The following is a 144179-nucleotide window of genomic DNA, read 5'->3' as shown; positions in this document are numbered from 1 at the left end:
CTTACTGAATCGTGTTGGGAAGAGGGTCATGATGTTGTATTTTAAAAGAGAGAACCCCTCTCCACCGCCCATTTGGTGCCCTCCGAAAGGGGAGTCCAGGCCCACTTACTGGGAAGGCTCTAGGGGAAGCCCTAGTTGCTGGGCAGGGGAGAGGCCTCCAAAAATATGTACATGGGAGGCAACTGGGGTACGTTTAGTAAATACTCTTGGGAGTGGGGTCTTTCTATTGATCACAATGTATTTCAGGTGCATATACAGGGCGGGTGGGTAGGCTTACTGAATCTTCTTGGGAAGGGGTTCTGGGTGTCGTATTTTAAAAGAGAGAGCCCCTCTCCACCGCCCATTTGGTGCCCTCCGAAAGGGGAGTCCAGGACCACTTACTGGGAAGGCTCTAGGGGAAGCCCTAGTTGCCGGGCAGGGGAAGGGCCTCCAAAAATATGTACATGGGAGGAAACCTGAGAACGTTTAACAAATACTCTTGGGAGTGGGGTCTTTGTACTGGTCACAATGGGTTTCTGGTGCACATGGCATGGCGGGTGGGCAGGCTTACTGAATCGTGTTGGGAAGAGGGTCATGATGTCGTATTTTAAAAGAGAGAGCCCCTCTCCACCGCCCATTTGGTGCCCTCCGAAAGGGGAGTCCAGGCCCACTTACTGGGAAGGCTCTAGGGGAAGCCCTAGTTGCCGGGCAGGGGAGGGGCCTCCAAAAATATGTACATGGGAGGCAACTGGGGTACGTTTAGTAAATACTCTTGGGAGTGGGGTCTTTGTACTGATCACAATGGGTTTCTGGTGTACATGGCGTGGCGGGTGGGCAGGCTTACTGAATCTTCTTGGGATGTGGGTCTGGGTGTCGTATTTTAAAGGAGAGAGCCTCTCTCCACCGCCCATTTGGTGCCCTCCGAAAGGGGAGTCCAGGCCCACTTACTGGGAAGGCTCTAGGGGAAGCCCTAGTTGCCGGGCAGGGGAGGGGCCTCCAAAAATATGTACATGGGAGGCAACTGGGGTACGTTTAGTAAATACTCTTGGGAGTGGGGTCTTTGTATTGATCACAATGTATTTCAGGTGCATATACAGGGCGGGTGGGTAGGCTTACTGAGTCTTCTTGGGAAGGGGTTCTGGGTGTCATATTTTAAAAGAGAGAGCCCCTCTCCACCGCCAATTTGGAGCCCTCCGAAAGGGGAGTCCAGGCCCACTTACTGGGAAGGCTCTAGGGGAAGCCCTAGTTGCCGGGCAGGAAAGAGGCCTCCAAAAATATGTACATGGGAGGCAACTGGGTTACGTTTAGTAAATACTCTTGGGAGTGGGGTCTTTGTATTGATCACTATGTATTTCAGGTGTATTTACAGGGTGGGTGGGTAGGCTTACTGAATCTTCTTGGGAAGGGGTTCTGGGTGTCATATTTTAAAAGAGAGAGCCCCTCTCCACCGCCCATTTGGTGCCCTCCGAAAGGGGAGTCCAGGCCCACTTACTGGGAAGGCTCTAGGGCAAGCCCTAGTTGCCGGGCAGGGGAGAGGCCTCCAAAAATATGTACATGGGAGGAAACTTGGGTACGTTTAAGAAATACTCTTGGGAGTGGGGTCTCTGTACTGATCAAAATGTATTTCAGGTGTATATACAGTTGCCGGGCAGGGGAGAGGCCTTGAAAAATATGTATATGGGAGGAAATCTGGGTACGATTAACAAATACTCTTGGGAGTGGGCTCTTTGTACTGGTCACAATGGGTTTCTGGTGCACATGGCATGGCGGGTGGGCAGGCTTACTGAATCGTGTTGGGAAGAGGGTCATGATGTTGTATTTTAAAAGAGAGAGCCCCTCTCCACCGCCCATTTGGTGCCCTCCGAAAGGGGAGTCCAGGCCCACTTACTGGGAAGGCTCTAGGGGAAGCCCTAGTTGCTGGGCAGGGGAGAGGCCTCCAAAAATATGTACATGGGAGGCAACTGGGGTACGTTTAGTAAATACTCTTGGGAGTGGGCTCTTTGTACTGATCACAATGGGTTTCTGGTGCACATGGCATGGCGGGTGGGCAGGCTTACTGAATCTTCTTGGGATGTGGGTCTGGGTGTCGTATTTTAAAAGAGAGAGCCTCCCATATACATATTTTTCGAGGCCTCTCCCCTGCCCGGCAACTGTATATACAAGTGGGCCTGGACTCCCCTTTCGGAGGGCACCAAATGGGCGGTGGAGAGGGGCTCTCTCTTTTAAAATACAACATCATGACCCTCTTCCCAACACGATTCAGTAAGCCTGCCCACCCGCCATGCCATGTGCACCAGAAACCCATTGTGACCAGTACAAAGAGCCCACTCCCAAGAGTATTTGTTAATCGTACCCAGATTTCCTCCCATATACATATTTTTCAAGGCCTCTCCCCTGCCCGGCAACTGTATATACACCTGAAATACATTTTGATCAGTACAGAGACCCCACTCCCAAGAGTATTTCTTAAACGTACCCAAGTTTCCTCCCATGTACATATTTTTGGAGGCCTCTCCCCTGCCCGGCAACTAGGGCTTGCCCTAGAGCCTTCCCAGTAAGTGGGCCTGGACTCCCCTTTCGGAGGGCACCAAATGGGCGGTGGAGAGGGGCTCTCTCTTTTAAAATATGACACCCAGAACCCCTTCCCAAGAAGATTCAGTAAGCCTACCCACCCACCCTGTAAATACACCTGAAATACATAGTGATCAATACAAAGACCCCACTCCCAAGAGTATTTACTAAACGTAACCCAGTTGCCTCCCATGTACATATTTTTGGAGGCCTCTTTCCTGCCCGGCAACTAGGGCTTCCCCTAGAGCCTTCCCAGTAAGTGGGCCTGGACTCCCCTTTCGGAGGGCTCCAAATTGGCGGTGGAGAGGGGCTCTCTCTTTTAAAATATGACACCCAGAACCCCTTCCCAAGAAGACTCAGTAAGCCTACCCACCCGCCCTGTATATGCACCTGAAATACATTGTGATCAATACAAAGACCCCACTCCCAAGAGTATTTACTAAACGTACCCCAGTTGCCTCCCATGTACATATTTTTGGAGGCCCCTCCCCTGCCCGGCAACTAGGGCTTCCCCTAGAGCCTTCCCAGTAAGTGGGCCTGGACTCCCCTTTCGGAGAGCACCAAATGGGCGGTGGAGAGGGGCTCCCTCTTTTAAAATATGACACCCAGAACCCCTTCCCAAGAAGACTCAGTAAGCCTACCCACCCGCCCTGTATATGCACCTGAAATACATTGTGATCAATACAAAGACCCCACTCCCAAGAGTATTTACTAAACGTACCCCAGTTGCCTCCCATGTACATATTTTTGGAGGCCTCTCCCCTGCCCAACAACTAGGGCTTCCCCTAGAGCCTTCCCAGTAAGTGGGCCTGGACTCCCCTTTCGGAGGGCACCAAATGGGCGGTGGAGAGGGGCTGTCTCTTTTAAAATACGACATCATGACCCTCTTCCCAACACGATTCAGTAAGCCTGCCCACCCGCCATGCCATGTGCACCAGAAACCCATTGTGACAAGTACAAAGAGCCCACTCCCAAGAGTATTTGTTAATCGTACCCAGATTTCCTCCCATATACATATTTTTCGAGGCCTCTCCCCTGCCCGGCAACTGTATATACACCTTAAATACATTTTGATCAGTACAGCGACCCCACTCCCAAGAGTATTTCTTAAACGTACCCAAGTTTCCTCCCATGTACATATTTTTGGAGGCCTCTCCCCTGCCCGGCAACTAGGGCTTGCCCTAGAGCCTTCCCAGTAAGTGGGCCTGGAGTCCCCTTTCGGAGGGCACCAAATGGGCGGTGGAGAGGGGTTTTCTCTTTTAAAATACGACATGAAGACCCTCTTCCCAACACGATTCAATAAGCCTGTCCACCCGCCATGCCATGTGCACCAGAAACCCATTGTGATCGGTACAAAGACCCCACTCCCAAGAGTATTGGTTAAACGTACCCAAGTTGCCTCGCATGTACATATTTTTGGAGGCCTCTCCCCTGCCCGCAACTAGGGCTTCCCCTAGAGCCTTCCCAGTAAGTGGGCCTGGACTCCCCTTTCGGAGGGCACCAAATGTGCGGTGGAGAGGGGCTCTCTCTTTTAAAATATGACACCCAGAACCCCTTCCCAAGAAGATTCAGTAAGCCTACCCACCCGCCCTGTATATGCACCTGAAATACATTGTGATCAATAGAAAGACCCCACTCCCAAGAGTATTTACTAAACGTACCTCAGTTGCCTCCCATGTACATATTTTTGGAGGCCTCTCCCCTGCCCAGCAACTAGGGCTTCCCCTAGAGCCTTCCCAGTAAGTGGGCCTGGACTCCCCATTCGGAGGGCACCAAATGGGCGGTGGAGAGGGGCTCTCTCTTTTAAAATACAACATCATGACCCTCTTCCCAACACGATTCAGTAAGCCTGCCCACCCGCTATGCCATGTGCACCAGAAACCCATTGTGACCAGTACAAAGAGCCCACTCCCAAGAGTATTTGTTAATCGTATCCAGATTTCCTCCCATATACATATTTTTCAAGGCCTCTCCCCTGCCCGGCAACTGTATATACACCTGAAATACATTTTGATCAGTACAGAGACCCCACTCCCAAGAGTATTTCTTAAACGTACCCAAGTTTCCTCCCATGTACATATTTTTGGAGGCCTCTCCCCTGCCCGGCAACTAGGGCTTGCCCTAGAGCCTTCCCAGTAAGTGGGCCTGGAATCCCCTTTCGGAGGGCACCAAATGGGCGGTGGAGAGGGGCTCTCTCTTTTAAAATACGACATGAAGACCCTCTTCCCAACACGATTCAATAAGCCTGCCCACCCGCCATGCCATGTGCACCAGAAACCCATTGTGATCGTTACAAAGACCCCACTCCCAAGAGTATTGGTTAAACGTACCCAAGTTGCCTCCCATGTACATATTTTTGGAGGCCCCTCCCCTGCCCGGCAACTAGGGCTTCCCCTAAAGCCTTACCAGTAAGTGGGCCTGGACTCCCCTTTCGGAGGGCACCAAATGGGCGGTGGAGAGGGGTTTTCTCTTTTAAAATACGACATGAAGACCCTCTTCCCAACACGATTCAATAAGCCTGCCCACCCGCCATGCCATGTGCACCAGAAACCCATTGTGATCGGTACAAAGACCCCACTCCCAAGAGTATTGGTTAAACGTACCCAAGTTGCCTCCCATGTACATATTTTTGGAGGCCTCTCCCCTGCCCGCAACTAGGGCTTCCCCTAGAGCCTTCCCAGTAAGTGGGCCTGGACTCCCCTTTCGGAGGGCACCAAATGGGCGGTGGAGAGGGGCTCTCTCTTTTAAAATATGACACCCAGAACCCCTTCCCAAGAAGATTCAGTAAGCCTACCCACCCGCCCTGTATATGCACCTGAAATACATTGTGATCAATAGAAAGACCCCACTCCCAAGAGTATTTACTAAACGTACCCCAGTTGCCTCCCATGTACATATTTTTGGAGGCCTCTCCCCTGCCCAGCAACTAGGGCTTCCCCTAGAGCCTTCCCAGTAAGTGGGCCTGGAGTCCCCTTTCGGAGGGCACCAAATGGGCGGTGGAGAGGGGCTCTCTCTTTTAAAATACAACATCATGACCCTCTTCCCAACACGATTCAGTAAGCCTGCCCACCCGCTATGCCATGTGCACCAGAAACCCATTGTGACCAGTACAAAGAGCCCACTCCCAAGAGTATTTGTTAATCGTATCCAGATTTCCTCCCATATACATATTTTTCAAGGCCTCTCCCCTGCCCGGCAACTGTATATACACCTGAAATACATTTTGATCAGTACAGAGACCCCACTCCCAAGAGTATTTCTTAAACGTACCCAAGTTTCCTCCCATGTACATATTTTTGGAGGCCTCTCCCCTGCCCGGCAACTAGGGCTTGCCCTAGAGCCTTCCCAGTAAGTGGGCCTGGAATCCCCTTTCGGAGGGCACCAAATGGGCGGTGGAGAGGGGCTCTCTCTTTTAAAATACGACATGAAGACCCTCTTCCCAACACGATTCAATAAGCCTGCCCACCCGCCATGCCATGTGCACCAGAAACCCATTGTGATCGTTACAAAGACCCCACTCCCAAGAGTATTGGTTAAACGTACCCAAGTTGCCTCCCATGTACATATTTTTGGAGGCCCCTCCCCTGCCCGGCAACTAGGGCTTCCCCTAAAGCCTTACCAGTAAGTGGGCCTGGACTCCCCTTTCGGAGGGCACCAAATGGGCGGTGGAGAGGGGTTTTCTCTTTTAAAATACGACATGAAGACCCTCTTCCCAACACGATTCAATAAGCCTGCCCACCCGCCATGCCATGTGCACCAGAAACCCATTGTGATCGGTACAAAGACCCCACTCCCAAGAGTATTTACTAAACGTACCCCAGTTGCCTCCCATGTACATATTTTTGGAGGCCTCTCCCCTGCCCAGCAACTAGGGCTTCCCCTAGAGCCTTCCCAGTAAGTGGGCCTGGAGTCCCCTTTCGGAGGGCACCAAATGGGCGGTGGAGAGGGGCTCTCTCTTTTAAAATATGACACCCAGAACCCCTTCCCAAGAAGATTCAGTAAGCCTACCCACCCACCCTGTAAATACACCTGAAATACATAGTGACAAGTACAAAGAGCCCACTCCCAAGAGTATTTGTTAATCGTACCCAGATTTCCTCCCATATACGTATTTTTCGAGGCCTCTCCCCTGCCCGGCAACTGTATATACACCTGAAACCCATTGTGATCAGTACAAAGACCCCACTCCCAAGAGTATTTGTTAAAGGTACCCAGGTTTCCTCCCATGTACATGTTTTTGGAGGCCCCTCCCCGGCCCGGCAACTAGGGCTTCCCCTGGAGCCTTCCCAGTAAGTGGGCCTGGACTCCCCTTTCGGAGGGCACCAAATGGGCGGTGGAGAGGGGCTCTCTCTTTTAAAATACGACTTCATGACCCTCTTCCCAACACGATTCAGTAAGCCTGCCCACCTGCCATGCCATGTGCACCAGAAACCCATTGTGACCAGTACAAAGACACCACTCCCAAGAGTATTGGTTAAACGTACCCAGGTTTCCTCCCATATACATATTTTTGGAGGCCCCTCCCCTGCCCGGCAACTAGGGCTTCCCCTAGAGCCTTCCCAGTAAGTGGGCCTGAACTCCCCTTTCGGAGGGCACCAAATGGGCGGTGGAGAGGGGCTCTCTCTTATAAAATACAACATGAAGACCCCTTCCCAAGACAATTCAGTAAGCCTGCCCACCCGCCATGCCATGTGCACCAGAAACCCATTGTGATCAGTACAAAAACCCCACTCCCAAGAGTATTTACTAAACGTACCCCAGTTGCCTCCCATGTACATATTTTTGGAGGCCTCTCCCCTGCCCGGCAACTAGGGCTTCCCCTAGAGCCTTCCCAGTAAGTGGGCCTGGACTCCCCTTTCGGAGGGCACCAAATGTGCGATGGAGAGGGGATCTCCCTTTTAAAATATGACACCCAGAACCCCTTCCCATGAAGATTCAGTAAGCCTTCCCACCCGCCCTGTATATGCACCTGAAATACATAGTGATCAATAAAAAGACCCCACTACCAAGAGTATTTACTAAACGTACCCCAGTTGCCTCCCATGTACATATTTTTGGAGGCCTCTCCCCTGCCCGGCAACTAGGGCTTCCCCTAGAGCCTTCCCAGTAAGTGGGCCTGGACTCCCATTTCGGAGGGCACCAAATGGGCGGTGGAGAGAGGCTCTCTCCTTTAAAATACGACACCCAGACCCACATTCCAAGAAGATTCAGTAAGCCTGCCCACCCGCCACGCCATGTACACCAGAAACCCATTGTGATCAGTACAAAGACCCCACTCCCAAGAGTATTTACTAAACGTACCCCAGTTGCCTCCCATGTACATATTTTTGGAGGCCCCTCCCCTGCCCGGCAACTAGGGCTTCCCCTAGAGCCTTCCCAGTAAGTGGGCCTGGACTCCCCTTTCGGAGGGCACCAAATGGGCGGTGGAGAGGGGCTCTCTCTTTTAAAATACGACACCCAGACCCTCTTCCCAACACGATTCAGTAAGCCTGCCCACCCGCCATGCCATGTGCACCAGAAACCCATTGTGACCAGTACAAAGACCCCACTCCCAAGAGTATTTGTTAAACGTTCCCAGGTTTCCTCCCATATACATATTTTTGGAGGCCCCTCCCCTGCCCGGCAACTAGGGCTTCCCCTAGAGCCTTCCCAGTAAGTGGGCCTGGACTCCCCTTTCGGAGAGCACCAAATGGGCGGTGGAGAGGGGCTCCCTCTTTTAAAATATGACACCCAGAACCCCTTCCCAAGAAGACTCAGTAAGCCTACCCACCCGCCCTGTATATGCACCTGAAATACATTGTGATTAATACAAAGACCCCACTCCCAAGAGTATTTACTAAACGTACCCCAGTTGCCTCCCATGTACATATTTTTGGCGGCCTCTCCCCTGCCCAACAACTAGGGCTTCCCCTAGAGCCTTACCAGTAAGTGGGCCTGGACTCCCCTTTCGGAGGGCACCAAATGGGCGGTGGAGAGGGGTTTTCTCTTTTAAAATACGACACCCAGAACCCCTTCCCAAGAAGATTCAGTAAGCCTACCCACCCGCCCTGTATATGCACCTGAAATACATTGTGATCAATAGAAAGACCCCACTCCCAAGAGTATTTACTAAACGTACCCCAGTTGCCTCCCATGTACATATTTTTGGAGGCCTCTCCCCTGCCCAGCAACTAGGGCTTCCCCTAGAGCCTTCCCAGTAAGTGGGCCTGGACTCCCCTTTCGGAGGGCACCAAATGGGCGGTGGAGAGGGGCTCTCTCTTTTAAAATACGACATGAAGACCCTCTTCCCAACACGATTCAATAAGCCTGCCCACCCGCCATGCCATGTGCACCAGAAACCCATTGTGATCGTTACAAAGACCCCACTCCCAAGAGTATTGGTTAAACGTACCCAAGTTGCCTCCCATGTACATATTTTTGGAGGCCCCTCCCCTGCCCGGCAACTAGGGCTTCCCCTAAAGCCTTACCAGTAAGTGGGCCTGGACTCCCCTTTCGGAGGGCACCAAATGGGCGGTGGAGAGGGGTTTTCTCTTTTAAAATACGACATGAAGACCCTCTTCCCAACACGATTCAATAAGCCTGCCCACCCGCCATGCCATGTGCACCAGAAACCCATTGTGATCGGTACAAAGACCCCACTCCCAAGAGTATTGGTTAAACGTACCCAAGTTGCCTCCCATGTACATATTTTTGGAGGCCTCTCCCCTGCCCGCAACTAGGGCTTCCCCTAGAGCCTTCCCAGTAAGTGGGCCTGGACTCCCCTTTCGGAGGGCACCAAATGGGCGGTGGAGAGGGGCTCTCTCTTTTAAAATATGACACCCAGAACCCCTTCCCAAGAAGATTCAGTAAGCCTACCCACCCGCCCTGTATATGCACCTGAAATACATTGTGATCAATAGAAAGACCCCACTCCCAAGAGTATTTACTAAACGTACCCCAGTTGCCTCCCATGTACATATTTTTGGAGGCCTCTCCCCTGCCCAGCAACTAGGGCTTCCCCTAGAGCCTTCCCAGTAAGTGGGCCTGGAGTCCCCTTTCGGAGGGCACCAAATGGGCGGTGGAGAGGGGCTCTCTCTTTTAAAATATGACACCCAGAACCCCTTCCCAAGAAGATTCAGTAAGCCTACCCACCCACCCTGTAAATACACCTGAAATACATAGTGACAAGTACAAAGAGCCCACTCCCAAGAGTATTTGTTAATCGTACCCAGATTTCCTCCCATATACGTATTTTTCGAGGCCTCTCCCCTGCCCGGCAACTGTATATACACCTGAAACCCATTGTGATCAGTACAAAGACCCCACTCCCAAGAGTATTTTTTAAAGGTACCCAGGTTTCCTCCCATGTACATGTTTTTGGAGGCCCCTCCCCGGCCCGGCAACTAGGGCTTCCCCTGGAGCCTTCCCAGTAAGTGGGCCTGGACTCCCCTTTCGGAGGGCACCAAATGGGCGGTGGAGAGGGGCTCTCTCTTATAAAATACGACACCCAGACCCACATTCCAAGAAGATTCAGTAAGCCTGCCCACCCGCCACGCCATGTACACCAGAAACCCATTGTGATCAGTACAAAGACCCCACTCCCAAGAGTATTTACTAAACGTACCCCAGTTGCCTCCCATGTACATATTTTTGGAGGCCCCTCCCCTGCCCGGCAACTAGGGCTTCCCCTAGAGCCTTCCCAGTAAGTGGGCCTGGACTCCCCTTTCGGAGGGCACCAAATGGGCGGTGGAGAGGGGCTCTCTCTTTTAAAATACGACACCCAGACCCTCTTCCCAACACGATTCAGTAAGCCTGCCCACCCGCCATGCCATGTGCACCAGAAACCCATTGTGACCAGTACAAAGACCCCACTCCCAAGAGTATTTGTTAAACGTTCCCAGGTTTCCTCCCATATACATATTTTTGGAGGCCCCTCCCCTGCCCGGCAACTAGGGCTTCCCCTAGAGCCTTCCCAGTAAGTGGGCCTGGACTCCCCTTTCGGAGAGCACCAAATGGGCGGTGGAGAGGGGCTCCCTCTTTTAAAATATGACACCCAGAACCCCTTCCCAAGAAGACTCAGTAAGCCTACCCACCCGCCCTGTATATGCACCTGAAATACATTGTGATCAATACAAAGACCCCACTCCCAAGAGTATTTTTTAAAGGTACCCAGGTTTCCTCCCATGTACATGTTTTTGGAGGCCCCTCCCCGGCCCGGCAACTAGGGCTTCCCCTGGAGCCTTCCCAGTAAGTGGGCCTGGACTCCCCTTTCGGAGGGCACCAAATGGGCGGTGGAGAGGGGCTCTCTCTTATAAAATACGACACCCAGACCCACATTCCAAGAAGATTCAGTAAGCCTGCCCACCCGCCACGCCATGTACACCAGAAACCCATTGTGATCAGTACAAAGACCCCACTCCCAAGAGTATTTACTAAACGTACCCCAGTTGCCTCCCATGTACATATTTTTGGAGGCCCCTCCCCTGCCCGGCAACTAGGGCTTCCCCTAGAGCCTTCCCAGTAAGTGGGCCTGGACTCCCCTTTCGGAGGGCACCAAATGGGCGGTGGAGAGGGGCTCTCTCTTTTAAAATACGACACCCAGACCCTCTTCCCAACACGATTCAGTAAGCCTGCCCACCCGCCATGCCATGTGCACCAGAAACCCATTGTGACCAGTACAAAGACCCCACTCCCAAGAGTATTTGTTAAACGTTCCCAGGTTTCCTCCCATATACATATTTTTGGAGGCCCCTCCCCTGCCCGGCAACTAGGGCTTCCCCTAGAGCCTTCCCAGTAAGTGGGCCTGGACTCCCCTTTCGGAGAGCACCAAATGGGCGGTGGAGAGGGGCTCCCTCTTTTAAAATATGACACCCAGAACCCCTTCCCAAGAAGACTCAGTAAGCCTACCCACCCGCCCTGTATATGCACCTGAAATACATTGTGATCAATACAAAGACCCCACTCCCAAGAGTATTTACTAAACGTACCCCAGTTGCCTCCCATGTACATATTTTTGGCGGCCTCTCCCCTGCCCAACAACTAGGGCTTCCCCTAGAGCCTTCCCAGTAAGTGGGCCTGGACTCCCCTTTCGGAGGGCACCAAATGGGCGGTGGAGAGGGGCTCTCTCTTTTAAAATACGACATCATGACCCTCTTCCCAACACGATTCAGTAAGCCTGCCCACGCGCCATGCCATGTGCACCAGAAACCCATTGTGACAAGTACAAAGAGCCCACTCCCAAGAGTATTTGTTAATCGTACCCAGATTTCCTCCCATATACATATTTTTCGAGGCCTCTCCCCTGCCCGGCAACTGTATATACACCTTAAATACATTTTGATCAGTACAGAGACCCCACTCCCAAGAGTATTTCTTAAACGTACCCAAGTTTCCTCCCATGTACATATTTTTGGAGGCTTCTCCCCTGCCCGGCAACTAGGGCTTGCCCTAGAGCCTTCCCAGTAAGTGGGCCTGGACTCCCCTTTCGGAGGGCACCAAATGGGCGGTGGAGAGAGGCTCTCTCCTTTAAAATACGACACCCAGACCCACATCCCAAGAAGATTCAGTAAGCCTGCCCACCCGCCACGCCATGTACACCAGAAACCCATTGTGATCAGTACAAAGACCCCACTCCCAAGAGTATTTACTAAACGTACCCCAGTTGCCTCCCATGTACATATTTTTGGAGGCCCCTCCCCTGCCCGGCAACTAGGGCTTCCCCTAGAGCCTTCCCAGTAAGTGGGCCTGGACTCCCCTTTCGGAGGGCACCAAATGGGCGGTGGAGAGGGGCTCTCTCTTTTAAAATACGACATCATGACCCTCTTCCCAACACGATTCAGTAAGCCTGCCCACCCGCCATGCCATGTGCACCAGAAACCCATTGTGACCAGTACAAAGACCCCACTCCCAAGAGTATTTGTTAAACGTTCTCAGGTTTCCTCCCATATACATATTTTTGGAGGCCCCTCCCCTGCCCGGCAACTAGGGCTTCCCCTAGAGCCTTCCCAGTAAGTGGGCCTGGACTCCCCTTTCGGAGGGCACCAAATGGGCGGTGGAGAGGGGCTCTCTCTTTTAAAATACGACACCCAGACCCACGTCCCAAGAAGATTCAGTAAGCCTGCCCACCCGCCATGCCATGTGCACCAGAAACCCATTGTGATCAGTACAAAGAGCCCACTCCCAAGAGTATTTACTAAACGTACCCCAGTTGCCTCCCATGTACATATTTTTGGAGGCCCCTCCCCTGCCCGGCAACTAGGGCTTCCCCTAGAGCCTTCCCAGTAAGTGGGCCTGGACTCCCCTTTCGGAGGGCACCAAATGGGCGGTGGAGAGGGGCTCTCTCTTTTAAAATACGACACCCAGACCCACGTCCCAAGAAGATTCAGTAAGCCTGCCCACCCGCCATGCCATGTGCACCAGAAACCCATTGTGATCAGTACAAAGAGCCCACTCCCAAGAGTATTTACTAAACGTACCCCAGTTGCCTCCCATGTACATATTTTTGGAGGCCCCTCCCCTGCCCGGCAACTAGGGCTTCCCCTAGAGCCTTCCCAGTAAGTGGGCCTGGACTCCCCTTTCGGAGGGCACCAAATGGGCGGTGGAGATGGGCTCTCTCTTTTAAAATACGACTTCATGACCCTCTTCCCAACACGATTCAGTAAGCCTGCCCACCCGCCATGCCATGTGCACCAGAAACCCATTGTGACCAGTACAAACACCCCACTCCCAAGATTATTTGTTAAACGTACCCAGGTTTCCTCCCATATACATATTTTTGGAGGCCCCTCCCCTGCCCGGCAACTAGGGCTTCCCCTAGTGCCTTCCCAGTAAGTGGGCCTGGACTCCCCTTTCGGAGGGCACCAAATGGGCGGTGGAGAGGGGCTCCCTCTTTTAAAATATGACACCCAGAACCCCTTCCCAAGAAGATTCAGTAAGCCTACCCACCCGCCCTGTATATGCACCTGAAATACATTGTGATCAATACAAAGACCCCACTCCCAAGAGTATTTACTAAACGTACCCCAGTTGCCTCCCATGTACATATTTTTGGCGGCCTCTCCCCTGCCCAACAACTAGGGCTTGCCCTAGAGCCTTCCCAGTAAGTGGGCCTGGACTCCCCTTTCGGAGGGCACCAAATGGGCGGTGGAGAGAGGCTCTCTCCTTTAAAATACGACACCCAGACCCACATCCCAAGAAGATTCAGTAAGCCTGCCCACCCGCCACGCCATGTACACCAGAAACCCATTGTGATCAGTACAAAGACCCCACTCCCAAGAGTATTTACTAAACGTACCCCAGTTGCCTCCCATGTACATATTTTTGGAGGCCCCTCCCCTGCCCGGCAACTAGGGCTTCCCCTAGAGCCTTCCCAGTAAGTGGGCCTGGACTCCCCTTTCGGAGGGCACCAAATGGGCGGTGGAGAGGGGCTCTCTCTTTTAAAATACGACATCATGACCCTCTTCCCAACACGATTCAGTAAGCCTGCCCACCCGCCATGCCATGTGCACCAGAAACCCATTGTGACCAGTACAAAGACCCCACTCCCAAGAGTATTTGTTAAACGTTCTCAGGTTTCCTCCCATATACATATTTTTGGAGGCCCCTCCCCTGCCCGGCAACTAGGGCTTCCCCTAGAGCCTTCCCAGTAAGTGGGCCTGGACTCCCCTTTCAGAGGGCACCAAATGGGCGGTGGAGAGGGGCTCTCTCTTTTAAAATACGACACCCAGACCCACGTCCCAAGAAGATTCAGTAAGCCTGCCCACCCGCCATGCCATGTGCACCAGAAACCCATTGTGATCAGTACAAAGAGCCCACTCCCAAGAGTATTTACTAAACGTACCCCAGTTGCCTCCCATGTACATATTTTTGGAGGCCCCTCCCCTGCCCGGCAACTAGGGCTTCCCCTAGAGCCTTCCCAGTAAGTGGGCCTGGACTCCCCTTTCGGAGGGCACCAAATGGGCGGTGGAGAGGGGCTCTCTCTTTTAAAATACGACATCATGACCCTCTTCCCAACACGATTCAGTAAGCCTGCCCACCCGCTATGCCATGTGCACCAGAAACCCATTGTGACCAGTACAAAGACCCCACTCCCAAGAGTATTTGTTAAACGTTCCCAGGTTTCCTCCCATATACATATTTTTGGAGGCTCCTCCCCTGCCCGGCAACTAGGGCTTCCCCTAGAGCCTTCCCAGTAAGTGGGCCTGGACTCCCCTTTCGGAGGGCACAAAATGGGCGGTGGAGAGAGGCTCTCTCTTTTAAAATATGACACCCAGAACCCCTTCCCAAGAAGATTCAGTAAGCCTACCCACCCGCCATGCCATGTGCACCAGAAACCCATTGTGACCAGAACAAAGAGCCCACTCCCAAGAGTATTTGTTAAACATACCCAGGTTTCCTCCCATATACATATTTTTCGAGGCCTCCCCCCTGCCCGGCAACTGTATATACACCTGAAATACATTTTGATCAGTACAGAGGCCCCACTTCCAAAAGTAACTGTTAAAAGTACCCAGGTTTCCTCCCATATACATATTTTTAGAGGCGTCTCCCCTGCCCGGCAACTAGGGCTTCCCCTAGAGCCTTCCCAGTAAGTGGGCCTGGACTCCCCTTTCGGAGGGCACCAAATGGGCGGTGGAGAGGGGCTCTCTCTTTTAAAATATAACACCCAGATCCCCTTTCCAAGAAGATTCAGTAAGCCTACCCACCCGCCCTGTATATACCACTGAAATACATTGTGATCAATTCAAAGACCCCACTCCCAAGAGTATTTGTTAAACGTACCCAGGTTTCCTCCCATATACATATTTTTAGAGGCCTCTCCCCTGCCCGGCAACTGTATATACACCTGAAATACATTGTGATCAGTACAAAGACCCCGCTCCCAAGGGTATTTGTTAAACGAACCCAGGTTTCCTCCCATATACATATTTTTCGAGGCCTCTCCCCTGCCCGGCAACTAGGGCTTCCCCTAGAGCCTTCCCAGTAAGTGGGCCTGGACTCCCCTTTTGGAGGGCACCAAATGGGCGGTGGAGAGGGGCTCTATTACTATCCGCTATGCAGACCCCCATCTCATGAAAATTAAGAAACATCATTAGAAGCCAAAGGAGGGGTCTTGATTTGGGAGCGTTGTCAGAAGCCAAGGCACCCGTCTGGATCGCGGGGTGTCGCCAAAAGCCAAAGCAGCGGTCTGGATTTTGGAGCGTTGCCAGAAGCCAAGGCACCCGTCTGGACTGGGGAGCGTCGCCAGAAGTGAGAGCAGGGTTGTGGAATGTGGAGCATCAGAACTTCTGTGGAGACCTCCGGACGCTCAGCAGATGTGGATATGATACCTTTACCATATGCACACAGATCCATTTAATACCAGCTCTCAAACCTTTCCCATGGGAATAAGAACTCATTTGGTAACAATAAGCAGCCATTTCTGTTTTGGACAAGAATTTATTAGGTAGCAGTAACCATAAAAACTCATTTGGTAACCATAGCCCAACATTTCCCATATGTATAAGAACTCATTTGTTAGCATGAACCATAAATACTCATGATGGTAATCAGGCCCCAATCTTAACTCCCTTGATGTGCCAGACCAAAACAGTTTTCTTTGGCATTAAATCAACAGCTTGCAGTTTTATCCCTTGGATTATTTGTTTGGGCTGCTTAGAACCTCTTTTACTTTTTTAATAAAAGTCTGGGCCTTGTTTTAGTTCCAAGACCCTCTACCCCCCATCCCACTGCAAGCAGATCCATGGAGAGGAATCATGTGCACCTGGTGTAGTGGTTAGGAGTGCGGACTTCTAATCTGGCATGCCAGGTTCGATTCTGTGCTCCCCCACATGCAACCAGCTGGGTGACCTTGGGCTGGCCACAGCACTGATAAAGCTGTTCTGACTGGGCAGTGATATCAGGGCTCTCTCAGCCTCACCCACCCCACAGGGTGTCTGTTGTGGGGAGAGGAATGGGAAGGCAACTGTAAGCCACTTTGAGCCTCCTTGGGGTATAAGAACCAACTCTTCTTCTTCTAATGTAGTGAGAGCTGGGGCTGAGATGAATTTGGGAACCAGTTGGACTCTGCCCCTTGCAGGCCCTGCGGAAAGGTGATAAATTCGGCAGGGCCCTTCCGGGTGCTCATTCCACCAGGTTGGGGCCGGGACCGAAAAGGCCCTGGCCCAGGTGGAGACTAGGCGTGCTTCCCGGGGGCCCGGGACAACCATTAAATTCATACCCGCAGAGCAGAGGGGTCAATTATTGGGGCCCATACACACAAAATGAATGGCAATCTGTTCCCCAAAAGGGCTGTGGTTGTAATTCAGGTTGCCCACTGGGAAGACATTACAGAGGCTAGGATCGCCACCTTAAAGGAGTAATGACTCTGACACAGGAGGCTAGGCATTCAAAATAGACATTCTGTTTCATGTCCTAGATATGAACCAAAGGAAGTGATATTGGATGACACCCTATCATACCTGTGAAGAATCCTGCAGGGAATGTCAGATGGAGGTTGCCACCAGGAGGACTTCAGAGGAAGCAGGCCCTGAAACCATTGATTTGTTTTTCCTAGCATGACTGTTTTGATATGTTAGCCATCATTTTATTGCTTTAGCTGTGACCCACCAAGAACAGGTCTCTCAGAAATCAGAAAATGGCGTTACTCAGAGGTTTATTCTGATTTAACATGAGGGGAGGGATGGGGCCAATAAGAGATACCCATGTGTCCCAGCCTGATCCCCTCAGAGGGTCAACATGATGTTCGTGTAACACAGGGACCAGAAATCTGGCTTAACTCACAAACATATCGTGGGGAGGGGGACAGAGCTGAATATCTGTCCTAATCTCCATTGGAGAACTGCAAGGTAACACGTGACAGAGAAGTAACACTAGCTGCCTACTTGATGAAAAAACTCCATGTGGATAAAGAGCTATACATCCCAACCCAATATCTTGCCATGGTGCAAAACCTCCCCTTTTCTGGGAAATAGTGGGGAAAACCCAACCTTGCATTTTCTCTAATGTTGAAAAAGACCCCAGAGGTGGGTTACCTGTGTTAGGGCTGTGCCTGCTTAGGCATCATTTTACAATCTGCAGGAAAACACTTTCATTGGACCCTTCCAATACATTAGCAACTGGCCATGGCTCCTTACAGCAGCCATTTTGTGATAACCCCAACGATGAGCTCTCACCTGGCTGTTTCCACTCTTGCCACCTGCTCCACTCCTTACATCCAGCTCTTGGGAGTCCTGAAGGGATGCTGTCTCCTGGAAGGGGAGAGACTGTTTCCAGGGAGGGCAAACCGTCTGCCATCTGCTCTGCTCCTATAGGCCGTTTTGGGGGAAACACTGGATAAAATAATTGAAAAAAGTCCCCAAGACATTACAAGACTTTGCAAGATGTACCAGTACGCCATCTAACAGTTGCTGGTTTTGGGGGGGATTGGAAACAGACACCCATGCATGATTTCCTTCGAGAAACCGAAGGATGCATGCATAATAGGGAGACCAGAGTACTGGCTTAAGTATATCTAACAAGCTTACTGGATTGAGGGGGAACAGGTCTATGAACCACAACTTGATCTCCTCACAGGAACCACAGGCTGCAACTCTCATTCTGTTACCAGTGAGAAACGGGGGCATTGTGAGAGCAAATGGGCAGAGAGAAAGAACTCAATGGTCTCAGAGGAAGCAGAGACATGAAAATGACTCCCGCTGAGATCTTCTTGCTAAGCCTTGTCATGGAATGCCATCTCCCGTGTTGATTACCTGGCCCCTGTCTTAATTCCCTTGACGTGCCAGACCAGAACAATTGTCTTTAGTCGGGCATATAACCAAGGGCTTGCATTTTTATGCCTTGGTTTATCTGTTCAGGGCTGCTCAGTACCTCCTTTCTGTTTTTATAAGAGGCTAGACCTTGTGTTAATGGCCTGTTTTAGTTCCAGGACTCCTGAACCCCACCCCATTGCAAACAGGTCCATGGAGAGGGAACATGTGCATTTCCTAAATAACCCTGACATCAAGGTGATTTTTAAAAGTTTATCGGAGGGGGAAACTGGGTGGTTGACAGTGACATCTACATATCAACCTGATCTCCAGAGAGGAACTAAAGGATACAAACATTATATAATGCTACTGACCTACCTCAAACAGATCTGGTATACTTACGTCACTATGTCACCAGAACAGTGGAATACGAATGTTTAACATAAAAACACAGAAAACCCTGAACAATCCTTTGCTAGAATTATGAAACCAGGGAGGGGGGAAAATCCCTTCCTAGGAAAATCCTGGGAAAATCCCTCAATCCAAGGGTTCCCTGGAAAGGTTCCTAGTAACCAGCCACCATAACTTGGGATCTGGTTAGAACATCTAGACTGACCCACTGAGAACATATTCTGCAAGAGCAAAAACTAAGGAACACTGTGGAAACCTTAGAAAATACCTGACACGCCACTCTGTGGCACACCAGGAGTCTAGCAATCTATTCCCCAATATGGATAGAAGGGAGGGGGGGCTTCTCTCAGAGATTAATTCTGATACGAAAGGGGGGCCCAGATACCCCAAATGAGCAGCAATGTATCCCCCAATATGGATAGAAAGGGGGGGGGGGCTTCTCTCAGAGATTAATTCTGAGAGGAAATGGGGGCCCAGATACCCAAAAGGAGCAATAATTTATCCCCAATATGGATAGAAAGGGGGGGGGCTTCTCTCAGAGATTAATTCTGAGAGGAAATGGGGGCCCAGATACCCAAAAGGAGCAATAATTTATCCCCAATATGGATAGAAAGGGGGGGCTTCTCTCAGAGATTAATTCTGAGAGGAAATGGGGGCCCAGATACCCCAAAGGAGCAGCCATCTATTCCCCAATATGGATAGAAGAGGGGGGGTTCTCTCATTAATTCTGAGAGGAAATGGGGGCCCAGATACCCCAAAGGCACAGCAATGTATTCCCCAATATGGATAGAAAGGGGGGCTTCTCTCAGAGATTAATTCTGATACGAAAGGGGGGCCCAGATACCCCAAAGGCGCAGCAATGTATTCCCCAATATAGATAGAAAGGGGGGGGGCTTCTCTCAGAGATTAATTCTGAGAGGAAATGGGGGCCCAGATACCCCAAAGCAACAGCCATCTATTGCCCGATATGGATAGAAAAGGGGGGGGGGCTTCAGAGATTAATTCTGAGAGGAAATGGGGGCCCAGATACCCCAAAGGAGCAGCCATCTATTCCCCAATATGGATAGAAGAGGGGGGGGGGGTTCACTCAAAGATTAATTCTGAGAGGAAATGGGGGAGGCCTATATACCCCAACAGGCCACCTAGAAACAAAGCTTCCCTCACAGGTTAATTCAGAGAGAATACAGACCCCCTCCCCCCCTCCCCAATAGGGGTCATGTATTCCCTAATGGAGAGACTGGAAAGCAGGTTTCACTCAGAGGCGCAAACCGAGAGGAAATGGGGGTGGGGGTTCCTGTCTATCAGGCTCCCCTCAGAGGCTTCTCCTGAGGTAAAATTGGCGGGAAGAGGGAGGGAGGGAGGGAGGGAGGGGGCCCTGCCTCCCTTTGGCCCCTCCCCTTTCCCACCTGTCTTCTGCTCTCGGCCAATGAGGAGTCTCTGCCTGGGGCCGGCAGGCATTTGCCATGAACCCCAAGCAGTCTCTCCCCCCCCCCCCAATTCCAGAAGGCCAGGCCTGGCAGGGACACTTGCATGGCCCAGGAGGGAGGAATGTGCTGGCTTCTGTGGGTCACAGAGAGTTCCCAGCATCAGTGGCTCCCTTTTGCTAGCCCAGGCAGAGAGCTGCCTCCCCTTTCCCGTGGGGGACAAGCAAAGTCTCAGCTTTTCCTTATTGTCTGAGAGGAGGATTCTGGGAGCTTTGCACTGCAGTCCATCCTGCCTGCAAAGAGGCAGCACTACCTGGCCAGTGAGAAATGGAGGCATTGTAAGGGCAAATGGGCAGAGCGAAAGAACTCAATGGTCGCAGAGGAAGCAGAGACATGAAAATGACTCCCGCTGAGATCTTCTTGCTAAGCCTGACCCACTGAGAACGTACTCTCCAAGAGCAGGAATAGAGCAAAAACTAAGGAACACAGGAGTCCAGCAAGTGAGGAAGAGATTAAGAAGGAAACCAACAGGGCAACAAGAAACAGATAAGGGGGCGGGGGCAATAAACCCCAACAAAAGGTTAGTGTGCATGGTTCACTCAGAGATACACTCAGACGCTAAATGTGAGAACCCTCTATATCCCAAACTGGGGTAATAAATTCCTAAACAGGAATGTACATTCTCCCCATAACGGCCAAGAGTTGGTTAAGGGGCTTGTAAATCTCCGTGTGGCCTTGACCAGAGCCTGTCATACAAAGCCACATGACCATGAATATGAGCAGGAGATATTTTGTGGGATAGGGCATGCAGATATACTGGATCCCAAAATCGTTAATGATCCTGGTTTAGTTTGGGGAAGGGGCTCTGCTACTTTTTGGCAAAATTGCAAGAGAACTGCTGGTGACTGCCCTTTAAATAATTCCCAGCTTTCAAGTGTGTACAATCCTAGTATATAGTAATGTAAAATAGGAGAGTTGATTTAATATAGTTATTGTTTAAATTATTTAAAGAAAAATGTTCTTATGTAAATATCTTCCAAACTAGACTATGAACTTGTAGAAGGGTATTACAAAATAAAAAAAAAAATTATTCCTAACCAGGACCTGTACCCAAATCCGAACACTAACCTGAACACTAACCTAACACTAACCTGAGCACTGACCCGAACCCTATACTAAACCTGAACCCGAACCCAAACCTTTAATATCCAGGTAGCATAGTCACGCTTCATTGCCTGGAACTTTCCTACAAAACCACAGGACCTCCGTCTTTGAAAGATTAAGTTTCAGACAGCTCTGCTTAAGCCAGCCTATCACTGCTTCCAGGCATCTGGCTAATAAGCCTGGGGGTGAGTCAGGGTGGCATCCATCATGAAGAAAAGCTGGGTGTCATCAGCATATTGATGAAATCCCAGTCCGAAAGTCTGTATCAGCTGGGCAAGAGGGTTCATAAAGATATTGAATAGAATTAGTGAAAGAACTGCTTCATTCGGCACCCCACACGGGAGCTGCCAGCAACATGATTGGTTCTCTCCTTTTGCTGCCTTCTGTCCACAACAGTGAAGAAAAGAGATCAGCCATTGAAAGGCTGTCCGTCATATCCTGGCATGGGCAAGGCAGTGAGATAGTAGCTAGTGATCTACTGTGCCAAATGCTGCCAAGAGGTCTAGTAGTATTAGCAGAGCTGACCCAGCTTGATCCAGCTGCTGGTGGAGCTCATCCATCAGGGTAACCAGTGCTATCTCAACGCCATAGACAGGCAAGAAGCCTGATTGGGCTGGGTCAAGGACTGAAGCTTCCTCCAGGAATGCTGTCAGTTGGTCCATGAGAGCTCTTTCCTCCACCTTCCCTAGATACGCTAGGTGTGAGACAGGCTGGTAGTTGGTGGGCTTCCACAGATCCAGGGATTTCTTTCTTCAGCAGAGGCAGAGAATCAATTTCCTCCAGACTAGTCTGGATTCTGGAGATTTTTGGTGGGGAGATCACTTGGGGATGAAATTGGGGTCACTGTGGGTGGGCAGGTAGTTATGAGTTCCTGCATTGTGTAGGGGGTTAGACAAAATGGACTTGGAGATACCTTCCAACTCGATGATTCTATGAATGGGGAATCAAACCCAATTTGCCAGAAGCTGCTGCTCTTAATCACTACACCATGCTGGCACCACAAACATCATGTGACAGGGAAAGCCTGAACCGCTGAGGTGGCCACTTCTACTGACCTTTGATGGGGTCTGACTTTCAGCAGTTGACTCTGTCAGGAGTCTGGGAGGTGGCTCGATTCTGTGCTGGACAAATGTGCTTTCACGGACAGTGTTTTGCAATCTACACCAGGCCCACCAATTGGCTGTCTGTCTCTGCTGGATCTTTGCCTCCCATTACACCCAACAGTCACCTTGAGACTGGACTATTGTAAAGCATTCTCGACAGGGCTACCTTTAAAGACATTTCGGAAACCACAAGTTTACTGGCAGGTACATCCTGTTCAGTGCATATAACACCTATCCTGCAGCAGCTGCATGGGTTCCCAATTAGTTTCTGGTACTAATAAAGAGTGTTGGTACTTGCCTTTAAAACACCGAACAGAAGGTCTCTGGTCCACAAGCTGTCCGTCTTCTCCCAACAAGGGTGAGAGCCTTCTCATAGAATCATAGAGTTGGAAGGGGCCATACAGGCCATCTAGTCCAACCCCCCGCTCAACGCAGGATCAGCCCAAAGCATCCTAAAGCATCCAAGAAAAGTGTGCATCCAACCTTTGCTTGAAGACTGCCAGTGAGGGGGAGCTCCCAACCTCCTTAGGCAGCCTATTCCACTGCTGAACTACTCTGACTGTGAATTTTTTCCCCCTGATATTCTCATTGGAACCCCCCCCCCCGCCCCCCATCCTGTGAAGATAGCCACCTAAAGAGGTGCAAGACCTGTGGGGCCTCCTTAGGTTCTGCAGGGCATATAATACTGCTCTTGTTTGTGATCTGGCTGGCAGCTGATGAGTCTTTCTGGAATCCATGTATCTAGCCTTGCTTGATAGCTGACAGTTTTGAACCATGACAGATTTTTAATCATCTTATATTTTTAAAGGTTATGTATTACATTTTATTTATTGTACTTGTCAGTATTTATGATTCCCAATATCGCATGGGGCCCCAGAATGAAGCTCCAGAATTTACACCCCATGAATGCTGTCTCTGACATAGACATGAATGAATGCAGTCTATGATTGTGATGTCATATAGGGCTTAAGCCACACTGTACACAACTGGAGAGCAGTTTGGCCCATAAAGGTCTGGAAAATGTCAACTGGTGTGTGCCAGAGGATATGACACGCTGCAGCAGGTGATTTTTGGATGTATTTTAAAACTGTAGGTCAAGATTATAGCCAAAACTTATGAGTGAGAGCAACAGAATGGCAGCAGACGATGCTGCAGTTTCAGGACTGCATTAAGGGCTTAAACAGATGTGACAGAGATAATGAATTGCCTTCAGCCTATAGACAGGAAAGGAAATGGACACACATCTGTGATCCAGACCAGGCTACACAAGAGGAAATAGAACTCTTGAGTATCTGTTTGGTTTCGCCAACTGAGGTCAAGCTTCCTGTGTTGTTCTTAGCCACTTTAGGAGGGGGAGATGCTTCAAAAACCCTGCCTTTGTGCCCCCCTAACCCAAACTGGAAGGCTGGTTTTGATTGGCTAGAAGGCTGACATTCCTTTGTCCTTCTTGTGCAGCTGTGCACTCCTGGCCTTATTCACATCTGCTGTAGCCGGGAGAGATGGAGGGTTCACTTCTTCAGGCCAAGCTTTGGAGGACTGTACTGCATAGTTTAGGGGAGTCATGGGAACACGTGATCCATCTTGGAAAGCCTTTTCCCCTGGCATTGTTTCTTCACTGTGGGTAAACTTCAACCTGAAAAGATACCACCCCCCTCCCCAGTTGGGCAAAGGGTGTATTTTTCCTGCCTACGGAGACTTCTGGATCCACTTGGTTTCTGGAATGCTTTGTGGGACCTGATCCCTCCTGGTTACTTGTTGATGGCGCTGGTAGAGGACTGGCAGTCCTGCTTGACGACTGCTATAGATAAAATCACCGCTAGATGTCCTCTCCGGCAATTCTTTGCCTTTTAAGTTAAACAACCTGGGATCATCAAGGAATCTTGGATGATTGGTAATTTTGGGAACACCCCTAATCCCCCCCTTACTTCCTCAGGTGTAATGTGAGCTTTCTGATGTTGCAGCAAGCCAAATTGCTCCCCCCCCCCATACACACACATACAAACACATTTTTTTTAACCTTTATTTGGTATTCCACTCTTTCTGGAGCCCATTTCCATTACAGTCATAAGGACACGGTTTATTAATTTAACAGAATTAACTTTCACTTTATATTTCCGCTGATGGTAGTTCATTAGTCTGAGGAAGAGTGCATGCACTCAGAAGCTCACGCCTTGAATAAAACTTTGTTGGTCTTAAAGGTGCTAGTGGACTCTTTGTTGAGCCATAAGGAAAGTTATACATGCCTAAAGAGTAGTCATAAAATCCCTAAATATACCCACCTACCTATATAGAATATAGTCATAGCATTTTGATAAGTGTCAAAAGCCTTGTAATTGGGGTCATTATTTATTGTCTGGCTCCTATATGGAGCGGCCTTTCTGTATACAAGTATCTTTAATGTCTTTTTTCCTCTTCTTATTTTTGGGTCAGCATTTATTCATGTTATATTTATGAAGTCCAGCAAGTCTTTACAAGAAGTCGATAATCATGCTAAATTCCTTTCCAGCTTGACACACCTCTTTGTTCACACAGGATTCATTGAGATTGTTAAGTGGAGATGCTTGGGGAAAAGGAAGAGAAGGACAAGCCAGAATTAATTTGTTCTGAGATTCATTAGAAAAGGGGGGTACCAAGCTAAAGGAAAAGGAAGAGCAAAGCAAAAAAAGAAGAGAATGACAATTGTGAACATTTTTATTCTTGTACTCTCTGGACTTAAGTTGACGAAGTCTATTAAGTCTCTACTCTCTTACAAAATTTTTATATTTATTGAGCTTATTTTCCCTTATATTTCCGCCCCCCCCCAAAAAAACACAACATTTCCAAAGTTCTGAGAAGTTTCCAAAGGATTCTCTGTAGTAGGCTTGTCAACTTTACCATTGAGACAAGGTCCTCCAGCTTGTTTCTCCAAACTTCTATTTCTGGTAGCAGTAATTGCCTCCATCTCTGTGCTATTACTAACCTGGCTGCTATTGTTGCATAGAAGAACAGTTCTTTCAGCTGTCTGGGCATTTTTGGAGGTAAAAAGAACAGGAGCATAGATTTGGCAGGTATTGGAAACTTATGTTTCATGATGTTCTGCATCTGGTTATGGATTTTAGCCCAGAGGTTTTGTATTTTCTCACATGATCACCACATATGATAGAAGGACCCGATTGCCTTTTTTCACCTCCAGCATGTACCATCTGTTTTTTGGGAGATTTTTCTCATGATCTTAGGGGTAATATACCACCTATTAAATACTATCTTTAACCGCTCCTGCGCAGCAGATAAAATAAAGCCCTAAGGGCTAATGGGGAGGAATTAGGGCAGGCCCTGTCCGTGATAAAAACTCGGAGGGGCGAATCAGGAGCCGCGTCTTCGACGTGGCGTCCCTGCTCCTTTCCCGTCCCCCCAAAACGCTCCCACCCACTGCCAACTACCCCGCCTCACCCCCCAGACCCCTTCCTACGCTGCTGCCGCTTCCAACACAACACACACGCGCACACACACACAAGCATCCACCCACTGCAAACTACCCCCTCACCTCCCAGACCCCTTCCCACACCGCCGCCATGCCACGATGCCCAAATGGGCTTTATTCTAGTGTTAGAATAAACGACCTATAATTTATGTACTTTTGAAGCTTATCTTAAACAAAACATCCAAATAAAATATCCTTAAAAAGACATACACAAATAGAATAATAGAATCATAGAGTTGGAAAGTACCTCTAGGGTCATCTATTCTAACCCCCTGCAACATGGAGGAAACTCACAACTACCCCCCCCCCTCAATCACCCCATTTCCATGTCTAGATGATGCTCCTCCCACACAAAAACAGAATCCCTGGCCAGTCTGGCCTGGAAGAAATTGCTTCTCATCCCCAAAGTGGTGATCAGCATTAGTTTGGGCATGCAAGAAGGGGCCACAAGACCCAAGCACTGACACAATCCCTTCTCCCTACCCATTTAGAATCTGCCTAAGTTCACAGAATCAGCATTTATGTCAGATGGCTATCTAGACTCAGCTTAAAAACTGCCAAAGGAGATGGCTCTAACCATCAGGAACTTCTTCCAGATATTTAGCCAAAAATTCTTTTGAATTAATTTTATCCCTTTGGTTCTGGTCTAACCCTCTGGAGTAGGGTTGTGTGTGGTGGCATCCGAATCGGCCGTTCCAGGCCAACGCAGCCAGCACAGCGCCATTGGGGGGAGGGGAAGCACGCGAGTGTGCGTGCCAACCCACACACTGGTGCCTGTGCCTCCCCCCCCTGCGCGATGCGGCCCTGGCGGCGGTGGCCTGGAACTCCCAATATGGACAGCACCGCACACAACCCTACTCTGTAGCGACAGAAAACATGATCTGGACATTATCTTTATACTGCTCCAGCTAAGGCCTAAGTGGGAGGAGAGTGGGCGGGCGCTGTCCGGGATAAAAACCTCTTCCCCACCCCACCACGTCACCCCCACAACCACGGCCTGCCTTGCCAACCACCGCCGCAACCGTGCCCTTCCCACCCTGACCACGCCTGTTCTTTTCGGGGCCCGCACCTTGTTCTCCCCACGCTTCTATACCGTTCGCCGCTTTCCGTGCTGGGCCGCCGTCCCCTCTGCTCGCTGCCTCCGCTGCGGCCAGGCCGTGGGGACTGCGCGGCCTGTGCCACGACTACGGCCTTTTTGATGCATGTGTGGACTGCCATGCATGCATCTTTCCCCTTGCCATCGCACCGCCCCCCGCCTGGCAGCACAGGCCTGGCTGCGCCGATGGCCGCGAGCACCGGGGACAGCCGCCACCCACACCGCTGCTCCCTCGCTACGGCCGCCACCCCCTCCGCTTGCAGCCTGCGCCACAGCCAGGCCGCAGTGGCCACGCGGCCTGCTGCACAACTCCAGCCTGTTCGGTGCATGAGCGGACTGCCACGCATGCATCTTCCCTTACCGCCGTGCCGCCGTGCTGCCGTGCCGCCGCCTGCCCCACCCTACAGGCCTGGCCATGCTGATGTCCGCAAGCGCCGGGGACGGCCGCCGCAGCACCCGCACCACCGCTCCCTCGCTATGGCCCCCAAAAAGGCTGTCCTCGCACCCACACACACGGCCTGGGTCGCCTGCATGTCTCTGCCAATTTTTACAAATGGGCTTTGCCTTTTTAGCCACTGAGTGACACTGCTGACTCATGTTCAGTGTATGGTCTACTAAGACCTATAGATCCTTTTTGCACATACAACTGCCAAAACATGTCTTCCCTATTCTATAATGATGGATTTGATTTTTCCTAACTCCATGTAGTACTTTATATCTTTCACTATTGAGATTCATTTTATTCATTTTAGCCCAGTTTTCCAGCCTGTCAATATCTGCCTGTCAGTATCAGTATCCTTATTCTGTCTTCTGCTGTGTTCGCTACAACTTCCAGTTTAGTATCATCTGCAAATTTAATAAGCACCCCCGTATTCCTTCATCCATCCAAATCATTTATGCATTTTGTGGACAGGTAGTTGTCAGTTCCTGCATTGTGTAGGGGGTTGGATTAGATGACCCTGGAGGTCCCTTCCAACTCTGATTCTATGATTCTTAACTGGACCTAGATGACAAACCATTAAAAAGCACCCTTTGGGTGCAATCTGTCAACCAGTTCTCAACCCACAGTAATAGGATATAACAGTAATAGGATCCATATCACATTTTACCAACTTGTCAACAAGAATATCATGTGGCTTATCAAAAGCCTAACTGAAATCAAGATGAACTATGTCCCCAACATTCCCCTGATCCAGCAAAGCAGTAACTTTATCATTTAAAAGGTTAGTCTGACATGACTTGTTCTTGAGAAAGCCATACTGACTTTCAGCAATCATAGCTATATGCTCGAGGACAAAGTGCTTGATGATTTGTTCTAAAATTTTGCCAGCTATAGCTAAATAAATAAAATGGTTTGTAGTAACATGGCCAGGGGTAACTTGATCCTTCCCAGTTAACTCTTAATGTCAATAATGTCTCCTGTAGCAGCTGAGCATTGACCTAATCTTCCTATTGATGAAACCCTGAGGGCAAGGGCAAGACAGGAACAACTGGAACACAAAAGTGTGCAGAACAGAGGCACTATCAAAATGGAGATATAAGCCAAGACTGAGGCCCATTATGCACGGGGGGGGGGGGGGATAGCGCACATTCGGGGTGGAATGGCGGCGACTAAAATCACCGATAACGCACAGAGCCGGCTGCAACCGCACCACAGATTTGGTGCATGCCGCCGAAAAAGCCGCGTTAGCGAAACATGGAAGAAAGCGCAGCTTCCAGGTGACCGGGGTGCAACCAGAAGTGCCACCGGGGTCACCGCGTGCATAATCGGTTACTCTGGGTTTTGCCGCCATTGCATCCCGCCCCGTGCATAAGCGGTTTGCTTCACTTCTTCCCCCTCCACGTTTTCCATGTGACCCGAAATCGCCGTTTCGGCAACTGTGCATAATGGGCATAATTCTGGCTAGCCCAGTCATGAACCAAATGCTGGTTGAAGTCCTTTAGCTTTGATAGTAAATAAAGCTCCACTGAACAATTAATGAACAGTGATCAGAGCACTCATAAAAAGAATGGATGACCTACAGATATACTTCAGATTTCACATTTCCTCTACAGTTGCCCATAGTTCTTTTTTATTTTTACATACTCTTTTATTTTTACATAATCTGCAGTATAGTGGATTCAGTAAACATATTCTGGATTTATTCATGTCTGAATTTTGTTCTAGGCTCTGCTTTGTCTTCAAGAGAGTGAACTATAAGAGGAAAAGAATCGGAGTTCATCCCATAAGAGAAGAGGAGCACCATGAGACGAGCCAGTGGCCACGACAGAAAGGCAAAACAGAGGCACAGAAGGAGGAACTGGATGAAAATGGTGAGGCTCTCTTTGTTCATTTCCTTAGAATGCTGCCCTCTAGAATCTGACAGGCTTGAAAGGGTGAATAGTCTGTTGCCAGCCAGAAGTAAAATATGTTTTTGTGTGTGTCGGTATGCAATGGTGCCATTCAATTATGTGGCCTGTCTGAAAATGGATATAATAAAACAGGGAATCGTACAGAAAATGGCAAAAGAAACAGTGGGTTGCAGCCCCTTCCCCAGGAGGGAAGAGTATGGTGTTCGCAATTTTCTGGTTTAAAGAAAAGACAACTAATGGGAGAGAAGATGGGATGCCATGATGTAGATTTAGAGAATAATGTGTGGTATAGAGAAGGTGGGTAGAGAGAATTTGTTCTCTCTCTTGCAAAACAAGAATACAAGATCTACAGGGTCCAACCAGTTGTTTATGAAGGAGGATCTCCACAAATTGGGAACATGTGGCAGATGACCATCCTTGGATCCACAGGAGCCTGACAACTACAGCCCCATCTCGCATCTAGCATTTCTGAGGAAGTTGATTGGAAGGGGTACTGCGGACCAAATGTCAGCATTCCTGGAGGAAACTTCAGCCCTTGACCCATTTCAGTTGGCCTTTTGACCTGGCCATGGAAGCAGTGACGAGATGGCTCAAGCAGAGTCGTCTGAAGCTCAATCCTTCAAAGACGGGAGGTCCTGTGGCTAGGTAGGAAGGGTCCATGCGAGGAAGCGCGCCTGCCTACCCTGGATGGCGTGCAGCTCTCTATGGCTCACTCCGCCAGGAACCTAGGCGTGATTCTGGACGCCTCCCTCACAATGGAGGCCCAGATCACAAAGGTAGCGCGGCTGGCATTCTACCATCTCTGCCAAGCCAAACTACTAGCGCAACTAGCGCCCTACCTGGCCCCGGAACACCTAGCCACAGTGATCCATGCGACGGTCACCTCTAGACTGGACTTTTGTAACTCGCTCTACGCAGGCCTGCCCTCAGCCCTGACCCGGAAACTACAACTGGTTCAAAATGCAGCAGCCAGGATCCTCACAGCAACACCGTGGAGGTCTCATATCCGGCCTATTCTCCACCAGCTGCAATGGTTACTAGTTGAATTCCGGATCAGACTAAAGGTTCTGGTTATTACCTTCAAGGCCATACGCGGTCAGGGCCCAGTGTACCTGAGGGACCACCTCCCCGCCTATGCCCCCAAAAGAGCTCTGCGCTCTACTACCACCAACCAGCTAAGGATCCCTGGCCCTAAAGAAGTCCGTCTGGTCTCGACCAGGGCCAGAGCATTCTCTGTTCTGGCCCCTACCTGGTGGAACGAGCTCCCAGAAGAGATCAGGGCCCTGACGGAGCTTAAACAGTTCCGCAGGGCCTGCAAAAAGGAGCTCCTCCACCAGGCATTTGGCCGAGACCAGATGTAATCTACAGCAACCAAGGGCCCCTGTCCACTTTCTACACCTCTTACATAATTTTATAAATCTCAGTCATGTCCTCCCTTAGTTGTATCTATTCTAAATTGAAAATACCCTTATAATAGAATCATAGATTCATTGAATAATAGAGTTGGAAGGGACCTCCTGGGACATCTAAACCAACCCCCCACACACATAATGCAGGACACTCACAACCCTATTGCTCATCCATGGTAACCTGACACCCCCTTGAATCAGCCTCTCCTTCAGATGGCTATCCAGCCTTTGTTTAAAAATTCCCAAATGGAGAACCCACCAATTCCTGAGGAAGTCTGTTCCACTGAGAAACTGCTCTAACTGTCAGGAACTTCTTCCGGATGTTTAGATGGAATTACTTTTGAACTAATTTCATCCCATTAGTTCTGGTCTGTTCCTCCAGGGCAAGAGAGAACAACTCTGCTCCATCATCTATATATAATCAGAATCCAGTAGCACCCTTAAGACCAACAAAGATTTATTCAGGGTGTGAGCTTTTGAGTGCAAGCACTCTACGTCAGACTATCATAGAGGATAGAGTACAGTTAGAGTGGTTTCTCAGTGGAGAGGTGGGGGGTTCTCCATCTTTGGAGATTTTTAAACAGAGGCTGCATAACCATCTGACGGAGAGGCTGATTCTGTGAAGGATCAAGGGGGTGGCAGGTTACAGTGGATGAGCGATAGGGTTGTGGGTGTCCTGCATAGTGCAGAGGTTTGGACTAGATGACCACTCAGTAGGTCAGTAGCTGTCTCCTGGCCCAGCTACCTCTGTGCAGAAAAGGCGTTCCAAATCCTTATCTTGGGTGGAATCTTCTGTACTTTTTCCAGCTACTTCCACTGGCAGTTTGCTTGTTGAGTAAAGTATTTCCTTTGTCAGTCCTCAGTGGGCTCCCCTGGCAGAGTGAGGATGTGAACACGTACCTCCCCAGTGCTAGTCCAGCATGCTAACCGTCACACCCTGTAGGCTCCCTGCTGGTGGCCTCATGCCTGTGGGGTCTCACTGAAGCTTCAGAACAGACAGATGGAAATGTTTCGCTCCACAAGTAATTTAATCAGGAGAGTCATTGCTAGGGCTTCTTGAGGTGAGGACCAGCAGTGGCAACTGCTTGGCTGGTTGAATGGGCTTTTCAGTATACATGTGAGTGCTGGGGGAGGCAGCCGTAGGGGGTGAACAAAGTGGTGCAATCATGCAGAATATGTTTGGGAATCATAGCTGTGTATACACCCCCCTGAGGTCCCTTCCCTTCCCCCCCCCCAAGGCCACTTTGGTTGGTAGGAGGCAGGTGGGTTGGTTGACATGACTGTATAGGGTCATATCACCTGATGTTCTGATGGATAAATTGAATGATTGCAATCTGGATTTTCAGATAGTTAGGTTGATAGGGAATTGGTTAGAGAACCGCACCCAAAGAGTTGTTGTCAATGGTGTTTCATTAGACTGGAGGGAGGTGAGTAGCGGGGTACCTCAGGGCTCGGTGCTCAGTCCGGTACTTTTTGTTGTTGTTGTTAGGTGCAAAGTTGTGTCAGACCCAAAGTCTTTGAGTTTCATCTTCAGGATCTGGCCTTGTAAGGAGCAGTCAGGGCTGATACCCTCTATGATTGACCGGTTTGTTCGCCTTGCAGTCCAAGGGACTTGCAAGAGTCTTCTCCAGCACCTTCTTCTTCTTTGCTGCAGTCCCCATCTGCAGTGATCTTGGAGCCCAGGAAAATAAAATATGTCACTATCTCCATTTCTTCCCCATCTATTTGCCAGGAATTGAGAGGGCCGGATGCCATGATCTTTGTTTTCTTTTCTTTTTATATATATATATATATATTTTTCCCCATAAAGATAGAAATATGGAAATGAGACAGTATAAGTTGTTAATACAAAGAACAGTAAAATAGTCTTCATTTGTTACACTTAAATCCTCTCCATTAAATGTTTCCTTTTAGTTAAGCTTTGAGTTTGGGCTGGGAGGCACTGCGGAGATATACTTAATAATACAGATTCAGCTTACATAGGAAATCTAAACCCCACATTAACTACACAATAGTATGAACTTTTGCCCAAAACTTATAAGCTTTTTCACATTTCCACCACATTTAGGAAAAGAAGCCTACTTTATTACCACATTTCCAACATTTGTTAGCATAGTTTTTAGCAGTTTTAGCAGTCACTTTTGGTGTCACATATCACCTATAAAACATTTTATACTTGACATAGTCTAAGAGCCATCCTGACAGATATTCAACACCATATTTTCAGGTTTGAATTAAATGCTTGACATTGAACATTTCTTGTAGAACCGTATGAACTTTGGCCCTGTAACAATACACTAATAAAGAAGAAAAAAAGGGGAAAACCCCCCACTTTATCATGACATTTCCAGCACTTACAATTATATTGCCTTAAAAGTGTACAGAAGAAGAATAAAGAAAAGATTTCAAACATTGCTTCTCCTTTCCCTTCCCCAGTCTTCTTAAGGAGGTCTCATATCGAGGCTTGCTGCATCTTGCGGCTGCCGTAGACTTATATTCTGTCCAGTTAGACTTTGGCATAGAAAGTGCAGTTGTACTCTTTTCCGCAGAATATTCACCGATGAATCTTGAGGCAGTTGCATCTCCTGGACTCCGATATCAGTACAATTTTTTTCCTGAGAAGCTCCTTTAAATCAATTACTTTCAAAACAGATCCATGTATCTTTTGGTTGATTCTTGTGTACTGTTGCTTTGAAATGGCTGTATGCCTTTTTAAGAAGGGTGTCCTTATCTGGGCTGCGAGGCTCCAACATCCCCTTTTCGATCTCCGAAATTTCAGATTTCTCTTCTGCTGATGATTTCCCACCTTGTTTACTGCTGTCATCAACCACTGTTATTGATCCATCATTCCTGTTAGAAACTTCTTCCTTGCTGTCTTGGATCTTCTTGAAAATATTCTTAAGCAGACCTTCTGTAAATGCTTTCAAATCTTGGGTTTGTTTCTCTATTAGATGGGCCATTCTTTTTAACATAGACATGTTTTAGGCTTATAAGTCAGCAACCAATCTCAGGCAATTTTGCAAATAGCCAGTCCTTTAAGAGCTGGTCGCACATCAAGATTTCCTGGCACTAGTAGATGACGTTTTGAAGTCAGTGAAGCCAATAGTCTTGTCCTGGAGCAGAGTTCTCGTGGGATCTTCCCAGTCATGGCTCTTATCTCTTATCTCCGGAAACCAAAACAATTGCAATAAAAGCTATTGCTAATTAATCTAAGTCCTCTTCTTCTACATAAGAAAAATTGCCTGCCCCGAATCGGGGTTGCTACTCAGGCAGAGCGAGGGGGAGGGAAACAGAGAGGCGAAAAGCGTCTCGGAGAGAATACTTGCTGCTATCACACCACTTCTGCATTAAAATTTATCAAGAGGCAAATAAGATGCTCTGGTATTCCCATTTCTTTAAGAACTTGCCACAATTTGTTGTGCTCCACACAATCAAAGGCTTTAGCACAGTCAATGAAGCAGAAGTAAATGTTCTTCTGGAACTCCCTAGCTTTCTCCATGATCCAGCGTATGTTGGCAATTTGATCTCTAGTTCCTCTGCATCTTCGAAATCCTGCCTGTACTTCTGGAGGTTCTCGGTCCTCATATTGCTGGAGCCTAGCTTGTAGGATTTTGAGCAAAGCTTTGCTAGCCTGAGAAATGAGTGCAATGGTGCGGTAGTTTGAACATTCTTTGGCTTTTCCCTTCTTTGGGATTGGAATGTAAACTGACCTTTTCCAATCCTGTGGCCACTCTTGAGTTTTCCAAATTTGCTGACATATTGAGTGTAGCACTTTTACTGCATCGACTTTTAAGATTTTGAATAGTTCAACTGGAATGCTGTCACCACCACTAGCTTTATTGTTGCTCAGACTTCCTAAGGCCCATTTGACTTCACATTCCAGGATGTCTGGCTCCATGTCAGTAACTACCCCATTGTTAAGCTCGCTCTTGTATAGTTCTTCTGTATAATTTTGCCACTTATTTTTAATCTCTTCTGCTTCTGTGAGGTCTCTACCATTTTAGTCCCTTATCATACCCATCTTTGCATGAAACGTTCTTTTCATATCTCCAATTTTCTTGAAAAGATCTCTGGACCTCCCCATTCTATTGCTTTCTTCTATTTGTTTGCACTGTTCATTTAAGAAGGCATTCTTATCTCTTCTAGCTTTTCTCTGGAATTCTGCATTCAATTGGGTGTATCTTTCTCTTTCTCCCTTGCCTTTCACTTCCCTTCTCTCCTTATCTATTTGTAAAGCTTCCTCAGACAGCCATTTTGATTTCTTGAATTTCTTTTTCTTTGGGATGGTTTTAGTTGCTACCTCTTGTACAATGTTGTGAACCTCCGTCCATAGTTCTTCAGGCACTCTGTCTATCAGATCTAATTACTTAAATCTATTTGTCACCTCTACTGTATATTCGTCAGGGATATGATTTAGTTCATACCTGAGTGGCCTAGTGCTTTTCCCTACTTTCTTCAATTTAAGCCTAAATTTTGCAACAAGAAGCTGATGATCTGAACCACAATCAGCTCCTGGTCTTGTTTTTACTGACTGTATAGAACTTCTCCGTCTTTGGCTGCATAGTCAATCTGATTTCTGTGTTGACCGTCTGGTGATGTCCATGTGTAGAGTCGTCTCTTGGGTTGTTGGAAAAGAGTGTTTGCTATGACCATTATATTCTCTTGACAAAATTCTACCAGCCTGAGCCCTGCTTCATTTTGTACTTTTTAACATATTTATTAATGATCTAGATAAGGGGGTGGAGGGACTACTCATCAAGTTTGCAGATGACACCAAATTGGGAGGACTGGCAAATACTCCAGAAGATAGAGACAGAGTTCAACGAGATCTGAACACAATGGAAAAATGGGCAAATGAGAACAAGATGCAATTTAATAAAGATAAGTGTAAAGTTCTGCATCTGGGTCAGAAAAATGAAAAGCATGCCTACTGGATGGGGGATACGCTTCTAGGTAACACTGTGTGTGAACGAGACCTTGGGGTACTTGTGGATTGTAAGCTAAGCATGAGCAGGCAGTGTGATGCAGCGGTAAAAAAGGCAGATGCCATTTTGGGTGGTATCAACAGGGGCATCACATCAAAATCACAAGATGTCATAGTCCCATCATATACGGCACTGGTCAGACCACACCTGGAGTACTGTGTGCAGTTCTGGAGGCCTCACTTCAAGAAGGACGTGGATAAAATTGAAATGGTACAGAGGAGAGCGACGAGGATGATCTGGGGCCAAGGGACCAAGCCCTATGAAGATAGGTTGAGGGACTTGGGAATGTTCAGCCTGGAGAAAAGGAGGTTGAGAGGGGACATGATAGCCCTCTTTAAGTTTTTGTCACTTAGAGGAGGGCAGGATGCTGTTTCCGTTGGCTGCAGAGGAAAGGACACACAGTAGTGGGTTTAAACTACAAGTACAACGATATAGGCTAGATATCAAGAAAAAGTAGTTCAGCAGTGGAATAGGCTGCTTAAGGAGGTGGTGAGCTCCCCCTCACTGGCAGTTTTCAAACAAAGGTTGGATACACACTTTTCTTGGATGCTATAAGATGCTCTGGGCTGATCCTGCGTTGAGCAGGGGGGTTGGACTAGATGGCCTGTATGGCCCCTTCCAACTCTATGGTTCTATGATTCTATGATTCTATGATTCCATGATATATGTTTAACAAATTTAAAAAATATATTAAAATTAACTCCCACCCATTCGGCCTTTCCAGGGCCATCAAGAAACCTCAGAGTTTCAGGAAACCCTGGCTGAGAAAGCCTGATCTAGGGCATCCTGTCAGGCACAAAAGGAAACAGGAGACTGGCTTAATTAGATCCAGCAGCTCTCATGGGTTTTTATGATGATGGCCTGATTCTTCAGGACAATCCTTATAGTCTTTTGCTTTCAAAAATTACTTGAATGGCATAATTATATTTCATTTAAAAACTTGTCAGTCTTTCTGGTGCTCCTGTTGGGCAACACAGCTACTCTCTGATACGGTATAGTGGCTTCAGAAGCAAAACTCCTTGTGTGTATCCTGTTTTGAAAGCAGCAAAATTAACTGCTTGGATTACAAGATGACTTTTTAAAATTTCTTACATGTGTCAATGGGAGGGGCGGTGCCTCAGTGATTGAGTATATGCTAGGACTGCAGAAGGTTCCATCTTCCATAGCATCTCCAGTTCAAAGGATCAGACCTTTATCAATCTGAGACCTGGGAGAGCCGCTGCCAGTCTGAGCAGACAGTGCTGCCCTTGATGGACCAAGGGGCATTTACCTGCTAAGGTAGGTGTGTTCCTGTGGGTCTGCAATAAAAATAAATAATGTTTACAGTGGTATAATTTGTCAGCTGACTGCTCTGGGACTTGCTCTGTTTTTGTGCCAGAATCCAAGGTTTGTTTTTACAACTTGCGGAATCTCAGGGAAGAAAACGGCCTGCCTCTTGTTAAGGCATCAGCTGACAACCTGTGTACCTTAGCAGAGACCAAGCTGACCGGAGTCCTGCGGGCCATCTGCAAGTACAGGCAGAGCATCCACAAGGTAGAAATCCTTCCAGACTGCTATCAGTTTGATTGTTTTTTTCTGCTGTTCTGAGGTGAGAATAGCTAGAAATTCATCTCTGGAATCCTCTGTCTGTTTACTTGAGGGGTGACCTTGAGCCACTCACTCTGACCATTTTTGCATTAGAAGACATACCTTGTTTTAGCCTTGCTTTGGATTTCCTTTGGATGCTGCGAGACAACTCTAGGGTTTCTGCCTTCGGGCTTTCCTACCCTTATTTCCAGGCTGAAATCTGTGACGTGCTTTGTGCTCTGAATCTGATGGAAGCAACCTCCCATCATGCTTTGCTCCCTTCCCCTTTTCAGAAACTGTGGTGTTTTTTTTTTTTGCAATATGGTGCCTGCTTGCACCATTGTTTATATTGTGCTCTTTAATTCCACCATTCTCTGCTATTGATCACCTCACCCCTTCCCTCCATAGTGTTCTGAATGTAATTAAAAAAAAACCCTGAGTTATGATGTTATAACATCATAACACAGCTGTGTGAGACTACAAGACTTTTAAAATTAGAAGCAGTGTTTTAATATCATCACCCTCCTTTTAAAAAAAAGGCAGATATCCTGCCCCAAGGGTCCCGAATGTAATTATTTTTTTAAAAACTAAGTTATAATATTATAATGCTGCTATGTATGACTGCATGGCTGCTTTTTCAAAACTTAGTAAAAGTATTGTTACACGATCACCTTTTTATTTTAAGGTAGATTTTTAAGAACAGAGGGAAGGGATGGAGGATGGCTCCGAGGAAAGAGGCATTCCCAAACAGCTCAAAATGGCAATTGCATGCATTTTAGCATTTCGCAGCCCCAAATTAGACTCCATTCGTCTCCACTTAAAAAAAATGAAAACTGGATTTCTAGTAATTCTTTTGCTGCAGGGCAAGTGAAGAGGCAATTCAGGTCTGTGCGCAAAGAGGCACATCTGTGTGAAAACAGACAAAAAACTTGACCCTTTAAAAATGATATCCCTGTAAATGGTCTGTCATCCTAACCTGCCTTGCTGGGAGGATGAAATGGTGGAAAGGATACTAAAGTCAGCTGCTTTGGAGAGGGGGGTATAAGTGTGAAAAGGGGAGAAATGGCTTTGCTTTTTAGCTTCTAGGGATCTCCAGTCTTTTTGAGCTTATGAAATATTATTGCAGGGGGGCGGCACCACTACAAAATGACTGCCACAGGAGGTGGAGCCAAACACATACCCAGGAGGTGGAGCCAAACACATACCCAGAGAAACAGCTCAAAGGGGGCAAGAGTGGATGAAACAAAGACGGGGAAGATAGCCAAGGCAGAAAAGAATCCTTTGCCCCCCCCCCCCCAGCCTCCACTATCTCACAACTTATCTATGGGTCCACTGTTTCTGAAGAGTGGTGGGCAGGAATCAAGTGAAAAGCCCTTCATTTGTGTCATGGCAAACAGTCCCTGGCTCCGCCGTCACACGGCCACACCAACTTTTTCTGAAGCACTTGGTGGGTACCCAGGGAAGTACCCAGGCTTCCATGGGACCCTCGGGTTCCATGCTGGTGTGAATTAATAGAAGGGGGAAGGGTTGCTACAGAAAAGTGAGATGTGTCTAGACTTTTCACAATATCTCCTACCTTCTTGTATTGATATTCACACTTGATAGAACTCATAGTGTAATTCACACAAAAACTTATTTATTTTATTTATTTATTTATTTATCATACTTTTATACCGCCCTCCCCGGAGGCTCAGGGCGGTTTACATTATAACAGAGAACCATACATAAAACAGTCTGTAGAACATGTACACCAATAACCAACAATTGCAACCAAACACAACACAGTATAACAATAAACAATCATAACACAAACAGGTCCAGGGCTTGTTGATGGGATTCTGAGGGGGGTAGCTTATTGATTGAATTCTGAGGGGGGTGGGGGGGAGCAGGGGCCCTTGGTCGCTGTAGATTACATCTGGTCTCGGCCAAATGCCTGGTGGAGGAGCTCCTTTTTGCAGGCCCTGCGGAACTGTTTAAGCCCCGTCAGGGCCCTGATCTCCTCTGGGAGCTCGTTCCACCAGGTAGGGGCCAGAACAGAGAATGCTCTGGCCCTGGTCGAGACCAGACGGACTTCTTTAGGGCCAGGGATCCTTAGCTGATTGGAGGCAGTAGAGCGTAGAGCTCTTTTGGGGGCATAGGCGGGGAGGCGGTCCCTCAGGTACACTGGGCCCTGACCGCGTATGGCCTTGACTCCTCCCCCTCAGCATTCCCCATATGACTCCTCAGACCAACACAGCTACTCTCTGAAATATCAAGTAAATTTAGGACTTTATGATCTTGGGGAAAAGAAAAGCTGCACATAGTCACACATACAGGCTGGACTTCAGGAGAACAAATTAATAAAAAAGACGCATGTAGGAAATGGGAGGACCTTATTTTATTTATTTATATTTATAACCAAGGAGGAATATAAACAAATAACCAATGCTTGTAGGGAAAGTGTTAGAAAAGCTTGAGCTCAGTATGTGCTTAGGCTAGTAAGACACTCCAGAAATAACAAAAAAAGGTTCTTTAGTTATCTTCAAAATAAGAAAAAGAATAGGGACATGTAGGACCATTATGAGGTCAAGAATATGACATTGTAACAGGTGATGAAGAGAGGGCTGAACTGCTCAATTCCTATTTCTCCCGAGTCTTCTCTTGTGAGGGGATGCTCAATGTGACAAAATAATGTCATGTGATGAAGGATGGGAGTTGAAGCCTAAGATCACTGTAGGGGTAGATTATCAACACCTAGTTTATTTAAAGGGAACCAAATCCTCTGGGCCAGAAAAATGGCACCCAAGGATACTAATAGAACTTGCAGATGTAATTTCTGAGCATCTGTTCATTATTTTTGACAATTCTTTGGGAAAAGATGAAGTGCCAGAAGATTGGAGGTCAGCAAAAGAAGGGGGAAAAAGAGGATCCGGGTAACTATCACAGAATCATAGAATCATAGAGTTGGAAGGGGCCATACAGGCCATCTAGTCCAACCCCCTGCTCAACGCAGGATCAGCCCTAAGCATCCTAAAGCATCCAAGAAAAGTGTGTATCCAACCTTTGCTTGAAGACTGCCAGTGACCCTTCAGCTTGACGTCTATAGCTGGCAAAATTTTAGAACAAATCAACACTCAGTCTTTGAACAACTAGAGTGGATGGCTATAATTACTAAGGGCCATTCTGCACTCGTCCAAAATAGCACAATGGTTACAAATTGAAATCGCTACTGTTTTGCTGTTATGCACAACGTCGTTGACAATCTGCAGCACTCCTGAAACCGATCCGCAAAAAGCACTTTGTTGTAGCGCTTTCAGGGAAATCCCAAAAAGTGGATTCACCCTCCGGAAAGCGCTACACTCTTGCAACCAATCTGCAACACTAGCGGGAAAGTTCTGTGCGTTACCATTGTTGTGGTTTCTGCATAGTCCCTCCCCCTAGCTCTCTCCTCTGATCTTCCGGCGAAGCGATCGCCATTTTTTTCCTCCGAGTGAGCGGAGATCAATGCACCGGCAAGCCTTCGTTTACCCAGCGAGGCTTCCCTGGCTGCAGAGCAGTTTTAAGTCACCAAGCACGAAACAACACACAGCACCGTTTGCTGGTTTATTTTCCCTTTATTTTTCACTGCATTTTCGGCCGAAAATCGCGCCTGTGCCGGGGGGGGGGGGGTTAATTTTTTTTTCACTCGGGGGGAGCATGGCAACGATGAAACGGCAGCTCAAACACCACCTGCTACCTAGATGGGTCTCTCCGTTGCAACGACTCAACGCAGATTCGTTGCAGCGTGTGTTTTTTTTTAACTTCCTTAAAGGGAAAGGGGCTTTTGGGGATCATGATAACGGGTGCCCATTGGCTGCTTGACGGCCAGGGCGAGACGAGCTCGGCAATATCGCTTCCTGGCTAGTGATTTTTGCCAAGACCGGAAACCTGTGGGAAATGATAGAAACGCAATGGGATCCCACTACAAAGCCAGGCATGCATAACGATGAATTCCACAATTTAAAATGGTGTTTTTTTGTCCCACAACCAATTTGCCACATAGATCCTGGTGCAGAATGGCCCTATAGTCAGCATAGCTTTCTCAAGAACAAATCATGTCAGACTAACTTTATCCCTTTTTTTTGAGAAAGTTACTACCTTACTAGATCAGGGGAATGCTGTGGATATAGTTTCTCAATTTCACTAAAGGTTTTGATAAGGTTCCACATTATATTCTTGTTGACAAGTAGGTAAAATGTGATTTGGATCCTATTACTGGTAGGTGGATTGATAACTGGTTGACAGATCGCACCCAAAGAGTGCTGTAAATGGTTGTTTGGCATCTTTAGAAATTATTTCAATGAAGGAATAGAGGGGGTAATTATTAAATTTGTAAATGACACTAAGCCCAGCAGAAGACAGAGTCAGAATACAGGATGATCTTCTGGATGAACCAGTGGAGGGCTATGGAGATAGTGAGGGTTTTTGAGACCAAGTTGTATTAGGAAAGGTTGAGGGGGCTTGGTCTGTTTAGCCTGGAGAGAAGATGATTGATCACCATCTTCAAATACTTGAAGGGCTGTCATACAGAAGATGGAGCGAAGTTGTTTTCTGTTGCCCCAGAGGTTTGGACCAGAGCCAATCGGTTGAAATTCATTCAAAACAATTTTTAGCTAAACATTTGGAAGAATTGCCGTGTTGGTCTGAAAAAGCACAATAAAATCAGAGTCCAGTAGCACCTTTAAGACAAACAAAGATTTATTCAAGGCATCAGGACAAAGGGTGCTTGCACTCGAAAGCTCACGCCTTGAATAAATCTTTGTTGGTCTTAAAGGTGCTAATGGACTCTGATTTCATCTGGAATAAGTTTGTGATAGTTAGAGCTATTCCTCAGTAGAACAGGCCTCAGGAGGTGGTAGGTTCTCCTTCTATGGAAGTTTTTAAGCTGAGGCTGGGTAGTCATCTGACAGCAATACTGATTTTATGAACTTAGGCAGATGGTGAGTGGGTGGGCAGGAAGGGATGTGCCAGTATTTGTCCCTTGTGGCCCTTCCTCACATACCTGTGGAATTACTGAATTGGTGAATTTTCTCCAGGCCAAGCTAAATTCTGGAGATTTGTGGTGGTTTCAAGAAACCATGAGGTTTCCTGACAGCCCTGGGAGGGTTTCCCGAATGGGTGGGAGTTAATTGTTTATATATTTTAAAAATGTTTTATACTTATAGTGATACGACCATATATGGTCATATTGACACCCCCCCCCCCCATGGTTAATGTTGGTCTCGAAGAGTTGGGAAGGAGAGGGCCTCCAAGTAGTCATGTCTACAGCTATGCTTCCCAACCCTGTTCTGCACAATCATGCCACTTTTGGGGTTTCTTGAAGCCTGGATAATGTTTCAGGGGTTTTTCAACCGGAAGAATGTTGAGAAAGGCTGGGGTAGAGTGTCAAACTGGGGTCTGGATGATGCAGGTTCAAATCGCCACTCTGCAATGGAAGCTGGCTGGGTGACCTTGGATGGTCACACACTCTCAGCCTCACCTACCTTACAGGGCTGTTTTGAGGATAAAATGGAGAGGAGAGTGATGGAGGATGCTTTAGGTCCCCCATAGGGAGGAAGGCAGGAGATACATGCAGAAGATAATCCAGTCCCCAGATGTTAAATACTAGCTGGCTTCACTCTTCCCTCCCTCCCTCCTGTGGCCACCCACTTAAGGGCCAATTAAAAAAAATAAAACAACAAGAGAGAGTGAGAGCCAGAGAGAGAGCCAGAGAGAGCTTGCTTTTTCTGGGCAGTCTGCTGGCAGGGAGTGACTGGTTGGGAAGCATAGTTGTAGACATGACTACTTGGAGGTCCTCTCCTTCCCAACTCTTCGAGACCAACATTAACCATGGGGGTGTGTGTGTCAGGGAGCTCCTTGTTCCATTTGAAACCACCCGGATTTTGTCCCCTCTTCTCCAGAAGCAGTTATGCAAAGTGGTGCAATGGTACTTCCAGCAAACAGGAAGGCTTGCTAGTGCACATTTTAATCTTTTGTTATTTCCTCCTGGCCCTTTGGACAGTTTTAGAGGCTGCCTTGCAGACTCTTGCTGTTTCAAAGTGAACAGACTTCATAAGCCTTTTCCTCAGAGTTATGGCAGCATCTCTGATCAGCTGAGCACTAGTGTTACTCATGGCTGCTGATAACAGTCCATTAAATGGACCAGTATGCTAAGCACACAGCTAGAGCTGCCAACCTCCAGGTGGCACCTGGAGTTTTCCTGTTATTGCAGTTGACTTCCAAGCAATCAAGATTGGTTCCCTGGAGAAAATGGCTCCCATGGAAGGTGGACTCTCTACCATTACTCTCCATTATAGTCCCTCCCCTCCCAAGCCCTATCCACCCCAAGTTCTCCCTGGAACTGGCCATCCTGCTTGCCATCCAAAGCCACACTGTCCATTTCCCTTCATGGAAGGAGCCTGCCCGCCATTAGAGCATCCTACTTCTTGTGGGGCATAAAAGCAGAGATTGGGCTCACAACAAGGCAAGCGGCACCATGAACTATCACTTCTTGTTTGCTGCATCATTTTGAATGGGCCTGTAATGCCCTGGCTTCTCCTGCTCCAGCACAGGGGCAGCCTCTCTGCCCTCTGGGGGCATGCTGGGGTGTCTTCCTTCTAGGCCTCCATTACCCAGGAACAATCCAAGCCATGTGATTGGGGTGGCACCAGAGGGGAAGGGGAGGCCAAGAATGACTGGGTGGGGGGGGGTCTTGAAAAATTATGTGAGCCTTCCCCCAGAGAAGCCAGATGCGGCTGTGCCAGCTTCAGGGCTGAAGGAAGACCAGGAGGGTATGCAGGAGGCTTGATGGCTCTGGGGAGGGGATGCCCACGTTAGGCAGCCCCTCACATGGCCCCCTCGCACCAGCTGCAGTATCTAAGGCTAGGGTAGGGATGTTGCTGAAGCTTATTCACTGCACATGCAAATGTCAGCTTCCTCTTTGATCTCCTCGTCTGCAGATCTCTCCAAAGCACAGACTGCGCATTAATGAGATCCTCCAGGCTGTGATCCGCTCAGCCCGCAGCATAGACTACAGACTGGCTAACGTGATCATCAAGCTGGCCTCTGAGGATATGTTGAGGACAACTGTAAGCTCCAAAAGGGAAAAAATACACTGCTCACCTGCCTACCTGGATAGGCCTTCCTGGACATGCACACACGTACTAGTCCCTGAATACTCTGCATGAACATGCACACGCGCACGCACGCACACTATTCCCAAGTCACTGGTGGCACCTGCAAGGAATGCAGATAATATAAATAAATAAATACATAAATAAATACATAAATAAATAAATAAGCTCTGTTATTATAGCCCTCTCTTTCCAGCTGACCCAGGGTGGATAATAACAAAATAAAACATAAATAATATGATTTACTTAGTTAAAACCACATTGAAATTGAAATTAGTTTTATTTAGAAACGATCACCTTAAAAACATTGCTGAGAGGGGTTTGTTTACTGTATATTGGCAAATCAGTGTTTTGTGGGTGGGGTTCTTAGGCAGAGAGGCCAGTGCTTCCTTCATGTTAATTGCTGGCCTCAACCATAAGCCTGGCAGAACAGCTCTATCTTATGGGCCCTCTGGACCTGCTGATCTCTCCAGGGAGAGGGTTCGACCAGCTATTTTGATTAATGGGAGTACTTGGTGGATGTACCATGACTTGCCTTGGTGGATGTACCATGAATTTTGTTCAGTGTGGTACTGAGGTGCTCTTTGATTAACCTCTGAGTGTTAACAAAAACAAAACAAACATTTTCCATCCAGAGTTGTGATTTTTTTAACAGCCACCACAATGGCTATTCATTAATGTCAAGTTTACCAATTATCCAGAAATCTGCTAAGTAAGCAATCTTGCTCATGTGTTAGATTTGGAAGATCCTTCGAAGCCATGGCAGCCATGAGCCTCGAGCATCTCATGATATCAATCTTAGGGTCTCTCAGAACCAGCCGCTGGAATGGGGACATCTTCAGCACCAGTCCAGAGCTCACTGCCTCGGGCACCACATCCAAGGGATTTCACTCTCCAGCCTTACCTCGGAGGGCAGCCCAGGGATGCTGACTTGGTAGCAGCAGCAGCCAAAAAACGAAGTCCTAAGGGAAACAGCATGTTATGCATGAGCTACCTGTCATTTTCCTCTCTGGATAGGTGGGGGTTGGAGGTTCCTCCCCTACTTCTAGAAAAAATCATTCCAGTAGACAAAAATGGGAGTTGCGTAGGTCAGGACAGCTGCTGTCATCTCTTACCTTTGTCTTATATGAAATCTTGGTCCCTTTTGTTGCATAGGATCTTCAGGACCTGTACCAGGATGCAGCTGGTGACATCCTGGTGGCCCTCTGGAATCACTTCCCTACTGAAGTGTTGGCCAAGCTCCTGGAAGGGTTCCAAGGCAGACTCCTTCCATATCGCAGCATCCTCTGTGTATTGGGCAAACTGGCAAACCAAGGTGTGTGACTTCCTTTTGAGTGGCTTTTAGGCTCCCCCTCCTCCAATGAAAAATATGCCCTTGCTTGTGAAGTATATGGTAACAGCTGCAAGGATTTTATGTGCATCAAGATGGAAAAAAGAACCTCCACCAGTTTGTATGGACTGATCAAACAAAATAATGGAATAGGTGGCAGTGGCAAAACTTATATATCTGATGATGTACAACAGACTAACATCAGACTTCAGAAGAAAATGGAATCCAATTTAAGACTATATTGATCAGTAAAAATGGGGTGGAAAGAAATAATTGATTTATAAACAAAACATTTATGTTTTCCAGAAAAATATCAGTTTTTCTTTTTCTCTACACCTTTAAGAAATAGTAGCTCTGTAATATGCAGTATATTATTTAAATATTTAATCTTGTTTTATTTATATTAAACAAGATGAAAAATATGTCCTTGTTGGGGGAGCTTTTAGTCAACTACATGAAAAATGACAGAACTAGCCATTTCATGAGTGAGTAAATGAAATTATCAAATCTTAAGCATAGTTAAGGATACATTTCCTTGTTTTGGTGACATGACTGAACATTTATCTCTGTGAAATAATAAGAGTCCTGCTGGACCCATCTAATCCAGCATTGTGTTACATGCAGTGGTCATCCAGTTGCTGTGGAGGGCCAGAGAACAGAGCATAGAAACCAAGTCCTGATATTCTGAGATTTGTTGATTCTGAATATGGAGGTTCCCTTAATTTCCAATAGCTAGTACCTATTGATGGACCTCTCCTCCATGAATCTGTCTAACCCCTTTTTAAAAGCTAACCTTGACCATCACTACACTAAAGTACAAAAGAAGCTGTAATAGACACAGCTCCAATTGATGGGATATCAGAAAACCAGGAAGTAAAGGGTTAATTCTTTTCTAAGACAGTGAGCTTGAGTGACAAGCTGCTCCAAGCACTCTGACTGGTCAGCAACAGCTGTGAGAGAAGTAATATGAGAGCCATATGCTGTTGGGAGTTATTGAGGTTCTGACAGAAACTTGCTTGAGTGAAGATCGTTCTGTGTCTTAGCGGTAAAACATCTACTTTGACAATCTTAGTTAGAGAAGATAGTCTTGACTACTATGTCTGGATTCTGCATAGGCTGAAAGCCAGGGCCATTCCACACAACTTAAATGTAGCCGAAGTCTTACTTTTTGTAAACGCTCTTAATTTAATGTTCTGCAGGACGTTGTAAACAAACCGCAACACTCCTCTCAAACTCCAGCAACAATCGGAATTTTATAGCATTTAGGGGGAAATCCAGAAAAGTGGATTCCCCACGAAAAAACCGCTGCACTTCTGAGCACAAGGTGCAACACATCAGCGAAAGACATGTGCGTTCTCATAATAGTGGTAGAAAGAATGTCCCTCCCTAGCTCTTGCCCCCGAGCTTCCGGAGACGCTATCGCCATTCCCCCCCCCCCTTAAACTGGTGAAAACAACGAATAAGCGAGGCTTCTTCGGCTGAAGTGCTTAACAGTAAAACAAAGCTCCCTTCTGCAATTGTATTTAAAGTTTCATAGAATCATAGAATCATAGAATCATAGAGTTGGAAGGGGCCATACAGGCCATCTAGTCCAACCCCCTGCTCAATGCAGGATCAGCCCTAAGCATCCTAAAGCATCCAAGAAAAGTGTGTATCCAACCTTTGCTTGAAGACTGCCAGTGAGGGGGAGCTCACCACCTCCTTAGGCAGCCTATTCCACTGCTGAACTACTCTGTGAAAAATTTTTTCCTGATATCTAGCCTATATAGTTGTACTTGTAGTTTAAACCCATTACTGCGTGTCCTCTCCTCTGCAGCCAACAGAAAGAGCATCCTGCCCTCCTCCGTGACAACCTTTCAAATAATTAGAGGGCTATCATGTCCCCTCTCAACCTCCTTTTCTCCAGGCTGAACATTCCCAAGTCCCTCAACCTATCTTCATAGGGCTTGGTCCCTTGGCCCCAGATCATCTTCGTCTCTCTCCTCTGTACCCTTTCAATTTTATCTACGTCCTTCTTGAAGTGAGGCCTCCAGAACTGCACACAGTACTCCAGGTGTGGTCTGACCAGTGCCGTATACAATGGGACTATGACATCTTGTGATTTTGATGTGATGCCCCTGTTGATACAGCCCAAAATGGCATTCGCCTTTTTTACCGCTGCATCACACTGCCTGCTCATGTTTAGTTTACAATCCACAAGTACCCCAAGGTCTCGTTCACACACAGTGTTACCTAGAAGCGTATCCCCCATCCAGTAGGCATGCTTTTCATTTTTCTGACCCAGATGCAGAACTTTACACTTATCTTTATTAAATTGCATCTTGTTCTCATTTGCCCATTTTTCCATTGTGTTCTGATCTCGTTGAACTCTGCCTCTATTTTCCGAAGTATTTGCCAGTCCTCCCAATTTGGTGTCATCTGCAAACTTGATGAGTAGTCCCTCCACCCCCTCATCTAGGTCATTAATAAATATGTTAAAAAGTACCGGGCCGAGCACCGAGCCCTGAGGTACCCCGCTACTCACCTGTCTCCAGTCTGATGAAACACCATTGACAACAACTCTTTGAGTGCGGTTCTCTAACCAATTCCCTATCCACTTAACTATCTGAAAATCCAGATTGCAGTCCTTCAACTTATCCATCAGAACATCATGGGGACCCTTGTCAAAAGCTTTACAAAAATCCAAGTAAATGACATCAACCGAATTTCCCCGAACCAGAAACCTGTTACTTGGTCAAAAAAGGAAACCAGGTTGGTCTGGCAGGACCTGTTGGAGACAAATTCTTGCTGACTTCCTTGGATCACCAAATTGTGCTCCAGATGTTTGCAGATCGCTCCCTTTAATATCTGCTCCATTATCTTCCCCACAACCGAGGTCAGACTCACTGGTCTGTAGTTTCCCGGGTCATCCTTCCTCCCTTTTTTGAAGATCGGAATAACGTTTGCTCTCTTCCAGTCCTCCGGGACATCTCCAGTCCTTAAAGAGGTTCCGAAGATGATGGACAAGGGCTGTGCAAGTTCTCTGGAAAGTTCTTTGAGCACTCTCGGGTGCATTTCATCCAGACCAGGGGATTTGAACTCATCCAGTGCAGCTAAATGCCTCTCGACAACCTCTCTATCTATGTTAACCTGCCACCCAGACACTATCCTTTGGCTACGGCCATCTCTAGATGTGCCTAAACACTTTGACCTGTGGGAAAAAACAGATGTAAAATAGGCACTAAGCCTTTCTGCTTTGCGTTTCCAAACACAATACAGCCCCAGTTCAACACTGTCTGTAATTTTGGAGAGCGTGTAAACAATTAAATGCCAGCACGTACACCAGCAAAAAAGTTCTTTCTGAGACATTGAATGAACAAATATTTGTTGCTACTGGTGTTTCCAGGTTTTTTAAGAACAGTTTTTAAAGAGAAAGTGGCTTTTTAGGAGCACAAACACAATAGTTCATTGGCTGTTCTGTTTGATTGACGGCGGGAAGAAGCACGGAAAAAAATCTCCCCCTTTGTTGTATTTTCCGCAAGACCGGAAACTGTGGGGAATGAATAGACTGCTACTGCAATATTCCGCTACAATTGAAGGTGTGCAGAATGATGAAATTCCACTATTAAATATAGCGTTTCTGCATGCTGCAAACATTTAGCAACATTGGTCATTGTGCGGAATGGCCCACAGTTCTACACAGTTGGGAAAACGGGGGGGGGGGGGAGATAATTGTCAGAGTGATTTGAGTAGTGGGTTGAGACTTCCAAATCAGGTCAAAGGAAAGGAGAGAAATCTTCTAGGGAGAGAAGGATTCCTGCCCAGTTGAAAAGGAGAAATTAGCTGTGAGGATTTTCCTGGTCTTAGAATCATAGAATCATAGAGTTGGAAGGGGCCATACAGGCCATCTAGTCCAACCCCCCTGCTCAACGCAGGATCAGCCCAAAGCATCCTAAAGCATCCAAGAAAAGTGTGTATCCAACCTTTGCTTGAAGACTGCCAGTGAAGGTTGGATACACACTTTTCTTGGATGCTTTAGGATGAAAGCTTTAGGTCTTGTATGAGAGTGACTTGCTTCAGGAGGTAGTTGGAAACTGGTGCTTCTAAGGAAGGGAGATTGGGGTACTAACAGAAGAAATCAAAAGAAAAATACAGAAGCATTTAGGTAAACATAGCAGAAACTTAGAAAAAACATCTAAACCTCTCAAAAGCCCCTACTTAAGAACTACAAAATGTACAACAGATTTATCCAACACATTTTTATCTCCTTGTTCCATGTTAATCTTATATTTCATTTGACTTTAATGCTACCTCCAGTGCCATTCTGAAAGGGCTTTAGTAAAGACAGCTCTTACACCATCCCTTGTTGATCCAGGGCTGAGCTTAGAGTCAAATTATACATCAATGACAGCATGGGCCAGCTGGCTTTATTGTTTTACAATAAAGAAACAGGAAGCTATTTTTGGAAGAAAAATCACTCAGTGTGGGGAGTATGTAGGGGGCCCATCACAGAAGCAAACAAGGGTGACTAGGGAATTGAAACACCTTTCCAATGAGGAAAGGCTGGAGAATCTGGGACTTCACCATCTAGTATGAAGATGACTAAGGGGAGACATGATTTTTGTTGTTGTTATGTGCAAAGTCGTGTCCGACCCATCGCGACCCCATGGACAATGATCCTCCAGGCCTTCCTGTCCTCTACCATTCCCCGGAGTCCATTTAAGTTTGCACCTACTGCTTCAGTGACTCCATCCAGCCACCTCATTCTCTGTTGTCCCCTTCTTCTTTTGCCCTCGATCGCTCCCAGCATTAGGCTCTTCTCCAGGGAGTCCTTCCTTCTCATGAGGTGGCCAAAATATTTGAGTTTCATCTTCAGGATCTGGCCTTCTAAAGAGCAGTCAGGGCTGATCTCCTCTAGGACTGACCGGTTTGTTCGCCTTGCAGTCCAAGGGACTCGCAAGAGTCTTCTCCAGCACCAGAGTTCAAAAGCCTCAATTCTTTGACGCTCGGCCTTCCTTATGGTCCAACTTTCGCAGCCATACATTGCAACTGGGAAGACCATAGCCTTGACCAAACGCACTTTTGTTGGCAGGGTGATGTCTCTGCTTTTTAGGATGCTGTCTAGATTTGCCATAGCTTTCCTCCCCAGGAGCAAGCGTCTTTTAATTTCTTTGCTGCAGTCCCCATCTGCAGTGATCTTGGAGCCCAGGAAAATAAAATCTGTCACTATCTCCATTTCTTCCCCTTCTATTTGCCAGGAATTGAGAGGGCTGGATGCCATGATCTTTGTTTTCTTGATGTTGAGTTTCAAGCCAACTTTTGCACTCTCCTCCTTCACCCGCATCAACAGGCTCTTTAGTTCCTCTTCACTTTCTGCCATTAGAGTGGTATCATCTGCATATCTGAGGTTGTTGATATTTCTCCCTGCAATCTTGATCCCAATTTGTGACTCCTCTAATCCCGCATTTCTCATGATGTGCTCTGCATACAAGTTAAATAGGCAAGGCGACAGTATACAGCCTTGCCGAACTCTTTTCTCAATTTTGAACCAGTCAGTGATTCCATGTTCAGTTCTCACTGTTGCTTCTTGACCTGCATATAAATTTCTCAAGAGACAAATAAGATGCTCTGGTATTCCCATCTCTTTAAGAACTTGCCACAATTTGTTGTGCTCCACACAATCAAAGGCTTTAGCATAGTCAATGAAGCAGAAGTAGACGTTCTTCTGGTACTCCCTAGCTTTCTCCATGATCCAGCGTATGTTGGCAATTTGATCTCTAGTTCCTCTGCCTCTTCGAAATCCTGCCTGTACTTCTGGAAGTTCTCGGTCCACATATTGCTGGAGCCTAGTTTGTAGGATTTTGAGCATAACTTTGCTAGCATGAGAAATTAGTGCAATGGTGCGGTAGTTTGAACATTCTTTGGCATTGCCCTTCTTTGGGATTGGAATGTAAACTGACCTTTTCCAATCCTGTGGCCATTGTTGAGTTTTCCAAATTTGCTGGCATATTGAGTGTAGCACTTTTACTGCATCGTCCTTTAAGACATGATAGAGGTATATAAAATTATGCTTGGAGTATAGAAAGTGTATAGAGGGACCTTTTTCTCTCTCCCATAATACTAGAACTCTGGACAATCAATGCAATAGGTTCAGGACAGATGAACCCAGTGAGTAATACACCTGTGGAATTCACTACCAGATAAGGTGATGGCTCTGAGCAATTATAGCTTTAAAAGGGGGTTAATTGATTCATAATGGAGAGGTCTATCTAACTGCAGTGAATGAAGAGAACCTCTATATGCAGAGGCACAAATCTCCCAATCACAGTGCTGTGGGGCAGAAACAGGAGAGGCCTTTGGGCTCTATTCTGTTCTTGTTGACGTGATGCAGCAGGGTGTACCTATTTTCTTACTTCCATCAGCAGATAATTCCATAGTTCAACTGCTTGCTGAGTGAAGAACTGTGTTCTTTTCTCTGCCATGGATTGCCCAGTACCTTCATTGGGTGTGCCTGGCAGAGGTGTGAGGTTCCTGCTGAGTTCCCCAAATAATCCAACTCTTGTAGCAGCAAAGAAGCCCTTATTGATTGGTTTTTGAATCAATTACAGACATACTCCAGGTCTTTGACAGAACTGCTAGACCAGATCAGGCTTCCCTCTTTCTCATGCCCAGACTCCCTCCCAGCTTGGCTACCCATCCCCAGGACTCTAAAAGTTCCCTCCCCCCCCAGCATCTGCCCCCCAGCACCTTCCTTCTGTGTTATCACAGGAAGCACCAAAGGCAAGACACTATCTCAGTACAGACATGAAAATCCAGAGCTAACTCAAGGCTACAGACTAGAGATAGCAAAGGAATAGCTAGAGCTAGCAGTTACTCAGCTCACAACCTTCTCCATCCTCCTCATTTCAACACACAAGGCACTGCATTCCCCACCCGCCGCCACCTGACTGGAGCAGAGCAGATTGTGGCCCAATCACTCCCTTCCAAGCTGGCTAGACCCATGGTATGGTGGAATGACCCATGACATGTGGGACAAAAAGTTATTTGTCATGTGAAGCAGAACATTGGACTAGAGGGACCATTAGCCTGATACAGGAGGGCATCTTTCAATGCTTTCAGTGCATGCAGTGCTTGACAGCATATTTTTTAAAATAAAAAATGTCCCCCTGTGAGGACCCTAGGGACACGTGAGAATAATAATACCTTTGTTCCTCTATGCAGCATTTACAGAGAGTGATCCCTCCAAGCTAGATGTGTGGGAAAGAAAATTGGTGGAGGTAAGGTAGACCTCTTCCTCTTCCATCATGGTAGTCTGAACAAAGAACAGGAGTGCCTTGACTTCCTGCGCTTTTCCGGATTCTGACAGACGAAATTCTTATTAAGTGGTACAGGAACCCCAGATGGTCTCTCTCTGACCAAAACAAACAAGAATCAGTTGGGTTTATGTGTTCTGTTTACACCTAGGGAACCTAGGAGGGGATACCAAGCACTATCAGGGTGGTTCCCACAATGAAATTAACAAATAACCACCAGAGCTGAACTGAGGTTGTATAGGTGAGTGAGTGCCTACAGCTGCAGCAGTGGCCTGGAGTCTGTGGGCACTTCACAGCAGGGCCCTCTTCAGCATCCTGCAATGCCACAGGCCTCTAATGCCAAGTGGCCAGAGGAAAAGCTTGAGACAGGCAGCCTGGCTGTTCCTCCAGCAGAAGTGACTGTCCATCCAGGCTTCCTGCCTTCTTTGTTTCTGGGGTAGACCATGGGTGCTCTGGCCATTCTTCATGGGTCCCTCATACAACACCAACTAGAAGGTTGAGGCTTGGGCGTTCATAGATGTGCCATCTCTGCAAGGATTTTGCTTGCATAGTCTGAGTCACACAGCCAAGATCACCTATCAGAGTTCACAGTGGGAAATTCTAGTTGCGGCCTATCCTTCACAGTGATGTTTCCTGCATGAAGGACTCACCCAGGTGTTTTGCTGCACTGCCTGTTTTTTTGCCGTGGGCTGGATCTCCTGATCTTTTCTGATGACCGCACAAGGAGCCCTTGCCCCCCTCCCCCACCTGTTTGCCCCCAGGATTTGTGTAATAGCCAAGGGACAAGAAGTCAAATCTTCACACCATTTGTTTTACTAGTCAAAACTCCCCAAGTTGCTCCAAGTGATATAATAATTAAAAAGAAATTATCATGATTGCATTGTAATGCAAAAACATTACAACACAAACAAGGGGATTAAAAAAGTGAGCTGTTTTATCACACCATTTCACACACATGCAGACTGTCCCCAATCTCACTAAAACCAAGAAAAAAGAGAAAGAAGGAAAGGTGTCAACCCAATGTGGAGGCATATGGGTTGGGGGGGTTAATATTTCATTACTTTGGAATTGCATCATAATGCAATCGGACATGTTTTGTTATTTTAAGATTGCAAGGGTAAATGATGGAACTGATGCTGTGGGTAGGGGGAGCAAGTCCCAACTGGGGATGGCCCGAGTTTTCCCTCTTATGCATGGCCCAGCCCCAACATACACACTGTTGAATCCTGTAACAGAAAAGGGAATGCGGATTTCTCCATGTTTCCTTGCTGTGGAGCAACTGAGGACATGAGTCAGGCTGGGGCTGGGACCACCCTGGACTGGACCCAGTTCTGTGCAAAAGTGGGATTTAGACACATGTGCAAATAAGCAGTGATTACAGCCTAATCAGTCATGAGGAAGATGTCAGTGTCCTCATCCTACAGTGAGGTATTGTCAGGCCCAGTCCTCAGACAAAGTTTTCGCTTGGCTTTTCCATTGTCATGACAGACATGAAGACATTAAGGGCTGAGGCAAGGGGGACACAGAGAGCAGCCTCCTGACCCAAGTCCAACCTAGGTGTAAACTGCACGGAGCTTTTATTCCAATCCCAGGTCGATTCAGTCCTTGCCGTCTACACAGAATGCGATTTCCGTTTGGATTTGGGGCGATTTAAATTTTCCTTCGGCAGCAAGGATTGATCCGTAGTGACCCTATCCTTATTGTGTGATATCTTAGAGTGCTTTTAACCCTCAGTATTTTTCAAATCTGGATTGGGAAAGCAAGCTCCATGGTAGAGAACCTCTGATAGACCACACCTGCTCATGTGACAAGCTTGCCTTAAAGGAGAAGCCCCTAATTTCTCTCAACTTCTCTCGGTCCTAGATTTTTTCTCCTCTGCCTTTTTCGATCCTCTCCCCCCCCCCCCTCCAAGCAAAGAAAGAGGCTCCCTGCTTGGCTCCTCTCCCCCCCCCTTCAAGAAAAGAAAGAAAGAGGCTTGGCTCCCCCCCCCCTTTTCAACTACCCCAACCACGTGTAGAACACTTTGCTGTTTCAATGGGGAGGGGGGGAAAGAGGAAGACCGAGTTCAAAGCAATCTGGATTCAACAGGATTGACGATGGAATAAACAAAGTAAGTGCAGACTCTACCCTAGTCACACGTCAAGTTTCACCTGCCTTTTCCTGCTGCCATCAATGCTGCCTCCTCATCTTCCTAGTGGCTGCCAGTGTTGGTGCACTATTTTGGATCACCAGCCTTGGTTTTTGCAACTGTTGCAGCATTGGTTTGTAGCTAACTTGAGAGGGTTATTCTAAACTTAATTTTTTAAAACTGAGATTTTTCAGCCAAAGTAAGGTCCACCTGAGCTGTCAGGCCCAATACTACAGACCGGGTTCCCAACCCCCGGTCCGGGGACCAGTATCGGTCCGTAGATCAGTCGGTACTGGGCCGCAGATCCCCCTCGTCCTCCTCCCCGGCTGCTGCCTCGGGGGCTGCCCTGCCACTCTACCGCTGACTCACCTTTGGTGCTCTCCAGGGCCGCCATGGCTGGGGCTCCCCCTCAGTGTGGCACTGCGCAGCTGCTGCTGGCAGCACCCCCAGCGGGCGGTGGGAAGTCAGGGACACCGGCAGGAAAGTAAGTGGAGCAGGAGCTCAGGCAGCGGCGGCAACGTCCCTCGGCAAAAGACTACTGCCCCCCCCCCCCCGTGCCTCAGTAAAATTGTCAAGCGTTGACTGGTCCCCGGTGATAGAAAGGTGGGGGCCACTGCAATACTAGACCCTTTGCCTCTCTGTATGTGAACTGTTAGAATCAGTAATATGCCACAATCTTGATAAGAGCTCTCTGTATGTGAACTGTTAGAATCAGAAGTATTTATTGATTTATTCCATTTCTATCCTGCCACTCCTATGACTGGCTCATGGGTAAAAATCACATTAAAACCCATAATAAAACCCCTTAAAATAGCCAAGATCCTGCCTAGAGGGTACAGCTCTCAAGTTTGGGAAAAAGAGAACAGCGGGTTGATGTTAAATAAAAGGCTAAGGTCTAAGTGGGCGAAGAGTGGCAGGGCTGCTTTGCGCCTTCCGACTGAGCCCTCACTAGGACAGAAAGCGATGGGGAAGTGGTGTCATGGCGTGAGTACAGAAGGAGGCCTCCCTCCTGGGCCCAGAAGCACACCTGGAGAGAAGGCCGGACCGCCGCCTGGGGGGAGGGGGAGAGGAGGCCTTTCCCCCAGGCCCAGAAGTGGCTGCAGATGTGCTTCTAGGCCTGGGGGGAAGGCCGGGCCACTGCCGGAGGGGGGGCAGGAGATCTTCCCCGAGCCTAGGTTGCGGGTGTGCTTCTCGGCCCGGGGGGAAGGCTGGGCCACCGCCGGGGGGGAGGGGGGAAGGTCGCATCACAACTGGGGGGAAGAGGGGGGAAGCAGGCCTCCCCTCCCCCCCTTTCTAGCACCCGTTGTATTTAAAAGTACAACGGGCTTTGAATCTAGTAATGAATAAAATGCACTTATAGTTCAGTAAGAGGATGACTGGCATTAGAACCTGCTGGTGTGCTAAACTATCTGGGTGGTCGCTGCTGGATATGGAGGACTTAGTTGCATGAATCTGCCTCAGCCTGACCTTGCCAGGTGGAGTCTGGATGTTTTTAATTTCTTTCTGGCAGTTTGTGGAGAAGCTGTTGATCGATATTACAGACAGAGCTTGCTGTGAGGAGATTAACCAGGAGCTAATGAAAGTCAATGAGGCCAACAAGGACCACACCCTGGAAAAGGTCAGTGGGGTTGGGGGTGCATTCTCACATGAGTTCAGCAGGGGGTGGGAGTGAGAACAGTCTGCTGTCTTCCGTCTATGCAGATTCAAGTGGGTAGCTGTGTTGGTCTGAAGTAGCACTGTCAGAACCAGTTTGTTTGTGTCAAATGGTTGTGGTTTTAATATGTATCTTTCCACTATCCCCCTACCTCATACTGTGTATAGCAGGGGTAGTCAAACTGCGGCCCTCCAGATGCCCATGGACTACAAAGTCCATGAACATCTGGAGGGTCACAGTTTGACTACCCCTGGTGTATAGTTACCACTATCGGTCTTTGATATGCTACCTACTGATGTGTAAATTGCCTGGCCTTCCTCTTGTTTTGTATTGTAAATCATGTTGGCATTCATTGAAGCATTGGTTTGTAAAAGCTGTGGAATCTCCAGTTCTTGCCTGGAGATTCCTGGGTCTGGACAATGTCTAGTGACTGACTGGAATGTTGGTTCCTTTTCATCTGCATGCCTATGATATTCAGTTTGTAATGGTTCAATGGGTCAATTGCCTCTAGGAATGTATTGTCCTTCCTTGACTCCTCCTTGGATTGTTTTCTATTTGAAGCTTCCTGCATTAATTGAATCCCACGAGTGGGGGTTGGGCAAAGGGGTTATATACTGTGTAACTGTCCTAGAATTTCAGTGCTGACAGTGTTTATGTTTGCATTAATTTGTTTGCTCTAACTTTTCCATCCAGTCAAAGACTGTGTTTTCTTGGCAATGAAGAAACCTGACAGGCACAACAAAAACTGAGTCCAGTCAGGCACTTTAAGACCAACCATGATTTATGTAAGGCGTGAGCTATCCTGTGCACGCACCCTTCCTCAGACAAGATGGGACAATGATCATGAGAATATAGATATATAGAAAAGGTAGATTAATAGTAAATTAGTAAACTGTGTCATAGAATCCAAATTAAGCCCTATGATAATTCTTTGCTAAAATAGCTAATCAGTCCTTTTGAGTTCAGCTGTAGTTCACAAAAACATTGGAGAAGTAAAATTGTCCATGTTACTAATTAATGACACTTTCCCAGTTGTGAAAAGAAATAATTACAAGAGACTTGTTGCTGGCTCCATCCGTCTCCACCCAAGTGTGCAAGCACCCCTGCAAGTGACAAACGGTGCTGGTCAGTTATCTTGTCCTGAGACTAGAGAGTTAAATTCAAAATTACATGACATATTACTGACATCACTTTACAGTCACATTATCCCAAATAACATAAAATAAAGTGGGGATTGTAAGAAATGTGGATATAAGAGTTGAATGAGATTAGCAACATGGGGGTATCTGGCTATATGGACTCTGTTCTTAGGCCCTATGCCATCAAGGCTCCTAGTTATGTTCGAGACACCACAGACGTCCTGAGGAATATACAATCTTTGAACAACCTTCCAGAGAACACCATTTTAGCCACAATGGATGTGGAATCACTATATACCAACATCCCACACAAGGATGGATTACAAGCCATTCGGAATACAGTTTCTAACAACACCATAGCTGACCCAGCCACCAAACTGTGCCAGTTTGTTCTCACCCATAACTACTTCAGATCTGGTGATGACTTGTTCCTTCAGATCAATAGCACAGCCATGGGCACCCGCATGGCGCCTCAATATGTGAACATCTTCATGGCAGACCTGGAACAACGCTTCCTGAATACTCACTCACTCACACCTCTCGTATACCTGCAATTCATTGATGACATTTTTATTGTCTGGACACATGGTAAAGAAGCCTTGGATACTTTCCACCAGGCATACAATGACTTGCACCCCACTATCAACCTGACAATGAACCAATCTACGCAAGAAATACATTTTCTGGACACTACTGTAAAAATAAACAATGGATGCCTAGAGACTACCTTATCCCGAAAGCCTACTGACCAACAAACGTACCTGTATGCCTCCAGCTACCATCCTGAACATACCAAACAATCCATTGTATACAGCCATGCCCTACGTTACAATCGCATCTGCTCCAATCCCATGGACAGAGATTCCCATCTAAATGATCTACAACCTTTTTGGAACTGAAATACCTAGCCAGTGAGGTCAAGGAACAGATTAACAAAGCCAGAAGGATACCAAGAGAAAACCTGTTAGAAGACAGACCCAAAAGAGAAAACAACAGAACACCACTAGTGGTTACATATAGCTCTCAGCTGAAGACAGTACAACGCACCATCAGTGACTTACAACCCCTACTGGATAATGACAGTTCTCTTTCCCAAGCCCTAGGGGTGGGTAAAAATTTTCTTTCACACAGACAGCTCCCCAATCTCAAACAACTCCTCACCCACAACAATGCAGCATCTCATAGAATCATAGAATCATAGAGTTGGAAGGGGCCATACAGGCCATCCAGTCCAACCCCCTGCTCAACGCAGGATCAGCCCAAAGCATCCTAAAGCATCCAAGAAAAGTGTGTATCCAACCTTTGCTTGAGGACTGCCAGTGAGGGGGAGCTCACCACCTCCTTAGGCAGCCTATTCCACTGCTGAACTACTCTGTGAAATTTTTTTCCCTGATATCTAGCCTATATTGTTGTACTTGTAGTTTAAACCCATTACTGCGTGTCCTTTCCTCTGCAGCCAACGGGAACAGCATCCTACCCTCCTCCAAATGACAACCTTTCAAATACTTAAAGAAGGCTATCATGTCCCCTCTCAATCTCCTTTTCTGCAGGCTGAACATTCCCAAGTCCCTCAACCTATCTTCATAGGGCTTGGTCCCTTGGCTCCAGATCATCCTCGTCGCTTTCCTCTGTACCCTTTCAATTTTATCTACGTCCTTCTTGAATTTTGTAATAACAGTTACATAATCCCAATTAAAATAAATTGTGAGGAATGTGGATACACAAGTTACAGAAGGTTAGCATGCATAGTGAGATTAAAAAAACCTTTGTCCTTGTTGAGTCCAGGGTATGTCAAAGTACCCTCTGATTTTATTGTGCTACTTCAGACCAACACGACTACTCATTTGATTCTAGGAGATTGTTTGGCTGTTTTGACAAATGATTATCATTGCCTGTATTTGGTTGTGATACAGTCTGCTGATTTAACATAACTGATTTTTGCTATATATTCCCTGTCATGTAAGAAGATCATAGTCTGACGAAGAGTGCTTGCACTCGAAAGCTCATGCCCTGAATAAATCTTTTTATTAGCATGCATAAAAGGTAAAGGTATCCCCTGTGCAAGCACTGGGTCATGTCTGACCCTTGGGGTGACGCCCTCTAGTGTTTTCATGGCAGACTCAATACAGGGTGGTTTGCCAGTGCCTTCCCCAGTCATTACCGTTTACCCCCCAGCAAGCTGGGTACTCATATTACCGACCTCGGAAGGATGGAAGGCTGAATCAACCTTGAGCCAGCTGCTGGGATCGAACTCCCAGCCTCATGAGCAGAGCTTTCAGACTGCATGTCTGCTGCCTTACCACTCTGCGCCACAAGAGGCTCTCTCATTAGCATGCATAATGAGATAAAAAACAAACTATACCCTTGTTGAGTCCTGGCTTTGCCATTGTTTTGAGTGCCATTGTTTTAGGTGAGTTATTACAACTTGTATTTTTGCAATTTCCTTTTCAGGTCTGTTCTTGAAGTTCCTTTGTAATAAAACAGACACTTTGAGGTCTCTTATTGTATGTCCTGAAAGGGTGAAGTGTTCCCTACCCGTTTTTCAATCCTCTGATTTTTGATGTCAGACTTTTGTCCATTAATTCTTTGGCAGAGGGTATTGATTGATTGATTGATTGTTCAATTTGTATACCACCGCTTTTCCTAAGTCTCTTTTAATTACTTCTCTTCACAACTGGGAAAGTGTCTGCCATTAATCACTAACTTTAACGTTTTTATATCCCCCTATATTTTTGTGAATGACAATTGAATCCAGAGGACTGATTTGCTTTTCTAGCAAGGAATTATCATGCTGCATATTTTGGGTGTTGTAATGCTGTTTACTAATTTGCTACTAATTTACTTTCTCCTTATATCTGTACTCTCATGATCCCTGTTCCATTGTCTGAGAAAGTGTACATGCACATGCCTTGAATAAATCTTTGTTGGTTTAAAGGTGCCATTGGCCTCAGATTTTCTTGTGCTACTTCAGACCAACACAGCTACCCACTTAAATCTGGTTTTCTTCTGTTTTAGTTCCACAAACTGATAGTTCTTCCCACAGTGAAACTGCCCCATCCAGACCAATGTGCTTAAAAATAAATCTTAATTTAATATGATGCCTAGAAAAAAATGCAGGTCAAGATGCAGTACCTCTCCACCCACCCACTGACACCTATGCTCTCCCTCCCTCCCTCCCTCCCTTTCTCTGTCTCTCTGTCTCTCTCTGTTTCTCTCGCTTTCTCCCCAAATGACATCTCTTGGTCTTCTTGTGCCTTTGTCTGTCTTACGGATTGATAGATGAACTCTTGGGCCTTCTTCCCACAGGTCTTCCTCTACCAATATTATGGTGCAATACTGCGTGCTTCTGACAACTCTCAGTTAGTCCAAGAGCATCTTTACAGAATCTTGGCATTATCTCACAGAGGACCAATAGAAACAAAGGTGAGTGGGTATAGTGTTGCTACACCAGCTGGACATATTATCTCTTTTCTTCCAACTCCCATTTGGAAATGGAAAAGGTAATAGTTCATGCTGTTGCTCAGAGAATCCTTCTGTGGCTGGAAGTTGTACGCTGGAGTGGGAAGGTGAACATGGGTAGGCTCAGTGGTTCATAGAGCCCCTCTCCTTGAAGTATGTTATTGATACAGAAGAAAGGAAGCCGAGGTTGACTGTGCCTCAGAAAACCTGTAACGTTTGTGTCAGCCATAGCTTAATTTGTTGCTCACAGGTGCACAAAGAAACTGGTCGTTGAGCAGATTGTAATGGCCTGGACTGAGGCTAGGATGTGACAGGGTGGCCTCACATTTGGTGGAAAGGGCTGCGACGGACCAGCTCCTAGCATTCCTGGAAGATACTTCGGCGCTTGACCCATACCAGTCTGGCTCCATCCTGACCATGGGGTTGAGATGGGTTTGGTCTCCTTATTGGATGACCTCCGTCACCAGCTTGACCAAGGCGGCTCTGCTGTGCTAGTTCATTTAGATCTGTCAGCCGCGTTTGAAGTGATCATGAGCTACTAGCAAGCCGCTTCACCAGTACGGGGATAAGAGGTACAGCCTTGCACTGGATATGCTCCTTCCTCCAAAACCGGACCCAGAGGGTAGCAGTGGGCTGTGGGGTCCTTATCGGCTCCCTTGTGGGGTCCCACAGGGCTTGGTGCTATCCCCCACATTATTTAATACCTTTATGCGCCCTCTGGCTCACCTGGTACGGAGTTATGGGCTGGGTTGCCATCGGTATGCTGATGACACCCAGCTCTTTCTCCTCATGGATGGCTGCCCAGACTCTCCCCCAGATCCATTTGCCAGATGTTTGGAAGCCATGGCGGGATGGCTCGAGCAGAGTCGCCTGAAACTCAACCCCTCCAAGATGGAGGTCCTGTGATCCTGTAGAGGGGCAGATTAGGAAGCGCGCTTACCCTCTCTGGCTGGGACGCAACTAAAGAGCGCGTCTCAGACCAGAAATCTGGGGGTGACCATTGATGCCTCACTAATACTCAAGGCACAGGTCAAGGAGGTAGCTGGCCAGGCATTTTTGCACCTCCGCCAGGCTTGGCTACTAGCACCCTATCTGTCCTCTGAACACCTGGCCACAGTGATCCATGCGATGGTCACCTCCAGAATAGATTTCTGTAACTCGCTCTATACTGGCTTGCCTCTGGGCTTGATCCGGAAACTGCAACTGGTCCAAAATGCTACATCGTGGAGAGCCCACATCCAGCCAGTGATGAGGCAGCTGCACTGGTTACCAGTTATATTCCAGATCAGTTTCAAGGTTTTGGTTTTGACCTTCAAGGCCATCCATGGTTTGGGCCCAGCATATATGAGGGACCGCCTTTTGCCCTATACCCCCTGCAGGGCCTTACGCTCTGTGGGGGCTAACCTATTTGTCATCCCTGGTCCCAAGGAAGCTTGCTTGGCCTCGACCAGGGCCAGGGCCTTTTCGGTCCTGGCCCCGACCTGGTGGAATGAGCTTCCGGAAGAGCTGAGGGCCCTGTGCAGAAGCCATGATGGACTGTGTTTTTATCTTAACCATGGGGCAGGTGACAAAGCTAAGATAACAAATGAATTCTAACTGTCTGCGACTTCAGGTGATGCTTGGGGGGCTTAAAATTCAATATAATTTAGGGGAGGAGATTGTGTGTTTTCACCTGATGGGTCTGCATTGCTTGATTAACTTTCTTAAATCTTAAAATTTCTTGCAGCCTCTATTGCCAGTTTCACTAACCCACACCTAGTACAATTATTCAAATTTTAATTCTGTAGTATTTATGTTCTATTGAGAGCCAGTTTGGTGTAGTAGTTAGGAGTGCACACTTGTAATCGGATGAGCCGGGTTTGATTCCATGCTCCCCCACATGCAACCAGCTGGGTGACCTTGGGCTCGCCATGGCACTGATAAAGCTGTTCTGACAGAGCAGTAATAGCAAGGTTCTCTCAGCCTCACTTCCCTCACAGGGTGTCTGTTGTGGGGAGAGGAATGGAAGGCGATTGAAAGCTACTTTGAGACTCCTTTGGGTAGAGAAAAAGAACCACTCTTCTTCTTCTTCTTCTTCTTCTTCTTCTTCTTCTTCTTCTTCTTCTTCTTGTATCTTTATATTGTATTTCGAACTTTGTGAGCTGCCCTGAGCCCTTGGGGGAGGGCAGCCTATAAATACAAAAATGAATATAAATTAATTGAGTTTGCTCTCTAGAAACTCCCCATGCATCTTCAGTCTTGGTATCTGTTGTGTAGTAATGGGGGAGGGGAGGAGCAGGGAAACTCAGCCTCCCTGCAGCACCACAGCTCCAAATTGTGAGATTGTGGTTGGTGAGCCAAGGGTAGTGGGAGGGACAGCAACTGGGTGGGATGGTGGGGCCTCTAAATGGCAGCACTGGTGCTGAGTGCAAGAGGAGAACAGGAGGAGAGGTGAACGGTGGAAGCGACCATGGAATGGACATGGCCATCATTCCCCATGGCCAGAATGTCACTGTGCACCATGGGTAGAAGGCCCGTGGGTCACTGCTGCTCTTCCCAAGCCAACTGCTGGCAGTGCCTCCAGCTTGAGGCCACCATATTCAGCTAGACTGGCAATGAAGATCCGAGAAGAGGGAGGGATTTAACCTAGTTCTTGGTGAACTGGAAATGGTCTAGGGGGTTTAATAATGGAATCAGAGCAGTCCAGAGCGCAGACAAGCACTACTAAGAGATCCCTTTATTGGTAGCTCTGTCTTTGGACTGCTGCAACTAAAACTGTCTTGTGGTGCTTTAAAGACTAAAACATTTATTGTGACAGAAGCTCTGGTTGCCGGAACACTCTTTGTCAAATGCATGAAGTGGCCACTTAGGTTGATAAGTATCCATATTTAAGGACACAAAGTGCACACATATGCTCCTTTCTATGCTCACACTCTTAAGTGACCATCTCAAAAAACCCTGAATCCTTATGGCACAAAACATTTGCAAGGTATCAGAATACACTTGTTAAATTTTAAAAACTTGTAAGCGAGTTTAGTCTTTAAAAGGTGGTGAAATTAACAGAAATTTTTGATTAATTTTGTGGATGGTGGTCAAGAGTGCTGTTTAACTGAAGTTCATAGAACCTTTTTATGTGCTGTCTTCTCTTCCTAGGGCCATTACCAAGAATTAGCCATCTTGGATATCTCTGTACAAAGATTTAAATGCTTTTTAAAAAAGCACTTAAATACTACAAAATCAAAGTGACTCTTCATAATTCCCTTGTCACTTGCTGGCTCGTCCTAGGGTATTGCATCTGCTGTTGGCTTAGTTGCATCTCGCCATCTCAACGAGGTTTTGAATGTGTTGGAGGACTTCAGCAAAACAATTCCTGGTCAGGAGACGTCTGCTTCAGAAAACAGCCAGGTACAGCTCACTTGATCTACATTTGACACATGACTTGGGGTGGCTGGGTGTGGAATTTTGTGGTCTTTAAAATTTATATTTCATTTTTTGATGTGATGCATCAGCAACATTTGACAGTTCAGGTTGCTGAAGAGTTTAAGTTGCTTTAAATCCATTCCACCAGGATTAGGGGCCTGGCTCCTGGCCTGTTCTAATTGCCACCTCTGGACTTCAGCTTCCTCCTTACTTTGTGAGGCAGGGTATAGGTAAATAGGCAAAAAAAAACGGAGGAAGGATGACCCGGGAAACTACAGACCAGTGAGTCTGACCTCTGTTGTGGGGAAGATAATGGAGCAGATATTAAAGGGAGCCATCTGCAAACATCCGGAGGACAATTTGGTGATCCAAGGAAGTCAGCATGGATTTGTCTCCAATAGGTCCTGTCAGACCAACCTGGTTTCCTTTTTTGACCAAGTAGCAGGGTTTGCTGGATCGGGGAAATTTGGTTGATGTCATTTACTTGGATTTTAGTAAAGCTTTTGATAAGGTTCCCCATGATGTTCTGATGGATAAGTTGAAGGACTGCAATCTGGATTTTCAGATAGGTGGATAGGGAATTGGTTATAGAACCGCACTCATAGAATCATAGAATCATAGAATCATAGAGTTGGAAGGGGCCATACAGGCCATCTAGTCCAACCCCCTGCTCAATGCAGGATTAGCCCTAAGCATCCTAAAGCATCCAAGAAAAGTGTGTATCCAACCTTTGCTTGAAGACTGCCAGTGAGGGGGAGCTCACCACCTCCTTAGGCAGCCTATTCCACTGCTGAACTACTCTGACTGTGAAAAACTTTTTCCTGATATCTAGCCTATATCGTTGTACTTGAAGTTTAAACCCATTACTGCGTGTCCTCTCCTCTGCAGCCAACAGAAACAGCATCCTGCCCTCCTCCAAGTGACAACCTTTCAAATACTTAAAGAGGGCTATCATGTCCCCTCTCAACCTCCTTTTCTCCAGGCTGAACATTCCCAAGTCCCTCAACCTATCTTCATAGGGCTTGGTCCCTTGGCCCCAGATCATCTTCGTCGCTCTCCTCTGTACCCTTTCAATTTTATCTACGTCCTTCTTGAAGTGAGGCCTCCAGAACTGCACACAGTACTCCAAGTGTGGTCTGACCAGTGCCGTATACAATGGGACTATGACATCTTGTGATTTTGATGTGATGCCTCTGTTGATACAACCCAAAATGGCATTTGCCTTTTTTACCACTGCATCACACTGGCTGCTCATGTTTAGTTTACAATCCACAAGTACTCCAAGGTCTCGTTCACACACAGAGTTACCTAGAAGCGTATCCCCCATCCAGTAGGCATGCTTTTCATTTTTCTGACCCAGATGCAGAACTTAACACTTATCTTTATTAAATTGCATCTTGTTCTCATTTGCCCATTTTTCCATTGTGTTCAGATCTCGTTGAACTCTGTCTCTATCTTCCGGAGTATTTGCCAGTCCTCCCAATTTGGTGTCATCTGCAAACTTGATGAGTAGTCCCTCCACCCCCTCATCTAGATCATTAATAAATATGTTAAAAAGTACCGGGCCAAGCACCGAGCCCTGAGGTACCCCGCTACTCACCTCTCTCCAGTCTGATGAAACACCATTGACAACAACTCTTTGAGTGCGGTTCTCTAACCGATTCCCTATCCACCTGACTATCTGAAAATCCAGATTGTAGTCCTTCAATTTATCCATCAGAACATCATGGGGAACCTTGTCAAAAGCTTTACTAAAATCCAAGTAAATGACATCAACTGAATTTCCCCGATCCAGCAAACCTGTTACTTGGTCAAAAAAGGAAACCAGGTTAGTCTGGCAGGACCTGTTGGAGACAAATCCATGCTGACTTCCTTGGATCACCAAATTGTGCTCCAGATGTTTGCAGATCGCTCCCTTTAATATCTGCTCCATTATCTTCCCTGCAACAGAGGTCAGACTCACTGGTCTGTAGTTTCCCGGGTCATCCTTCCTCCCTTTTTTGAAGATCGGAATAACATTTGCTCTCTTCCAGTCCTCCAGGACATCTCCAGTCCTTAAAGAGGTTCCGAAGATGATGGACAAGGGCTGTGCAAGTTCTCTGGAAAGTTCTTTGAGTACTCTTGGGTGCATTTCATCCGGACCAGGGGATTTGAACTCATCCAGTGCAGCTAAATGCCTCTCGACAACCTCTCTATCCATGTTAACCTGCCACCCAGACACTGTCCTTTGGCTATGGCCATCTCTAGATGTGCCTAAACACTTTGACCTGTGGGAAAAAACAGATGTAAAATAGGCACTAAGCCTTTCTGCTTTCTCAGCATCTTCCGTTAGAGTTTGTCCATCCGCACCCAACAGTGGGCCTATTGCCTCCTTTACTTTACGTTTGCTCCTCACATAACTGAAAAATCTTTTCTTGTTACAATGGGCTTCCCTGGCCAATCTTAGCTCACTCTCAGCTTTGGCCTTTCTGATGATTGATCTACAGTGCCTAGTAACCTGTAGGTACTCTTCTTTAGAGCTCTGTCCTTCCCTCCATTTCCTGAACATTTTCCTTTTCTTTCTTAGTTCCTCTTGAAGTTCTCTGTTCATCCAAATAGGCTTCTTAGAGCTTTTGCAGTGTTTTCCTCTTTCTGGGATAGTCATTGATTGAGCATGCAATAGCTCCTGTTTGAGTAGCGCCCACCCTTCACATGCTCCCTTCCCTTCCAGCATTCTCGTCCATGGTATGACACTCATCATGTCTCTGAGTTTCTTAAAGTTTGCCCTACGAAAATCCAACATCCGTGTCTGGCTACAAGCTTCCTTGGCTCCCCCATCTCAAAAGGAATTCTATGAGGACATGGTCACTTCCTCCTAGGGTCCCCACCTCCTTCACCTCATCCACCAACTCTTGCCTGTTGGTCAGTATTAAGTCCAGTATGGCTGAACCTCTTGTGGGTTCATCTACCATTTGATAAATGAAATTGTCAGCCAGGCAGGTCAGAAAGTTGCATGACTGAGGACGCTTCGCAGAGTTTGTTTCCCAGCACACATCTGGGAAATTGAAGTCACCCATGATGACAAGGTCCTGCCGTTTGGATATTTTCTCAAGCTGCTCACAAAGTGCAGCATCTACATCCTCTCGTTGGTCAGGCGGTCGGTAGCAGACACCAACCACCACATTGTTTGTTTTCCCCTCGCTTATTTTCACCCAGATGCTTTCCACTGTAGATATGCTCTCCTCCACTAGAATTTCCTGACAGGTAAGCCCTTTCCTCACATACAGTGCCACTCCTCCACCTCTTCGATCTATTCTGTTTTTTCTGAACAGTTCATATCCATCCACCATTACATTCCAGTCATGAGAATCATTCCACCAAGTTTCTGTGATGCCTACTAGATCATACCTTTCCATCAGCATGAGAAGTTCCAGCTCTTCCTTTTTATTGCCCATGCTTCGGGCGTTAGTATAAAGACATCTGAATCCTTTTACTTTTGGTTCCCTATGAGCTGGCCTTGCCAGTTGGGCTGCCTCCGATCGTTTTCCTTCCATACACTCCCTATGTTGATCGTCTCCTTCCCCTAGTGGCTTTAGTTTAAAGCTCTCAAAGAGTTGTTGTCAATGGTGTTTCATCAGACTGGAGGGAGATGAGTAGCGAGGTACCTCAGGGCTCGGTGGTCGGCCCAATACTTTTTAACATATTTATTAATGATCTAGATGAGGGGGGGAGGGACTACTCATCAAGTTTGCAGATGACACCAAATTGGGAGGACTGGCAAATACTCCGGAAGATAGAGACAGAGTTCAACGAGATCTGAACACAATGGAAAAATGGGCAAATGAGAACAAGATGCAATTTAATAAAGATAAATGTAAAGTTCTGCATCTGGGTCAGAAAAATGAAAAAGCATGCCTATTGGATGGGGGATACACCTCTAGGTAACACTGTGTGTGAACGAGACCTTGGGGTACTTGTGGATTGTAAACTAAACATGAGCAGGCAGTGTGATGCAGCGGTAAGAAAGGCGAATGCCATTTTGGCCTGTATCAACAGGGGCATCACATCAAAATCACAAGATGTCATAGTCCCATTGTATACGGCACTGGTCAGACCACACCTGGAGTACTGTGTGCAGTTCTGGAGGCCTCACTTCAAGAAGGACATAGATAAAATTGAAAGGGTACAGAGGAGAGCGATGAAGATGATCTGGGGCCAAGGGACCAAGCCCAATGAAGATAGGTTGAGGGACTTGGGAATGTTCAGCCTGGAGAAAAGGAGGTTGAGAGGGGACATGATAGCCCTCTTTAAGTATTTGAAAAGTTGTCACTTGGAGGAGGGCAGGAGGCTGTTTCCGTTGGCTGCAGAGGAGAGGACACGCAGTAATAGGTTTAAACCAGTGGTCCCCAATGTTTTTATCACCGGGGACCGGTCAACGCTTGACGATTTTACTGAGGCCCGGAGGGGGGTAGTCTTTTGTCAAGGGACGTCACCGCTTCCTGAGCCCCTGCTCCGCTTGCTTTCCTGCTGGTGCTCCTGACTTCCCACCACCCACTGGGGGGCACTGCCAGCAGCAGCTGCACAGTGCCACGCTGAGGGAGAGCCCCAGCCATGGCAGTCGCCGGAGAGCACCAAAGGTGAGCCAGGGACAGAGTGGCAGGCCAGCCGCCAAGGCAGCAGCTGGGGATGAGGAGCCGCGGCCCGGTACTGAATGATCCACGGACCGGTACCGGTCCCCGGACCGGGGGTTGGGGACCACTGGTTTAAACTACAAGTACAACAATATAGGCTAGATATCAGGAAAAAAATTTTTACAGTCATAATTCAGCAGTGGAATAGGCTGCCTAAGGAGGTGGTGAACTCCCCCTCACTGGCAGTCTTCAAGCAAAGGTTGGATATACACTTTTCTTGGATGCTTTAGGATGCTTAGGGCTGATCCTGCATTGAGCAGGGGGTTGGACTAGATGGCCTGTATGGCCCCTTCCAACTCTGTGATTCTATGATTCTAAATTAAATCTCATGGTTTCCACATTTGACTGGTGGCAGAGAGACCAAAGACTCATGAATTCCTCTCCCGCCCCAAGTACCCAAGCCTAACATGGAGACCATATTACATTTGTCCAGCCTCAGGGTTACCATGTCATGGCTCAGCTCGGTAGAGGCTGCTGAATGGAGAGTGTGGGCCCATTTTCATCCACAGTGTTGACCTCTTTCTTTATCCACAAGACAATCCCAGAACACCATTTTTGTGTGTGTTATTGGCAATTCATAATTTTACCCTAGTGATGCCCGCTATTTTTTTAATAATCAGTAGTTCTCCATTGAATAGCCTATGCATAGTGCTTTTTTTATTGCCACTGTTTATGGAATGATGAGACTTGCTTCTTTTAATAAATCCCCAATAAGTGAATGGGGGGGGGAACTTAGAGAGGCATGCTTTGTGCTACAACTTTGGTGTTAATATTTTTTACCTTTGCTGTATGATTGAATTACTATTCGTTGCTCCAGGCAGTTCACTTGAAAAAAAAAAAAAACCTAAATTCTGCTGCCGTTCCCTATACCCTTGCACATGCACACACACACTCCACGGAGTTCCCTTGCTGTGGGTGGCAGGGGCTCCTGCCTGGGGGCTTTTCTGTCTCGCTGGCTGCACCTTGCCATGGGCTTGTGGCTCCTCGTCCTGCCTTGAGAGAGAGAGAGGGAGGGAGAGAGGCCTCTTCAAAGGAGAAACATTTGGAAAAAATTCTTTCTGCCATTGCCTGCACACTTGTCCACTGGAAGAGGGGAGCGGGTGCAGGGGAGGGACGAGGCAGGGTCCTTGCACATTTGAACCTCAATACCTTTCCTTGGCTGGTGAGCTGCTGGCTGTTCTCCATTAGGTAGTGCAACATATGTTGGTGAATCCACTTTTTGGGATTCACCAGCTAGGGTTAAAATGGAAGATATAGCCGGCCACATGCCGCCCAGATGCTGGATGCTGGCGACATCATGTGCAGGGGCCGAAATATAATGACTACTTAAGGTAAGTGTTATACTATATTTAAAGGGTGTGGAAATACCCTCAGTCTCTTCTTTAACTCTGTTGGTATGGTAAGAGTTCTTTAGATGTTGTATACACCGTAAATTGCATATAGACATGGGTTGTTGTTCAGATCTTATTTGTCTTTTTTTGTTGTTCAGATCTTGTTATTTGTCTTTTGTTATTCACATTGCTGAAGATGGAACAGACAAATGCCAGGTGAAAGGGCCCGTGATGAGGGACTTCCGCTCTCACTCAGCAAGGGAGCCCTAGCAAATTCTGCTTTAGAGGCCAAACAAGGCTTGGGAGAAACCCCCCTTTTGCCAGAACCCAATGGAGGCCTCTCATGTGATGTCACAGTAGCTTTCATTGATTCCCTTTGTCTCTATAGCAAATATGCACAGTTGGCTTCTCTAGCAAGACAATCTCCATTTCTTAATGCCGCTGTTGGTTTCTTCCCACAGTACTACAGCTGGAACACCCTCCTGCTGTGCTATGGCCGAGTGGCGCTGGGGATCAAAGAGGACGTTCTCCCTAGAGTGGAACTTATCATTGCCAGAATGATAGAATATTTCACAGCCAACCCAGTGGTATTGTAAAATTATCTCTTTGCACACAAATTAATTTGGCACATTGTAAATCATTAGTTCCCCTCCTCTATCCTAGGTTGGCAGAGTGCCACAAAGTCAGCCAAGAGTACTCCAGAAGTTGGCCACACCACAGCCAGTGGCTCCATTAGCTTTAGAGCTGGTTTGCTCAGCGCAAGAGGGGTGTTGCTTTAAAGTCCACACAAGAGGTTTATTGCTTATTGGGAGGGGCTGTTGTTCAGTGGCAGAGGGTCCCAGTTCTAATCCCCAGCATCTCTAGTTACAGGGATGAGGCTGCAGGTGCTGGGAAAGACCATTTTCTGCCTGAGAACCTGGAGAACTGGTTCAGTTCTGGGTAGACAAGACTGACCTTCATGGTCTGATTCAGTAGAAGGCAGCATTTATAAATAGATGCCCTTTGTTGTTAAGAAACTCCATACTATGGTAGGAAAGTAAGAGTAAATACTCTAGAACTCTGTGTAGGCTAGGATAATTTTGCTAAGAGCACATCTTGCCCTCGTGGAGGTTAGTCCAAGAAGTGGAAAGAGAATGGGTTAATTATCCAAAGGGAAGGAAGAAAGTCCCAAACAATAGCAACAGTATGGTAAACCAAGAGGCATGATTTCTCTCTTTAAGTATTCGGAAGGCTGTTACAGCAGAGGAGGGCAGACAGCTGTTCCTGTTGGCAGCAAAGGATGTGAAAGTGGGACATGCTAGCAAGCCAACACTGACTTATGCCAACCCCACAGAGTTTTTCAAGGCTAGAGATGGTTTGCCTTTGCCTGCATCCATATCATGCTCTTGGTATTTCTTGGAGGTCTCCCATCCAAATACTAGCCAGGGCCAACCCTGTTTAGCTTCTGAGATTTGACAATAGTGAGCTATGTCTCTGACTACTGGGATGGAAAGGTGCCAGCCGATATTGAATAGCTCATCACTTCTAACACGTAAGTACTACGAAAATTTGGAGCCCAGAAGTAAGGACTAGGCTGAATTAGGACAAAAATCCCACTCTTCTGTTGCTGCTGCTGCTGTTTCACTGATCTGATGCTGTGTCCAGAAATCAGCCAGCAGCTGTTTTTGCAAGCCTTGCTGTGGGAGATATGCAGGACGTGTGTGGAAAACCCAGGCTGCCCCCTGCCAGGTTCTGGCCCTCCAGCATGAGCCGAATGGGAGCAGAATGGCCCACCTTGTGTTGCCCCTCTAACTTCGGGGAAGCCCTTTGGCCATGCCCCTGATGTCAATCCACTATGGAACTTTTTTCTGTTCTTGGATTTGGTTTAGGACACGACCTTGAAGAAAAGCTTTTTGATTGCCGTGCTGATGTCCCTGGAGGCTGTGGCTGCCACAGGTAAAGCACATGGCATGCAGCTGCATATGAAACCAACGCTTGTGGAATGCCTGATAGTAAGTATGTTACTCATGGTATGCACAACCATTTGTCATACCTCTGGAATTACATGTAAGTAAAAAGCAAGTACAGAAACTTTGGCGAAAATTTTCCTATAGAATCGCTGAGGGTCGGACACAAGTGAACGGATAACATCATCATCAAAAAGCAAGTTAGACAAGGGGCTCTGTATCTAGCAGAATCTCCTGCTTTTCCACCCTCTCAATAAAAATCAGGCACATGGGGGCCCAATTTCAAACAGGACCATGGCCCAAGAATGCCAGGCCAAACTTTCCCCTTGGGCCATGTTCTTGGACTGAAACAGCCTTGGGGAAGCTGCAGCTTGCCCCAATCACACAGGCAGCAAGTGCCTACTTTGCCACTTGTAGGTCCATAGCATTCTAAATGAAAGTGGCCTGTAGATCTTTTTGTTCCTGTGTCCATCTCTCCCCCCTATGTTTGTAGTCCTTTGCTAACACAGACACCCACAACCTGACACTGAACCCTCATCATCTATCTCCAGCAGACAAAATGTTTCCCGTTGCCTCCTTCCTTCCTTCCTTCCTTCCTTCCATCCTTCCATCCTTCCATCCTTCCTTCCTTCCTTCCTTCCTTCCTTCCTTCCTTCCTTCCTTCCTTCCTTCCTTCCTTCCTTCCTTCCTTCCTTCCTTGCAAGGAAGCATGGGCATTATAATTTCCTTGCCATGGAGTGAAGTGTAGCCTGCTGCCTGACTCCTGTGCCAGGGGAAGGCAGGAGGCAGAATGCTACCCGGCAAAGGTGGCTGGGGCAGCATCCGTGTTCAGAAACTGCTTTTGTTTGCTGCTTTTGTTCGCTGTTTTATTCTCATGTGAGAGGAAATTGAGGCAAGCAGGATTGTCTTTGTAGAAGCCTAATTAGTGGAGTGCCTGCGCCTAGGAATAAATCCTTTCTTGTATGGACATCAAGACCTGTAATGTGTCTCCATTAAAATTGACAGGTGCTGATTGAAAGAGAGCCTGTCCATATGCTGGTCAACACAGTACGCCAGGATGCGATGTACATCATTAAAGAACTTAGGTAGTGAGCCAGCACCCTTTTAGAATCTTGGGAGAGGGACGTTGGGGGGGGGGGGAGATTCACCGGCTACCTCTTGGACCCATCCCAGAGTAAACTGCCCCAAAGCAGTGCCTTTAGAAAACATCAGATATAATGAAGAGCCCTTAGTTGCCTTTCTATCGACCTATGGGTCTACCTTAGACCAGGGCTGATTCTGCACTTTGTTTATTCCGTTGTGGATCCTGCTGAATTCAGATTGATTTGAACTCGGGTCTTCCTCTATTTCCCCCCCCCCTTGAAACAAAAAAGTGTTCTGCACGTGATTAGGGAAGCTCAGAAGGGGGGGAGGAGCCAAGCGCAGCAGGAGACTCTTTTCTTGAATGGGGGGGGGGGGAGGATTGGAGACAGCAGAGGAGGGGCAATAAATCCAAGAGGCAAATCTCTGCCCAGAGAAGTTAGGGCTTCTGGGCCTCTTCTGCATGATGGAAAAGCTGATGAAAACTCACTAAATACATCGTTGTTTTTCTGATCTCTGCACAGAAGAGTGAATTTACTCCGCAAAACTGATTTTGCTCTGTATAGTGAACTGCCTCTTTGGTGCTTTAAGCATCTTTTAAGCGTTGTTTCTAAAAGAGGCTTTTCACCGATTCATTTCTCTCCTGCCTGCGACGCTCTATTAGTCATGCAGAGAAGCTCCTTAGTTATGCAGATTAGCGACTGCATTAAAGAACAAAGTAGAGTTGGCAAAACTACAGGGTGCCGGGCCGCGGCCCGGTGGTTTGGGACCACCGGTCTAAACTGGTTGTTTTTTGAACTGTTTTATATGGCTCTGTGCAAAATACCTCCTGGTGTTTCTGGAGCTTCTGCTGAGAGAAGTTAGGGCTTCCCCTTTAAGGGAAGACTTGGAACCTGGGAACGAGGAAACCTTTGAACTAACACCCTGGCCAATCAGGGCTTTTCTACAGCATTGGAGGCTCGAGGCAGCAAGTTAGTTCAGGAAAAGCAGAGAGTTGCACCTTTACTCATGCTGATTTTTCAAATATTGAGGGTTATATCCACTCCAGGTTATCACAGGGGAAAGTTAGGGTCACTCCGGATCCATCATGCTTGTTGCAGATGAAATATTTTAATCGCCCCAAATCAAAAAGGAAATCACATTCAGTGTAAACGACAGGGACAGAATCGACCTGGGGTTGGAATAAAAACTCAGTGCAGATTCAGCCCAGGTCAAGGTAGATGGTTCCTCTAGCCCAGTGGTTCTCAACTTGGGGGTCAGGACCACTTTGGGGGCCGAATGGCCCTTTCACAGGGGTCAGGGTATGGCAAGCAGCTTGGCTGGGGGGGGGGCACCATCCACACAACAGCCTTGTGGGGTAGATCAAGACAAAGTGTTCGTCTATCTGGAGCAGTGGAAAAGAGTGAGAAACCCTGGGGAAAAACAATTTATATACAGTCATGAACAATGGATCTTCACGCCATTGGTCAGTTTCGGTTTAATTTCTGTGAAAGAACCCTTACATAGTCTTATGGTTGGGGGTCACCACAACATGAGGTACGGTATTAAAGGGTTGCGGCACTGGGAAGGTTGAGAACCACTGCTCTAACCTAGTCTGGCAGTGGCTGAGACAGAAGCCCCATAGCTCCCCAGCCTGAGGCTTCCAGCACATTACGGCACAGTCATAACTTCATATCATCTTGCTGCAGCTAAATCTCAGATGTGCTCCTCTCCCATCAGCAAGCTGAAACCTCTCCTTGAGACAGAAATGAAATCCAGCCTTCTCTGTGCTTCCTTCAGAAGTATATTTTGCCTGGTTCCACTAGATATACTGGAAAGGAAATCTCACATCACCAAGCAGGCTATGAATGTCAAAGTGAGCCATCTTCATTTTGCATGCAGTTTGTGCCTATGCCATGTAAAATGTATATTTGTTTTATCTGTATTGAGAATATTGACAGAAACATGATATGAAAAATGCTTAGGGTTGGCTACAGAGCAGCTTCAGACAGGGTAGGAGCTACAGAGAGCAGCCTCTGGATCGGAATCTGACAGGATTTTATGGTGTCACTGCAGAATGGTGGTTCTTCACTTTGAAATGTCTAAGTTTGGATAAGAAGTTCTGATTGCAGAAGGGGTTGGTGTGAAGCTTTGCTTTGTTCCTGGGGAGTCAGGGAGTTTGCACTCCTGTCCTTTGACCTTCACTACAGAGCAGATCAAGAAGTCCTCAACTACCCAGGTTCACAGAACAGATTTCTCTGGGGAATTATTTGGGGTCTTGTCTAGGATAGAATTTTCAGTAATTCCTTAAGTTAATAGTAAGATGGTGGAGCTAGGCTGCATGGAAGGGGTGGAATCAAATTACAACTGCACCCAAATCCTCCACTGCTGCTACTGACATGTTGGACTGTGCAGTGTTAATCACCATGGCATCTTTCTTGCTTCAGGGGCTCTATTCCCAGGCCATGAGCAGTCTTGAAGAAATGTTGCAGAGCTTGCTGTTGGAGAATCCACATCCTGGGGAGCTTAAGAACATGCTGGAGGTATGCAGGAAGGATTATGGGTTTGGATGCAGGCAGAGTTGACGGGGGGGGGGGAGAGGTTGCACGTTGCATGCAGAAGGCTAACTAGCTAGGTGGACTAAAAGGAGCTGTTTTCAGATGTTCTGTTTAGATGGTCTCACTGTGCTTACTGAAAATGCAAACAAAGCACAGCAGAGTAATTCAGCAGATGTGTGTGTTTAACTTCTATGGAAAAGTTTAAAATTCGAGAAAGAATTACATGGAAAGAAAACAACAGCCGTCTAACTTGTGTTTCTAGTTCTAATCTATTCAATCTTCTTTGTTCCCTTTGACCCTAAAAAGGAAGGAATGGAAGTTCCCCCCTTGTATTCCTGCAGAATAGCATAAATTATTTCCAACATATTAATGAGCCAATAATCAATCTTAAAGTCACCTCATTAAGATCAAAACCTCCCCCTTTGGGTTGGAATAATCTACTCTACACCTAACAGTTTTTAATGATCTAGATGAGGGGTTGGAGGGACTACTCATCAAGTTTGCAGATGACACCAAATTGGGAGGACTGGCAAATACTCTGGAAGATAGAGACAGAGTTCAATGAGATCTGAACACAATGGGAAAATGGGAAAATGAGAACAAGATGCAATTTAATAAAAATAAGTGTAAAGTTCTGCATCTGGGTCAGAAAAATGAAAAGCATGCCTACTGCATGGGGGATACAGTTCTAGGTAACACTGTATGTGAATGAGACCTTGGGGTACTTGTGGATTGTAAACTAAACATGAGCAGGCAGTGTGATGCAGCGGTGAAAAAGGCGAATGCCATTTTGGGCTGTATCAACAGGGGCATCACATCAAAATCACAAGATGTCATAGTCCCATTGTATACGGCACTGGTCAGACCACACCTGGAGTACTGTGTGCAGTTCTGGAGGCCTCACTTCAAGAAGGACGTAGATAAAATTGAAAAGGTACAGAGGAGAGCGATGAAGATGATCTGGGGCCAAGGGACCAAACCCTATGAAGATAGGTTGAGGGACTTGGGAATGCTCAGCCTGGATAAAAGGAGGTTGAGAGGGGCATGATAGCCCTCTTTAAGTATTTGAAAGGTTGTCATTTGGAGGAGGGCAGGATGCTGTTTCCGTTGGCTTCAGAGGAGAGGACACGCAATAATGGGTTTAAACTACAAGTACAACGATATAGGCTAGATATCAGGAAAAATATTTTCACAGTCAGAGTAGTTCAGCAGTGGAATAGGCTGCCTAAGGAGGTGGTGAGCTCCCCCTCACTGGCAGTCTTCAAGCAAAGGTTGGATACACACTTTTCTTAGATGCTTTAGGATGCTTAGGGCTGATCCTGCGTAGAGCAGGGGGTTGGACTAGATGGCCTGTATAGCCCCTTCCAACTCTATGATTCTATAAACTAGCTATATGCTAAACTAGCTATTATAAGCTTTTGATTGTATGGAGCACAACAAATTGTGGCAAGTTCTTAAAGAGATGGGAATACCAGATCATCTTATCTGACTCTTGAGAAACCTATATGCAGGTCAAAACCGGGCATGGAATCATTGGTTCAAAATTGAGAAAGGAGTTCGGCAAGGCTGTATACTGTCGCCTATTTGTATGCAGAGCACATCATAAGAAAGGCGGGGTTAGAAGAGTCACAAATTGGGATCAAGATTGCAGGGAGAAATCTACAACCTAAGATATGCAGATGATACCACTCTAATGGCAGAAAGTGAACTAAAGAGCCTGTTGATGCGTGTGAAGGAGGAAAGTGCAAAAGGCTTGAAACTCAACATCAAGAAAACGAAGATCATGGGAATTCGGTGACGTCAACCGAATTTTCACGATCCAGCAAACCTGTCACTTGGTCAAAAAAGGAAAACAGTTTGGTCTGACAGGACCTGTTGGAGACAAATCCATGCTGACTACTTTGTATCACCAAATTGTCCTCCAGATATTTGCAGATGACTCCCTTTAATATCTGCTCCATTATCTTCCCCACAACAGAGGTCAGACTCACTTGTCTGTAGTTTCCCATGTCATCCTTCCTCCCTTTTTTGAAGATCGGAATAACATTGGTTCTCTTCCAGTCCTCCGGGACATCTCCGTTCCTTAAAGACGTCCCGAAGATGATGGACAAGGGTTGTGCAAGTTCTCCGGAAAGTTCTTTGAGCACTCTCAGGTGCATTTCATCCTGAGCCAGGGGGCCAGGGGATTTGAACTGATCCAGTGCAGCTAAATGCCTCTCGACAACTCTGTCCATGTCAACCTGCCCCCCAGACACTATCCCTTGGCTACTGCCATCTCTAGATGAGCCTAAACCCTTTGACCTGTGGGGAAAAACAGATGTAAAATAGGCGCTGAGCCTTTCTGCTTTCTCTGCATCCTCCATTAGAGTTTGTCCATCTGTACACAACAGTGGGCCTATTGCCTCCTTTGCCTTACGTTTGCTCCTCACATAACTGAAAATTTGTGGGTTCATCTACCATTTGATAATGAAACTGTTAGCCAGGCAGGTCAGAAAGTTGCATGACTGAGGAAGCCTTGCAGAGTTTGTTTCCCAACACACATCTGGGAAATTGAAGTCACCCATGATTACAAGGTCCTGCCGCTTGGATATTTTCCCAAGCTGCTCACAAAGTGCAGCATCCACATCCTCTCGTTGGTCAGGCGGTTGGTAGCAGACACCAACCACCACACTGTTTGTTTTCCTCTTGCTTATTTAAATCCAGATGCTTTCCACTGTAGATATATTCTCCTTCACTAGAATTTCCTGACAGGTAAGCCCTTTCCTCACATACAGTGCCACTCCTCCACCTCTTCGATCTATTCTGTTTTTTTCTGAACAATTCATATCCATTCACTATTACATTCCAGTCATGAGAATCATTCCACCAAGTTTCTGTGATGCCTACTAGATCATACCTTTCCATCAGCATGAGAAGTTCCAGCTCTTCCTTCTTATTGCCCATGCTTCAGGTGTTAGTATAAAGGCATCTGAATCCTTTTACTTTTGGATCCCTATGAGCTGGCCTTCCTGGTTGGGCTGCCCCCGGTCTCCTTCCTTACACTCCGTATGTTGAACGTCTCCTTCCCCTTGTGGCTTCAGTTTAAAGCTATCCTGATGAATCTCTCCAGGTTCCTGCCAAACACATTATTCCCCAACTTCAACAAGTGAAGTCCATCAGGTGCTAGTAGGCTTACTTCAAGAGAGTCTATCCCATGTTCCCAGAAACTAAATCCCTCCTGTTGGCACCAACTACGTACCCACTGATTCACCTCCATTATCTTCCTCTCCTGACGCATTCCTCTTCCCTTGACAGGCAAGATTGAAGAGAATACCACTTGTGCCCCCATTTACTTGAGCTTCCTCCCTAGATCTTGATAGTCTATTTTAATAGGAGCGATGGTATTCATGGACATGTCATTCGTTCCCACGTGGACCATCACAAATGGGTAGCGATCCATAGATTTGAGGAGTTTGGGCAGCCATTCTGAAATGTCTTTAATTTTCACCCCTGGCAAGCAACACACCTCTCGGGTTAGGGGGTCGGGCCCAGCCACATGACGATCCATTCCTCTTATTAGGGAGTCTCCAATTACCAGTACTCTCCTTTTTTTCCTCTCTCAACACCATTTCCTTCGATCCCCGTGGTCTCTTCACTTTGTCTTAGACTTTGTTTTGGGACCTCTTCCCTTGTTGACACTTGCACCTCCTCTGCAAGGGCCTGAAATCTATTCTGGAGCTCCAAAGGCCCCGAAAACCGTCTCGCTCTACGCCTTTGAGTCTTTTTCCTAACTCTGCAGAGCCTTCGTAATGAGGTCAATTCCCATATTCTCTTCAGGACTGGTTGTATTCTCTTTATTCAGAGTTGCACAGCTCCTATGAACTCCTTCCCTTTCTTAATTTCTGTCAGAGTAATAATCCTCTCTTCTAAGCCCCTAATCCTTTCCTTCTTTACCAGCTTACACTTGGGGCAGATGTAGTCCATCTTGTCTTCAGGGATGAAGGCAATCATGTCACACTCATTGCAGATGATAGGATGAGTGTCCTGGAGGTCCATTGAAATTCTAGGCAGTGCAACTACTAGGAAAATATAATCTACAGATTCTAATTGCTAGGCTAAGAACCCCAGGCTAAGAGCCACTGGCCAAGAGCCCTTTGGCTCCCTTTTTAATCCTCCCAGCAATCACCTCACTCAGCATAACAATAGCCTCACCTGGTCAGCAGCAGCAGCAGTTCTCCCCAGTTCAGGCTGTCGGACTAGATGACCCATGAAGTCCCTTCCAACACTATGATTCTATGATATACAAGAGACAATTTGATATATATATTACATATTATATATATATATATATATATATATATATATTACATATTTTATGTTATACATTTGAAATGCAATTGAAGGTTTATTTTCTTCTTTGTTGTACTTATGGACCAACTTGCCTCCCTTGCTTAATGTTCTTTGATGGCAGCTCATGGAGCCCTGGATGACTTCAACTCTAGATCATGAGCGAGAGAGGGCCGTGCTGACCACAATGAAGCTCTTGAAATTTGTAGCTGAGTATTTCCACTTTGATGTGAGTGACCACTGTGTGTTGTGTGGCTACTGTCCTTGCAGTGTGGTGGGATGTCTGTTCCTTAAGAACTTGTAGCTGGAAGAAGAGGTGGGCCAAGCTGAGCACAGTAGGTGTCTGCACATAGGAACATGAAAAGACCCTGTTGACTTGGACTAGGGGGTGATGCAACTCCTTTTTCCCACAGGCACCAACTGTGGTCATTTCTGGGCAGGATAAGACAGGGTAGCCATGTGTTTGCCTCCTAGCATTTGGTGTTCAGAAATACAGTGCATGTGGTTTTCTCCCTTGACTGCTGGAGTCTGTGACACTGTGGCTGCTGTCTACCGCAGGGAGGAAAGCATATGGGCAAAAATGACTGCCAAGGAATTCATTCAATGTTAATGCCAGGTCACAGAAAACTGCAGTAATCCTAACAAGAAATCCTGATTGTAAGTCCATGATGATAGGGTCTGAACTGGCCGTAGGTGAGCAGGAGAGAGAAATTGGGCTGGCAGTAGGTTGCTGGAAGGATGGGTGGTTTCAGAAAGGAGGGGGTTTAGGCAGATAAGTAGAGGACATATTCATGAGTGGCTGTTAGCCATGATGACTAAAGGGATCCTCCATATTCAGAGATAGTAGAATAGCAGTGTCAAAAGGCAAAAGCAAGGGCCTCTGTGGCCCAAGGGTTTCTCCAAGGCAACAGGTTGGCCACTGCTGTGTGAAACAGTATGCTGGGCTAGATAGACCTTCACTGACCCAACAGGGCTCTTCTGCTGAGGATGTAGCATTGGAACTCAAATCAGAACTCCATAAAATGGGAGAGGAAAGACTGACCTCTTCTGATAGTGATCCACCATGATGGAAAGTCATGAGTCCGAACAGAAAGGGCTGGTAGCAAATATAATAATAATAATAATAAAAATGGGTCAGCCCAGCACTGGAGGGGCTCAGCAGGTATGCTTTGCCACCTTTCCTTGCACTAGGCCCAGGCCTGCAGGGGAAAGGGATAAACAATGACCCCTCTGAAACAGACCACGTGGTGCATGTTGGTGCCATTATCCCCGCGGCACGGGTTATCTTGCTCCTCACTTAACATATGGTTTTAGCAATATAAAGTTTTATATTTATATAATAATAACAACAACAATAACAACAGCTTTTTTAAAATAACCTTCCCTTTCCCAGATGACTCAGCATGGGTAACAACTAAATATACAAATTAATCTAATTTGCATAATTGAAACTTACTAGAAAATTAAATTTAAAATATACTTTTGAAGGTCCTGGAGGACCCTGACCTCACCAGGGAGAGTCTGCTAAGAGGTTGGGTCCAGGGCCAAAAAGGTCCTGGAGATGGTCAAGACCAGTTTTAGTTCTTTTAGGCTGGGACTCTTGAGCAAGTGCTGATTCCTGAATCTTACTGCCCTTGGGGTGCGGGAGGGGGGGTGTATAGCGGAAGAGGCACTCTCATAAATACAGTGGTACCAAACTGTTTATATCTACTAGTTCCTTCAAATTTCCACCTTTGTAGCCCTTATTGCTGTGGTGAGATTCCTCTTCCTTTATAGTTCTGCAACAAAAGGGAAAATTGTAATCAGGGAATTCAAATGCAAAGATAAATATGCCATTATAAATGGCATAGCATTATTTAAATTGAAAAGGCCCTCTGGTGCCACATGGTATGGGGAATGGGGTGGCCACCACGTGGGACCAGGGAGGGGGAAATGTGTGGAAACCTACTGCATCTGCGCTCTTTTCAGTCACCGTAGCAGCATCAGGAAACCACACAAGCCCCCTTGGGATTCCTATCAGCACTCTTTATTTTTCCTAATAAATAGACAGCCACAACTACTACTGTTAAGCATTGTCTGTACTCCAAAACAAGGCAGGGAGGATTAACCCCCAGCCTCAGCTGAAGGGGAGGCTGCTGAAAACCATGAGGGAGACCTGAGGGGCATCAACTCCCTTCCTGCCACAGCCTGACTGAATTCTGACTGAGGGCTCCCTGGAAGGGGCACATCCCCCCGGAAGGGGTGGTGGGCCCTGCCGAGTTCTCCATCCCTTGTTGTCATGTTTCTGCCCAGAACTGCTGCCTGGCATGCTTTCTACCCATGCCCCAATTCATACACATGAACATGGTTACAGCAGTCCTCCCCAAGACCTACCAGCTGCCTAACCAGGCATGACCTGTCACCTGTAAGGCTCATCTTTATTTCAACAGCTATCTCGGGAATTCAGCAAGCTTGCCCACCTTACTGCCATTCTGATCATGCTGTGCGGTGATCCAGCGGAATGTGTCAGCTCGTCTGCTGTTCAGGGCGTCAGTTGCCTCTATGAAGTCCTGCTGCGCCGGAAAAGTAAGTGCCAAAATGCTAGAGAAGTGCCACTATGGATTTTTGCTGCTGTGCCCATAGAGTCAGCCATGGGTCACAGAGGCATGTAGGAGCACCCAGACAGGCAGTGCTGTGGCTCCGATGGGCTGGCTATTCACCTGCTTCACAGGTTTAATAGCATCAGGGATGTGAGGTGCTCATATTAGGATAGATATGAGTTTTCTTTCAGCCACCAGCCATAAGAGCACCAGCATAACAACACACAGTTCATGAACCGTCTCTGTGTGCTGCATCCCAGGGGGCTTAGGCACACTGAAGACCTCTTGTACATGCTCTGTCAGTCTTTGTCCAGTCATTGCCCAGGTGAGACACCAGTGCTGGCTTCCAGGACAGAAGGAGGGCAGAATCTAGATTTATTAGGATAAGTTCATACAGCAAAACATTTGGGGAGATTTATTGTTTATTTTATTTATTATTTCACTTTTTTACCAAAAGAACTGAACTGAGAAACCCTGGGGAAAAAAACAATGTATATACAGTCATGAACAATGGATCTTCATGCCATTGGTCAGTTTCAGTTTAATTTCTGTGAAAGTACCCTTGCATAATCTTATGGTTGGAGGTCACCACAACATGAGAAAGGGTCACGGCATTAGAAAGGTTGAGAACCACTGATCTAATGCTTCCCTGCTGTCCCAAACAAAACCAAAAACTTCCTAGCCCATTTCATGGCAGAGTTGTAAGGGGAAAGTTATAGCCTGCATCCTTTCCCTTTTGCTGTCATGGATAGATCAGGAACCAGTTCTTAATAGGGTCTTTCCATGGAAGCTGCTCACTGTTAACTGTAGGGAAAACCCATAGGTGGCCCTTCCAACCTGCACCGCCTGCATCTGGTCTGATTCAGCTTCAGCCCTTGGCTACAGCATGCCAACCAAAACAGTGTCCATGGCTGTGGAAGGCTTACACGAAGTAGTCTGTCAGCAGCACACTGAAGGCAAAGTTCTCCAAAATGTCAATCTCATTAAGAGGCCTTACATATATATTAAACAACATGGGAGATAACAGCCTTCTTGTGCTTCATCCCTGCCCCCACCTGTCCACAAAAATCATTGAAAGGGCCAGAAGGACCAACCGGATGTCGCTTCCTCTGAAGGAAGGCCAACATTGATCATCGAGTAGGGTGACCAAGACAGAGTTTCCATTGTGTAGTCAGGTAAGAATCTGATTGCAGAGGATCAAACATAGAATAGTTGGGTCTTCACCCAGCCTTTCTCTGCAAAAACTACTGCTATTTATCACCCAGGTTTCAAGTTAAGTAGGTATGCTGCATATATTTAGCTGTTATATTAATGGAGCTAACTGTTCTGTAATTTCAAGTGAGCAGCTGTGCTGGTCTGAAGAAATAGAACAAAGTCTGAGTCCAGAGGCAAGTTTGAGACCAAAAAGTTTTATTCAAAGAATAAGCATTCATATGCATGCCCATGAAAGCTTATACCCAGAATTAAATTTTGTGGTCTCAAAGGTTCCTGACTGGACTCCAACTTTGTTCTGTTCTATAATTTGTCAGCTGTTTCCTGCTGCATTTTTCTAAAGAAGAGCAACTAGGCACCTATTTCACCCCATAGGAATTGCCAGAGTAGTCCTGCTACTCTGCTTAGCAAAGCCTTTCTTAAGAGATTTCATCACTGGAGAAAGAGCCACTTCAAAGCTTCGTTTCACTAGAGGAAGTCTTCACACTTAGCTGAGTGGAGCTGGAGGATGCAGATCCGTGACAGGAGGGCGGGGGGTCTTGGAGCAGCTGCCTGTTCCCCTGTTGAAGGCCAGGTGCAGCGTCTTCCTTTCTGGCCTTTCCTGCCTGGCTGTGGAATCCACTCCCCACCCCCACTTCAGGAAATATTTTCCAGGTAATCAGCAGGCATATTTGCTTCACTGTTTATTCAGCATCTGTTTTCTTTAGGCCAGTCTATCTTAGAGGTTAAGAGTTTGTTTTATATCAATCCTGAGCAAAGAGTCAAAAGTGGCTCTATGATTGTGATGAGAGACAGTTGCTTGACAATGTAATCAAACGTTTTACGCACACACAAGCACAACAAGGGGGGGGGGGTTGTCTTCTGTTCTGAAAGCCAGACACCTGAGCCCATAGCACCTTTCCTGCTGCTTCTTTATCAATAACGGATGATCCGGCAAGTGGTTCTGGAGGATTTTAGCTCTTTCCTTGGCCTTCATGTGTTCCAGTTCCTCAGGGCTTGGCTTTCTCTTCACACCCACATGAGTCTGCAGGCCAAGCTTGTCCAAAGGAGCTGGAGGCGCTTTCCTTCTTCAGGCAATTCTGTGACAGCCATCCTTTTCTGTTCTGTCATTCAACAGGCCTAAAGCAGAGAAGGCAAAAGAGGAAGAAGTGGCCCATGAAGAAGAGCTCCAAGCTGCAGGAAGCAGATTGTCTCAGTCCGGTAGTGACAGAGAGCAGGTGGCAGATTGCGATGGTAAGGCTGCCATACCAGGCATCCGGACAGTACATAAGCGAAGATGCTGCAGAATGCTTCCAGATTCAGATTCAGGAGTTCTGGCTGGATCAAAATGTTTCTGAATCTGGAGCAGGACTGGCTTCAGAACCCCTGGAAAGTGCCATGGTTTCTGATAGACCTTCCAGGTCTCAGGAGACTGTAGTCCAGTTGCTGATGACATGGGCACAGGTGGGGATGGATTGGCCCTAGCAAGAGGACTGGTGTATGGTGGGGTCTTAGCATACTGTGCCAAAATCTGCACACTGTGGGGTTGGACCCATTCCACTTTGTGGGCTCAGGGTGATGTTACCTAGAAAGTAGTGAGCCAGAATAAGTATGAATCAAGAGTAAAGGCACTGCACCCACTGAGTGAGGCATTTTACAGGAAGGGAGGGTGCTTGTGCCCATGGTGGGTGACATCCAGTCTGTAGGATCACTTGGGTACCTCAAAGGCATCATGCATGCTCAGGAGATTCTGGACAAAGTGGCAGCTGGCATTGGCAATGAGCCTTTGCCCTGGCAAGACGTTGTAGGAACAGTGCCAGAAGGGTTATGTCCAGTCTAGCTTGAAAAGTCTCATCAGCTGCATGCAGCACCACACAGTCTGCTTGAAGTCAGAGCTCTCTAAGGGAATCTCGCTTCTGGCTGCCCTGTGAAATATTATTGGTCAGGCAGTTGTTGGATCCCTTTCCAGAAAACTAAGCAGGGGACTTAAAATAATTGTTCACAAGGCACTCTTTTTATAGAGGGAGTGACAAATGGGTCAGAGAGATAAATCTTGAAGCAAGATTTGAAGCAAGATACTGGGCAGCTAAAGCTATTTACTTCAGATAAATGAAGCCAGGTTTCTGGGCTACCAACACAACTACCCTCTGAAAAAACAAGAATACATAATTTATTGTGCAAACAGATGACCAGACAGGGTGTTACACCCTAAACAGTGTTGCCACAAACATCCACAGCCAGTGAATGGCACTGAAACCCTTATGCCCTTGTGTCTGTAGCACTATGAAGACCAGCTCTTCTCCGCACAGCTGACCAGCCTCCTGCTCTCTGCTCTAAACAGTCTGAGAAGATCTGACCCCACCTTGCTGAAGGCAGCAGCAGAAGTGCTAGATGCTGCTCTGCAGAATCATGCGAGGAAGATTGGAAGGGTGAGAGATATGGGGGACCTGGGACACACCCCCGTCCGTGCTCCTGACCTGTTTTTTAAATGATTCCCAGTTTCCCAGTGGTTATGCCTGCTGCGGGACTAAATAAGTTGTCAGTTGCCCAAAAGAGACACATGCTCCCCAAAAAATAGAAAGTGGATAGGAAATAGCACATGCAAAGAAGTAGTGAATGTATTAAAGTATTTATCAAAAAGGAACAGGACTCCATTCAAATTGGTTCCATACACTGTTCCTGAACCTCTTACACCCCATTTCCCATGGGCTTGAGAAAGTCCAGCCTTTCTTGGAAATCTGATGCTCTAGAAGGTCTCCTCCATCTTCCTTGGCTCTTCATGGGCCAAGTGTGGAAAGACCAGAGTGCATTGAAAGAAAATAAATTAATTTTTACTGGGAGGGGGAACCAACCAAGTAACTGTCTGGTTATAACAGCCAAGCAAGTTTCCCAGGCAAACCACTAAAGGCTTCTGTTGAAGAAACCTCTTTTGTGGTAGTTTTCCTCACCATGTCCAACAAAACTATAACCACTGTTCTTGACTCTTCAAAGTAGAGGTGCCCACAGTAGTCCTGACATCTGGGGCTGCAGAGACTAGAGGTCCTGAGGGAAAGGAACAGGAGTGTGTCCCACACAGATCTCAAGGAGACACCAGCCCTTGAAAGTGGTTAGAGTGGTCAAGTCAATAAAGCCTGAGGCTCAGGTGGTATCTGAGACCAGTCATTCTACCTGACCTATCTCAAAAGGTTGTTGGGGATAAAGCAGGGAAGGGGAGACTCATGTTCTGTGCTCCTTGGAAAGGACAGGAACTGAGAGGTAGGCACCTTAGTTGTGCATCAAGTATCTTCTTTCTTTGGTCATTCTGGGCCACTGCCTGGCAGGGGAGTCTTTGCATACCTCTTTTCCTGTGCCACATGTAATTCCCAGGCTGTGAAGTGTGCACACCTGCCTTGGCTCCCAAATAAGGTCTCAGTGGCATGCGAATGCTCTGGCATGGCCATGCATCTGAGCTCTCAACATCATGGATGAATTTTTGCCAGCCCTAGAGGCAGTGGTTGGCAGAAGAATTAACTGCAGAACCCTTCTGGCCCAAAGAAAGGTGTGGGTTTGGTCCAGAGTGGACACATTGGATACTGTACATATGTTGCTTTATGAAGGCCTTCAGCACTTTGGCTTCTTCTAGGTGGAAGATGTGGTGGGCTCAATCTACAGGTGCCTGCAGCTGCGGCGGTCTTCCTACTGGACTCGGAAGGTCGTGCTGAGGGCATTAACATTGATGATCCCGCATCACTTGGAGGAAGTGGTGCGCAGCTGCCTGTCCTTTTCAGTGCCCATTGAGAGGTAGGTCAGGGTGAGCATGGTCCTCTCTCTGTTGAGGGAGCTGCCTTGCCTCTGCCTGGGGGTTGAATCAGAACAAAGCAATAGTCTGCTAGGCTACAAAATCCTGCTGCATGTGCATGGCTGGCTGCAGGCGAGAGCAGCTGTGCACTGAACCCTGGATAAGATGGCTGATCATACAGGAGTGGGTTCAGGATGTACTCCCCCTTTTTCAGGACCTAGGTTAATGGTGAACTGGGGGAAATCTCAACTTGGGCCATCCCAGATGGCTAAGTTTATAGGAGCCTTGTTGGACTCTAGGATTGCAAGGGCTTTTCTTCCTATGGAATCATAGACTCATAGAATCTTAGAGCTGGAAGTGTTCATAGAGGCCATCTAGTCCCACCTCCTGTTCAATGCAGGATCAGCCTCAAGCATCCAGGATAAGTCTCCCTCCAGCCGCTGCCTTAAGACTGCCAGTGTGGGGGAGCTCCCTCCCTCCTTAGGCAGCCCATTCCACTGCTGGACTAGTCTGGCTGTGAAAAAGTTTTTCCTGATATCTAGCCCAAACTGTTCTACACATAGTTTAAAGCCGCTACTGCATTCCAGTCTAGCATGCATGAACTGGAACCAATGGCAATTAATTTACATCCTACAATGTCTGTTGGGCCACATGGCCTCAACAAAGGCAGTAGTTCCATATGCTAGGTCGCAAATATGGACTTTACAGGACTGGTTTATCAGGCATTTTGATCCATTTAGGCATGGATCACACCACCACTTCTTGGTTCCTAGGACCATTATTTGCTCTTTGAATTAGTGTGTAAAGGAGACCAACATTTTAAAAGGTATCCCCTATGAAACCTGGGTCCCAGTTATAACACTTACTACAGACACCTCATTGGAGGATTGGGGTGTCCACTGTGAGCATGTGTTGGCTCAGGGTCAATGGACACTGACAGGGAGATCCCTCCAAATTAATCTGTTAGATCAATTCATTTGGCCCTATCTATAGTTACAGACATTGTCGAGGGGAAGAGAGCAAATAGACAATTCGTCTCAACAAGCAGGGTGACACATTTTCCAGCCAACTCTGCAGAGAAGTCTTTCGAGTATGGCAGGATGCTGCTTGTCTCAAAATGGATCCAAGAGCCCTTCATATTGTGGGCCATCTAAATATACAGGCAGACGGGCTCAGCAGAGAGTTTTACCATTCGTACGAATGGTCCTTGAATATGGTCTGTCTCAATCAGATGTTTCTCCAGTGGGGGGTCCATACCATGGACGAGAATGCTGGAAGGGAAGGGAGCATGTGAGGGGTGGGCACTACTCAAACAAGAGCTATTGCATGCTCAATCAATGACTATCCCAGAAAGATGAAAACACTGCAGGAGCTCTAAGAAGCCTATTTGGATGAACAGAGAACTTCAAGAGGAACTAAGAAAGAAAAGGGAGATGTTCAGGAAATGGAGGGAAGGACAAAGCTCTAAAGAAGAGTACCTACAGGTTACTAGGCACTGTAGATCAATCATCAGAAAGGCCAAAGCTGAGAGTGAGCTAAGATTGGCCAGGGAAGCCCACTGTAACAGGAAAAGATCTTTCAGGTATGTGAGGAGCAAACGTAAAGTAAAGGAGGCAATAGGCCCACTGTTGGGTGTGGATGGACAAAGGATGCAGAGAAAGCAGAAAGGCTCAGCGCCTATTTTACATCTGTTTCTTCCTACAGGTCAAAGAGTTTAGGCACATCTAGAGATGGCAGTAGCCAAGAGATAGTGTCTGGGTGGCAGGTTGACATGGACAGAGAGGTTGTTGAGAGGCATTTAGCTGCACTGGATGAGTTCAAATCCCCTGGGCCGGATGAAATGCACCTGAGAGTGCTCAAAGAACTTTCCAGAGAACTTGCACAACCCTTGTCCATCATCTTTGGGACCTCTTTAAGGACTGGAGATGTCCTGAAGGACTGGAAGAGAGCAAACATTACTCCGATCTTTAAAAAAGGGAGGAAGGATGACCCAGGAAACTACAGACCAGTGAGTCTGACCTCTGTTGTGGGGAAGATAATGGAGCAGTTATTAAAGGGAGCGATCTGCAAACATCTGGAGGACAATTTGGTGGTCCAAGGAAGTCAGCATGGATTTGTCTCCAACAGGTCATGTCAGACCAACCTGGTTTCCTTTTTTGACCAAGTGACAGGTTTGCTGGCTCATGGAAATTCGGTTGATGTCGTTTACTTGGATTTTAGTAAAGCTTTTGATAAGCTTCCCCATGATGTTTTGATTGATAAATTGAAGGACTGCAAACTGGATTTTCAGATAGTTAGGTGGATAGGGAATTGGTTAGAGAACCGCACTCAAAGAGTTGTTGTCAATGGTGTTTCATCAGACTGGAGGGATTTGAGTAGCGAGGTACCTCAGGGCTCGGGGCTCCGTCCGGTACTTTTTAACATATTTATTAATGAGCTAGGTGAGGGAGTGGAGGGTTAGGGTTAGAGGACAGAATATAAATTCTGTAAAACAAACAAACAAACCAACAAACAAACAAACAAATAAATGTATATGTCCTGTTCACAGGCATGGCAATGACCTCTGGGCAGCTATGGCTGCAGGACCCCAAGTGGCCACACAAGTCCTGCATCTTTTGCTCAAGAACCTCCAGGCCAAAGATCCTCTGGATGAAAGCAGCACCACTGCGTCTCTGGCTGTAAGTAAATGGGAAAGCAGGTCAGTGTGGTGTTTGTTCTAACCTGCACTTGGCTATGAAACTATCCTGCCTAGTCTGATCAAAGTCTGTGTAATTTCAAGGTTGGACACAGTACTCCCAATGCCATGAATGACTGCTCCTAAAAGTTTTGCACAAACCGTAGACAGCACATAAGAGAAGACTGCGCCTTGTGAAACCCTCCAGGATAAATCCCAGTTAGATAGCTGGTCTCCCAAAGACCTCATAAGCAACAATTTAAACCAAAGCAAGGTACATTTCTTAATCCCTTCATCAACCTCCATGTGTCCCAAAAGGTGATATGGCCCATGGCATCAGATGGATCTAGTAATGTGTATTTACAAAGAAACACAATCTTATGCCATTGTTTTAAAGAAAAGTCTAGAAAGCTGGTTGATATGGGAAGGGTCAAAATAACTCACTAAGTCAGGGCTTGCTAAGTTGACAAGCAGAAAGTCCCAGGCTCACTCGGCACCTTCTAGTAAAACATGAGCTAGGCTCAGAGGGGTCTATATCTGCCTCAGACTCCTGGTTGGCTGCTTCCAAAGAGAGACGATTCAACGGTATGATTGGACCTAAGGCACTTCTATGAGAAAGTACTCATACAGGCAGTTGCCTCAAAGAGCAAAGAAAACATGAAGAACAGCAGCAGTAGCTGTGATCCAGGTAACACACAAATGATTTTAAGAGCCTGTCAGTGTCCGAGCAAACAGCCAGAGGGACCGAGTTCACTGTGCCCCTCTGGGAAGAAAGGACATATTATCCACCTCCCATAGCAAGGAAACCATGCACAGCGGTTGGTAAGTATAAATTCACTATCAGATGAGCTCTAGCTTAGCAGCTGCTCTGTACTGCCTGCTTCTCAACCTATTAGTATGAAGCGTTGTTAGCTGTATAACAGCACACATCCTCTCGCATCTCCTTGGGCAAAAGCGATTAATCCTAAGGCGAAAAACTCTGTGCAGGGTAGAGAATGCCATCAAGCAGGTCTCACGCCATGTGGGGATGCGGGGTGCTACCAGAGAGGCACTTTGCCCTGAGAGCTGCATGTTCTGCTGCCTTCCTCCCCCAGGCCATGAATGTCATCTATGAGACATTCCTCATTCCAGGATACCGGGCGGCCCTTATGGAGATGCACCTGCAGCTGTTCATCCCTTCACTCAAGCAGGTCCTATACGTGATGCAGCTGGACTTGCCTGAGTCTCTGAAAGCCAGGCAGAAGTCCATTCTGGGAGGAAATCCCAGGGCACTCAACTTTCAAAGGTACTACATGGGGCCTGATTCAGATTGGGGTCACATCACATGAGCAGCCAGTGCATCAGCCTCCGTCCCAACACCATATCCCAATGTTAAACAGTCCCGCTGGGAAGCCTTTTTGAACAGCACAAACAGCACCCCTGGAGCTGCTTTGGGTCAAGGAAGTGATGGTCAAAGTCTGAGGAGGATGCCTGTGGGGGGGGGGGAGATTGAGGGGAGCCACACACCTATGAGGGCTCCTTCTCTGCATGTCCTGGGCAAAGCCTCCTCCAGCCCATAGACCAGAGAGCTTCCTTTGGGGCAGCCCTGATGACCCCCCCACCCAAAAGGGTCAAAATAAGGAAAATGTGCTTAAGCCTTTGTAGGGTAAAGCGTGCTGTAAAATTTAATCTAGTTGTCTAGTGGTTAGGAGTGCAGACTTCTAACTTGGCGAGCTGGGTTTGATTCTGCGCTCCCCCACATGCAACCTCCTGGGTGATCTTGGGCTGGCCACAGCACTGATAAAGCTGTTCTGACCAAGCAGCAATATCAGGGCTCTCTCAGCCTCACCCACCTCATAGGGTGTCTGTTGTGGGGAGAGGAAAGGGCAGGCGACTGCAAGCCACATTGAGGGCCATTCCGCACTCGTCCAAAATAGCACAATGGTTACAAATTGAAATCACTACTGTTTTGTGGTTATGCACAACGTCGTTGACAATTTGCAACACTCCTGAAACCGATCCGCAAAAAGCGCTTTGTTGTAGCGCTTTCAGGGAAATCCCCAAAAGTGGATTCATCCTCCGGAAAGCGCTACACTCTTGCAACCAACCTGCAACACTAGCGGGAAAGTTCTGTGCGTTACCATTGTTGCGGTTTCTGCAAAGTCCCTCCCCCTGGCTCTCTCCTCTGATCTTCTGGCGAAGTGATCGCCATTTTTTTTTCTCCAAGCGAGCGGAGATCAACGCACCGGCGAGCCTTTGTTTACCCAGCGAGGCTTCCCTGGCTGCAGAGCTGTTTTAAGTCACCAAGCACGAAACAACACACAGCCCCGTTTGCTGGTTTATTTTCCCTTTATTTTTCACTATATTTTCGGCCGAAAATCGCGCCCGTGCTGGGGGGGGGGTTAATTTTTTTTTTCACTCGGGGGGAGCGTGGCAACAATGAAGCGGCAGTTCAAACACCACCTGCTACCTAGATGGGTCTCTCCGTTGCAACGAATCAACGCAGATTCGTTGCAACGTGTGTGTGTGTGTGTGTTTTTTTAACTTCCTTAAAGGGAAAGGGGCTTTTTGGGATCGTGATAACGGCTGCCCATTGGCTGCTTGATGGCCAGGGGCGGGACGAGCTCAGGAATATCGCTTTCTGGCTAGCGATTTTTGCCGAGACCGGAAACCTGTGGGAAATGATAGAAACGCAACTGGATTCCACTACAAAGCCAGGTATGCATAACGACGAATTCCACAATTTAAAATGGCGTTTTTTCGTCCCGCAACCAATTTGCCACATAGATCCTGGTGCGGAATGGCCCTGAGACTCCTCCGGGTAGAGAAAAGCAGCATCTAAGAACCAACTCTTCTTCTTCTTCTTCAGTAATATCAGGGCTCACTCACCCACCTCACAGGGTGTCTGTTGTGGGGAGAGAAAGGGAAGGCGATTGTAAGCCACTTTGAGACTCCTTCTGGTAGAGAAAAGGGCCCAAGCCACGGATGGCCTTAAAGTTCAAAACCAAAACCTTGAACCTGATCTGGGCCAAAATTGGTAACCAATGCAGCTGCCTCAGCAGAGGCTGGATATGTGTCCTCCATGGTGACCTGGGTGGAGTCTGCACGGGGACTTTTATCCACTACCAGTCTAAATACATCCCTGCTGTCTACACTGAATTCGACTTCCATTTTGATTTTGGGTGCTTAAAATTTTCCATCTGCAACATGAATGATCGAGCTGCGGTGACCCTACCTTTCCTCCACAATATCCAGGAGCAGAGATAACTAATTGATAATTGTATAATTGATCCAGCTGCTGAGGTAGAGAAGCAGTCTGTCCCTGATTGGCTGGGCACCAGTTCAAAGACTTCCTGGTTGCAAACCTTTCCTCCCAATATTTATTATTTCTCTGTTTCCCTCTGGGATCTGTTTTAAAGTGACTGCGCTCCAGAATCAGCAGATATTTGCCTTTTTCTCTGAGAGGCTGTTGGTGCTGCTGGCTGGCTGGCTCAGCTCAGCTCCCCCCCCCCGCCCCCGCTGGTTAAGGAAAGAAAGACCAGCCTCATGCTGCACTAGGCTTCTCCACGTCAGTCAAAAGAGAAGAAATAAAACATGCCAGCTGGACTTCCTCTGCCCCCCCTCTCAGCTTCCCCAATCAAGTGTAGAACACTTTCTGTTTCAAGACAGGGGAAAGCAATGAGGAAGACCCGAGTTCAAATTGATCTGAATTCAGCAGGATTGACAATGGAATAAACAAAGTAAGTGCAGAATCAGCCCTGGTGAGGACCCTAGCAGCTGCATTGTGTACCAACTGGAGTTTCCAGGTCAGGGACAAGGGTAGGCCAGCATAGAGGAAGTTACAGAAGTCCAATCTAGAGGTGACCATTGCATGGATCACCATGACCAAGCAGTCCGGGGACAGGTAGGATGCTAGTAGCTTTGCCTGGTGTAGATGATAAAACGCCATGTGAGCTACCCTGTGACCTGGACCTCTATAGGTAAGGAGGTATCCAGAATACCCCCAGATTCCCTGATGAGGCCGTTAAGCTGAACCCCAGATAAAGTGGGTAGGCATACTTCCTGCCCTACCACCTTCTTGTCCAGCCATGGGGGGGATTGAGTTTCAGATAACTCTTCTCTAACCATCCAGCCATGGCTTCAAAATATCTGGCAAATATATCTGGGGGGAGTCCAGGTGATCATCCATGAGGAGAAAGAGCTGGGTGTCATCTGCATATTGGTGACAACCCAGCTCATAGTTCCAGACCAGCTGTTCCAGAGGGTACATAAAGATGTTACAATCATAGAATCATAGAGTTGGGAGGGGCCATACAGGCCATCTAGTCCAACCTCCTGCTCAATGCAGGATCAGCCCTAAGCATCCTAAAGCATCCAAGAAAAGTGTGTATCCAACCTTTGCTTGAAGACTGCCAGTGAGGGGGAGTTCACCACCTCCTTAGGCAGCCTATTCCACTGCTGAACTACTCTGACTGTGAAATTTTTTTTCCTGATATCTAACCTATATCGTTGTACTTGTAGTTTAAATCCATTACTGCGCATCCTTTCCTCTGCAGCCAACGGAAACAGCATCCTGCCTTCCTCCAAGTGACAACCTTTCAAATACTTAAAGAGGGCTATCATGTCCCTTCTCAACCTCCTTTTCTCCAGGCTGAACATTCCCAAGTCCCACAACCTATCTTCAGATCATCCTCATCGTTCTCCTCTGTACCCTTTCAATTTTATCTATGTCCTTCTTTAAGTGAGGCCTCCAGAACTGCACACAGTACTCCAGGTGTGGTCTGACCAGTGCCATATACTAGCGATCCCCAACCTGTTGCCCATTTTTCCATTGTGTTCAGATCTCGTTGAACTCTGTCTCTATGTTAACAGCATGGGGGAGAGGACTGCACCCTGTGGGACTCCACAAGGGAGTCTATAGGGCCACAACAATTCCTCTACCGCCGCTACCCTCTGTGTCCAGTTCCAGAGGAAGGAACACAGCCATTGAAGGGCTATTCCTCTGATTCCAGCTCTGGTGAGGTGGTAGGCCAATAACTCATGTTCAACCATGTCAGACACAGTCAACAGATCAAGCTTCACGAGGATGGCCAAATCACCCCAATCCAACTGGCGCCAGAGATCATCCACCAAGGTGACCAAGGTGACAAAAAAGGCTTCTTTAGTTATATTTCAAGCAAGAAAAAGAATAGGGACACCATAGGACCACTGCGAGGACAAGAAAATGAAATTTGATCATGAAGAGACGGCTGAACTGATTAACTCCTATTTCTCCTCAGTCTTCTCTTGTAAGGGAAATAGTGATCAACGTGGCAAAAACATAAAACAACATGGTAGCCTAGGATCACTGTTGGTACAGTCCACAAACACCCGTCAGTTTGACAACTGTAGCTGGCAAAATTTTGGAACAAATAATCAAACACTCGGTCCTTGAGCAGCTGGAACTGAAAGCTGTGATTTTTAAGACTGAGTATGGGTTTCGCAAGAACAAGTCATGTCAGATCAACCTTATCTCTTTTTTCGAGAAAGTGACTACCTTGCTAGATCAGGGCAATAGTTTATAATAGTATAACGATATAGGCTTGATATCAGGGGGAAAATTTCACAGTCAGAGTAGTTCAGCAGTGGAATAGGCTGCCTAAGGAGGTGGTGAGCTCCCCCTCACTGGCAGTCTTCAAGCAAAGGTTGGATACACACTTTTCTTGGATGCTTTAGGATGCTTAGGGCTGATCCTGCATTGAGCAGGTGATTGGACTAGATGGCCTGTATGTCCCCTTCCAACCCTATGATTCTGTGATTTATCTGGATTTCAGTAAGCTTTTGATAAGGTTCCACATTATATTCTTGTTGACAAACTGGTAAAATGTGGTATGGATCCTAATTCTGTCAAGTGGGAGAAGGAGCAGGGACTTCGACTTCCCTAGGGCGAGGAGAAGCCGGCTGGAGGATTCACTGTGTCAGAAGGGCTCCTTCTTCTGTGCGGCGACTCCCCAGCCAGCCCGGGAGAGGCCGGGCCAAGCCATTGCGCGGCTCCCTATTGGCCCCTTGGCCCTGGATTAACATTTGGAGAGCCCAATCAGGGGCCGCTTCGTGGCTCCTGATTAGGCCCTCTGAGTTTTTATCCTGGACAGGGCCTGCCCTTTCTCCTCCCCTTTAGCCCTTATCTTTTTATTCCTACCGCTCCGCAGGAGCAGTTTACTGATATTGTTATACCGTTACAGCCATTGTTATTAATATTATTGTATGGTTATTAATATAGATTGTTTCATGTATTGTTCATAAATTCTATGTAAACTGCCCTGAGCCTCCGGGGAGGGCAGTATATAAACAGACAGACAGACAGACAGACAGACAGACAGACAGACAGACAGATAGATAGATAGATAGATAAGAAGTAACCCGTTCAGCCACAGGACAGGTATTGGGTGAGGAGGTTATAATAACTCCTCTCCTGAGTTTTTGTATTCATAGGAATTAATTGGTCTGCTATTCATAGGACATCAGTAGAGATCATGAAAAACCTGTTCTCCATTGCGGGGGACTGGGAGGTATACGCTTGCATTGAATTCCAGCAAGGGTGGAGCGTGCTGTGTGCCCCCGAGCAGTTCTTGCAGGGCACCCACCTCATTGCCAGGTAAGAGCCCTTGAGATGCCACTCCTGGGACGGATTGGGTGGGGGGGGGTGCAGTGCCATGCAGCTAAGTGCCCCTTGTTGGTCTGTCCTTCCCCCCTTCCCCTGCTCTGTAGTTCACTTTACCCTTGTGTAGTGGGGGAGGGTCCTGTCCATGGGAAGGGCCAGGCAAAGCCTCTCTAGGGTGCCAACCCCAGCGCTGCTGCTGGGCCTGATCCCGGCTGGTCCTTTGCTTTTTTTCTGTTGTAGCATCTGCTACAAAGAACACATGGAATGAGGTAACTAGCACCACACCTTTCTCCAGCCATTCCCCATATGTGCAGTGTCAGAATGTGCACCATAGTGGCCTCCAGTGGTCAAGTGGGTCTGTGCTGAAGGGCCTGAGAACTGAGGGGAGCCAGGGACAGCTGAGGGCTTGGATGGCTTGTGTCTCACTGGGTTGGATGGCAGGCTGTATTTGTGATGCCTGTTCTTTCCACGCCAGCCTGCACTTGCCTCCACTCAGAGTTGCCTCTTTAAGTTCTCAACAGCCTTGCAGAACTGTCATGTCTCATCTTCCAGAGCCATGGCAGAGTGTGGCAGCTCTCAGATCCCCGGTATCTTTGGAGAGGCGGCTCTCATCCTCAACAGCGAGGAGGATGAACTGAAGAAGATGACCGCCTTGGCTCTAGTTATTGAGGTAAGAAGGAAGGGCATCTTTTGGCAGGCAGGGGTGGGGATGGGTATCACAGACCACCTTCCTCCATCACCAAGACCACTGAATGGTAGGCAAGAGGGCCTTCTGGGCAAGGGGAGGCACTGGCCAAGGACCTCCTGGATCACTGGAGGAGGGAAGTGCTGGAGTTTCTTCCCACCCAGCAACAAGTGTAGACAAACAGTTAACCCTTTTTCTGACCGTTAGAAGCCGACTCTTGATAAAAGGCAAAGTCAATTTCACCAGACACTAAATACTCAACAGTTTATATTGTACTTCCTTGCTGATGGAACCAGTCCAGGGGCAGCTGGGCTTTTCAGGTGGCTCCATAACCATTTGTGCTTAATCTGTGGTTTCTCTACTACAGTTTCTCAAGAGTCCATCTGCTGTCAAGCTGATGAACAGGTTCAGCCTTAAGGACCATCTCAAGGAGGGCTTAGGAGCCTCCAGTCCCATCATAAGGGAGCTTTGTTTGAAGGGCCTCAGCAGCTTTGTGTTCCACCAAGAGAAGGTGAGAAACCGGAGGGCTGGAAGGAGCTCACGAGAACAGTATGTGCAGAATGCCAAGGAGTGCTTTTGTGGTGCACCCTGAGTCTGAAAAGTAGAGCCTACCTTCGTGGCAAGCGGCTCTTTTTCTCAGAGTTAACACAGTGAGAGTCTGCTGGAATAACCACATTGCTGTTATTCCAGTGGTCGAGGGAAGCATTGCCTCTTTCCAGGCTGGTCCAGGCAAGGAAGTCTTCCGAGGTGAGGCTGAAGAGGCCTTGACAGGGTTAACCTTTTCTCTGACACTTGGGGTACATGCAGAGATCTTGTGTTGGACAGACAGTGGAACAACTGGAATGTGCAGGAGGTGTGCAAGGAGATTGTGGCAAAGCAGAGCCCATCGAGACTGTCCCCAGGGGCACCTTTGACTTTTCCAGTGGCCCTGGCTACTGGAGAAGGAAATGGCAAACCACTCCAGTATCTTTGCCATGAAAACGCTATTTGTTGTTGTTAGGTGTGGAGTCGTGTCCGACCAATTGCGACCCCATGGACAATGATCCTCCAGGCCTTCCTGTCCTCCCTGCAATCTACGATTCCTTGAATTTAGGTCCTTACCATTTTGGTCCTTTATCACAGTGGTCCCCAACCTTTTGATCATTGGGGACCACTCAACGCTTGACAATTTTACTGAGGCCCGGTGTGTGTGTGTGGGGGTAGTTTACTCCTCTACTCTCAACCACTGCCCTAACGCTCTCTGATCGCTATGCTAATGTTTAAACACCCCTTCAAAATAAGATACAGGCACACCACAACAATGAACATAAGGAACATTTTATTTTCATGGAAATTTTAACTCATGACAATGACAAATCAATGGGAACCCTGAGCGTGTTTCTCTGCAACGAGAGCTATTTGTAAAGCTTCCTCAGACAGCCATTTTGCTTTCTTGCATTTCTTTTTTCTTTGGGATGGGTTTAATTTAGTCTCTATGGACAGGTTCAAAAGGCAAAACGATATGACGCTGGAAGATGAGCCCCTCAGGAAGTATGCTACTGAGGATGAGCAGACGGCTAGTATGAGTAGCACCAGAATCATAGAATCGTAGAGTTGGAGAGGGCCATACAGGCCATGAATGAAGCGAACTGGCCAAAGCCAAAAGGACACTCAGTTGTGGATGGAACTGGAGGTGAAAAGACAGTCCGATGCTGTAAAGACTTTTATTCCATAGGAACCTCAAATGTCAGACCCTGAAGAGGATGAAGTTGATCAGTTCTATGAAGACCTAGAACAGTGGCCCGCAACCTTTTCCCAGTTGCGGACCGCTAGGAGGGGTGGGGGAGAGGGCGGCCCAGGATGGGCCATCAGGCGCACACACGCATGCGCGGCAGCTCCGCACATGCACGTTTGCACCCACCAGAGTGCCAGTGGCAACACCGGCGTGCCAGCGACTGCACCACCCTCTTCCCCTCCCCCCCCACAGTGAGAAGCTTGCCGAGCTGCGAGCTAATCGACCGCTTCGGCAGCCAACTTGCTCGCAGCCTGGCGAGCTTCTCGCTGCAGGAGGGTGCGGGGAGAGGGAGGCGTGGCCCCCGTAGCCCGCTGCTGAGAGTTTCATGGCAGTGGGCCGCGGCCCTGGGGTTGATGACCCCCACCCTACAACACCTTCTAAAAGCAATGCTAAAAAATGATGTGCTTATCATCATGGGGGATTGGAATGCTAAAGTAGGAAGCCAAAAGATAACCAGGATAACAGGCAAGTTTGGCCTTGGAGTATAAAATGAAGCAGGGCACAGGCTGGTAGAATTTTGTCAAGAGAATAAAATAGTCATAGCAAGCACTCTTTTCCAACAACCTAAGAGACAACTCTACACATGGACAACACCAGACTGTCAACACAGAAATCAGATTGACTATGTGCTCTGCAGCCAATGATCCTCCAGGCCTTCCTGTCCTCTACCATTCCCCAGAGTCCATTTAAGCTTGCACTGATGGCTTCAGTGACTCCATCCAGCCACCTCATTCTCTGTCGTCCCCTTCTTCTTTTGCCCTCAATTGCTCCCAGCATTAGGCTCTTCTCCAGGGAATCCTTCCTGAAGTCATGTCTGACCCATCGCGACCCAATGGACAGTGATCCTCCAGGCCTTCCTGTCCGCTACCATTCCCTGGTGTCCATTTAAGTTCGCACCAACTGCTTCAGTGATTCCATCCAGCTACCTCATTCTCTGTCATCCCCTTCTTCTTTTGCCCTCAATTGCTCCCAGTATTAGGCTCTTCTCCAGGGAATCCTTCCTTCTCATGAGGTGGCCAAAGTATTTGAGTTTCATCTTCAGGATCTTGTCTTCTAAGGACCAGGCAGTGCTGATCTCCTCTAAGACTGACTGGTTTGTTCGCCTTGCATTTCAAGGGACTCGCAAGAGTCTTCTCCAACACCAGAGTTCAAAAGCCTCAGTTCTTTGACACTCGGCCTTCCTTATGGTCCAACTTTCACAGCCGTACATTGTAACTGGGAAGACCATAGCCTTGACTAGACGCATTTTTGTTGACAGGGTGATGTCTCTGCTTTTTAGGATGCTGTCTAGATTTGCCATAGCTTTCCTCCTCAGGAGCAAGTGGCTTTTAATTTCTTTGCTGCTGTCCCCATCTGCAGTGATCTTGGAGCCCAGGAAAATAAAATCTGTCACTACCTCCATTTCTTCCCCATCCATTTGCCAGGAATTGAAAGGCCGGATGCCATGATCTTAGTTTTCTTGATGTTGAGTTTCAAGCCAACTTTTGCACTCTTCTCCTTCACCCGCATCAACAGGCTCTTTAGTTCCTCTTCACTTTTTGCCATTAGAGTGGTATCATCTGCATATCTGAGGTTGTTGATATTTCTCCCTGCAATCTTAATCCCAGTTTGTGACTCATCTAACCCTGTCTTTCTCATGATGTGCCTTTTGGAACTGTCCATAGTGTTTTCATGGCAAAGATACTGGAGTGGTTTGCCATTTCTTTCCCCAGTGGATCACCTTTTGTCAGAGGTCTCTGATATGACCTGTCCATCTTGGGTGGCCCTGCATGGCATAGCTCATAGCTTTACTGAGCTATGCAAGCCCCTTCTCCACGACAAGGCAACCCTTCTCCACGACAATCCTTGAAGGGGTTGCATTTATAGACTACCCCTATTGAGGTCACCCCTATCTCAGGATGGCTTATTGTTTATTGTATGTTGCTATTTAGACTGCAATGGAAAACAAGTAGGTGGCTGTGAGAGACATGAAGAGCTTTGCAGAATAGAAAGTCTGCAAAGTTCTGTGTGAAAAGAGGTTCCCAGAGCTGCCTGCCCGCCTTCATGGGAGGCTGTGGTCCCTTCAGCTCCCTTCATTCAGGGCGTGCCTCTGTGCCTCGTTTCAGCCCCTCCCCCCATCTCCTAGTTTGTTGTAGTTTGATGTAGTTTGGTGTAGTGGTTATGTGTGTGTCTGGCATGCCGGGTTTGATTCTGCACTTCCTCACATGCAGCCAGCTGGGTGACCTTAGGCTTGCCACGGCTCTGATAAAACTGTTTTGACCGAGCAGTGATATCAGGGCTCTCTCAGCATCACCCACCTCATAGGGTGTCTGTTGTGGGGAGAGGAAAGGGAAGGTGACTGTAAGCCGCTTTGAACTTCCTTCGGGTAGAGAAAAGCGGCATAAAAGAACCAACTCTTCTTCTTCTTCTTCTTCTTCTTCTTCTTCTTCTTCTTCTTCTTCTTCTTCTTCTTCTTCTTCTACCTTTGCTCAGGTGACGTTTCTCCGAGACCAGCTGCCGGCCTTAATGGATTCTCTGTTTGGAGGGCTGGAAGCCAAGATCCTGAAAGGACTGGAAGACATAATGACCACCATCTACGACATGGATGGCCAGTGGATCGGGCCCATCTGTGTTGACCTTGCTCTGAATGTCCGCTCATTTTTTGAGGATGTAAGTCTTGGATTCCTGGGAAGGAAGAGTTATTTCTCATCAGGCACAAGAATCTCTCAATGGGATCATATCCAAATTCCTCTCACCCAGAATTCTTTTCAATTGCAAGCCAGGGCCTATGGCATCAGGTGGCACATTCTGCATGGCCAGTGTGCTATATTGGTTAGCATGTCAGACAAGGATCTGGGAGCCCCCAGTTCGAATCCCCACTAACTATGCCATTGTGCAGGTGGTTGGACTAGATGACCCTGGAGGACCCCTTTAACTCTATGATTCTATGAAGTTCTCTGGGTGACCTGAGACAAAACCTTCATTCTTAGCCTAGCCTCCCTCACAGGGCCACTGTGAGGACCAAAGGGGAGGAAGGGGGAATGCAATTGCTGCTCTGGCTCCTGGGCGGAAAGGCAGGGCAGAAACACACCAACCCATGATCCAAATTCTGTGTGATTTCAGCAGTAGCCACCCACCTGTATGGCAACTGGGCCTCTTGTTTGCTTGTGTCCTGACCAGGAAAGAGCAGAGGTCCGGGCACGTGCTGTGTCACTGTTTGGTCAGCTGGTGATGAGGGCGAGAGAGGCAGACAAGCCCATGCTGAAGAAGGAAGTAGTGTACAGTCTGCTGGCTCTGCTGCTCCATTTAAAAGACAGAGACAACATCATGGCCATGGCAAGTCCAGTGGGAGGGATGCTCTGTATCCTGCCCACGGCCCCTCTCTGTTCCAGGGGCATCCTTTCTTTTCTGCAGAAGTTGCCTTGCCCCTTCCAATAAGGAGGTGGGGCTGAGCCAGATGGATCTGGCCTTGCCTTCCATGCCCTGTGTGGCTGGCCCGTGGATTCTGGGGCCCCAAGGGCCCACACTGTTGTGCTCTAGCAGGCCTTTCCCCATGTCCGTGAGACTTCAGGACAATTGCTGGGGGTCAGGTGGGTCTGGAGGAACTTCTTCTGCCTCAAGCAGCTAGCTAGCAGGGCTGCAGTGGATCTTGGGCTGGGAGTCTCTCGTCATCTGCAGGTGCTGTCCAATGTTGTTGCAGAGATGTAAGCTGAGCCTCCTGAATTGTGGGATCTTCCTTGGGTGGCCTCATCTGAAGCTGATGTTTCGCAGCATGGCTTGGGAGGACACCTGGAGCTGCTTGGTGGCAGTGTGGAAGTATCTGGTCAGTAAATCTTGAGAAATAATCATCTGCCTAAAAAAGGACAAATATATTATACACATAATGCATTCATATCACAACTTTGAATCCTAGCCTGAGCCGAGCCTGACGGTGCCTGTTCTGGAGATAGACAAAGGGTGGCTGGCTTACCACAAACATGTGTTGCACTTTCTTGCAAGCATGAATCTGTCCCACAGAGGCAATACTTTATTGCCAGCCCAGCAGAAGGAAATGCACAGGCTAGGGAGGGGCAGAAGACTAATGGCCTCAGGGGAGAACAGGGTATTGGAACAGTGATTTGGGCACCACTCACTCCATAGGTACAGCATGTCCCATGAACTGGCAAGGCCCTTGCCTGGGACTAGAGCTGGCCTCCCGCTCCCCACCCCACCCCACCAGTTCTACAGTGAAAGGGACATCCATGGCTCCTAGTTTTGTTGGCTAGGCATCTCTAAGCCCAAGCACCTTAGAACAGTGGTCCCCAATCTTTTAATCATCGGGGACCGGTCAACACTTGACAATTTTACTGAGGCCCAGGGAGGGGGTAGTCTTTTTTCAAGGAACGCCGCCGCCTGAGGCCCTGCTCCACTTGCTTTCCCGCTGGCGCTCCTGACTTCCCGCCGCCTGCTGGGGGGTGCTGCCAGCAGCAGCTGCGCAGTGCCACGCCGAGGGGGAGCCCCAGCCATGGCGGCTGCTGGAGAGCACCAAAGGTGAGCTGGCGACAGAGTGGCAGGGCAACCTCCAAGGTAGCAGCCGGGGAGGAGGATGAGGAGGAGCCGCGGCCCGGTACCGACTGATCCACGGACCAGTCTGTTTGCATCTGTTCTCTTACCTCTGCTTTTCCTTTTCTCTCCTTCTGCCCAAATGTCATCCGGTGAGCATCTTGGATGTGCCACCATGCCCTCTGCAGACTCTGCAGTCCTCTGGTCTTTCTCAGCAGTATTCTTCTTCTTCCTGTCAGGAAATGCAATTTCCATCCTTTCACCCACTGGTGCTACTCATGAGAGTGGGGTGCAGTGTGGTTCAGGGGGCAAGGACCTGGAAGACCAGGATTCAGATCTCTGCTCTGTTGTGAAACTTGTGGACTTCCTTTCGGTCAATCACTCTCCCTCAACCCTACCTCACAAGGGTGTAGAGCTCTTCAGAGCATGTCCTTCCTCACTAGGTGGCTGTTAGGATGAAGTGGGCACACTGAACTCCTTCCTCAGAAATGCAGGATACATAGGGGATGGAGGAAAACACACACACACACAAAGATCAGAAGAGCCCTGCTGGATCAGACCATTGGCCTATCTACTGTACCATCCTGGTTCACACAATGACCAACCAGTTGACGTGAGAGCCAACAGATTGAGCATATGGTCTAAGGCCTTTCCCTGATGGAGCACTGGGCTTGACTGTGAATATGGAGGTGCCATTCACTCAGTAGCCATTTAAGTACCACCCATCCGTCTAACCAGGCCAGAGTCTGTACTTACTTTGTTTATTCCATTGTCAAACATGTTGAATTCAGATCATTTTGAACTCGGGTTTTCCTATCCCCCCTCCCCATTGAAACAGAAAAGTGTTCTGCACGTGGTTAGGGTAGTTCAGAAGGGGGGGAGCCAATCACAGCCTCCTTCTTTTCTTGAAGGGTGGGGGAGAGGATTGGAAAACAGCAGAGAAAAAAATCCAAGACTGAGAGAAGTTGGGAGACATTAGGGGCTTCTCCTTTAAGGCAAGCTTGTCACATGGGAACCTTTGGCCAATCAGGGAGTCTCTACCAGCCTGCATTCTCAATCCGAATCTTAGAATATTGATGTTTAAAAGCACTCTAAGATATTGCACAATAAAGGTAGGGTCACTCCGGATCAATCCTGCTTATTGCAGAAGGAAAATTTAAATCGCCCCAAATCAAAATGGAAATTGCATTCTGTGTAGACAGCAGGACTGAATCGACCTGGGATTGGAATAAAAGCTCCGTGCAGTTTACACCCTGGCCAGCATGGTGGAGCGGTCAAGAGAAGTCGAATCTAATCTGGAGAACCAGGTTGGATTTACTACTACTCGTCTTCCACATAGGTGGATAGGGAACTGAATGGTGGGATTCATAAGAAGAATTGGTTCTTATGTGTCGGCTTTCTCTACCCAAAGGAGGCTCAAAGCGGCTTACAGTCGCCTTCCCATTCCTCTCCCCACAACAGACACCCTGTGGGGTGCGTGAGGCTGAGAGAGCCCTGATATTACTGCTCAATCTGAACAGTTTTATCAGTGCTGTGATGAGCCCACCCAGCTGGCTGCATGTGGGGGAGTGCAGAATCAAACCCAGCACGCCAGATTAGAAGTCCACACTCCTAACCACTACACCAAACTGGCAGGTGACACCAAACTGAGGGGAGTAACAAACACCCAATGAGATAGAGTTCAATGAGATCTGAATGTTCTGGAAAAGTGGACAAATGAGAACAAGATGCAATTCAATAAGAAGTACCTAGTTATATATGTCTCGTGCTGCCCTTGCTCCCACCCCACTCTCCTGGGGATGGGGATGTCTTTTAAAAAATGTCTGAAATCCTGGAGCAACAAATAGGTGGACAAGCATGCAGCAGATGCCAGAAAGAACTTTTTCCAAACGTTGTAGCAGAAAGCATGCCTCTCTAAAGCTCCTGCCCTCTCCCCCCTCACCTCCCCAGAGAATCTTCTTTTCCCGTCCTGCCCACCCCCCACCTTTGAAGAAGCATCCGTGTCAGATCAAATGAGGGAGCCGTGCGCTATGTCCTCCCTCCCTCCCTCCCTCTCTCAAAATAACTTGATGTGTGATGCTGAGGAGGAGAGGAATCAAAATCACCTGCAGCAAGGGAACTCCATGGAGCATGTGTGCGTGTGTGGGGGGAAGGCATCAGCAGCAAGCTCTCACTGGGGAGCATGTGTGTGTGTGCATGGGGGGGCAACAGCAGGGAGCCCTCATGGGCAGGGAGCATGTGCGTGTGCCGGAGGGAAGGCAACAGCTGCAGCACCTATGCAGGTGCACAGACTGGCGGTGGGTGGGGGGAGAAAAAAACCCTACATGTGCAGCCACTAATGTTGCTAAGGTCAACTATAAGTGTAATTAACTTGAAGAATTCACTGCCACAGGGGGGCAATAGGCTGTTTAAATGTATGCATTTAAGAAAGAAAATAGCAGGTATCAGTGGACCTTTAAATCATGGAGAAAGGGGATTGGCTACCTGGCTTGATTGACAGGTGGAAGAGAGTCATGTATAAGGAGCGTTGCTCTCTTCCACCATTTCCAGCAGCACTTGTGGAAGGGGAGAAGCATGAAATAGCAGATAATAGCGAGACGGCTAAAAGGTGAGGAGCAGCCAGGAGGCGCAATTAAATTTAGCATTACACCATTCAGCTGGCATAATGTTATTTTAATGAGGTGCGGAAATGCCCTCTCCTCACTCCTCCCCACCCTCCATGCACAACCATCAGCCCTCCAGGAGATAGCTTCCAAGGGAGTCTGGTCCAGTAGATTTTCCTAGGCCCATAGGGCACATGCAAAGTGGGAGCAGTTCTTCCTGGCCCAGCCTCAACCAAATGCCTGGTGGAAGAAATCCATCTTACAGACGCTGCGGAATATTGACAACTCCGGCAGGGCCCTTAGCTCTTCTTGGAGCTCATTCTACCTGGTTAGGGCCACGAACGAAAAGGCCCTGGCCCTGGTTGAGGCCAGGTACACCTCTCAGGGGCAGGGACAGCCAACAAATTCCTACCCACAGAGCAAAGAGCCCTGCAAAGGCTTATAAGGAGATAAGCGGTCCCTCAGATAGGTGGGACCCAAGCCACAGATGGCCTTAAAGTTAAGAACCAAAACCTTGAACCTGATCCAGAAGCAGATTGGCAACCAGTGCAGCTGCCTCAGCACAGGCTGGTCATGAGTCCTCCAGGATGACCTCATGAGGACTCTAGCAGCTGCATTTTGGCCATGTCTGGTGGGGCTGGTGGAAGCACCACAGTAGCACTAAGCTGGCAGAAACCCGCTGGGTTTCGGTGCCAAAGTTGGGGTCATGGCAAAGAAAAGGTTTTAGAACCACTGGGTTATCAACCCCCTGCAGCACCACAAGGGAGGTTGAAGAGATCCGATAGTTCTACACCCACTGCAACCCTCTGGTTCTCAAGAAAGGAGATCAGCCATTGCAAGGCTGTCCCCTTAATCCCCATACCAGCAAGGCAGTGGGCTAATAACTTGTCAACAACGTAAAACGCTGCTGACAGATCTAAAAGCATGAGAATAGCCTGCTGGCATCAGATATTGTCCGTCAGGGCAACCAGAGTGTTCTCCATCCCATAGCCAGGATGAAAGCCCAGCTGATATGGGTCAAGAGCTGAAGTGACCTCCAAGAATGCTAGGAGCTGGTCCGCGGCTGCCCTTTCAACCACCTTTCCCAGAAACGCAAGGTGCGAGACTGAGCAGTAACTAGCTGGGTCCCACATATCCAGCAATGTTTTTTTCAGAAGGGTCCAGACCACTGCCTCCTTAAACTGTTCAGGAAACTCTCTTGAGAGCCAGTTTGGTGTAGTGGTTAGGAGTGTGGACTTCTAATCTGGCATGCCGAGTTCGATTCTGTGCTCCCCCACATGCAGCCAGCTGGGTGACCTTGGGCTCATCACGGCACTGATAAAACTGTTCTGACCGGGCAGTGATATCAGGGCTCTCTCAGCCTCACCCACCCCACAGGGTTTCTGTTGTGGGGAGAGGAATAGGAAGGCGACTGTAAGCCGCTCTGAGCCTCCTTTGGGTAGGGAAAAGCGGCATATAAGAACCAACTCTTCTTCTTCTTCTTCTTCTTGATGTCAGGGAGAGGCTGATAATATCCCTCAAGGGACCCCCTATCTGGTTGTCAGTCGATTTGTGTAACCCTAATTGGCATGGATACAGGTGGCAAGTGGTTGCCCATATTGACCCTAGCAACTTGTCCACTTCTGTTAAAGAGAACTGCCTGAAGCCATCAAACAACAACCCCTGCCACGGCCATGGAGTTCCCAGTTCGCCTTCTGTAACAAATGTGGCTGGGAGGTCCTGGTAGAGGGACAAGACTTTGTCCACAAAAAAGCTTGCTAATGCCTCACAGCTCAAATCCAATACACTAATATTTTGGCACCCATGCTCGAGGGCAGTAAGAGATTTAACTACCCTAAGTAACGGTGCTTGCGGACATGATTTCAGCAGCAAAGTAGTCACGCTTCATTGCCTTCATCGCCATTTCGGACGGCTGCATAAGCATGCAGTAGGATGTTCTTGCCACTTCGCAACAAGTCTTCTTGTGGGATCTTGTCCATTCAGTGGGATGGACCAGATACAATGGGATTAAATTAATTCAAAAGAAATTCCGTCTAAACATCCAGAAGAAGTTCCTGATAGTTAGAGCGGTTTCTCAGTGGAACAGCCTTTCTCGGGAGGTGGTAGGTTCTCCATCTTTGGAAATTAGCCATCTGATGGAGAGGCTGATTCTGTGGAGGTTCAAGGGGGTGGCAGGTTAGAGTGGATGAGCGATAGGGATGTGAGTGTCCTGCATAGTGCAGGGGGTTGGACTAGATGACCCATGAGGTCCCTTCCAACTCTATTATTCTATGATTCTATGTTTCTACCACACTGGCTCTAGCTGACTCACTTCCCTCTTCCGCTCATGAAGCTCCTGGGAATACCAGGGAGTCTGCTTGCACTGAGGGCAAAAAGGGCACTTAGGAGTGACCTCGTCGATAGCAGACATCAGATGGGACTGCCAGTCTTCCAATAAGGCTGACAGTTAGTCACCAGAGGACAGTTAGTCACCAGAGGGTCCTGTAGTGAGCATTCAGGAATCTCTTAGATTCCGTAAGTCTCCAGAGGTGGGCTAAAATATGCCAATCACCCAACTGGGGAAAGGGTGGCACCTTAACCACTGACCATTACTCCATATTACTCCATCTCCACACCAGCATCAAGACGAGGGTATGGCCAGCCTGATGGGTGGGACCAGCAACAAACTGCAAGAATTCCAGTGTCACCATGGCCAGCACCTGGTCCGGGAGGCCAAACCTGGGGGAGACGTGTCCTCGAGGACATTGAAGTCACCAAGGATAATAAGTGTTGTGTATACGAGGCAGCCGAGGGCTGAGCTTGAGGTCTGAGGCAGGCTCCGAGCAGTCCCGAGTAACAGCCAATGAGCTGCTGGGTTCCACCCGAGGGAGCCAATTAGTTTAAACTATGAAAGCACCGCTGAGCCTATAGGGCTCAGCCACCAGAAATTCCTTTGTTATACACTTGCATAAAGGTTGGGTTTGCTCTGGGGGGTTCCCCAGTCTGGTGTAGATACCTTCAGTATGCATTCCATCCTGTAAACAATAAAGAGCCTTTGTTGTAAGACCGCATGGCGTTTCCTTCCTAACTAATCTACCTATTTAATGACAAGCATGGGGAACTGCAATGCCCAGGCAGCTGCTACCTCCAGGAAGCTAAATTTGGGTACACGTCTAGGGGCTCCCGAAGAGGGTACCCTCTTCCCTCCATTATATCCAATGGAGAGTCGTCACCGTTGGATATAATGGAGGGATGGGGGCACCTTCTTTGGGAACCCCTAGATGTGTACTCCTTAGACCAATCATTTTGAAATTTGGATGGGAGTTGGTGAATAGCCTCCCAGAGCAACCCTGAATGTTTGGAGGCTGTACCTCAAACCCATATCCCTCCAGGCACCAGGAAACACAGGAATGCCAACATTCCCATTATAGTCTATGGCAGTGGTCCCCAACATTTTTTAGGTTGCGGACCGGCAGGGCAACTGCCCCGTCCGCGCATCGCACATGAGCGGTACTTTCGTTGCTCCTCGCACGTAAAAATTGTGCCCGGGCCTCGTCAGCGGATGCCGCCCCCGAGTGCCGCCAGACCAGGGGGGACCCCACGGCAGCGCCTCCCGCCCGCAGGCCACGATGCATGCCCCTCCTGCCGTCGCTCCCCGGGGACACGCACGCCCTCCCGCATTCACCCAGCACGCCGCGGGCCGCCTCGCCCTCCGCCGCCGCCGTGCCCCGCTTGTGCCGCTCGCCCTCCGTCTACCCGGGCCCGCTCTTGGGCATCGTGCACCGCCGCCGCCTTCACGCGCGCCCTGCTCTGGCCCGCTCCCTGGACAGCATTGCAGGCACCACCGCGATGCCCGCCCGCCCGCTCTCAGCAGCAGCAGGAGCAGGAGCCGCGGCGCACGGAAGGCGGGCGGGCAGGGCAGCAGCCGCCGCCGCCGCTGCGGATCATCGACAGCTGGAGCGCCATCAGGGCAGCCGGGCCGGGGGGGGGACCTGTGCCGGCCGCTCCTCCCGCAGCCTCCGCCAGCAGACAGAGCAAGGCAGCAGGGACAGAGCACGGCCCTGATTCCCTTTTCCCACCCTCCTGCAGTAAGAAGCTTCCCGGGCCGCAATGCGGCCCGGGAAGTTTTTTACTGCGGGGGGGCGGGGAGAAGGAACCGCGGCCCGGTGCCATGGCCTTTGCGGCCCGGCACCGGGCCGCAGACCGCAGGTTGAGGACTACTGGTCTATGGCACCATTGACTTTCATGGGCGCCGAAGCTGAAGCAGCCAAGTCCTTTGATAAATGAGTAAATAAATATTTACTGATTTTTTTTTGTGGGGGGGGGGGGAAGAAAACTTTCAAGAGGCACGCTTCGTTGAATTAAATATTCTTTTATTTCTGATATCACCTACACGTGTGTCCACCTATTTGTTGCTCCAGGAAGTTCACGGTTTTTAAAAAAGTAATTATTTTTACCAGGAACAAGGGAGAGGGTGGTGGGATTGAGGGTGGGACGCTGCAGGTGACTTTAGCACTTTGAGCCTCCATACCTTCCTTCTGCTGGTTGCCTGCTGGTTGCTCTCCAGTCGCTAGCACTTTTTAGGGTGGTGAATCCACTTTCTGGGATTCCCAGAGAAGCACTTTAAAATGGAGGACGTAGCAAGCAGTCAGCGGGCCAGACGCTGGATGTGGGTGACATCTTGTGAAGGGGCCAGAATGTTCAACTTGCATTTGACTGGCATTATCCTACATTTAAAGGGTGCAGAAATCCCCTATGATTCTGTGATTCTATCCAGTTCCCTTGGCTGCCAGCATTTAGCCCATCCTAAAAGGAAGAGAATCATATGAACACATGAAACTGCCTCATACTGAGGCACCCTCATCAAAGTCAGTATTGTCTACGATGACTGCCAGCCATTCTCCTGGGTCTCAGGCAGAACAGGGTCTTTCACATCACCTATTATTACCAGATCTTTATTTTAACTGGAGATGTCAGGGGTTGAACCTGGGACCTCTTACATGCCAAGCAGAGGCTCTGCCTTTGATCCAGGGCCCCTCTGTTCATAAGACTATTTTCCTACAGAATAAAAAAGAGGATCCGAATCACTGTATCCTTTCTGTTATTTATTATATAAAAGCATATATATTTTTTTATCCATGCTTGTTTCTTATTCTATATATATAAAATATGTATAATGTAAAATAGGTAGCAGGTTTTAAGGAACAAGCATGAATAGGAGGTACTGCAGATTATTTGGCATAACTTCAGGCTCTCTATCTCTCTAGTTGATTCCACCTCTCTTCTAAGTTAAAAGTTCATGAAACTTTCCATGAAGGTTTTCAGACCAACACTCTGGGGCATCGTGACTCAGGTAGTTGCACTCCAGACCAGGAGACTTTAGTTTGCCAAACAGTCCTAGAACGTTATGTCTTGTTACTTCTGTTTGACTGAACTCTTCAGACATCCTTCTCATGCACCACCACAGCAGCCAACTCTTCTCTGTCCAAGATATGTAGCAGCCCTCAAAGCTGGTGAAAGGCAATCCTGGCCACAGCAGTGGAAGGCTGAGATCAGGCAGCAATGCTGGCTGCAGCAACCAAAGGGGGCAATTAACAAAACAGTGTCCCCAACTTTTTTGAGCTTGTGGCTGCTGCATTTGTAATATGTGACTCTTCCTTTCTTGATAGATGAGAAACAACCATGATAACATCCACATTTTCATCTCCCAAGCTTTGAGTTACCTTCATCACCACCAGATAGAAATAAGGCACACAGCAGCACGTTTCATTGGTAAGGACAGAAAAAGTCCCTCACCTTTTCTTTAGATGTGCTTCTTTGAACTATGTTTGCATTTCCTCCACTGAAAACAGTGCTAACACACACACTTCTGCTAATGAATATTATCCAGATATTTTCTAGAAGATGTGAATGTTGAATAAATATTGGATATTTGATGTTTGGCAGTGACCTCGAAGAAGGAGGTGGTTTTTATGCCCCACTTTTCATTACCCAAAGATGTTTCTGAGCCGCTCACGGTCGCCTTCCCTTCCTCTCCCCACAACAGTCCCCTGTGAGGTAGGTGGGATTGAAAGAGCTCTGAGAGGACTGCTCTCTGGTCACCCAGCTAGCTGCATGTGGAGGAGGAGCAGGGAATCAAACCCAGTTCACCAGATTAGAAATTGCCACTGTTAACTGCGACACCATGCTAGCTCTCTAGCTGTAGCTGCCAGGATCACTGTCTTAACTGTAACATAATTTAGGATTTGTCTTCACTGTCTTAACTGTAACATAATTACCATACTGTTTTGGGCAAGCAAGCAAGCTGGCAATGAGCCACTCGGCCAAGAAGGCAACCAAGCAAAAACAAAACAATAGATCCAACTAATGGTGCAGTAGACGCCAATCCTGTTGCCTCTAGGAAGAGGCACCCCTGGACCATCTCATTGTACAATAACTTTGCTTCCTTTTTGTTCAACCCAACTTGTGGATTGGTTTGCTTTCCCTGGGCTCTGAGCCATGAGCTGGAGGACATCTGATACAGTTCTGCCCTCACTAACTTGCCTGCAGGCAGACTCCCTGCATGTGGCTCAGGTGCAGAGAACAGGTTATAGGCTGTATTGTATGTGCTCCCATAATTGGAAAAAAATACCATGCAGCCTTAGGAATTCTCATATAGGGCAAAGATATGTGTGCCTCTTGACCTTGTTTCCTCACCATTTAATGCTCGTTTTATGAGCAGCCAGCCATGTTCTTTCTGGACACATCACTGTGTACATTTAACCATCATAGCCATACACGAGTATGGAAAACATATACTTCAGGCTCTTTGATTCTTTTGTGATACTCTTTTGTGTTCATTTTTATATAGGTCACACTCTCAACTATTACAGCTCCCAGCTATCAAAAAATCTTGACCAGGATGATATTTTCTACCTTACCAAAGGTAGGTACCTTATATTTTCTACCTTACAAATTAAAATCTGGGCAGACCCCTGGCCCAAATAGGATTCCTTCTGAACTTAGAATCATAGAATCATAGAATCCTAGAGTTGGAAGGGGCCATACAGGCCATCTAGTCCAACCCCCTGCTCAACGCAAGATTAGCCCTAAGCATCCTAAAGGATCCAAGAAAAGTGTGTATCCAACCTTTGCTTGAAGACTTCCAGTGAGGGGGCGCTCACCACCTCCTTAGGCAGCCTATTCCACTGCTGAACGACTCTGACTGAGAAAAACTTTTTCCTGATATCTAGCCTATATCGTTGTACTTGAAGTTTAAACCCATTACTGCGTGTCCTTTCCTCTGCAGCCAGCAGAAACAGCATCCTGCCCTCCTCCAAGTGACAACCTTTCAAATACTTAAAGAGGACTATCATGTCCCCTCTCAACCTCCTTTTCTCCAGGCTGAATATTCCCAAGTCCCTCAACCTATCTTCATAGGGCTTGGTCCCTTGGCCCCAGATCATCTTCGTCGCTCTCCTCTGTACCCTTTCAATTTTATCGATGTCCTTCTTGAAGTGAGGCCTCCAGAACTGCACACAGTACTCTAGGTGTGGTCTGACCAGTGCCGTATACAATGGGACTATGACATCTTGTGATTTTGATGTGATGCCTCTGTTGATACAGCCCAAAATGGCATTTGCCTTTTTTACCGCTGCATCACACTGCCTGCTCATGTTTAGTTTACAATCCACAAGTACCCCAAGGTCTCGTTCACACACAGTGCTACCTAGAAGCGTATCCCCCATCCAGTAGGCATGCTTTTCATTTTTCTGACCCAGATGCAGAACTTTACACTTATCTTTATTAAATTGCATCTTGTTCTCATTTGCCCATTTTTCCATTGTGTTCAGATCTCGTTGAACTCTGTCTCTATCTTCCGGAGTATTTGCCAGTCCTCCCAATTTGGTGTCATCTGCAAACTTGATGAGTAGTCCCTCCACCCCCTCATCTAGATCATTAATAAATATGTTAAAAAGTACCGGGCCGAGCACCGAACCCTGAGGTACCCCGCTACTCACCTCTCTCCAGTCTGATGAAACACCATTGACAACAACTCTTTGAGTGCGGTTCTCTAACCAATTCCCTATCCACCTAACGATCTGAAAATCCAGATTGCAGTCCTTCAACTTATCCATCAGAACATCATGGGGTACCTTGTCAAAAGCTTTACTAAAATCCAAGTAAATGACATCAACCAAATTTCCCCGATCCAGCAAACCTGTTACTTGGTCAAAAAAGGAAACTAGGTTGGTCTGGCAGGACCTGTTGGAGACAAATCCATGCTGACTTCCTTGGATCACCAAATTGTCCTCCAGATGTTTGCAGATCGCTCCCTTTAATATCTGCTCCATTATCTTCCCCACAACAGAGGTCAGACTCACTGGTCTGTAGTTTCCCGGGTCATCCTTCCTCCCTTTTTTGAAGATCGGAATAACGTTTGCTCTTTTCCAGTCCTCCGGGACATCTCCAGTCCTTAAAGAGGTTCCGAAGATGATGGACAAGGGCTGTGCAAGTTCTCTGGAAAGTTCTTTGAGTACTCTCGGGTGCATTTCATCTGGACCAGGGGATTTGAACTCATCCAGTGCAGCTAAATGCCTCTCGACCACCTCTCTATCCATGTTAACCTGCCACGCAGACACTATCCTTTGGCTACAGCCATCTCTTTGTTGTTGTTGTTATGTGCGAAGTCGTGTCCGACCCATCGCGACCCCATGGACAATGATCCTCCAGGCCTTCCTGTCCTCTACCATTCCCTGGAGTCCTTTTAAGTTTGCATCTCTAGATGTGTATACAGCCATCTCTAGATGTGCCTAAACACTTTGACCTGTGGGAAAAAACTGATGTAAAATAGGCACTAAGCCTTTCTGCTTCCTCTGCATCTTTCGTTAGAGTTTGTCCATCCGCACCCAACAGCGGGCCTATTGCCTCCTTTACTTTACGTTTGCTCCTCACGTAACTGAAAAATCTTTTCTTGTTACAATGGGCTTCCCTGGCCAATCTTAGCTCACTCTCAGCTTTGGCCTTTCTGATGATTGATCTACAGTGCCTAGTAACCTGTAGGTACTCTTCTTTAGAGCTCTGTCCTTCCCTCCATTTCCTGAACATTTTCCTTTTCTTTCTTAGTTCCTCTTGAAATTCTCTGTTCATCCAAATAGGCTTCTTAGAGCTCCTGCAGTGTTTTCGTATTTCTGGAATAGTCATTGATTGAGCATGCAATAGCTCTTGTTTGAGTAGCGCCCACCCTTCACATGCTCCCTTCCCTTCCAGCATTCTCGTCCATGGTATGACACTCATCATGTCTCTGAGTTTATTAAAGTTTGCCCTACGAAAATCCAACATCCACGTCTGGCTACAAGCTTCCTTGGTTCCCCATCTCAAAAGGAATTCTATGAGGACATGGTCACTTCCCCCTAGGGTCCCCACCTCCTTCACCTCATCCACCAACTCTTGCCTGTTGGTCAGTATTAAGTCCAGTATGGCTGAACCTCTTGTGGGTTCATCTACCATTTGATAAATGAAATTGTCAGCCAGGCAGGTCAGAAACTTGCATGACTGAGGACGCTTCGCAGAGTTTGTTTCCCAGCACACATCTGGGAAATTGAAGTCACCCATGATGACAAGGTCCTGCCGTTTGGATATTTTCTCAAGCTGCTCACAAAGTGCAGCATCCACATCCTCTCGTTGGTCAGGCGGTCGGTAGCAGACACCAACCACCACACTGTTTGTTTTCCCCTCGCTTATTTTCACCCAGATCCTTTCCACTGTAGATATGCTCTCCTTCACTAGAATTTCCTGACAGGTAAGCCCTTTCTTCACATACAGTGCCACTCCTCCACCTCTTCGATCTATTCTGTTTTTTCTGAACAGTTCATATCCACCCACCATTACATTCCAGTCATGAGAATCATTCCACCAAGTTTCTGTGATGCCTACTAGATCATACCTTTCCATCAGCATGAGAAGTTCCAGCTCTTCCTTTTTATTGCCCATGCTTCGGGCGTTAGTATAAAGACATCTGAATCCTTTTACTTTTGGTTCCCTATGAGCTGGCCTTGCCGGTTGGGCTGCCTCCGATAGTTTTCCTTCCATACACTCCCTATGTTGATCGTCTCCTTCCCCTAGTGGCTTTAGTTTAAAGCTCTCCTGATGAATCTCCCCAGGTTCCTGCCAAACACATTCTTCCCCAGTTTCGATAAGTGCAGTCCATCAGGTGCTAGTAGGCCTTCCTCAAGAAAGCCTATCCCATGGTCCCAGAAACCAAATCTCTCCTGCTGGCACCAACTACGCAGCCAGTGATTCACCTCCATTATCTTCCTCTCCCGACGTATTCCTCTTCCCTTGACAGGTAAGATTGAAGAGAATACCACTTGTGCCCCCATTTGCTTGAGCTTCCTCCCCCGATCTTGATAGTCTTTTTTAATAGGAGCGATGGTATTCAGGGACATGTCATTCGTTCCCACATGGACCATCACAAATGGGTAGCGATCCATAGATTTGAGGAGTTTGGGCAGCCTTTCTGAAACTTTAATTTTCGCCCCTGGCAAGCAACACACCTCTCGGGTTAGGGGGTCGGGCCCAGCCACATGACGATCCATTCCTCTTAGCAGGGAGTCTCCAATTACCAGTACTCTCCTTTTTTTTTTCTTCTCAACTCCATTTCCTTCTGTCCCCGTGGCCTCTTCCCTTTGTCTTAGAGTTTGTTTTGGGACCTCTTCCCTTGTTGACCCTTGCACCTCCTCTGCAAGGGCCTGAAATCTATTCTGGAGCTCCAAAGGCCCCGAGAACTGTCTCGCCCTTCGCCGTTCAGTCTTTTTCCGAACTGTCTGCAGAGGCTCCCTATTGTGGTCAATCTCCTTGTCCTCTTCAGGACTGGTTGTATTCTCTTTATTCTCTTTATTCCATGTTGCAGAGCTCTGGACTACGAACTCCTCCCCTTTCTTACTTTGGGTCAGAGTAATAATTCTGTTTTCTAGTGCCCTAATCTTTTCCTCCAAAAGTCTTACCAGCTTACACTTGGGGCAGCTGTAGTCCATCTTGTCTTCTGGGAGGAAGGCAATCATGTCACACTCACTGCAGATGATGGGATGAGTGTCCTGGAGGTCCATTGTAATGTCTAGGCAGTTTCCCACTTCTCGAAACTCACCTAGTTTGGTGGAGGCTCCACCATTTTATCCCCCAGTCTTGTCCCAGGCTTTTGTGTCTTGACAAATCAGGTGGTTGAGTGGAAGTTAGGACCACCTGCTCCCCCTCCCATTTTGGCTTGTCAATCACTGTGATATAGCATCAGCCACTAATTACCTTTCAGTGCCATAGTCTTGCATCCTAGTGGCCCCCCAACCATGAAAAAATATTTTTTACAAAAAAAATTAAGATACATATAGCAACGCAGAGCTGCCGCAACATATAATGATTTAAAGTTACCCAAGCAGTGTTTTCATGTCTTCCCCCTCCCTTTGCATGGGAGCTCGATTTGTGAACAGTGCAGAGGGGCGAAAGAGAAAGCAGCTGCTTTTTCTTGGCTCCACAGCATGGCGCCAAACAGAGCAGCACAGTGGGGCTAAGGGAAAAGCAGTAAGGAAGAGGGCAAGGAATGGCGCAGGCTTTGCTGGTGTGAGCAGTGCATCTCGTGGCTGCAGACAGTTGCAGAGCTCTGTGTTTGCATGCGGCCGTCAACTGGCACACCACTGCCACCCTTCCTATCCAAGCCACAGTGCTGGCCTCCTACATGCTGCCTTTGGTTTTGGTGATTGCCGAGGCGGCTGAGCTGCACCGAAACGCTTAACCCTAGTCTCCGTGGTGCCTTCTGCCGGCCTTCTCTTGTTCTTATCCTCCATAATAGCATTTTGGCCATTCTAGGTGCTTTGTTAGCCAGCAAAGCTCAGGCTCCCAGACCACTCAGCTTTTTAACCCCCCCCCTCCATGAATTGCTATGTTGATGCTGTGTATGTATATAACGAAGGTAGTCGCCATGTGAATGCATTCAGGAGATGTCAGGCCTGCAAAAAAAGGCAGGAAAAGGATAGTAAAAGGCCTGGTATTTTTTGCAAAAAAAAAAAAAGGATACAAAGTGTTTTGCATACTGAACATTTCTACAGGCTCCACTCATCAAAGCAAGTGGCTTCCAAAGTTACGTGTGAGGTTGCTGCCACAAGCAAAAGTATTCTTCCTTCTACAAGAGCTGGTTTCTCTGACTTCTGGCCTTGCTTGCTTCTGCCTCTCCTCTCTTCCTCACTCCAGCCTCTCTCCAAGGGAATGTGTTTCTTAAGAAATAAATCTCATAGTATTCAATGTACTTAGGATTGCAACTCTACCATCTGGTAGCCCAGATTCACAATCAATTTTTTAAAAATTGTTCCTAGACTGTGTATATAGCCCAATGCTTCTGAGTACTGCACTGGATAGGGGGGCAGGGGTCTCTTTTCTTCTTCGCCATGGTTGAATTGAAAATCCCCAGCTAATAGCAGCTAGAGTGGAGTGGATTTAATGGTAAAGACCCCTAAAATGATAGTACTCGTATTTTTATTTATTCAAGGATAACAGTGAAACTCTGCAACTGCTGCTCTGCTAAAAACCCCATAAGATGTCTGCAAAAGGAAGTTCTGTTTCAAAGAAATGAAAAATTGCACATAAGCACCATTTCTTTAATGACAAATGGACTACTGAGTACATCTTTAAAACAAAGACGTTTGCTTGATATGTCTTTAAACTGTCTCAGTATTGAAGGAGTACAATATTAAAAGGCACTTTGAAGAGATATTCAATATATCAAGGAGAGGTGCAAGTGAACAAGATAAACTCTATTTTTAAAAAATCAATTTTCTTGCAGCAAAATAGTTTTAGAAAGCAAGTTGAAGAGAACCTGTGTACTATAAGGGCCAGCTATAATGTTGCTAAATGTCTTGCTGAGAATGGTAGACCATTCTCTGATGCTGAATTTGTTTAAAAGTGCATGGTTAAAGTAACAGAGAAAATATGCCCTGAGAAGGTACTTTTTGTGTCAGCCTACAAGCTAGGCTCCAGCAATATGTAGCTCGATAACTTCCAGAAGTACAGGCAGGATTTCGAAGAAGCAGAGGAACTAGAGATCAAATTGCTAACATACGCTGGATCATGTAGAAAGATAGGGAGTTCCAGAAAAACATCTACTTCTGCTTCATTGACTATGCTAAAGCCTTTGATTGTGTGGAGCACAACAAATTGTGACAAGTTCTTAAAGAGATGGGAATACCAGAGCATCTTATCTGTCTCTTGAGAAACCTATAAGCAGGTCAAGAAGCAACAGTGAGAACTGAACATGGAATCACTGACTGGTTCAGAATTGAGAAAGGAGTTCGGCAAGGCTGTATACTGTCGCCTTGCCTATTTAACTTGTATGCGGAGCACATCATGAGAAAGGTGGGATTAGAGGAGTCACAAATTGGGATCAAGATTGCAGGGAGAAATATCAACAACCTCAGATATGCAGATGATACCACTCTAATGGCAGAAAGCGAAGAGGAACTAAAGCCAAGAGGAATCACCCTGAGCCCTTGGGGAGGGCGGTATATAAATATAATAATAAAATAAGAAGAAGAAGAAGAAGAGTTGGTTCTTATATGCCGCTCTTCCCTACCCGACGGAGGCTCAAAGCGCCTTACATTCGCCTTCCCATTCCTCTCCCAAATAAATAGCCTCTTGATGCAGGTGAAGGAGGAGAGTGCAAAAGTTGGCTTGAAACTCAACATCGAGAAAATGAAAATCATGGCATCCGGCCTTCTCAATTCCTGGCAAATAGATGGGGAAGAAATGGAGGTAGTGACAGATTTTATTTTCCTGGGCTCCAAGATCACTGCAGATGGGGACAGCAGCAAAGAAATTAAAAGCCACTTGCTCCTGAGGAGGAAAGCTATGGCAAATCTAGAAAGCATCCTAAAAAGCAGAGACATCACCCTGACAACAAAAGTGTGTCTAGTCAAGGCTATGGTTTTCCCAGTTGCAATGTGAAAGTTGGACCATAAGGAAGGCCGAGTGTCAAAGAATTGAGGCTTTTGAACTCTGGTGCTGGAAAAGACTCTTGCGAGTCTCTTGGACTGCAAGGCGAACAAACCAGTCAGTCCTAAAGGAGATCAACCCTGACTGCTCCTTAGAAGGCCAGATCCTGAAGATGAAATTTAAATACTCTGGCCACCTCATGAGAAGGAAGGACTCCCTGGAGGCTCCCAGCCTAATGCTGGGAGCGATTGAGGGCAAAAGAAGAAGGGGACGACAGAGAATGAGGTGGCTGGATGGAATCACTGAAGCAGTTGGTGCGAACTTAAATGGACACCAGGGAATGGTAGCGGACAGGAAGGCCTGGAGGATCACTGTCCATTGGGTCGCGATGGGTCAGACATGACTTCACACCTAACAACAACAACAACAACAACAACAACAACATGTCAGTTTATCTGTATCTACAATCACCAGACATGTTGAAAAACTAGGAAAAGAACTGCATATGTCACTGGTTGTCAAGGCAAAAGGTTTTGAATTTTTCCTTTGGCATTAGGTGAGAGCAATGACATTATAGACACTGCTCAACTACTAATTTTTATCAAGAGGGTAGATTCCAACTTCAGAATTATGGAAGAGTTGTGTGCACGGCAGAGTTTGAAAGGCACCACAAGTGCAGAAAAAATTCTTGAAGGTGTATAAATCAGTAAAAAATCTTTGTCTGAGTTGGGATAAATTGAAAAGCATCACAACTGATAGTATAAGAAATATGATGGGAAGTAAAACTGGTGTAGTTGCAAAAATCAATAAAGAGATTGAAATTAAATGGTACGCTTCCCATGCAATTTCAACACCTGATCCATCAGCAAGCATTGTGCAGTAAGATTCTTCAGTGGGAAAACATGATGCATATTGTTGTATCCTGTATTAATCAAGAATATAAGGACGGTCTAATAACTAAAAAAAACAGAGAGAAAAAGACCTATCCAATGGCAATACAATACATATATTCATAAAAGAAAGAAAAGTGTCCTATTTTGTAGTTTTCATCTGTTTATTCTGTAGGACTTCTGTCAAAATGGAATCCAGGTAATATCATCAAATTTGCAGGTGACACCAAACTGGGAGGACTGGCAAATACTCCAGAAGATAGAGACAGAATTCAACAAGATCTGAACACAATGGAAAACTGGGCAAATGAGAACAAGATGCAATTTAATAAAGATAAGTGTAAAGTTCTGCATCTGGATCAGAAAAATGAAAAGCATGCCTACCGGATGGGGGATACGTTTCTAGGTAACACTGTGTGTGAACGAGACCTTGGGGTACTTGTGGATTTTAAACTAAACATGAGTAGGCAGTGTGATGCAGTGGTAAAAAAGGCTAATGCCATTTTGGGCTGTATAAACAGGGGCATCACATCAAAATCACAAGATGTCATAACTCTATTGTATATAGCACTGGTCAGACCACACCTGGAGTACTGTGTGCAGTTCTGGAGGCCTCACTTCAAGAAGGACGTAGATAAAATTGAAAGGGTTCAGAGGAGAGTGACGAGGATGATCTGGGGCCAAGGGACCAAGCCCTATGAAGATAGGTTGAGGGACTTGGGAATGTTCAGCCTGGAGAAAAGGAGATTGAGAGGGGACATGATAGCCCTCTTTAAGTATTTGAAAGGTTGTCACTTGGAGGAGCCAGGATGCTGTTTCCATCGGCTGCAGAGGAAAGGACGCACAGTAATGGGTTTAAACTACAATATAACGATATAGGCTAGATATCAGGAAAAAAATTCACAGTCAAGAGTAGTTCAGCAGTGGAATAGGCTGCTTAAGGAGGTAGTGAGTTCCCCCTCACTGGCAGTCTTCAAGCAAAGGTTGGATACACACTTTTCTTGGATGCTTTAGGATGCTTTGGGGTGATCCTGCGTTGAGCAGGGGGTTGAACTAGATGGCCTGTGTGGCCCTTTCCAACTCTATGATTCTATGATTCTTTAATATCTGTTTTCAGTGAGATTCTTTCCTCAGTGACAAGTCCTCTGAGTCTTCAATATTTTTATAAATTTTATAGGTATCAAGAATTTAAACCTTATATATAATAATAATATAATACTAGCCACAGGCTCACATAGGTATGGGGATATCGGTCTGTATTGACACGTTCACCCTGTATTAATTACATCAGGCATTATGGTCTTGCCTGTCATAAGTTTCAAAATTTTCTCTCTGAGATAGATGTAGAATATTGGGATGTATTGCTCCATGCAGAAATCAGGTAGCTTAACAGAGGTAAAGTCCTCAATTGTTTTTTCAGTCTTCACCATGAAATTGATGTCTTTCTTAAAAAGAAAAGAAAAGGTCAAGAAGCACTTTCTGACCCTGAATGGATTTTTAATTTGGCTTTCTTAATGGATATCACAGAGCATCTGAACACATTGAATCTAAGGTTGCAGGGGAAAACAAAGCTTGTATGTGACATGTATACTGAACTGAAAGCTTTTGAAGCAAAACTAAACATTTTTGTGAATAAAGGTAACTTTTCAAATTTCTCATGCTGCAATGGACTAATATTTGAGAAGGATGGGAAAGTACAATTCAGTGTTGAAAGACACATCAAAGCACTGAACCTATTGCAGGTGGAATTTCAGAACAGATTCACTGATTGCCATGAACTTGTAAAGGAAATAAGAATGTTTCAGAATCCATTCGAAGTAGCACCGGAACATGCAAGTAACTTTTTCAGATGGAAATAATTGATTTACAAACCAGTGATCATCTCAGAGACATTTATGAAGAAAATAGTCTGTTAGATTTCTGTTCTGGTCTATCTGATACATTTATCAACCTAAAGAAATTTGCTGCAGGCATGTTCACAGTCTTTGGCACCACATACATCTGTGAACAAACCTTTTCCAAGATGAACATTGTGAAATCGAAGTGTAGGTCAAGGCTTACAGGTAAACATTTACATGATATTTTAAGATTGTCACAAACCTTGACTTCAACATCAATGCCTTGTCTAACAGAAAACAGCCACAAAAATCACACTGACTAGGTAAGCATGTGTAGCTAAATAAAAGGATTCCACAGTAAAATATTGTTCCGAAATGGATTGCATTAAAATGAACATTTCTTCATTTACCTTTGAATGTTTACTTTTGATCTAAAATAGGTTAATAATTTTGTTACATTTTGGTTTAAGATGTGGCCCTATTTAGGCACTGAGCACGCTAATGCAGCCTCTATGTGCCGAAAGGTTGGGGACCCTGTCCTAGGAAGATTTTAGGAAATGCCCTATTCTGAAGAAGTCCCTATAATTCTGGCTGTGTTGAAACATGTATTTTTCTATTATCCACTCTATGCCATTATTTGTGGGCAGCTCCTCAACCCACTCCTCATTAAACACAAATTTGATCATGAGGCTAAGATAATTTTCTCACTAGGAAACCAAAACTCGCTAGTAATTTAATTGGTTGTCAGGTTTCTATAGCTGGCTATCAGGTTTTGTAACTGTAAAATAATTAACGCTTCATGATGGTTTGTTTTTCCCCATTTTCTTTTTTATGTGCCAGTAAAGGTCTTCTGATTTTGATGTGGTAACATCACTTCCAGGTTTGTACTGGAAGTGACATCACACCATTGGTGTACCCTCCCCACTCCATCGCTGCTCCTCCTCCCCGTCAGAGGTGCCATGCTTCTGCCATGATGATGCCTTTGTGAGAAGTGTAGATGTAGGGCCCATGGCCAGTTATATTGCTCGAGCTGTTTCCTTTCATTTCCCCCCATTCCCCTCCCTCCCTCCCCCACCATCCATCTCCTGTTGTCTCCGGAATGCAGCACCTCGACCTTGGGTGCCAGGCTATCTGGTCCTTTGAAGATCTCCCACATTTCTCAAGGGAGAGGGAGAGTGGTATGCTGTATCTATCTTGCCATGTCCTAGTTCTGACAAAGTATTGTTGGAGTAACTTGCTTGCTCTCAATAAACTCAGTCTTTTGCACCAAGTCAAGATTTTGTGTTTTTGAGCAATCTGAAGAAACCTCTTCTGGTTGCCAATTGAGGAGTTGCTCCAAGGGCACTTTTCTGTCTGACGAACCACAAACAGTTGCCCCTGCTAGAGGAGAAAAATCAAAGGGATGGGGTGTGTCCTGTGGGACGCTTTCACCCTTGCTCTTCAGTATTTATCTGACATTGCTCAGCCCTGAGTCAGCACTCTGAGGTTGTGGTCCAATGGCCACGGCATTACAAGCTGGAGCTGGATCTAGACAAGGCATGGCTATGCTCTCCTGGCAGGCTGATGCTTGGGAGGGCCTGGATCCACTTTTGGTGGATGGTGTGGACTCACCATGGGCAGAGCAGCTTACGAGCCTGGTGCAGCTCCTGGACCCAGCCCTGCTGTTTGGTAAGTTGCTTGTCACAGTGGCTGCCACGGCTTTCTGTCCACTGCGTTTGGCATTTGGCCATGCCGTGCCATGCTTTTGCACACTTGCTGAGGATGCCCTGTCCATCGGGCTGCTCTTGAAGACAAGCCTGTAGCTGTGGCAGCAGCCTGCCTCATGTCAGGGCAGGGTAAGCAGACAGGGAGATGTTCTGCCTATGCTGTCTGACCCTCGGTTCCTGAGTCCCAACTTTTTTAGGGTATCCAGAATAAAGGCAAAAATAAATATATAAGTATGAAGAAGGGTGTGTGTGTCTGTGTGTCTCTGCGTGTGTCTGTGTCTGTTTGTGCAGCTTGAACATTGGGCTGTGTCTCAGTGGGTCTGCTGCAGCACAAGTGGGGGCAGAGCCTTTGGAAGGAGCCTTTGGCACCCCTGGCTGTGATCTCCACAAATGAGAGGGAGCACACATGCACAAACGGTGCCAGGGGAACAGACCAATGCTGCCTTCTAGGTTATTTCATTGATTCATTCTGCTTCTTTATTCTAGTCTTCCAGACAATGGAATCCAACCCAGATCCCACCATGGCAAACTTTGCAAAAATGTACCGAGTGATTTTGCAAAAGCTGACTGTGAAAAGGAGGTGAGCAGGGTTTGCAATCAGGAAAAGGCAGGGGGGTTGCCTAGTCCACCCAAGAGGAGGCAGTGAGGCCCTGAGGGGAGCTCTGGTGAACAGGGAGGGTACTCCACAGTGCGAGGCCACAAGGGGGAGGTCCTGCAGCCTCTCAGAAGTACCTTCCACCTGCTGCCAGTCAGACAGATGGGAAGGAGCTTAGGAGGTAGTAGTTGGCCAGGCTTAGAAGTGTGATGCCCAGGTGCCCCCAGAGCTCAGGAGACAAGAGGAGCCCTGATCTTCTTGATCAAGTCCTGCCCAGTCTTTGCTGCTGTGGAGACTTTCAGTAGCATTTTGTCCCCACAGGCTTGCTGGAGCTGGAGAAAGAGATGCCCAAGAGATGGACAGCAGCCTGGGAGGTAGGAAAAATTATTCTGATACACCCGTCCAAAGTTAGCCCTCCTTCCCCAGAATGAAGCTTCTACCACTACCCCAAGTGGCACGGGCAATGGGACTAATCAGATGGCACCCAGAGGATGATCCTGGGATCCAGGATTCCTCACATGAGAGGAGAGACATCTCATAAGAAGATAAGCAGGATCAGACCATCTTCTCAGGATGTTGCCTCTTGAGAGGCTGACTTTAGACCCTGTGGCTCATAGCCACGTTGGGTGCCCTTCAGTTCTAGTATTTTGGGAGAGGGAGAAAAATTCTTTCCACTCTCTCCACCTCATGCATAATTTTATCATCCTCTAGCATGTCCCCTATTAAGTCCCTAACTCCTCAGGCTTTCCTCTTAGGGAAGAAGCTCCAACCCCCTCATCACCTTGGTTCTCCTCCTCTATCTTTTCCCCCCCTCTATGCTGTCCTTTTTGAGATACGGTGACCAAACCGGTAGACAACTTTCCAAATGAGGCCACACCGTCAATCTATCTAGGTGCATTTTCTTCTCAATCCATTTCTTGAAAATCTCTAACATAGAGCTTGCCCTTTTCCATCCTTGCTGCAGCACACAGGGCTGACACTTTCACTAAGCTGTCCACTACAACCCTAAGAACTTACTGTCCCCCTTCAGTAGCCTCATCCGGAAGCTGGAGGGAGGACGGCTACCCAGCTGATGCTTACCTCTGCTGGATGTCATTGGCCACATTGTCGCCCACTCCTTACCCGCTTGGAGAGATTCAGCAGTTGTTCACATCCAGCTCGGTTCTCACTGTTCTGAATATTTTGGTATCATCAGCAGACTAATGACAAAATCACCAGAAACAGAGATGGGAAAGTGGACCAATTCTACCCATTGGCTGAACCGGTGATTGGAAAATGCCCATTGGCAGCTGGACACTCAGGCCTCTGCCAGAGCCCCCCCCTCATGGGGGGCACAGGGTGATTCAAAAAGGGCTGGGGCTGGGGAAGTGTCATCTATTTCCTCCCAGCCTGCCTGGACAACAGTGATAGACTGTCCCGACTGGGGGTGTGCTATGGGCTTAGCCCAAAGGGTCTTGCTGCTCAGAGATGCCTCTTGGGTTTGGCTGCTGAGGTGTAAGGCTGGGTTAGATCAGGGTGGCTTTGGCCCTTGCCCTTCTCCCCGGAGTCTGTGCTGCAAGTCTGCCACTGTCTTTTCCCAAGTGCAACCACAGCTGTATGGCAGAGGCAGCCAGTACCTGGCCTGATTTTTAATGCTTGGCATCATGAGGTGTAGAGCACCAAAACTAGAGGGGCCCCTCAGCAGTCTCCTAACACAGTGGTCCCCAACCTTTTTATCACCGGGGACCACTCAACGCTTGACAATTTTACTGAGACCCGGTGAGAGGAGGGTTAATTGACTTCTCTACTCTCAACCACTGCCCTAACGCTCACTGATCACTATGGTAATGTTTAAACATCCCTTCAAAATAAGATACAGACACGCCACAACAATGAACATAAGGAACATTTTATTTTCATGGAAATTTTAACTCATGACAATGACAAATCAATGGGAACCCTGAGCTGGTTTCTCTGCAACGAGATAGTCCTATCTGGGAGGGATGGGAGACAATGACACCTGAAGTGTGTTGTAAAGGGCCAGGGGGGGATGATGGGCCAGGGGGGGGGGAGAAGGTGTCCTTCACGGCCCACCTCCAATTAGTCAATGGACCTCTTGTGGTCCGCGGCCCACAGGTTGGGGATCGCTATCTTAACATATGACTCCTTGCAGGCTCAGGAGTCCCCTGCTGGTAGGATACAAAGCCATTGAGGATAGGCTCTTCGTGCAGTGGGGCGCCTGACTTGGCTACTTTAATTCCAGTGGCCCAGGAGTGCTGCTGAGCAGAAGGAGGGGTGGGAAGCCTCTGCATGGTAGGTTTAGTCCCATGTTGCCAGCTGAAAGGACCAGGTGATTCGCTGCCAGAGACCGTGGAGAACCATGGCCGGCCTGAGTGCGAGAGACTGACCTTGATGGGCCGCGTATGTGTGTGTTTCTGATTCTGATTATATGCAAGGCATCTTCCTGAGATGAACAATTCACATGCATATTTTTCCTCTCCCAAGGGAAGCAGCTCTGCCTGCCTGAAGAGAATGGGACCAGCCCCCAGTTGCAGCCGGAAGGAACGCCCATGCTGAGGAGGAGGAGGGAAGTGCTGTACACACCAACCCCTCCTCGTGCCAGGAGGCCGTTTGCCCAGAGAGGTACAACTGAGGACAGGCAGGGAAGGGATGGGCCCAAGGCTTCCAAGGCTACCCACCAAAATCTACCCTAACACAGAGTTTGTCTTCACCACTGCAGCTCACTGGACTAAGTTTTTACTTAAGCTATCACCACAGCCTCAAGATCTTTTCCGCTCTCAGCACATGGCAGCCCGCCCACCCAGTTGGTGGAGGTCCTCTTGGAGCTCTCCCCAGTCAGCCTTGCTGTTCACCAGTGGTCCCCAACCTTTCTGAGGCTGGGGACCGGCAGGGCATCGGGCCGCGCCCGCGCGGACCACACCCACGGGCCGTGCCCGTGCATCGGGCCGCGCCCGCGCAGGCCACGCCCGTCAATCGGGCCACGCCCCGTCCATCAGGCCGCACCCGCGTGGGCCGCGCCCGCATGATGCGCGGCCCGGCCCTGATTCCCTCTCCCCGCCCTCCCGCAGTAAGAAGCTTCCCGGGCCGCAAGCTTGCGGCCTGCGAAGTTTTTTACTGCGGGGGGGGGGCAGGGAGAGGGAGCCACGGCCCGGCACCGGGCCGCGGCCCGCAGGCTGTGGACCACTGCTGTTCACCATCCAGAATAATTGGATGTCGTCTGCAGATTTGGCCACTGCACTCCTCACCCCCAATTTATGAATCAGTTCACTAGTAACCAATACTAATCCATGTGGGACCCCACAGCTGACTTCCTTCCCTCCATGGTGAGGACTGTCTATTGATTTGCTTCCTGCCATTTAGCCAGTTTTGAATCATCCATCCTCTTATCTCCTGATTGCTAAGTTGACTCAGGAATCTTTGGTGAGGCTGCCTGACTGTAATTTCTTGGTTTCCCTTCGGACCCCTTTTAATAAATGCGTGTAATGTTTCTGCTCCCCAGTCTTCTGGTACAACGGATTAATTTAGTGAAAGGTCACATATACAGGTTAATAGATCAATGATCCCACACCTGGGGTCATTGAGTAGTCATGAGAAATAAGGTCAAGTCCTATTACGGATTCAGAACTGGCTAAATGCCAAGGTTTTTAATTTCCCCAATAGGTCTAATACTTCAATTTGGCATAGTTCTTCTGATTCCCTTCCTGAAAATGGGGGCTGTGGCCTGGGTCCATGCCTCATTCTTTCCACAGTTAATTTTATGGATTTTATTAACTTTGGCAAAATGTGAGTAGGTGGACAGGAAGGGATGTTCCAGTGTTTGTCCCTGGTGGTCCTTTCTTGCATCCCTAGGAAATTGCTGATTGCCTCTGTGGGGTAGTAGGTGAATTCCCTTCAGGCCAGGCTGAATTCTGGAGATTTTTGGTGAGGGGAATATTTAGGCATGAAATTGGGATCCCTTTGGGTAGGCAGGTAGATGTCAGTTCCTACTACAGCAGTTATGGAAAGGTCTAGGTTGCATCTCCCTCTCTGTTACCTGTAAAAGTGGGTGACCAGGACAAGCCACCATCCCTGAGTGCCAGGACTTTGTTAGAAAAAGAATGACCACCATGGTCTCAGTTGAGATGTATTGCTCAACAGCAGGACTGAGTGTTCCTTTTCCCAAACACTCATGGTCATGCTTCATGCAAAGGCTGGTGAGAGGCCATTCCCAACAGTTAGCAAAGGCTGGAGTTCTGGCAGTCAACACATTGCCCTCTTGTCCTGTTTGGCAGGAGGGTTGTGTGGGAGGGCACAGTATTACAGGAGAAATAAAGAATACAGCCTCATGGATTCCCCAGACGTTGATGTTTCCAGCAGTTCCTAGAGTTTACTGATGTAGGCTAAGTCACACTCTCTAACAGTAGCAACGGTGTCTGAAGGGGTTGTCCAAAGAGTTCAAGGCCCATCTCCACCCAGAAGAAGAGTCTCCATATTGGGCCTTGGCCATGGAGGAGATGGCTTTGCTTCCCTTTGTGCGCAGAGGATTCACTCAGCTTGCTCACCAGCACAGAAACCCCAGCGACAGCAGAGGATAAATTCCTAGAGTGGGAAGGGTCCATACAGGCCATCTAGTCCAACCCTCTGAGCAAGGCAGGATCGGCCTAAAGCATCCATGAGACATATCTGTCCAGTCACTGCTTGAAGACCGCCAGTGAGGGGGAGCTCCCCACCTCCTGAGGCAATTGGTTCCATGGCTGAACTACTCGGACTGTGAAAAAAATGTTCCTGATATCTAGCTGATACCATTATACCTGTAGTTTAATCCCATTACTGCAGGTCCTCACCTCTGCTGCCAACAAAAACCTTTCCCTGCCCTTCTCTAAGTGACGACCTATCAAATACTGTCGCTCTCTACCTCCTCCCTTCCAAGCTGAACCTTCCCAAGTCCCTCAGCCTTTCCTCAAAGGGCTTGGTCCTTGTTGCTCTCCTCTGCTCTCTCTCGGTTTTGCCCACATCATATAATAGAATCATAGAATCATCTGTAAACCGCTCCGCGGTTATAAATAAAAGCCTAAGGGCAAGTTGGGAGGAGTTAGGGCGGGCACAGTCCATGATAAAAACTCGGAAGGGCGAATCAGGAGCCGCAAAGCGACTCCTGATTCGCCCCTCCGACTGTCACTCCTGGGCCAAGCAGGGAATGGTGAGACGCGCGTGCTTCACCATTCCCTGCTTGGCCGTCGTGGCCTGCGCCTCCATGCGGGGAAAGGAGCAGGGCTTCTTTCCAGCCGCACGCCCTCCCAACTTGCACGGAAAGCAGGGAAGGAATCCTATCCCTCCCATGCACCCTTCCCTCGAACAACACGCCACCACCACCGACCTCCCGAACCCCACCGCCACCCCCGCACAACCCTGGTAAGCCCCCGCCCGCCATTACACCCCCCACCCGTACCACCCCCCCCATCCTGATGCCCCACACCTGCTCTGTCGCCGCCCTCGCGAGCACCCAACCCCTAACATGCGGCACCGACTGCACCGCACTCCCCACACTAAACCCTACCCCCCCACACAAGCCTTTCCCCCCCAACACACCCATCCAACCTCCGACGCGCCCCTACTTGCCGCCTTGCTAACCGCGGCGTTCTCCCCCACCTGCCAGACCAGTCATGTGCCGACTTCCGCACATGCGTGGTTCCCCTCCGCCTCTGCTCGAATCCCCCGAACGACTCCTCTGCCGGCTCGACTCCCGCTGCCTGAAGCCGCCCCGTCCCGTCCCCACACTCCGCCCTCCACCCAACCCTCCCTACCGCCTCCGCACCACCTTCCCAAGCCTCTCCTTATCGCCCATTTTTAAAATGGGCTTTGTTTCTAGTAGAATCATAAAGTCGGAAGGGGCCATACAGGCCATCTAGTCCAACACCCTGCTCAATGCAGGATCAGCCCAAAGCATCCTAAATCATCCAAGAAAAGTGTGTATCCAACCTTTGCTTGAAAACTGCCAGTGAGGGGGAGCTCACCACCTCCTTAGGCAGCCTATTCCACTGCTGAACTACTCTGACTGTGAATTTTTTTCTCCTGATATCTAGCCTATATCGTTGATCATACAGTTGGAAGGGACTTCCAGGGTCATCTAGTCCAACCTCCTGCAGAATATAGGAAATTCACAACTACCTGCCCACCCACAGTGACTGCAATTCCATGCCCAGATGTTGCCCCCCTCAAAAAAAAGAAAGAAAAAGCCAAACAAATAGTATCCCTGGCCAATTTGGCCTGGAAGAAATTTGCCTCCCAATCCCAAGGGGGCGATCAACGTTTCCCTGGGCATGCAAGAAAGGGCCACAAGAGTCAAGCTCAGATACAATCTCTTCTGCCCACCCACCCACAATCATCCTGAATTCACAGAATTAGCATTTCTGTCAGATGACCATCTAGCCTTTCCTTAAAAACTTCCAAAGAAGGAGAGCCCACCCCCTCCTGAGGAAGCCTGTTCCACTGAGGAACCGCTCTAACTATCAGGAACCTCTCCCAGATGTTAAGCCGAAAATTCTTTTGAATTAAATCTGGTCCAATCCTCTGGGGCAACAGAAAAAAAACACTGCTCCATCTCCTGTGTCAGCCCTTCAAGTACTTGAAGATGGCAATCCTATCAACAATTAGCCGTCTTCAGTCTAAATAGACCAAGCTCTCTCAAGTTTTCCTCATACATCCTTTCTGAGGTGAATGAGGAAGTGCAGGGCCCTAACTTGTCCCCATCCTTTGCCTTCTTGCAGGAAAGCAGCCCAGTGACTCCAAAGACAGATGTCCTTCAAGGGACATGCCACTTGGGCTCCCCATCCCTGGCCCAGGAGGAAGGCAAAGCTCTCGGGCCACAGGCACCCATCAGAGTCAGGCGGCCGTTCCACCGTAAAGGTATCAGTTGGAGAAGGTTCCTTCACCAAGCCACTCTCCCAGGCCTTCTCAAGTAGGGTTGATTGACAACTCCAGGGTGGGGAGTTCCTGGAGCTCTGGGAGCAGAGCCTGGGCAGGGTGGGGTTTGGGGAGGGGAAGGGCCTCAGCAGGCAGAATGCCACAAAGTCCACCCTCCACAGCAGCCACTTTCCACGTTTGAAACTCACAGGGAGGTCAGGGTATGTGTGTGCTAATCTGGTCTTACAGGGCTTACTTCATTATTAGGTGTCTGTGAGGAATGGCGGCCAGCATTCCTAGGTGTCCTTTCTCTGGCTTGGTAATTGGTCACCCTGTGCTCAAGGCCTCAGGAAAGAAGGAAAGATAGCAATGCAGTCCTGAGTATGTGTCACGCCTTTCTCCAGGCTTTGGAGATTTCCTCCAAAGCAGTGGTCCCCAACCTTTTTATCACTGGGGACCGGTCAATGCTTGACAATTTTACTGAGGCCCAGGGGGGGTAGTCTTTTGCCGAGGGCCATCGCTGCCACCGCCGCCTGACCCCTGCTCCACTTGCTTTCTTGCTGGCATCCCTGACTTCCCACCACCCATTGGGGGGTGCTGTCATGGCGGCCACTGGAGAGCACCAAAGGTGAGCTGGCGGCAGAGTGGCAGGGCAGCCCCCGAGGCAGCAGCCGGGGGGGGAGGAGGAGGAGCCGCGGCCCGGTACCAACTGATCCACAGACCGGGACCAGTCCCTGGACCGGGGGTTGGGGACCACTACTCCAAAGCACTTCCAAAGCACTTCAGGGTGTGCAGGATGCCAGAAGGGTCTTGGGGTGGGGGGAAGCTACCAGTTCCTCAGACACAGACTACTCTTTTCTTGTCCGGCAATGGGAAACGTGGCTCATCTCCCAGGAAAGTTGCAGGGCAGAGCATCAGGGGGCTTTGGCAGTTGTACAGGTGAGAAATCTGCTCTGCAGCAGAGTTTCTCCAGACACAGCAAGCAAAGTGGGCAGGGAAGTAATGGGGCCCATTCTAGCTTGGTCTCAGCCCCACTGAATGAGGGGGTGTCAACTTTCCATCCATAGTTAAAGCAGCAGCTCTGAAGCTTCTGCCCTCTGGTTGCTAACTGCAGGTTGGGGAATTCCTGGAGATGTAGCCTAAGGAGGGCAGCATTTGGGAAGAGGAGGAAATTCTGACACAGGATCTGACCTCCCAAGCTGCTGTTTTATTGGGGGCGAGGTGTGTGTGACCCGGCCAGGCTGCAGATCTGTTGTAATTCTCAGGAGACTCCAGGCTGGCAACCCTGGCTGTCGCCCCTTTGCCTGAGGTCTGGAAACACGATTTCCTCCTACAGCAGGGCCTCCATCAGGCATGGGCCCTCAACCAGAGGTGGGCCTGGCAGCCTGGCAAGAAGTGGCCCCTCTTGTGTAATGCTGGGCAGGCCACGTCTCATCCCCCTTCTCTGAATCTGGCCAGGATTGCCTGTCCTGTCCCAACCCCCAAGTGCCACTTCCTTGGCATGCCAGGAGGCTGACCTTGCTCTCCCTGCCCGACAGCATCTCTTGCACCCAGAACCTGTGCCAGGCCTCTCTTGCATGGAAGGAGCTGCTGCAGACGCCACAGCCACGGGCTGAGTTCTGAGACAACACAAGGACAGCGGCCTCCACCTCCTCTTCAGAAAGGGCCTCTGAGCGGCTGCACCTCTTCTCTCAACAGGGCAGGAGCTTGGGGTGTGTGGGGGGTATGTCTGTGTGCCTGCACTTATGTTAATTTTGTTACTAGAAGGGACTAATATATTATCCAGGGTTATTTTTCCTACAATAGACTAATATGTTCTCCCAGACAAAATGCAACCACATAGAACTCCAGGATGCTCACTGGAATGGCCAAAGCCCTAGAGAAGACTCTGAAAAGGTACACTTTTGCTCTAACTTACAGACTCCCCATTGAAGATGTATTTTTATCCATTACTATCAATATATACAGAGCCTCTTGTGGCGCAGAGTGGTAAGGCAGCAGACATGCAGTCTGAAAGCTCTGCCCATGAGGCTGGGAGTTCAATCCCAGCAGCCGGCTCAAGGTCGACTCAGCCTTCCATCCTTCCGAGGTCAGTAAAATGAGTACCCAGCTTGCTGGGGGGTAAACGGTAATGCCTGGGGAAGGCACTGGCAAACCACCCCATATTGAGTCTGCCATGAAAACGCTGGAGGGTGTCACCCCAAGGGTGATCCGGTGTTTGCACAGGGGTACCTTTACCTTACCAATATATAATGCAGTCCTGGGCACATTTACTTGGTAGTAAGCCTGTCTGTTAAGCTGTACAGTACAGTCTGAGTCACTCATGCATGCCTCTACTGAGACTAGTGCTGCTTCAAGAAATTGTCAACCCCCCCCCCACACATACACATATCCCTGAATCATAAAGCTTTGAGATAGTAATGCCCCCTTTCAGCTGCAGCAATCAAGCATGAAATAATTCAGAACTAAAGGAACTGAGACAGGTCTGAGCTGCAAGTTTGCCAAGTAATGTCTGCACCACACCGGTGACTTCAGGGGGAGGGGGGATGTTCCCAAAGGAACATTTGAGGCTCAACGGCAGTGCTGATGGGCCTTGCATTAGTACTATTTCGTCAGAATCAACCTTTGTCCTGGTAAAGGGGATGTTCTGCATAGCCAAGTCCATTGGGCAATGTGAAGATGAAGGCTGTTGAAGGTCCTTCTAAGTGAGGGCCAGCGGCTGTTGTGGGGGCACTGGCCTCATGCCAAGGCAGTTTGGTCTAAGCACATGCACACACACAAACATTGAATCCAAGGGTCCAAATGACCCTTCAATGGGTCAGATTTGGTCGAATCCATTATAGCTGAATATGAAAGGGACCAAATTTTGTCTCTGTAACCCCGCCCCCCTTCCCAGACAGTGGAGAGTGAAAAAGGGAGGACGGGCTCACCAATCAGCTGATCATGACAGATCAGCTGCTAGGTGCATCTTCTAAATGCCTTTCCCCTCTTCTCAAGCACTACCTGGAAAGGTAAAAGGTAGAGCACGTCAGTTCCCTGATGCAAGACAGCTTCTAAAGAATCGGGGAGTTCTCTGTGCCTCCCTTCCCTGATGTGAGCTGGCAGCAGACTACAGGCAGCTAAGGGACCGTGGGTGCAGGCTGGACTCCTTCAGCCTGCACTCACTCTTCTCACTGGCAGCCAGCTGCAGAAGCCTCAGGGGAGGGCAGGTGCACGGGGGACTCCTTTGCCCCACACTTGCCTTCCCTAAGATTGCTTCCTGCCCGAAACTGGGATTCAAAGGGAGCAGGTAGGCGTGGCTGTTATTATCAGCTGTTCGGTCACAGCTCTCTACCCACTCAGGAGCTGACTGAGTAGTTGGGGGAGTTGCATTTAAATGGCCGAATCGTAGCTAAATCATACAAACATGATTTGGCCACCCTGATTTGTGCCGTTTGAATGCAAGGAATGGTTGGTTTGCCTCGAATAAGCCAAAAAGGACCTGAATCAGCAGATTCGGGTACTTTTTAGCTTTTCCAAGCCAAACCACTCATGCCTGGTTTAGTTGGCCTGAGTAACATTATGTATGGTTTCCGCCATTCTGTCAGGTTTCCTGTTTGTTTGTTTTTTAAACTTTGATTTCGCAAGGATTTCACAAAGATGGGATATTTATCGGGGAGGGGGGGGGAGCACTTTGGTTGCCTCTCCAGGAACCTGCTTCAGGCCATTAACAAAAACATTTGCCAAGACCTACTGACCAAGTAGGATGAAGAATGAGAATACAGTTTACTAGATTTCCCAGAACCTGCATGTTGATGTCTTAATTTCACCATCCCACAACTCACCTGGCACTAGAGCCAGCTGTGCCAACCAGCCTGTGCCCTCAGTACCATCTCAGTTTTCATGTCAACCACAGTAATGTATTTGGCCCTCATTACAGCCACTCTACAGTCTTGAAGACACTAAGGCCTTATTCCTGCTCATCCTCCAGAGAGGAGGGGAGGGCTCATCAGACACAGACACTGTGACTGTTCCCCATAAACATGTGAACAGACACTCAGACTGACCCTGCAACTGGGTCATCAGTTTGCACAGGGAATGGAAAACACACATCTTTTACCTAAAGTGCTGGCTGCAGTGAGTAGCTTGTTTAGTCAGAAAAGGATAACAGAGACCAGATTGAAAGGTTTTAAAAGAAATGTTTACTGAACGATTTGGTGCAGTATTTGGGAAAAGGAAACTTTTCCTAAGCAACTGCTGGTAATATTAGGACAAATAGCACATTTTCTTCCTCAGACTAAAGGAATCACAACAGAAATCAGCCAGATACCCCAACCAAGCTGAAAACAGACCAAGCACCATCTGAAGCCTTACTTTTAAGCTGTGTTGTAAATGCAGGAGGAATGGGGAACAGGACAGAAAAGAGATGGCTATTAGGATGGAGGTATCCAGTCTTCGAGGGATAAACCCCTAATGAGCCCTAACAAAATGCTTGTTCTGTGTGGTGCAATATGGGTACATTAAAATGACGAGGAAAAATATGCCTTTCCTAGTTTGCACAGAAATTAGGATTAGGAGCCTGCATCTGATTAATCTGAGCCAATTCCTCCCTCCACATTGGTATTTTTTCAGGTAGATAGATAGCTGGTATTTATTCAGCAAACCAAAATTGTTGAAACCCCAAATCCCAAAAATATTTGGGATTTTTTCAGTACCGTTTTTCTTGGCTCTTAAGTCCCATTGATCTCTCAGTTTGATGGGACTATGAGCTTTTGGAGGTTTGACTCAAGTCGCCAGCTGTCCCACTGTATCTATGTTGAGCTGCTTCAGAGGTGAGTGATTGCATTACCATGGAAAGGACAACGGAGGGACCTGCATTCTCTGTGTGCGGCCCAGCAGGGCCCGGCAGCGTTAGTCCTCCATGCACCATTCACCTGGCTGCTGTTTCATGGGAGGCCCAAAACATGCCGACTTCTCCCGTGCTCCATGCTTGAGAAACAGGCACGGCTGCTCTCATGAGACACACTGTTCTTTGGTGTTCTACACAGGGGGACAAAATGCTGTGGCATCCTCATAGCTCCTGCAGCCTCCTCTGGAATATGGTTAGGGCAGTAAAAATGTGTACTGTGAATACTTAAGTAATACAGTCTGCAGCATTCGATAATGAAAATTCCTCTTAAATATCTGAAGGCTTGGGGAAATTTTAGATGAAATGCCCACATTTTTTTCTCCCAGGGAGCCCTTTGAAAAGAGTATAGCTGAAATATTCCTGGGAAGCAGGTTTTACTCCCTCAAAATTGGTGGTATGAAAGTATGCAAGACCACTGCAATGTTGCCAGACAACTCAGCCTGCTAGCAGATGCAGCGGAGTCCGATGGGAAAGGGGCTCAGAGGGCAGAGTTTTGCCCTGGGCCTCCCCTGCCTGACTCAGTAATGCAGCAGTTTTTCTATTTGATTTACTTCTTAGGACTTTTAAACTGGATTCAGTTTCTTGCTGCATCAACTGTCTACAGCATAAATGACTCTTATGCATACTGTAGATATGTCCAACAATAAATGCTATATGTTGTTTTTGACAAGACAGTATTTAAAAGTTTGTTGTTTTGCCTGTTAGAAGGGAACAGAAAAGTACTGTACGTGGGGCTGCCTCTGAAGACGACACAGAAGCTAACGGAGGGGGCGGGGTAGAGGATGCTGACTGGAAGGGGTCCTAGAGACCATTTTGCTCCAGTCTCATTCCATCTACACCGCCTGCAATTTGCTTCCGGGCCCAACTCAGGATGCGGCACTGACCTTTTAAAATACACTTGGAGCCAGCATGCCGGAGTTTGCCTCCTCACAGATGAACCTACCTGTCCACTCCAGCCATTTCCAGAGGTCCTGCTTATGGTGCTCCTGTCTTCTAAGGTAACCCCAGGAAGGGCCCTCTTGGCTGGGTGCTAGACCCTCTCCCCCCCACCACCCCAAGACTGGCTGACCTCCATCTATCTTTATTAGAATTATTAACTACATTGTACCCAGCTCTGCTGGCCCACAGCGGTGTATAATCATTAAAAACAATACAGTAACATAAAAAGCTCCTCCACCTACTCATCCTCATTAACACCCCCCAGTTACACCCAGCCCTACACCCAGCTCTCCCATCCCCATCAGCCGGTATGATGGAGAAGGGGTTGAACTTTTCACTTTTGCTATGCTATGAAATGCTAAGATTCCTAAAGTGCCCATTCAATGTTGAAACAATGTATGTGACAATGCAAAGTTCTGTAATATTTTGTCCCTGTAACTTAGCTTCTGGAACCATGTCTTAATCAGAAGGCCTTGTCAGAAGGATTTACTTGACTATCTCTTGACATGCTGCCAACATTGCCAGTGTTGATGTACGGGCCTGGCCTATTTCCAAGGCCAGGGGAAGTAACTAGAATTGTTGATACTAAACCATTGGAGTTGGGTGGAGGGCTGGGAGGGACGGATATTGCCTTTTTGGGACCTTTGCGGTGACTTAGCAAGATGGCTTAAGGGTGGTCCCAGGGGGATGTGCAAAGGGTGGAGACCTTAGGTTATTGGCTTGACCCGTGAGGGCATCACCTTTTCCCGCCTCCAATGAGAAGTTATATAATTTCATGTAACTCTATTGCTCTACACGCAGACTCTTTTGGGGCCATCCCACCTGTGTCATTTTGTTCTTCTGCAGTAGAATAAAAGTCATAAAAGGTTTTCCAGTCTAGCGGTCATTCCATTTGGGCATTGCACATTAGGCAAACGATCCTAAAAGGCCCAGTCCAGGTGTGGGCCATCAGGTATGTCCATGGTGATGGGAAAGCAGCAGTACAGGGAGGGACAAGATTTTCCCTGTTCCACCTGACCTCAACTGAAGGCCTGAAAGAAGAGCTCCATTCCTAGTCTCCTATCAATGGGTGAAGACTTTGGGGGTTGGTTTGGTGCCCCCTTACCACAACATTTTGTTTGATGCTCTAGGGATCCTGAGCTGTTTAAAAGGGGGCATAGAAACTTCTGAAATAAAATAAATGAAGTTTAACTTGATGTCCAAATATTCTGGCAGCCCTAAATAATGTGACTTTATGAGACTGCCTCTGTCCAAATATTACACTTCGAGAACACTTAAGTAGACCTTCTCAGTAGTAAGCCCAAGTTATTCAATAGAACTCACTCCCAAGAACGTGATTGCAACACTTTTTTTGTTAACTAAAAATGTGTGTTCTAATTCGATAGAGATTTTCAGTATCGCTCACCTGCAGAGTAGGGAGGGCCAGGTGGAGAGCTGGGCCAGTCAGCTCTCCCTGCAGCTAGGCAGCTTGGGTGCATCGCTGCCATAGAGCACGGACAGACGCCCTTCCCTGCCCTCCCGGAGGCCTAGGCAACAAAGGAGCACGGGGCAGCCATCCCCAGCTCCCGAGACCACCTCCCGGCTGCTCTTCCTCACACCAAGGGTCAGGAAGCGGCATGGGGCAGCAGGGGGGCAGGGAAATGCCTCTGATGGGCACTTAGGCCATCAGACTGCCCACATAGATTGACCCAGTGAGGGTCAACCAGAGGCTCAACACTTTGGGGGAAGGACAGTAAGGTTTTTATGTAGTATGATGATGATAAGCTTTTGTACAAGTTCACTTTGTCAGATACATTCAGCTGATAGCTATGTTGGCCTGAAGTACTACAACAACACTTGAGTCCAATCAGTCACCTTTAAGACCAACAAAGATTTATTCAAGGCTTTTGTGTGCAGGCATACTCCTTAGATAGAGAGGAGGAATTGTCTGTGGAAGTGTGCATGCACACAAAAGCTCACACCCTGAACAAATCTTTGTTGGTTTTAAAGGTGTCATTGGACTCAAATTTTGTCAGATACTGAAACAGATTATCCTCAATCTTTACATATAAGTAGAGAGAGGGTAAGGGGGGTTAAATTGCCAGGAAGGACTTGCTAGAGAAAATTCTTGCGCTAATAACGAATCTTTGACTTAATGCAAATGATTTACTGAAAATAATGCAAACAAACCTTAATCAATATGTTGCCAGGACTGGCTAGTCAAACCAGTACCATGGTTTATATAGCTGAGCCAACATTCACCCCTCCAGAATCCAAGTTTAGGCAGGAGAACATCAACGACAAAACAAATGGAGATGTGTGAAATCAACAGGTCCTTATCAAGGACACCAGTTCTAGGAGAATTTAGAAGATGGATGGGGTGAACACAATCAGGAAGGGACATCAAAATGGCGAGCCAATAAAGCAGGAAAGGGCCCCCAAGACAAATCTACAACTGCATTCCATATCGACTATATGTTCTATGGCAGAAAAGGCGCTTCTGACAGATGCATAAGAAAGTGGGTAGTGAACACGCATGCGTGGTTGTGGTCTGTGAGCAGAGCTCTAATGCCTTGAGAGGCATATCCTTTTATTGACCATCTTTAAGGTACACATAAGCCTTAAGCAGAGAAGGAAGATGTAGCCACGCATTTCACCTTATCTGATCAATGTACATAATGAGTTGCAAGCTCAATCACCTCAAGAAGAGAGATTTCCATATTGGAGTGGAATTTCTGGCCTGAGATGAAGGCCTTGGCTTAGTATAAGAGTCCTGCACAGATCTAGCTCATTTGCACCTTGGTTTGCTCAACCGTGCCACTATGCGAGATCTGTGCCAGCACTCCTACAGGGTAGTAAGAGCGGAGACTGGATTAAGGCAGTTATGATCATCTGTGAATGGCAGTAAATAAGCATACAAGAATTAAAGAACAAAGTTTGAGTCAAGTTCAACTCTGGTTACCAGCAGGAATTCAAAGACTAGGTATGTGCAGAGGCACAGGCCTTGAATTATATATCTTAACACCGCCCGCGGCGCCGCGGACTAAATAAAGCCATAAGGGCTTTGGGGGAGGAGTTAGGGCGGGCTCTGTCTGGGATGAGGAAGGGTGCCAATTGGCCCCTTCCTCCGGACAGACCATCGTCGGGGCCAATCGGCAGGCATGAAGCACCTGCCAATTGGCCTCTCCAATGGCCGCCCGCCGCCACACCAGTACATGCCAGCCGCGCACAGCGCGGCTGCCTGGTGCTCCCTGGTTGCCAGCCTGGCGCGTTGGGAGGCCGCCGCCACACTGACCTGCCAGTGCCACCGGAGCCACCAGCGGCAGCCGAGCCGCCAGCGGCGACGGACCAACGAATGGCAGCGGAGTGCCCATGCTAGGAGCCGCATCTGCGATCGCACGTGGAGCCGCCAGCGCCGATGGACCTGCGCTTGGCAGCGGTGGGCCCACACTTGGAGCCGGAGCCGCGCCCGCCGGAGGAGCCACCAGCACCGATGGACCTGCCATTGCCGGCGGGGGAAGAGCCGCAAGTGGCGGCGCTGGCGCTGGGCCTCAAGATTTCCAAGGCTAGGCCGCTCCCGCCGCTGCCAGAAACCTCAAGATCACTGCCGTTGGGGGGGGGCCTCCACCTTCTCGCGGCCCCTGGGAAAAAACAAAGAGACCGTGCCTTTGCGAACTCTCTGGTCCCAGGAGGTACGTCCATCCTTTTCGATTTACAATGCTGACAAGTCTATTATGTTTCTGTGCTGGTACAGTTGAGAGACTCTGCACATGCTGCAGGCCTCAGAAAAACATCAGAGTTTGTGGTTATGGAATACAACTCATTGTAGAGAGAAACAACCTGCCAGGGGCTCCCTGCGGGGAAAGGCTAGCGTCCATTGTATTTAGACATACAATGTGCTTTGCCTCTAGTTGGAACATATTTCCTTAAATGTTACATATAGTAGGTGGGTGGGGTTAGGTGCCAAGAGGGGCTAATTAGAGCAAAGCTGTAATAAGTAATCGAGAAACAAATACAGAAAATATTGGAATAGCAAGGTTGGTAAGACGTGTAAATTGCAGTAAATTGACATAAAGATGATAAAATAATATTCTGACAGAGCAGTCCCTCAGTGGAACAGGCTTCCTCAGGAGGTGGTAGGTTCTTCTTCTTTGGAAGTTTTTCAGCACAGGCTAGACAGCCATCTGACAGAAATGCTAATTCTGTTAACTCAGGCAGATTGTAAGTGGGTGGGCAGAAGGGATTGTGTAGATACGTGGCTCTTGTGACTGCTTCCTACATTCTGCAGGGGATTAGACTAGATGATCCTGGAGGTCCCTTCCACTCTATGATTCTATGAACAACAGATGTGATAACTGAGTTGAGTCCAGGGCCTCCACACATACCCCCCCTCCCAATAAAAAAGAAAAGAAAAGACCAACGTTCAATTTCTGGATGTCAGAACTGAGTGACTTCGCATGTAAGGCTTTTGATGAGGTTCCTGAAGATATTCTTATCGATAAGTTGATAATATGCTGTATGGATCCTATTACTGTTAGATGGATCGAGAACTGGTTGACAGATCACACCCAAAGGGTGCTTGTAAATGGTTCGTCAACTTGTGGGAAGAGTGATGAGTGGAGTGCCTCAGGGATCTATCCTGGGCCTTGTGTTGTTCAACATATTCATAAATGATTGGGATGAAGGAACAGAGGGGTGCTTATCAAATTTGTAGATGGGAGGGGTAGCAAACACAGCAAAAGACAGAATCAGGATACAGGAAGATCTTGACAGGCTAGAAAACTGGGCTAAAATGAATTTCAGTAGTGATAAATGTAAAGTTCTTCTTTTAGGTAGGAAAAATCAAGTGCATCACTATAGGATAGGTGAGACTTGTCTTGGCAGTAGTATGTATTGAAACGATCTGGGGGTCTTAATGGACCATACACTAAACATGAGTCAGCAGTGTGACTCGATGGCTAAAACAGTAAACAGGATTTTGGTCTGTATTAAAAGAAGTATAGTGTCCAGGTCATGCAAGGCGATGTTACCACTTTACTCCCCTTTGGTAAGAGCTCACTTGGAGTACTGTGTTCAGTTTTGGGCACCACAGCTGAAGAAAGATGTGGAGAAACTGGAGCGCATCCAAAGGAGGGCTATGAAGATGGTGAGGGGTTTGGAGACCAAGTTGTATGAGGAAAGGTTGAGAGAGCTTGGTCTGTTTAGCCTGGAGAGAAGATGACTAAGAGGTGATATGACCACCATCTTCAAGTACTTGAAGGGCTGTCATACAGACAATGGAGCAGTGTTGTTTTTTGTTGCCCAAGAGAGTCAGACTAGAATCAATGGGTTGAAATTCATTCAAAATAATTTTTGGCTGATGGAAATTTTAGATTGTTTAAATTTTAGATTGTTTTAGATTATCCTAAGGGTTTTTATTGCAATTGTTGCATTTTATTCT

The 144179-nt window shown here is 47.6% G+C and overlaps 2 protein-coding genes and 1 long non-coding RNA gene across 5 annotated transcripts in view; 1 reads left to right on the top strand and 2 right to left on the bottom strand.

Moving 5' to 3' along the window:
* Nucleotides 1-23347: 23347 nt before the first annotated feature.
* Nucleotides 23348-136969, top strand: LOC143819608 (maestro heat-like repeat family member 5). Of its 3 annotated transcripts, XM_077301437.1 has the most exons (34): nucleotides 23354-23440; nucleotides 29101-29246; nucleotides 37058-37212; nucleotides 44202-44330; nucleotides 45531-45690; nucleotides 52906-52961; nucleotides 56636-56743; nucleotides 61225-61341; nucleotides 64642-64761; nucleotides 71239-71364; nucleotides 72646-72768; nucleotides 73729-73808; nucleotides 75523-75658; nucleotides 76230-76325; nucleotides 80791-80895; nucleotides 83096-83231; nucleotides 85575-85690; nucleotides 86716-86865; nucleotides 88059-88216; nucleotides 90763-90892; nucleotides 91983-92173; nucleotides 97364-97501; nucleotides 98060-98177; nucleotides 98560-98703; nucleotides 102439-102615; nucleotides 103126-103281; nucleotides 103646-103768; nucleotides 112739-112841; nucleotides 113920-113994; nucleotides 125943-126036; nucleotides 126373-126425; nucleotides 128536-128673; nucleotides 132798-132936; nucleotides 134472-136969. In XM_077301437.1, exons 1-33 carry the CDS (start codon nucleotides 23424-23426, stop codon nucleotides 132932-132934), a joined length of 4011 nt encoding a protein of 1336 aa, XP_077157552.1. In that variant the 5' UTR covers nucleotides 23354-23423; the 3' UTR covers nucleotides 132935-132936; nucleotides 134472-136969. The 3 variants fall into 3 exon arrangements, with proteins under 3 accessions (XP_077157555.1, XP_077157552.1, XP_077157553.1); XM_077301440.1 differs by lacking the exon at nucleotides 37058-37212 and having other exon boundaries at nucleotides 23348-23440; XM_077301438.1 differs by lacking the exon at nucleotides 103126-103281.
* LOC143819610 (uncharacterized) lies at nucleotides 102486-105981 on the bottom strand. The gene is made up of 3 exons (XR_013225019.1): nucleotides 104598-105981; nucleotides 103083-103798; nucleotides 102486-102630 (listed from the first exon to the last, which is right to left on the bottom strand). It is a non-coding gene; the product is annotated as an uncharacterized LOC143819610 (long non-coding RNA).
* Nucleotides 136970-140891: 3922 nt separating the features above from the next.
* Nucleotides 140892-144179, bottom strand: part of LOC143819609 (uncharacterized) — an 8342-nt gene continuing 5054 nt past the window's right edge. The window contains exon 6 of the mRNA XM_077301443.1: nucleotides 140892-142380. Within this exon, the coding sequence (XP_077157558.1) occupies nucleotides 142306-142380 (75 nt within the window). The 3' untranslated portion in view covers nucleotides 140892-142305. The remainder of the gene's footprint in view (nucleotides 142381-144179) is intronic.

Source organism: Paroedura picta, chromosome 10 (assembly GCF_049243985.1).
Source record: "Paroedura picta isolate Pp20150507F chromosome 10, Ppicta_v3.0, whole genome shotgun sequence".
Taxonomy (NCBI): Eukaryota; Metazoa; Chordata; class Lepidosauria; order Squamata; family Gekkonidae; genus Paroedura; species Paroedura picta.
This window is presented reverse-complemented; position numbering and strand designations above follow the sequence as displayed.

Coding starts and splice junctions, on each gene's coding strand:
- LOC143819608 (XM_077301437.1), top strand. Junction 73,809..75,522: donor TACATCATTAAAGAACTTAG/GTAGTGAGCCAG, acceptor CTCTCCCATCAG/CAAGCTGAAACCTCTCCTTG. Junction 113,995..125,942: donor TATTTTCTACCTTACCAAAG/GTAGGTACCTTA, acceptor TCTTTATTCTAG/TCTTCCAGACAATGGAATCC.